Here is a 144,179-nt window from a genome sequence, read left to right on the forward strand (position 1 = left end):
TAAGCCGCGTAGGCGCTTACACGTGCCCAACACGCGCCAGATTGGAGTACTGTCCGGTTACCGCATGGCCCTTGCGGTAATTTCAAAATTGGCACGTGTCCGCTACGTGCATCTGAAAAATATATTTTTATTTTCTGGCACATGGCAGCTACGTGCATCAAATGGCATTTGACGCGCATAGACCATTACCGCCAGGTTTCCACCTGAGACCTTACCACTAGGTCAATGGCTTGCGGTAAGGTCTCAGACCCAAAATGGACCCACAGCAATTTTCATTTTGCCGCACGTCCGTTTTAGCTGAAAATAAAAAAATGGCATTTTTTATAGGTGTGCTAAAAAATAATTCTGCGTTCGCCCAAAACACGCATCTACACTACCACAGGCCATTTTCAGCGCACCTTAGTAAAAGGACCCCTAAGTTAAGTGGGTATTTTGGCATTTATGCTCATGTATGCACACATGCATAAACACCGCTCTTCTAAACATTCATGTGTATTATGGACAAGTGAAGGTTAGCACTTATGTTATAGGTTGCCCCAAATACAGTTTTTGTGATACTTGTACTTCAGGCAAAAGGGCAAATTTCTCCTTTGCTTTGCAATTCATCTAAACCAAACAATAGAGAATTGCTCCCTGCTGCTGCAAGGGCTCAGTTTAAACTACGCACAATTATTTTTAAGATCATGAATGGAGAAAATTTTTCTTCACCCAACGCATAATTAAACTCTGGAATTCGTTGCTGGAGAATGTGGTGAAGGCGGTTAGCTTGGCAGAGTTTAAAAAGGGGTTAGACGGTTTCCTAAAGGACAAGTCCTTAAACCACTAATAAATGGACTTGGGAAAAATCCACAATTCCAGGAATAACATGTATAGAATGTTTGTACGTTTGAGAAGCTTGCCAGGTGCCCTTGGCTTGGATTGGCCGCTGTCATGGACAGGATACTGGGCTCGATGGACCCTTGGTCTTTTCCCAGTGTGGCATTACTTATGTACTTATGGATTAATACCATCTTACCTATGTGACTGGGTTACTCCTCTTCATAGTGGCCTTATTCATCAGAGCCATAATCAGATGTTTTTACACTTTATTATCATGCTGCTCTGATGTGGAACTTACTGCCACTGTCACTTCGAGTTACCACCGACTATTTTTTGTTTTGTAAGAGTCTAAAAACTTGGTTGTTTAATATGTATTCACTATTCAGTAACTGAAATGTATTAGTTTATATATACTGTAATTCTTGGAGTTTTATTGTCTAGCTTCTTGCCTATTGTTATCCGCATAGAACTGGACTAGAAGCCACGTATAACATTACGTAACATAATCCAAAGTAAGATTTGCAGTGTTAAACCTTGCTCCCAGTTGGGTTTTCCAGCATTCAGTGGAAGTGCAGTGTAACAGTACAACATTTTCGTAAATCATCCACTTGAGGTTATCGTTGGTCATGTTAAAAAAAAACGTGTTTATTTTCAGATGTGCAACTATGGCCATAATTCATCTCCATTTGCAGAGTAAGTGGAATAAGTGAATGCAAGGAAAGCAGTCAGAGAATCTATAGCCCGGGAAATACCGAATGCTATGAATAATAGAAGAAATCATCTTCTGGGTGGAGCACTTCAAAAATAAAAGTGCACAGCAGGTTTTTTCTTTGAATTTTCTGTTCTTGCACATTTGAAATAGAAATTTACTGTGGGATGAGTTCTTACAATAATATGGTTTATAAATAGGTCAACATTTAAATAGGATGTCCAGTGATTTCTTGTTATACATATAAGTAATAAGTATGTATAATGGGAACAATAAAATTAGAAGACATAAATTGAGGTTGTGAGGTGGTAGACCTAGGAGTAATATCAGGAAATCCTTTTTTCACAGAGAGGGTGGACGATGCCTTAAATGCTCTCCTGGTGGAGGTGGTGGAGACAAAAACAGTGAAAGAATTCAAAAATGCATGAGACACAAGGATCCCTAAATAGAAAGAGGATAGTATCAAAACAAAACTTAACACATCAATAGCTATGAGTTCCTTCATGATGAGCCTGGTGGTGAAGCAAGGCCAGTTCTGGACAGACGTCTATGGTCTGTGTCCCATATATGGGAAGACATGGGCTGGAGTGGGCTTCGAGGCAACTCCAGGCAGACTTTATAGTTTGAGCCCCAAAAATGGCAAAGACAGATCAGGATTAAGTATGCATAATTCACACTACTTTTATATCATCTTCTACAAGTGCAAGCGCTATGTATCTCTGTGGGAGAGAGGAAGACTAATTGTAAAGTAGAAACTTAGGGGTCCTTTTACAAAGGTGTGCTGCAAAATGGCCTGTGGTAGTGTAGGAGAGGGTTTTGGGCGCGCGCAGAATCATTTTTCAGCGCACCTGTAAAAAAAGGCCTTTTTTGCTGAAAATGGACGTGCGGCAAAATCAAAATTGCCGCACATCCATTTTGGGTCTGAGACCTTACCGCCAGCCATAGACCTAGTGGTAAAGAATTTGGGTGGTAATGACCTATGCGCATCAGATGCCACTTGGCGCACGTCCACTACATGCGCCTGAAAATAAAAAATATTTTTCAGACGCGTGTATTAGACGCGCGCCAAAAATGAAATTACCACAAGAGCCACACGGTAGTCGGGGGGGGGGGGGGGGGGGGGGTAACTCCATTTTGGCATGTGTTGGGCGGGCATAGATGCTTACATGGCTTAGTAAAAGGACCCCTTAGCAAGTAAAATGTTGTAATAACACTATTGGATTGTTGGTTCTATCATGAATTAATAATGAATGTGACTGTTGGACAGACTGGACGGACCATGCAGGTCCGCTATCATGTACTATGCTTCTATGTAAGTAGACTTATAGGGCCAAATTCTCTCTATATATAGCTCTGGATAATTGGCACCAAAATCCATACCACGCTAAGCACTATTCTAAAAACAACACTGAAAGCGAGGCACCGTTTATAGAATAGGCATAGCACCAGGATCAGCACCTAACTTTACATGCAAGAATTTGCACCAAGTAAACCCTGGTGTAAATCCTTGCATCTAAATTAGGATCGTATCCACCTTATTCTATAACCCAATATCTTCCAATTAAGTAACCACTATTTATGCAAAATCTATGTTTATTTTCTATATAAATATATATCACATTAATTTTTATTAAGTTTTAGCATATCCTACTTTTGCTTACCACACATCATTCATACCATTCATACCATACTGCCTCATACTTATTTTCATTTATGTCCACAGAATTTCAAGACCGTAAATCTCACATCGGGATGCAGTTATATCTAGTACATTATTTCACTGTTATCTAGTGGTTTGTTAAATCACATATGAACTTTGTGTCTGAATTCCTCAGTACACGTTCTTAACTTCAGTCTTTCAGTTCCACCAGTAATGATGTTTGAAACTAGATATCTCTGTTTCACTGTATCCAACAATGTCTACTCCTTTGTTTTCCACAATGGTGTTCTCTTTTCAATTACAAATCCTGTGTAACAGTCTTGTGCTGTGAAGTTATCCTCGTGAGCTATATCCTTATAGACTCACTATACTGCTTGCCCTTATTCTATAACAGCGCATATAAATTGTACGAACACCCCTGATCCACCCATAACCCTCCCATTGCTACACCCCCTTTTTGGATCCATGCGTAAAATGTATGCACTGATCTCTGTAACTAAAAATGTGTATGTAAATGTCACTTAATGCCAATTAGTGCTAATAATTATTAGCACCCAATTATCAGCACTAATTGGCTCATTATTTAATTAAATTGTGCATGCAAATTTGGTATGTTTCTAATTTTGTGTGCACAATCTTAAGCACCATATATAGAATTTGGGGGATAGGTCATATGGATTTTTAGCAGTATTACATGCATCCTGGGATGAATTCTATATATGATGCTGAAAAACATGGCACAGAAAAAAAAAGCACTATTCTATAAGCCAGGTTTAAAGTTAGGCATGGTTTATAGACTAGTGCTTATGCCCAGGAACAGTGCTAAGAGTTCCACGGTTAGCGCAATATTCAGTATGCTAACTGGGTAACTCTCTGGATAAAGTTAGGACAACAAAAAGGTGATGTAAAATAGAGCACTCCAGGATTCAATGTTCTTACGCTAACCAACTCTAAAAGGTCAATGCTCCAAAAATTTTTATGCTGTGTTTTAGCTATCAGGTAGCTTCAGCATTGAATATGCTTTCCTTAGATATTAGAAGAATCTGTCAATATCTATCATTCAGAAAAGCTGTAAAAACGTTTTTTATCTAAAAATCTTGCTGGATTTTCTAGCTTTCTATTGGGATTTTGGGCATCCAAATGGCAGATGAAATTTAATGTGGACAAATTCAAAGTGATTGTCAAGAATAACCCAAATTATAGTTACCTGAATTTGGGGTCCACCTTAGGAGTCAGCACTCAAGAAAAAGAATTAGGTGTCATTGTAGACAATATGCTGAAATCTTCTACACCGTGTGTGGTGGTGGCCAAAAAAGCAAACAGCATACTAGGAATTCTTAGGAAAGAATTACAAAATATCACCAAGAATATTATAATGCCTCTGTGTTGCTCCATGGAGCGACCTCACCTTGAGTATTGCATTCAGTTCTGGTCGCCGTAGCTCAAGAAAGATGTAGCGGAATTAGAAAAGGTTCAAAGAAGGGCAACCAAAATGATAGAAGGAATGGAACTCCTCCCACTCCTCCCATATGAGGAAAAGCTAAAGAGGTTAGGGCTCTTCAGCTTGGAAAAGAGATGGCTGAGGGGGATATGATTGAGGTCTATAAAATCTTGAGTGGAGTAGAATGAGCAAAAGTGAATCGATTTTTCACTCTTTCAAAATGTACAGAGACCAGGGGACACAATGAAATTACATGGAAATACGTTTAAAACAGATAGGGGAAATACTTTTTCACTCAAAGAATAATTAATCTCTGCAACTCATTATCAGAGGATGTGGTAACAGCAGTTAGCATATCTGGGTTTAAAAAAAAGAAAGGTCCATGGTCTGTTGTTGAGATGGACCACCAATCTCTGCTTGCCCTGGGATTGGTAACATGGAGTGTTGCTGCTTGTTGGTTTCTGCCAGGTACTTGTGGCCTGGATTGACCATTGTTGGAAGCAGGATACTGGGCTAGATGGACCATTGGTCTGACCCAGTATGGCTATTCTTATGTTCTAGGTTTTTAAAACGTTTGTGTACTAATGAGTTGTCTATAGCTTTTTTTTTTGTTTTGTTTTATTTTCTTTATGTCAATTTTAAACAATAATTTCAAGTAAAACATATTTGTACAGAAAATCAGCTGCCTCAAAATATTATTATAATAAATTAAAATGGTTAACACAAACATAAATGGTAACTAATCCAGTCCTCAAATTGAGAGCAGCGAGAGATAATCGACCAGGCACACAAGTGTTTTTGATATTCACTAATCACTAACTAAGAAATTAACCCTAAAGGGAGAACCTATGTTTAATTTCAAGTGAGATAGCTAACACAATCACAATTGGGGGTCCTCTAACCTGGTTGAAGAGCCCTGACCTGTAACCACAAATGTATTACTGAAGAACATAGTTAATTGAGAGGGTTAACCCTCCCCTCACCCCCCATAAGTTTGAGATTGCTATTTCACTACACACTTACAAGGAAATTTCTGTAGCTTGATAGTAATTTTTTTTTTACTATTGGTTCTCTTTATGTAATTTAATTTAATACAATATTATACTTCCCAAGGTTTGCTTGGTTTCGTCCTATTGTTATCCATATAGAACCCTAACAGACTTTTGTGGAATACAAGAATAATTGTATGATATTGCATTGTATCTGTTGTATCTAGGTAGGTATCTGGGCACAGGGCTGAATACCATTGATGTCTGGATAAAAGCCAACATCTGCTTTATACCTGGCTATTCAATGCCTGTATCTGGTTACGGCCCAGCACTGAGGAGTATCTGTGTATAAAAACTCATGGTGGCCGGTGTTAAAAAAAAACAAAACACTGACCATTGCAAGTTGAATATTGCCCCCTGAATTTTTAGACTGGATTTGAATATGGCTACAGAAGCCTAAATGAATTCATTTAGGAGTGGACTGCCCCAACTTGACATTTCGTCCTTTAGATTGTAAGCTCCTTTGAGCAGAGACTGTCCTTCTTTGTTTAAACTGTACAGCGCTGCGTAACCCTAGTAGTGCTCTAGAAATGTTAAGTAGTAGTAGTAGTAAATAAAAGTGATCATACTCACTTGATGAGCTCAGTGTAAGATGTGAACATGACCTACTGTAGAGTAGATCCAGACTGATGTGGCAGGTACCTCTTCTCAGATTAAGCAGAATTTGTCTGTAGTTGAACGTCTGCCATATCTGGCCTGAACTGCAGGAATGGGCAAGTTTCCTAACACCAGTTTGGGTACAGATTGATTGAATTTCATGGTTGAAGTTGTTTTTGGGTGAGAACCAAGGTTGTTAAAATATTTATCTAGCTGTACTGAAAGAAATACTACATGTCTTTTCTCATAAGATTTAGAACATTCATGTCACAGGATTGCAGTTAAGCAATATTTCCATAGACTGACTTTTCATTACCCAGCAATTTAATATTTGAACTGTATTTAATTATGTTTCCCCGCTCACCCTCCTCCCAAAAGTGAACAATCAGAGCAAAAGCTTATATGTATGTTACAGAGGATAATATTTTACCTTATTTCATTGCTCTTAGTCTATAATATATTGGTGACTATATACATTCCAAGGCCAATCTGAGTTGTCTGTGACCCTTGGGAAAGTGAATACCTCTAGTATAGAGAGTTTAGATTTTCAGAGAGCTGTAAGAAGCCAGTTTTACATTTTAATCAGTAGGAGTCAGGTTGGATTCTCTCAAAGGCTGTCTACCCTTCGTGAATAACCCTTCGTGAATAGTGCATATTTTTCCGAGTGTACACCTATTATGAATAGCGCATACTCTTTGCTAAGAATAATTATAGAATTACATAGGGGTCCTTTTACTAAGGTGCACTGAAAAATTACCTGCGCTGGTATAGATGTGTGTATTGGATGCCCACAGGTCCATTTTTCAGCACACCTGCAGAAAAGGCCTCTTTTTGGGCTGAAAATGGATGTGCAGCAAAATAAAAATTGGCATGCATCCATTTTGGGCCTGAGATCTTACCACCACCCACTGACTTAGTGGTAAGGTCTCATGCGTTAACCAGGTGGTAATCTTCAGCGCATGTACACTGCCGATTACCGCCTGGTTAGTACCGCATGCCGGAAAATTTCCAGCGCGCATGGTGGACGTGTCAAATTAATTAAATCACCGCCCGGGCCACACAGTAGCTGGGCAGTAGTTCCAAACTGACATATGTTGTGTGCGCATAGGCGCCTATCAGGCTTATTTTTGAAAGTGATCGCTGGCCATCTTCCGACATAAATCAGGAGATGGCCGGCGATCTCTCAAAAGCGGCCAAATTGGTATAATCGAAAGCTGCTTTTTTGACACTATCAACGCTTTCCCGTCGCTGAGCTGGCGAAGTTCAAGGGGCGTGTCAGCGGCGTAGCAAAGGCGGGACATGGGTGGGCATGGGCGTGGCTACCAGATGGCCAGCTTCAGCGCATAATGGAAAAAAAGCGACGATAATCAGTGTTTCGCCGGTTTTACTTGGTTCTTTTATTTTCACGACCAAGCCTCAAAAAGGTGCCCCAACTCACCAGATGACCACCGGAGGGAATGGGGGATGACCTCTCTGTACTCCCCCAGTGGTCACCAACCCCTTCCCACACTAAAAAAATAAAAATATAAACCTTTTTTGCCAGCCTGTATGCCAGCCTCAAATGTCATACCCAGCTCCCTGACAGCAGTATGCAGTTCCCTGGAACAGTTTTTGTTGGTTGCAGTGGACTTCAGGCAGGCGGACCCAGGCCCATCCCCCCCTACCTGTTACACTTGTGGTGCTAAGTGTTGAGTCCTCCAACCCCCCCCCCCCAAACCCACTCTGCCCACATGTAGGTGCCCCCCTTCACCCACAAGGGCTATGGTAGTGGTGTAGAGTTGTGGGGAGTGGGTTTTGGGGGGATTTGGGGGGGCTCAGCACCCAAGGTAAGGGAGCTATGCACCTGGGAGGTATTTGTATATATTTTTTTAATTTTTAGAAGTGCCCCCCTAGGGTGCCCTGGTGGTGTCCTGGCATGTCAGGGGGACCAGTGCACTACAAATGCTGGCTCCTCCCACGACCAAATGCCTTGGATTTCACCGGGTTTGAGATGGTCGGCATTTTTTTCCATTATCGCTGAAAAACAAAACCGGCGATATGAAACCCGGCCAACTCTGGCATTTGGCCGGGCTAAACCGTATTATCGAAAAAAAAGATGGCCGGCCATTTTTTTCAATAATATGGTTCCGGCCAGCTGTTGCGCCGCTGCCAAAATAAATCGCCGGCAATCTATTTCGCTGGTGATGTTTGATTATGCCCCTCTATGTGGCTTACTAAAAGAGCCCCTTAGTTTAGATATTGGTTTCCTGTAGAAAGCAAACACTGCTCATTTTGTGCACTCTTTGGAGGTAATTCTATAAGTTGCTGTCTAGATTTAGGTGGCAAGAACATGTGTAAATATCAGGATTCTAGTCATGTATACATGCATAAATAACCATTTTATGGCTATACACTCTTCTGTAAGGACGGTCCAGTATTCAATGGTGCATAGGTTGCAGGTGGGAATTTACATGGGCAGAATTGGGGAGGAGCAAGGGTGAGTCACACATTTACATACATATATTAAAATACTATAATGTATGTGCATTCTCTAACAATCTAGGTGTGAGCTGGTTTAAATAAGAGTGCCTACAGTATAGGCTTGTTTTTCACCAGTTACACTAGTACTCTGTAAAGAAAAGTAGCGCCAAACAGGCACATTCTTGCTGCCTTAAAATATAAGCACCCCATTATAGAACTACTCTCTTTGTGAATAATGCACACTATTTTAATGATATTGGCTGAAAAATGAACATTTAAAAAACAATTCTGAAAACAACACAGGAAACTAAACAAAATGAAAACGTTACCCCTGCACACCCCTGTTGGTTACACCAGAGCTTAAAGTACTTAGGATTGCTAAAAACATACGAGGGGGTAAAGACCTATCCAATCAGTCTATCCCAGGTTTTCCTTTTCTTTTTTTAAATGTTTAAATCTTTATTAACCATTTTGTATTCAAAGTCCCAAGTTTTTATTTCTACTCCATTTCGTAATTGCAATCCAAGGGGATAATTCTGTAATCGGAAGCCTCCATTTTGGCACCCCAGTGCTGTGCAGTGAGAGTCTATTCTCCAATAGCATCTGGATGCCCAGATTGTGATATAGAAGTTTCCGAGTTTTCAGGCAATTCTGTACCTATAGTTAAACTAGCCATAGATTTGGTATAACTGTGGTCACAGAAAGGTGGTAGAGAAGCATGTAACATATGTAGATGTAGGCACACCCTTGTCCCACCTATGCTCCATCCATATGTATGCTCACTAGAAACCAAATATATACACTGCTGTATGAAAACAAGGCTAACAGCAATATAGATCAAAGAGACTTTTGTATACTCATACTATAAGACTAATGCTATTTCTTTGTATATCTCATTAATCTTATTCTTAGTGCCCTCAGAAATTACCACTCATTTAAAGGCAACATCATTTCTTTGCCAGGTGGCATAGCACATCTTTCATAGGGTCACTCATATATAAGTGTAAGTGCTATTGCCTTAATCAAAACGTGCTATAACATAATATAGTGCACAAAAGTCAGAAAAAAAACGTGAACTTATCTTTAAACGTTTTTTTTAAATTTTTTCAAATACTCAGCTTGCTTGCCCAGCTTGCTTGTTGTACCATACGGGATCCCCTGGACACGCCATATGTATGCCTTCTTGCATTTATGTGCTATGCCACTTATATGCGCTCTTCTGGCACTTTCTTTTGTAAGTGTGCACTTGCACATTTTCCCCGAGGATTCTATGTATCCATGCCTTAATTTCCATGTGGAAATTGAAGCAGATTCTATAACAACTAGTAAAAAAGGCCCGTTTCTGTAGGCAAGGAAACGGGTCTTAGGCAGGCAATTCCCCCCCCCCCCCCCGTGCTATGGCCCCCTCGACCCCCCCTTCCGCGAACCTGTCGTTCCCCCCCCCCCCTGTGTGAGCGAAAACTGCCGCCACCGCCACCGTGTTGTTCTTCCCTTCCCGTAGGTTCTTCAATCATCTTGTCTGGAAGTTCCTCTGCGTGCGTCTGACGTCAGACGCACGGAGTTAAACTTTCTGAGAAGATGATTGAGGAACCCACCCGAAGGTAGTGCACAACAGCGGCGGGAGGGGGGGTGCGGTTTTCGGCGTTCTGGGGGGGATCGACAGGTTTCGCGGGAGGGGGTGGGTTTCGAGGGGGCCGTAGCGCGGGGGGGGGGGGGTGACAGCTGACTCCGAGGCAGTAGGAGGAGTAGGGAAACACGCTGCGCGTATTTCCCTACTCCTCCCCTTGCCTTGGAATCAGCTGTGTTGACGTCAGTGACGTCCGTGCGTGTCTGCCTCGCAGACCACTTGCAGCCAGGGAGCCACGGTCCCAAGCATAGAACGTTGGAGGTGAGAATTATTATATAGGATGGACATAACTTAATTGTTTAACTAGATAATCAGCGCTGTTAATTGGATGTTAACAAATAATTATCAGCACTAATTGACATTAAGATTTGCGCATACAACTCGCTAAGCATATTCTATAGCGTGGTGCACGTAAATTCTACATTGCATAGTTGAAAAGGGGGCATGGCCATGGCCAGGGCATGGGTATTTCTAAAATCGATATGAGGTTTTATAAAATACACCCGCTCTGTGCCTAATTTAGAAAATAAGAACATATGAATAGTTATACTGGGTCAGACCAATGGTCCATCTAGCCCAATATCCTGTTTTCCTAACTTTCTCGAGTGTCCCCTAGTCTTTGTACTTTTGGAACAAGTAAAAAATTGATTTACTTCTACTCATCACTCAGGATTTTGCAGACCTCAATCATATCTCCCCTTATCCGTCTCCTTTCCAAGCTAAAGAGCCCTAACCTCTTTAGCCTTTCCTCATATGAGAGGAGTTCCATCCCCTTTATCATTTTAGTCACTCTTCTTCGAACGTTTTCTAATTCCACTATATCTTTTTTGAGATACGGTGACCAGAACTGAATGCAGTACTCAAGGTGCGGATGCACCATGGAGCTATATAAAGGCATCAGGATTTAAGCAAAGTAAAACATGGCATAAATGGCCCCAAATATATTTGGTTTTGTGGAGAGGCACTCAGTGTTATTCTATATACCGCATAGAAAATTATGTCTATTGTATAAAATTTAGGTGTACTTTAGAGAATACACCTAGGGGTATTTTCCACACAGAATTTTCAGGTACCATATAGGAAAAGGGAATGGGATTTATATACTGCCTTCCTGTGGTTTTTCCAACTACATTCAAAGTGGTTTACATATTATATACAGGTACCTATTTGTACCTGGGACAATGGAGGGTTAAGTGGCTTGCACAGAGTGACAAGGAGCTGCAGTGGGAATTGAACCCAGTTCCCCAGGATCAGAGTCTACTGCACTAACCTCTAGGCCACTCCTCCACTCCGTATAGAATCTAGCCCTTTAAGTGCTAGTATTCTGTAAATTTAATATGCACAATGGACACATAAAGATGGACACCACCATTCCCTCTAAGCTGAGGAGGAGTCTTCCACCTATAGTCCAGCCAGTGGCGAGGGGGCACTGTTTCACTATCACATTTTCTATAGTGAGAGACAAACAACCTCTGCAGGATTCCAGGAAATATGCCCATGCCTAGTGATTGAAAACACAATGTTGAAGCACCCACACACAGACACACACACACACTGGCAGAAATGCAGTAGGAGGACTACTGATCAACTTAGAGGTAACGGTGGTGGGCACCTAGTTATAGGATGCCCTTCACATGGCTATCTAAGGCAACAGGAGGAGAAAAGACTGAAGCGTCTAGAGCTCTTCAGCTTGGAGAAGAGGCGGCTGAGGGGACATATGGTAGAGGTCTATAAAATAACGAGTGGAGTGGAACGAGTAGACGTGAATCGTTTGTTTACTCTTTCCAAAAATACTAGGACTAGGGGGCAAGCAATGAAGCTAAAAAGTAGTAAATTTTATACGAATCTGAAAAAATGTTTCTTCACTCAATGTGTAATTAAACTCTGGAATTTGTTGCCAGAGAATTTGGTAAAGGCGGTTAGCTTAGCAGGGTTTAAAAAGGGTCTAGACGGCTTCCTAAAGGAAAAGTCCATAGACCATTATTAAATTGACTTGGGGAACATCCACTGCTTATTTCTGGGATAAGCAGCATAAAATGTATTGAGTTTTCTGGGATCTTGCCAGGTATTTGTGACCTGGATTGGCCACTGTTGGAAAGTTGATGCTGGGCTTGATGGACCTTTGATCTGTCCCAGTGTGGCAATACTTATGATGTGACTTGCCCAAAGACAGAAAGAGTCAGTGGGAGAAGTGGGATTTGACTCCTGGTTTCTCTGTGGATAACCATGAATCTAACCCAGGGGTTCTCAACTCACACTCCAAGTCAGTAGGGTTTTCAAGATACCCACAATGAATATGCTTCAGATAGATTTGCATACAGTGGAGGCAGTGCATGTAAATCTATCTCATACGTAGTCATTGTGGACATCCTGAAAATCTGACTGCTGTGTGTCCTGAGGACTGGGTTGCGAACCCCCGATCTAACCAATAACACTCACTTCAACTACCAAACTCTAGACCAACGAAAACATTCTCAAACACTCTCTCTCTCTCTTTTTCTTTCTCTAGCCTCCATTTGCAATTTTTGTTAACTCCATCAAGATCCAGAGAATAGTAAAAGTGATTTCTTCCTGCAAGGACTATATACAAAGACCAAGAAATGTAGAGGTTCACAGGCCAAATTTTCTGTTAAAATTACACATCAAATTTGTAGCTATTATGATATACCAGGCAAAACGTATACACAGTGAACTGAACAGTCACCCGTTTGCTTTCTTCTGATGACATTATAGAAGATCTATTATTTATGACATCATTAGGTTCTGACCTCCCAGCTGTGATCCATTTCCATCCATTAAGGCATTATTCATTGTAGCATTACATGCATCATAAATGAAATATTGATTTCCTGTATAAATTGCTTTACTGTATTTTCATAAATATTCCCTTACAAACAGAGTTTTTCAAAGTACATCTTATTTTGTGACAATATTAGATTTACCATCACATCTAGATTTTATACTTACATGTGAAAGAAAAAGAGATACATCAAATTTTAAAATTACTTAGTTTAGATACTGGTTCCTGAAGAAAGCAAACACTGCTCATTTGTTTGATTTGTTTATTGCTGTGCTAACGGTAGAATATTTGAAGAACCTCTGGTTTCAGCAAATGCCAAACAAGTACATCTGTACTTGTAACAGAAAGGAAACACGGGTGAAAATTGTTTCTTTGGAATTTTGTACACTCAAGAATCAGTTTACAATATCAAAGCAATCACTTTGTTGCCTGGTAGTTGAAGCACTTCTGTGATTTACCATATGATGAATTCTATCTAATTGGGGGCAGAAGAAGATCTAATTGGAGGTCAGGAGATGCTTTTCTTTCTGAGCGCTAACAATTATTTTTGACAGTCTCTATCTCTATCACATGACAGGGATTACGCTCAGAGTCAAAGTCTCAGAGAAAAAAAATCAATTCGGAGACCTTATAGCATCTCCTTGCATTAAACCGTTTGTTCACTGGTATCCCAGGAATAAATATTATATTGTAACCATTGTTGTAAATCTTCACTTGCAAGCAAAAGTAGTATAATAAGATTTGCTGTCTTGTCACTTTGCTATGCAAGGTTATATTATTGTACTGACAAAGGGTCAGTGCATCACAAGGAACAAGCTGCGTTGGAAATACCTTTAAAACTGGAATCTCAGGAGTCAATATTGAACATGTTTTAAGCTGGCAGGAAAGTCTCCTACCCACTTAAACCACACTGAACTGGCCAGAAACTGATTCTGAGTGGTAAATAACAGGACAGTGACTCTGAATAGCCCTCTCTGACCACCGCACACTAGTTAGAGTGGTTCAGGGTTCGAATCAGGGGTTATGTGGGCACTGACAGAGTCGGGGTTATACGGGCACCTGCATAAAAGGCAGTCCTATCAATATTTGTTCAGCTATAGGGGTATGGCGCTGAATATTGTCCATAGCCAGATGACTGCCTGGTACTGTCGAAGATGTTGATATTCATCGCCAGTGCCCAGACAGGGCCTAACATTGAATATCTGAGTCTAATTTAGCCGGCAGCAGTTAGCATTTAAGAAAAATGCTGACCTCCACCAGCTGAATATTGCTCAGTCAATTTTCTTAATAACTTGGGGGCACTGGCGTAGCGAGGGTGGCTGCCACCCGGGGCGGTTCACCGCTGCACCCCCCCCCCCCCGGGTGCAGCATAACACCCCACCTTCAAATCCCCCATCAAATCCCCCTTCGGCACATCACCCAAGCCCCCCTCCCCCGAGTGCATTCTTGTCTGCTGTGTGCACGCCGCTGGGAGGTTGTTGGTTCCGCTGGTTCCCTGCTCCCTCTGCCCCAGAACAGGAAGTAACCTGTTCTGGGGCAGAGGGAGCAGGGAACCAGTGGAGCCGGCACCCTCCCAGCGGCGTGCACCCGGGGCGGACCGCTCCCACCGCCCTGCCCTTGCTATGCCACTGTTTGGGGTCCTTTTACTAAGCCGCTATACAAAGTGGCCTGCAGTAGTGCGAGCTGAGCCATTTTATTACTGCATCTAGGAAAAGGGGCCTTTTTTAAGGGGTCAGAAAATGGACGTGCACTAAAATTGAAACCAGCACGCGTCCATTTACGACCTGAGACTTTAATGCCGCCCCTTGACCTAGCGGTAAGGTCTCACGCGCTACCCACGCAGTAAGCATGTAGTGCGCACCAACTGCTGTTTACCGCAGGGTAAGCGGCCTGCGGTAGAAAATAGAAAATTATTCTCTACTGTGAGATTTAGCATGCGCCAAATTCAGAATTACCACCCAGTTCACGTGCTAGCCGGGTGGTAGTGCTGATTTGGCGTGCGCTGTACCTGCGTAGGCCCTCCCTCACCTTTGTAAACGGGTCCCTTGGACTCTTTGGACCAGCAGAATTAGTTCATGATCCTAAGAATAGTTACTATTTAGCCAGTGGATGGGATCTAAACATGCATTTTCCTTCTTTGCAGCGCATTTTAACTCTCCCCCCTCCATCCATGTCCAGCATTTCAACTCTATCACCTCCCCTCCATCCATGTCCAGAATTTCTCCTCTTCCCTAAATCCATGTGCATCTCATCCTCTGTCTTCCCTCCCCTCCATCCATGTCCAGCATTTCAAATCTCTCCCCTCCCCTCCATCCATGTGCATCTCCTTCCTCTGTCTTCCCTCCCCTCCATCCATGTCCGGATTTTCTCCTCTCTCTCCACTAAATCCATGTGCAACTCCTCCTCTGTCTTTCCTCACTTCCATTCATGTCCAGCATTTCTCTTGTCTCCCTTCCCCTCCATCCTTGTGCATCTCCTTCCTCTGCCTTTCCTTCCCTCCAACATTTCTCCTCTCTTCCCTGCCCTCCATGTCTAGCATTTCTCCTCTCTCCCCTCCCCTCCATCCATGTGCATCTCTTTCCTGTCTTCCCTCTCCTCCATCCATGTTCAGCATTTCTCATGCCCTCCCCTCCATCCATCCATGTCCAGCAACTCTCCTCTCTCGCCTGCCCTCCCCTCCCCTCCATGTCCAGTGATTCTCCTCTGCCCTCCCCTCCCATCCAACCATGTCCAGCGATTCTCCTCTGCCCTCCCCTAACCATCCATGTCCACCAATTTCTCCTCTCTCCCCTTCCCTCCCCTCCCATTCATGTCCAGCAATTCTCCTCTGCCCTCCCCTCTCATCCATGACCAGTGATTCGCTCCAGCCCCCACCTGCCCCCTTTTCAGCCCCTGAGTTCCAGTTCCAACCCCAGCCCCACCTGCCCACCCTCTTCTCCCACAACATCCTCCTTTTCGTTCCTGCTGCCCTGCATTTAAATCTTTTGTTTTAGCTCAAGTCGCAGCGGCGGCAGCTGCAGTGAAAGCAAGGGTGGGACACTGAGAGGGAAGGGAAGACTAGAGGTGAGCCTGCAGCTTTCACTGCTGCTGCTGCCGTTGCGACGATGTAAGATAAAAGATTTAAATGCAGGACAGCTGGAAGGAAAGGAGGGCTATCGGAAAGCTGAGGGCAGGTGAGGACCCAATGGCAGGGAGCAGAAGGGAGTGCCATGGGGCCCCTGGAGGTCCAGAGCCCTGTGCGACCGCTCCTGTCGCCCTTGCCTAAGACCGGCCCTGTGCTACTCCAGCTCTAATGGCCTCTAGTTTCCTTCTGAGCATCGGGTCCTAAATGCACAGTTTACCAACTGCAAGCCTACCACAAAGTTATTAGCAGTTAATATTTGGTAAACCATGTTATGTGCTTTTCATAGTTTAGTACAAGGTTCCCCATATCTTGTTGAGGTACAGTTTTTCTTTACTAGTAAAAAACATTCTGCGAATCAAATTTTTGATATGACGTCTAAATCCAGTTTTGGACGTTTCAGAAAAACATCCAAAAATCCAGAAGTGAATATGGCCATTTTCAAACCAGAAAAACATCCAACTTTTTGTTTTGAAAATGGCAAAAAGGAAAAACATACAAAAACAAGCCATTGGGATGTATGGTGGGGCAGCATTCTTAGTAGACTGGTCACACAGACATCCCAGCAGAGTATAGGGCACTGCATTGACTTCACATAAAAGGACCCAGGTGCACATCTCACCATTATCCCTTGACATTGTATGGTGAGCTCTCCAAAACCAAACAAAAACCTACTGTACTGAACTGTACAACACTACAATAGCCCTTATGCCTGCAGGTGTCACCTATATGTAGGTGCAGTAGGTATTTAGTGTGTTTTGGAGGGCTCACACTTTCCACCTCAAGAGTACCAGTTAGACTAGTATATGGGCCTGGGTCCCTTACTCTACAATCCATTGCACTGACCACTAGGCTACTCCTGGCACCTGCTTGCTGCTCTAATAAGAATGACCATCATATCTGAAGCTGTCATAAAGCCTGGCATGTACTGATACTGTCACATCTTTATTTATTTATTTGTTACATTTATACCCCACATTTCCCCACCTATTTGCAGGCTCAATGTGGCTTACATGGTACCGGAGAGGTGTTGATAGACTCCGGAGTAAACCAAATACAAATAATGGTTAAGTCGAGGTAGGAGGGTAGGGACCACATGATGGAACATGTGGAAAGAGGATAGCAAGAACAGATGAGATTGTTTGGGTGATCAGTATGGACTGTGTGTCACGGAGTTCAGGTATTTAAGTTGGGTCGGTGGGGTAAGCCTTTTGAAACAGGTGGGTTTTTAGTTTTTTCTTGAATTGGAGGTGGTCGTACGTGGTTTTCACTGTTTTTGGTAGTGCGTTCCATAGTTGTGTGCTGATGTAGGAAAAACTGGATGTGTAGGTTGATTTGTATTTTAGTCCTTTGCAGCTTGGGTAGTTGAGGTTTAGGTATTGTCGTGCTGATGCGGATGTGTTTCTGGTTGGTAGGTCGATCAAGTTCGTCATATACCCCGGTGTGTCACCATAGATGATCTTGTGAACCATAGTGTAGATTTTGAAGGCGATGCGTTGTTTGATTGGTAGCCAATATAGTTTTCCTCGAAGGGGTGTTGCGCTTTCAAATTGTGTTTTTCCGAAGATGAGTCTTGCCGCCATGTTTTGAGAGGTTTCCTTAAGATTTGTTCTTTGCATCCCGCGTAGATTCCATTGCAATAGTCAGCAGGGACTGTGTGTGTGTGTGTGGGGGGGGGGGGGGGTGTCAGTGATCTCTAGGAGAGAAGGGGGTTATACCTTAATTCCTTCGGTGGTCATTCAGTTATTTAGGGCAACTTTTGGTCACTTAGTCTTGATTGAAACAGATCCAGCCAAAATTGCCTCGATTTTGGCCCTAGATATTTTCATTTTGTGAGTGGAGGAGTGGCCTAGTGGTTAGGGTGGTGCACTTTGGTCCTGGGGAACTGAGTTCAATTCCCACTACAGGCAGAGGCAGCTCCTTGTGACTCTGGGCAAGTCACTTAACCCTCCATTGCCCCAGGTACAAATATAAGTACCTGTATATAATATGTAAGCCACATTGAGCATGCCATAAGTGGGAAAGTGCAGGGTACAAATGTAACAAAATTAAAATTTTGTTCCATTATTGCAGAAAAACATCTAATTTTTGGTGCTGTCCATGTCCCACTCAAAACATACCACCTAGATATTTGGACAAACTGCAGAGGAAAACGTCTAAAATTGGGATGTTGAAAATTGCATTTTGGACTTTTTTTTTGCAAGGAAAACATCCTTCTGCCACCTTATGACGTTTTTTTGGATGCTTTTTGATTTGAAAACGAGCCCCATAATCTCACACATGAGTTTAACAAAGAAAAATATGCAGCATAAACCATATTATTTACTAGTGTGTTTTATCCAGAGAAAGACTTCTAGACATTGGAGCAGTATGCAATGGAAAAAGGCTGAAATCTGCTAATGCAAAGCTTGTTCATTGACCCCCTTTTAATGGAAGCAGCAGGTGCTAAGGTTTATGCAATACTTAAGGAACCACTCTGAAGAAACTGAGCATCAGATGGTCTTAAATTTTTACAGACTCACTGCATTGTGTTTTTGGCACAGTAAAGAGAAACTATAATTTAATTGACCAAACCTGTCTTTATGTAAAATAAGTTGTGCTGCATTAATGCCTATAATATAACTTAATAGTCTACTAACCTATAAATGTACTCACTCTGCTGCTCCCCAGTATCTCTCCACACTCGTCCTTCCCTACACCCCTTCCCGTGCACTCCGCTCCATGGATAAATCCTTCTTATCTGTTCCCTTCTCCACTACTGCCAACTCCAGACTTCGCGCCTTCTGTCTCGCTGCACCCTACGCCTGGAATAAACTTCCTGAGCCCCTACGTCTTGCCCCATCCTTGGCCACCTTTAAATCTAGACTAAAAGCCCACCTCTTTAACATTGCTTTTGACTCGTAACCACTTGTAACCACTCGCCTCCACCTACCCTCCTCTCTTCCTTCCCGTTCACATTAATTGATTTGATTTGCTTACTTTATTTATTTTTTGTCTATTAGATTGTAAGCTCTTTGAGCAGGGACTGTCTTTCTTCTATGTTTGTGCAGCGCTGCATATGCCTTGTAGCGCTATCGAAATACTAAATAGTAGTAGTAGTAGTATAAGAAGCGTTAGAATAGGGAAGAACCTTGATTATGGTAATGCACATGAATTTTTGAGAATAAGAGATCATTGCAAATCTTCACATTCACCAGCCTCTCGTTTATAGGCACACAACTTTGGAACTCACTACCCAAAGACCTGAAACTCACAGAAAACAACCTACAATTCAGAAAAATACCTGAAAATACATCTTTTCAAGAAGTCCTTCCCCCTGGATCTACCTAATCCCACACCACCATACATCACGAAAAGTTCAGAAATGGAAAACAATAACATTAACCTCTCTCACAATATGCTAATATATCATACTAACACAACCTAAGAGATTATTGTACTTCTGTATTATGTACTAGACTTCTACAAATCTAAATTTTGTAACCGCCTTTCTAGCAATATGCAAGCCGCATTGAACCTGCCATATGGTGGGAAAATGTGGGATACAAATGCAATCAATCAATCAATCTATGAGGCTCAGGAGCAATGTAATGTAGCAGTCCAGCAGGCACTGGCTAGTTGTTAAGTGAAAGGGGAAGCTGAGTCTACCTGTTTTCCTCGCCAGTATACATCCTCTTCACTTCCAAGATTCCTGCATTGCCTTAGTAACAACATGTTTATCCTTATGTGTCTCAGATATTTATAATTGGTCTCTGGTTAATAATTGTAGTGCTAAAACATCCCTTCCTATTATGGCAGCTTTTGATTTGGTCTGCTGTTTATTACAATACATTTATCATGATTGTACACCACTCTGATGCATTTTTGAAGAACAGCAGTGGCGTTCCTAGGGCGGCTGACACCCGGGGCGGATCGCCGATGCCCCCCCCCCCCCGGGTGCAGCGCCCCCCTGGCGAAACAACACATTCTCCCCCCCCGGGTGCATTTTTACCTGCTGGGGGGGGGGGGGAGCTGCGCGCCTGTCGGTGTCACTCGTTCCATGCTCCCTCTGCCCTGGAACAGGAAGTAACCTGTTCCGGGGCAGAGGGAGCACGGAACGAGCGACACCGACAAGCGCGTGGCACCCCCCCAGCGGCATGCATCCAGGGCGGACCGCACCCACCGCACCCCCTAGGAACGCCACTGAAGAGCAGTATATTATATGACTCAAATAATAAATAAATGACTGGAACCTCCTAGCCCCTGGGATCTTAGCATTGCATGGACACCAAACACATGGAGCCCCCATTTTACATAGAACATAGAGATTACAATTGAGATGTCCAGCTCAGGATGTGGTCAGTTCTGATTGTATTTTAGAAAATGCTCTGCCAACTCAGTGGGAGCGGCATGGATTCTTCTGTAGAACGCTACTGACCTCTGACATAGCAGTTGCCACTCTGCTTATGGTCTGTATACTGGCTCAAACATGCCTGAGGCTTCTTGCTTGGATTTATTTCTGAAGACCCAGCAGTGGAGACTAAACACTGCATTCCTCAGCTGTACACTGTCTACTGCTTCAAACAAACTGCACATCGGACCCTACATGATAATGCCGGCCTGCGATTGGTCCTGCAGGCATTGAGGGGCTCTGATATAGCCAATCACAGAGACCATTTCCAGAGTTCAGTCCTGCAGCACTGATAACTGAAACTTACTAACTGCTTTGCAAGAAACAAAGATTTTGCACTTTGGCCTTGCCTGGTATTTTGTCTGCTGTTTGGCATCTTCCCACTGCTTATACTAGACAGGTTATCTCTGAGCTGGCATCCTGAGCAGCACATCTGTGATTCACAGACTTCATGAGATATTATGGGGCCCTTTTACTAAGGTGCATAGGTGCCTATGTGTGTCCAACATGCATCAAATTGGAACTACCGTCCGGCTACCACAATGATTCATGTCCAAAACACACGGTAGAAATTTTCTACTGCATGGCACTTATCCGGAAGTAATGGAATCTATGCGGGATGCAAGGATCAAATCATAAAGAAACTTCAGACTGCCCAAAACACAGCAGCCAGGCTTATATTTGGAAACCGCTCCGAGAAAAAAATGCATTGGCTACCAATCAAAGAACGTATCACTTTCAAAATCTACACGACTGTTCATAAAATTATTTACGGCGAGGCACCAGGATACATGACAGACCTCATCGACCTACCAACCAGAAACACCACAAAATCTACACGGTCATAACTAAACCTCCACTACCCAAGCAGAAAAGGACTCAAATACAAATCCACCTATGCATCCAGTTTTTTCTACTTAAGTGCACAACTATGGAACGCACTACCAAAGCAGTAAAAAATACGCTCGACCACCTAAATTTCCGGAAAGCACTAAAGACAGACCTGTTCAGAAGAGCATACCCCTCCGACCCAACATAAAATACCGAACACTTGCGTCACAATGTAACCAAAGACCATAATGGACATTACCTGACTCTTCCTCTCCTCTCCCTCTCTAAGTTCCCCCCAATTGAACCTCCCATACATGTACCCCATTCTACCACAATATCACTTTGTATTCATTCATACCATGTACTTGTTCAGACCGGAATCGGCTAACGCTGTTAATGGTAAAATGTAAGCCATATTGAGCCTGCAAAAGATGGGAAAATGTGGGATACAAATGTAACAAATAATAATAATGACAATTACCACCAGGTTAATGTGTGAGACCTTACCACAGTGGGTGGCAGTAAGTTCTCAGGCCGAAAATGGACGCGCACTGGTTTTAATTTTGCCGCACATCCATTTTCGGCAACAAAAAAAGGCCTTTATTGCAGGTGTGCTGAAAAACTGGACCTGCGTACGTCCAAAACACGTGCTTACACCAGCACAGGCCATTTTTCAGCGCGCCAAAGTAAAAGGGCCCCTATATTTCCTGAATATCTGTATCACTGAGGCACACATATATGGCTTATTGACAGAGGATCAAGTCATCTGGAGCTAGTTTAAGGAGACACATTCCAGTTCTGCTGTGGAACTAGAGTCGCTCTTGGATCCAGAGTCTGTGATTTGTCTGTTATGAAAAGATTGTATGGCTGTTTATAATATTCTCCTAGAGATCTGTGGTTAGATAGATACACTTCTTTAGGTCTGTAAAGTATGGGTCAGCCTTTGATACTTTGTTTATGTAAGACAAAAACTGTTAATTGTGAGAACATAAGACTTTTTGTCACGTTAATACATCACTATTTGCATGGAATTGCTATCTCAATTTTCTAGTGGACAGAGTGAACTCAGGACCAAGAAAAGGTATAATAATTACACTAAGCACAGTCTTCACCTCTTTCCATACAGTGCCACCTGATAACATTTATTTTTATTTATTTATTTGTTTATTAAGATTTATTTACTGCCTTTTTGAAGGAATTCACTCAAGGCAGTGTACAGTAAGAATAGATCAAACATGAGCAATAGACAATCACAGCAGCAAAAATATTCAAATAACAATACAAAGTATGGCACAGTATACAGTGTCAACACAATACATAATAGAACATTTTAATTGACAGTGTAGGGTATAAGCAAAGATGGAACATATAGACAGGTAACAGAGTAAGAAGAGTTAAAAAATAAGGTGACTAATTTAAAGAAAGTCGTGCATGAGGTCAGAAAGATGGTTAAATATTATCTCAGCTAGGGTAAGGGTGGATAAACATGTCCTGCTGCACTATATGCAAATTCTCCCTTAATGATAGGAATTCTATGTCGATTCCTCCTATGAGATGCCCTGATGGCTATTCCATAATGGCACCTGGGCAGCCAGATTTCATTATAGAACACAGGTGTAGCCTGATATCGATGCACCTAACATTCAAGCACCTGCAATTACACCAGCCAAAGACCTGGTGTAAGTGTGAGTATCTAAATGTAGCAAGGGCCTGGCATTGAGTTTCTGCTGATCATCACCTGCTGAATACAAGGCTCTCACCACACACCCTCCAGGTGTCTAATTGTAACTGCTCACTTATAGAATTGCCCCCATGCATGTGCAGCTAACAGATGGAAAAGCAGTTGCCTAGAGCAATAAACCAACAGCGTTACAAAGGAAAATGCAAAACTGTGCATATTCTTGCCTCCTTTCATCTAACCCTGGCCAGTGTCTAAAAATAAGAACATGCACTGTCAATCCCCATATAAGTTTTCACCCTGAGGAAAAGGAGACACTTGTCAGACTTTTGAGAACTGTTTTCTGCAAATGCATGGCTAACCTTCAGAACAAGTTACATGTTGATCATGGCAATTAGGGAAAGTAATCTCATCTGCAGACAGATGGACAAACAGATGGCTTGCATCACCCGCTACATGTTTTTCAGCCATATGCTAGTAAGTGCTAAAAAGTTCAAAGTTAGACATGTATCTGAAAAGTTCTAAATACACTTTTGTATGTATTCAAAGAAAACTCTATCAACACTGACATCACTTCACGTTATTTTTCTTGGAATACATTGTGCAGTTAAGTGATTACTTCAGAAAACAATTGCAGGGTCTTGGAAGCAAGGAGCTATGATAGTGTGAGAACAGTTTAGATTACTGTGGACAACGGACATTGGCAACTAATAGCAGGGAAGCAGTCACTGAATAACTTTAAACACAAGAGATGCATGTTTAAAATTATACGTGCTTTCAGTGCGTCAAAACATATAAATACCACCTATGAAAATTAAATAGCAAATTTCTTACCATTTAAAGTTATATCTACTACTAATCATTTCTATAGTGCTACTAGATATTGGCAAAGCTGTACACATTATATGCAAGTACTTTGTCCCTAGAGGGCTCACAATCTAAGTTTTTGTACCTTGGGCAATGGAGGGTTAAGTGACTTGCCCAAGGTTACAGGAGCTGCAGTGGGAACTGAACCCAGGTCACCAGGATCAAAGCCTGCTACAATAACCATTAGGCTACTCCGAATGGTTATTACTCTGCTATATGTCAGCACATTTAGGAGGTGGTTCTGTAAAATGATTCCCATACCTATGTAGTGACATATGCACATAAATTACCTTTTATACAACACCTATGCCCGGAATCTGTAAAGGTCACTGAAATTTGAGCCCAGATCCGCACATAAACTTATTAGTCAATTAGGTGCTAACAATCAATTATTGGAGATGGCAGGAATTAGGAGTTACATGTGGACCTGCCCTATACCCTATTCTAGAACATGTTCACCTAAATTTCATAACACACAACCCCAAAGGGAGTGTGGCCATGGGAGGGGCATGGGTGGGTCGAGGGGGCATTCCCTGAATTTAGGTGTGATGTTATAGAATACCTGGATTTTCATGCTTATACTATCTGTTGGTTGCCAGCATTTACACCAGTCTTTGGCTTGTGCCCAAAGTTAGGTGTGAAGGGGCCAGATTCTATATATGGTGCCTAGAAAATCCGCATGGAAAACATTTCCTCCTAAGCATATTCTATAAGCGGCACCTAGATTTAGGCATGGTATATAGAATATTCTTAGTTGATATCACAGCGCCTAAAACTACGTGCCTCCATTTACACCAATGAAAATGTGGCATAAATCCCAGCACATAGATTTAGGCGCAGAGGGCCATATTATATAACAATGTGCATAAATTTTGGATTGGCCATGAAACACCCATTTCCCATCCATAACCACACTCCTTTTGCCTGCACGCTTTAAAATTTAGGTGCAGTGCGTTACAGAATACGTTTAGGGAGTTGTATGCGTAAATTCTAATTGTTGTCAATTATTTATTTAACCAACCCCCCACGTACTCCCTGTTGTTCAATCAATACAATTTTATCTAAGTATTTCAATTTCTTTAATATATAAATATGAACAAATATAGACAATACAACACATACAACCCCAAAGTACCCTCAGTACTCCTAAAGATCTCCCCCAACCAATTCCGGTCACTCACACACATACATAATCCGTATCCCAGCTGTTATTAAATGCACACAACTAAATACAAGTAAATACAGATTACATAGTCACTTTCTTCTCTGCTGCATATTACAGAATCCAAAGCCAACAGGCTCAACTGACTGTCCTTGATGACTGTCCTTTTAAATATTCAGCATAAAAGCCGTAACTGAATAGCCAGTATGGTGCTGCGTCAGTCGGTCAAAAGACCTGCTCAGTCAAACTTCAAGTGCTGGCAACACTCCATGCTGTTAAGGAGCTTCATATTTTAAACATCCATATATATGTAATCCACCGTGTGATGAGAACGTCAGTGATTAAAGGATCCGGCTACTGAGGGCACCTTCAGCGCGTCCTTAATCAGAACATATTCTCACTTTAGGAGTACTGAGGGTACTTTGGGGTTGTATGTGTTGTATTGTCTATATTTGTTCATATTTATATATTAAAGAAATTGAAATACTTAGGTAAAATTGTATTGATTGAACAACGGGGAGTACGTGGGGGTTTGGTTAAAGAGTTTGTACTTTGTTTAAAAGTTTTCCCAGTATTTGTTACAATTATTTATTTAACACATTTATATCCCACATTTTCCCACTTAGTTGCAGGCTCAATGTGGCTTACACAATACCGTAGAGGTAGGCTCCGGTTCAATAATACAAATACATAGTATAGTAGTAAACATGTAAGAAACATAAGTATAAAGCAACAAAGAAATAAAGAGGTTGTGTCGCAGGAAGTAGAAAGTTAATTTGGGTCATGGGAGTAGGCCTTCTTAAACAAGTTGGTTTTCAGTAGTTTCCTGAAGCTAAGATGGTTATGGATAGATCTCACGGTTTGGGGCAAAGCATTCCACAGTTGTGTACTTATGTAAGAAAAGCTGGATTATTAGTGCTCATTATTGCTTGTTAAGTGCTGTTAACAATGCTGATTGGCTTATTAACCCAATTAACTTATGCATGTAGTTACAGAATATGCTTGGATTTTGGAACAGAGGATCTCTAGGCGTGCTACGTAGAATTCGGGGGGAAAGTCATGCTAAGCTAATACTCTATAAAGGACACTATTCTCTGGGACAGGCATGGGCGTGAGTCTGTAAAATGTGCATATAGTCCTGTTGAAAAGTACCTGTAAATATAGTGAGGAAAGAGAATACAGGAGCTCCCCTGCGGAACACCAGAAGGATCAGGGTTTCAAAAGATTTGTATTCAGTGTTGGAGAGTTGAAATGGATTGATGTTTCTGCTGCTGCAGAGTTTAAAAAGGGGTTTGTATGGTTTCCTAAAGGACAAGTCCATAGACCGCTACTAAATGGACTTGGGAAAAATCCACAATTTCACTTCTATAAAATGTTTGTACGTTTGGGTAGCTTGCCAGGTGCCCTTGACCTGGATTGGCCGCTGTCGGGGACAGGATGCTGGGCTCGATGGACCTTTGGTCTTTTCCCAGTAAGGCATTACTTATGTACTTATGACATTCTGCACAGAGCGCCCTTTACAGAATAACATACATACATAGTAGATGACGGCAGAAAAAGACCTGCACGGTCCATCCAGTCTGCCCAACAAGATAACTCATATGTGCTAATTTTGTGTATACCCTACTTTGATTTGTACCTGTGTTCTTCAGGGCACAGACCGTATAAGTCTGCCCAGCACTATCCCCGCCTCCCACCACTGGCTCTGGCACAGACCGAATAAGTCTGCCCAGCACTAGCGCAGATCATCCTGGCACCTAATTTATTGAATCTAACCCCTACTATGTAAAAGTGCGTGATTTAGTATCAAGGCATATATTTTGCTGGGGGCATTCACAAGGGCAGAGTTTGGGCAGAGAGTGAGTAGGTTATAAAATGCTATAATTTAGGTGTGAACCTGCAAACTATAGGCATGTGTTAGTTGACATGCTAATATTTTAGGAAGAAAAGTAGGTGCCTCCTTTTCGTTATACAATAGCACTTATGTGGGTGCCTCTGTATGTTCTTACGCTTGACGCCCTATTATAAAATTGCCCTCCATGTGGCTAAATTTCACCACTAAACCTATAAGTGTTTTGCCCACTTTAATCTGACCCAAATCACTCCACTTTTCTAAATTCACAACTCACCATTTTCTGAGTAAAAGTTATACATGGAAGTGGGCTCAATTTCTTTTTTTTTTCAAGTACTTGAATGGTTGGTGCTGACCACATGTGCTTTTGAATATTGGCCTGCATATATTTATTTATTTCTGCATTTGTACCCCACATTTTCCAGTCAAGTTGTCAGTTCAATGTGGCTTACTGTTTAATTCAGTACAACTTGTTTCATTGCTGTTTTGAGTATACGTGATCTTTGTTCAGTTTCCGTCAATGATCGAGCATTGTGGTGTGTAGGTTGGCTATGTGGGATCGACGGAGAAACATTTTCTGAAGAAGTGGGCTTTCAAGTGTTTTTGGAATGTTATGTAGTCATTCGTGCATTTTAGGACTTTTGGAAGTGTGTTCCAGATCTTCGGGCCAATGTATGTGAAGTTGGTTGAGTATGAACATTTGTATTTTAGTCCTTGGCATCTGAGAAAGTGTAAGGTAAGATAGGTTCTTGTTCCCTTCAGTGCGTTGCATATAGGTAGATCTATTAGGTTTGTCGTGTATTCTGGTGCCAGACCAAAAATTATTCTGATTTAATGGGTAGTCAGTTTAGATTTTGGAGCAATGGTTTCGCATTTATGAATTGGTTTATTCTGAATAGTAGTCTTACAGCTGTATTTTGAGCTGTTTGCATTTTCTTAAGTAGTTGTTCATTGCATCTGGCATAAATTCCATTGCAGTAGTCAGTGTGGGAGAGGACCATGGATTGGACTAGTAGCTGGAATACATTTTTTGTGAAGTAGTTTTTTTATGTGTTTTAGTTTCCACAGGGTTTGGAACATTTTCTTCATAGTATTTGTGATTTGCTGGTCAAAGGTGAGGTTGTGGTGTATGGTGATTCCTAAGATTTTTAAATTATCAGTTATGGGGAGAGATGTACCCAAGATGTTGATGTTTGGGAAGTGATTAGTATTGTGTGGTGACATAGGCGCCCCGTATAAGAGGCTTGGGGAGGCTAAGCCTCCCCAGCCCAGCTGTGTGAACTTCCCCACCCATGGACATTGCCCCCTCCCCCCCTCAAAACGTAGCCACTTTCCCTCCACCCAACACAAACTCAGACCTGCGAAGTCGGGAGACTCCCGCAATCCCGCCAAAGCGGGAAAGTCTCCGCTTCTCCTCTTCGGCGCGAGTCGCGCCACAAAACAAAAAATGTAAAGCGGCAAGAGCGGGGCCGTAGTAGCCTTCAAGCATGGGCTGTCTGCGCTGCAGCCGCTCCTCTCTCTGCCCCTGGAGAAGCAGGAAGTTGACATCGAATTCCTGCTCTGCTCCAGAGACGGAGAGGAGCGGTTGCAGTGCCGGCAGCCCATGCTTGAAGGAAAGCTGCTACTGTTTGCAGTTCTCGTGTGCGGGCCGGCCCCTCTCCGGTGCAGTTCCTGCCCAACGCTCCTCCAATGCGGTTGCAGCTGCGTGGTGTCTCCCAGCTGATTCCTGCTTTAGGGGCATGTAAGTAACGCGTGTTACTTTTTTTTTTTTGTCGGGGCACTGCTGCTGCAGAGGAGAAGCAGCAGTGGCCAACAATTTAATACCTGGTGGAAGGGTGATCGGGAGGCACTAGGCATATATGATGGGGAGAGAAGGAGGGGACATGGAGAAGGGCTGGAGTCCTGGAGAAAGGGAAAAGCTGCTGAAAATGAGGAGAAAGTGGGGGGGGGGGGAGGTGAAAGAGGGAAGACGCTGGAAGGAAGGGTAGGGAGAGAAACTAACAGCAGGAGAAACATTGAAGGATGGGGAGAGAGAGGGGGCATGATGAATGGAAAAGGGTAGAGAGAGAGAGACACTGGATGGAAGGAAGGGGATAGAGAGAGAGACACTGGATGGAAGGAAGGGGATAGAGAGAGAGATACTGGATGGATCGGGAGAGAGGGGGTAGACGTTGGATGGCAGGATTGGGAGAGGGGGTAGATGAATGGAAGGATATGGAGAGAAAGAGAGAAGAGGAAAACAGGAGGATGGGGAGATAAAGAGGGAAAACGGATGGAAGGATGAGGAGAGAGGGGGTAGACGGGACAGGGGAGAGAAGAGAAATCACTGGACATGTAGGGAGGGCAGAGGAGAGAGGAGAATTGCTAGATATGGAAGGATGGAGGGATCAGGGGAGAGAGGAGATTTGCTAGATGGATGGATGGAAGGACCAGGGGAGAGAGGAGATTTGCTAGATATGGATGGAGGGCAGGGGAGGGTGGAGAGTTGCTGGACATGGATGGATGAATGGAGGGGAGTGAGGAGAAATGCTGAATTTAAGGACTGGATCGGAACGCTTTGAGGGCAGATGCTGCAACTGGAGGAAGGATAGGGACAAGGTGCCACAGATGCTAGACAGAACGCATAAGGACACAGGAGGATGGTGGACATGGTGAGTGAAAGAATATCAAATGGAAAGAAGACACTGCATAAAACAGAAGACACTGGGACCAAAGCGAATAGATCAGACAACAAAGGTAGAAAAAAGTATTTTATTCAGAATGTATTAATTGGAATATGTCAGCTTTTGGAAATGTGCATCTGTGATATTTTGCATGTAAGTTTCAATTTCTCTAGTATTGCTGCATGCCGAGTCTGACTTCTTGAGGTAATTTTCCAGTTTAATATTTTGCCTTCATATCTTTTGATTTCTAGTTCCTTTTGTCATATCAGTTGTCATGTGTTTTTCATGTGTAATCAAGGTGCAGTATTCTGCTAGCATGTAGTATTTGCAGCCCTTTTTTTTTTCACTAGGTAGTGTACTGGTGTTTTAGAGCCCGGTGTAATTACAGTGCTGCCTTTCCATGCATAAGGTTGTAGCTCGTCCTGTCCTTGGAATTAGTGCTCTTATGGTTTGGTAAGGTTATGAGTGGGTTTTTGCACAAGTTTGTGTATAGTGTTTTGCAGTGGAAAGATTGTGTGGTTTTATAATATTTTGGAGGATCTGATGTTGAATTGTTAAAGGTATTAATTGTGACTATTTTACTTTTATTTATTTATTTTTCCTGTGTGTTGTCAGACAATTATGGATGTAAGCCCCACCCCCGGCACCACCCATAACCCCGCCCCCTTTAGCCTCCCCAAACAGTTGGGCCACCGACCGCCTATGTGTGGTGAAATAAGATTCAGTTAATGTACTATTTCCTTGTTCAATTTGAGCTTGAAAGATGCTACCCATGATTCCATTATGTTTTTGCCATCCTCTCCTGGTTGCAATTTCATGTAGATTTCATTTTTTTTATTAAGGGGATGTAGATTGATACGTCATCAGCTATTTAAGAGGGTTGAAGCCTTGTTCTGCTAGTGCTCGGGCAAGAAGGGCTATCATCAAGTTGAATAGCGTTGGTGAGAGTGGCGAGTCTTGAGGGACCCAACATTCTGTTTTCCATGGAAGAGAGAGGGAGAAATTTATTTTCACTTGGTAGGATCTGGTGGTCAGGAAGCCCAGGAGCCATTTAAGCACCATCCCTCCATTTCCAATTTTGTCAAGTATTCTTTTGAGGATTTGATGGTCTATCATGTCAAAAGCGCTTGAAATGTCAAAATGTAGTAGAAGAATGTTTTTTCCATATGCGATTTCCTTTTTGAGGTTAGCTAGTATTGTAATGAGCACTGTTTCTGTGCTGTGTTGAGGTCTGAAGCATGACTGTGATTTGTGTAGTATGAGAATTTGTCTATGTAGTCATTTAGTTGGTTGGCCGCTATCCCTTCCTTTATTTTTGTCATTAGGGGTATGAATGCCACTGGTCTATACTTCAAGGTGTTGCTGATGTTTTTCTTGTTGTCCTTCGGGATGGGTATGAACAGAATATTACCTTTCTTCTGTGGAAAAGCAGCCTTCCTAGAGCATATAATTCAGATGGGAGGTTAGTTGGTCTATGAATCGGTCTGGGGCTACTTTTAGTAGGTGATTGGGGCAGGTGTCCAGTATGCTGTGGGCGGAGGAGAATTTTCTTAGTGTTTGTGCTACTGTCTTGTTTGTGGGGTGCATTTTTTTTAGATATATATATAATCAGGGTTTAATCTTTAGACAAAATGGAAGTGAAACCGTGGTGTAAGGGAAGGGCATATGCAGGTCAAGAACAGGAGTAACAGAAGAAGAGGGGCTGGATTTGGGAAAAGAGTGACAGTTCTATGTTCTGCTTCAGGCTCACACCCTCAAACCCCTCTCCTCTTCCCTGAAATCTCTCTGGAAGAGAGAGGCTGGAATAGAATAACCAGCTGCTCTGGAGTCTGAAGTGGCAGATGTGTTTCAGGTTATTTTACCAGAAATTAAATCCTCTATATAATGAGGCTAAATGTTAGCCAGGGCAGTGACCAGCCATTGAAGTATATCTTAACTTCAATTTGCACTAGTGGTTAGTGCAGTGGACATTGATCCTGGGGAACCGAGTTCGATTCCCACTGCAGCTCCTTGTGACTCTGGGCAAGTCACTTAACCCTCCATTGCCCCAGGTACAAATAAGTACCTAAGCCGCATTGAGCCTGCCATGAGTGGGAAGTGTGGGGTACAAAAAAAAAAAAAGGATCCAAATGAAGAAAATAAGAAGCAGCATAAGCATTGTCAGGTCAGATGCAAAGTATTGATAAAGAAGGCTAAAAGAGAATATGAAGAAAAACTTGACATGGAGACACCTAACCTTAGACTGCCCCAAATTGACTGCCACTACTTGATTGTCTGTACATTTGTCCATTAGATTGTAAGCTCTTCGAGCAGGGACTGTCCTTCTATGTTATATTGTACAGCGCTGCGTAACCCTAGTAGCGCTTTAGAAATGTCAAATAGTAGTAGTAGTATTTAATACAGAGTTTTAGAACCTGAAACATTTGACAAAAAGTCATACAGTGTGGGGTACAATAAAACATTGATATTACAATCAATAAAGCAATCAGATTATCCCTCCCCACCCCCCCCCATTCCTCCACCCAATTTCTAACCTCCTAAATCAACATGAATATTATTAATTAAAAAAAAAAAAACCAAGGAGACAATTTTATAACTTGGTGCCAAGAAATCAGTAGCACAATGAGTAGTGCTTAGCTCCAATTCTACAACAGCTTCTGGGCACACCTTAGTTGTGCCAAAAGTGAGGTGCACCAATTTATGCCATGCAAATGACTGGTGTAGATTGGCACACCTAAGTGGGCTATGCAACACACACAACTGAATTTGTGTATGACAATTGGCAACATGTCCATGACACATCCATGCTCTGCTCATATGTACTCCCTCCTTGAAGTTCTATCAGTTGCTGGGAGATCCTAACCCAGGGCTGCTTCCTTGAGACTCTTGACTTGGGCCTGTTGCTACTTCTTTGGAAACCTCTTGCCTCAGGGCCTCTCTGATCTGTTCTACCTCAATGCATTTAACCACCTCACTGCCTGAACCCAGCCCCTCTGACTCATCAGATGTAACTCCAGTCTCAGTGAAGGAGTAATCCTATGGGAACCCAGCCATGACCCGCCCACTCCCTCACAACATCCTACATTGCTGCCTCAAGATTTTGTAGCGAGTGATGTTCCTAGGTTGGCTGCCACCCGGGGTAGATCACCGCTGCACCACCACCTCATTGCATCACCCCACCCAGTGAATCACACCCCCCCCCCATGAATCATGACACACCCCCATCACATCACCTCCTCCCCCAAACGCATCGCTCTTACCTCCTGGGGGTGCAGGGAGCTGTCGAGGAAGTAATGTCAGAGGGAGCAGGGAACCGGTGGAGCCAACAGCCGCATGGCTGCTCCCTGCACACCCTTGTAGCATGCACCTGGGGCGGATCCCCCCGCCCTTGGTACGCCACTGCTCCCAGCCCTTCATCTGTGAACACAAAATAGAAATATTTGTTAAGCAATTCTGCTTTATCCTTATCATCTTCTGCTTGTTGCTCTCCTTCACTCACAATGCACTCGATCTGCAGCCCCTCCTTACCTCTCAACCCTCATTTCCCCTTACGTTCCTACCCGTAACCTCCGCTCTCAAGACAAATCCCTCCTTTCTGTACCCTTCTCCACCACCGCCAACTCCAGGCTCCGCCCTTTCTGCCTCGCCTCACCCCACGCGTGGAACAAACTCCTCGAGCCCATACGTCAGGCCCCCTCCCTGCCCATCTTCAAATCTCTGCTTAAAGCCCACCTCTTCAACGTCCCCTTCGGCACCTACACCTCTACCCAGGAAATCTAGACTGCCCAACTTGACATTTCGTTCTTTAGATTATAAGCTCCTTTGAGCAGGGACCGTCCTTCTCTGTTTATTTTGTACAGCGCTGCGTAACCCTAGTAGCGCTCTAGAAATGTTAAGTAGTAGTAGTACAATGCCACTTTTGCACTTCCTCCTATCACTAATATATTTAAAAAATATCTTGTCCCTCATTTATTGTATTGGCTATTTTTTTTTCTTTCATTTGCACCTTTGCTTTCCTGACTACTTAACCAGTTCTTTTAGGGATCCTTTTACCATGCTGCAGAAAAAAAGGGCCCTAAGTTAGCGGTAGGGGCCATTTTTGTCATGCATCAGGGCCCTTTTTACCACAGCGGGTAAAAAGCCCCTAAAACAGACATGGCCATGCGGTAAGCTAGGTTAGCACCATGCTAGAAAATATGGAATTATTTTCTGTAGCGCTGGAAATGGCGCATGCTCAAGGTGTAACTACAGCCGGCAGGATGCTGCTAGGCAACCCTTTAGTAAAACTACTACTACTACTACTATTTAGCATTTCTATAGCGCTACAAGGCATACGCAGCGCTGCACAAACATAGAAGAAAGACAGTCCCTGCTCAAAGAGCTTACAATCTAATAGAAAAAAAAAAATAAAGTAAGCAAATCAAATCAATTAATGTGAACGGGAAGGAAGAGAGGAGGGTAGGTGGAGGCGAGTGGTTACGAGTCAAAAGCAATGTTAAAGAGGTGGGCTTTCAGTCTAGATTTAAAGGTGGCCAAGGATGGGGCAAGACGTAGGGGCTCAGGAAGTTTATTCCAGGCGTAGGGTGCAGCGAGACAGAAGGCGCGAAGTCTGGAGTTGGCAGTAGTGGAGAAGGGAACAGATAAGAAGGATTTATCCATGGAGCGGAGTGCACGGGAAGGGGTGTAGGGAAGGACGAGTGTGGAGAGATACTGGGGAGCAACAGAGTGAGTACATTTATAGGTTAGTAGAAGAAGTTTGAACAGGATGCGAAAACGGATAGGGAGCCAGTAAAAGGGCCCCTAAGTTTTTTCCAGGTATTGTTGCCTGTTTTCCTCTTTTGTGATCTCCTGTGGTACCCAAAGAAACTTTTGTCTAAACAATTTTTTGAACTAATTTGGTGTAATGGGAGGATTCAGTATAGGCTGCACCTGCAGCAGAGCACAAGTTCAATGACTCAAGCCAGAACTCCGACTCACATGACTGCTCTATACATCATCACTGTCCCGCGTACACATATTAGTGAAATACCAACAAAATTAAATGTGCTCCAACATGGTAACTAGAACAATCACTTTAAAAGTTTTCTTTTATTTTTTTGTACCACAGTCTTTAGAAATAGTAAAATGAATAATTAGCGCTGAATAGCACAATCAAAGGGCCCTTTACAGGTCACCCCTCCACCCAGAAGTACCCCTCCAGTCCAGAGATTCAGAATAAATTGTCTTTGACTAATTTTAAAATTAAATTAAAAACTCATTATTTTCAATTTTGCTTTTGGGTCCTAATTGGAGTAGAATGTCTCCTGTGACGGGCCTAGAAGGCTTGCATCTATTTTTAATTTTAGTATAATAATTGTTTTCATATACTTTTGCAGAATGAATGTAGTTTTCTTTCCTATTTTTATGGGGTTCCTTTCATTTTTAACATTTTAAATCTTGTTATTGTAAACCCCTTTGAACTTGCCTGAAGTAATGACAGTATATCAAATTTGAATAAACATAAACTGCAGAAGAAAGTGCATGAGAGTTCACAGGAGGATTTCTCCTTAAGAGCACCAATACACTTATCACATCAGCAAGGAGTAGCACTTATTTGAATACTCCGCTAAAGTCTAAATGTCCGACAGAGTTCTCTGCTTTGGAAACTCCTTCATTAGGGATGTGAGGTGCCTCAAAATTCATGGAGGAACGCCAAAGCTTCTGTTTCACAACTGCAGCTCTCCCTCTGGAATCCCTCCCCCCCCAAATTCAAGTCCCCCCTCTGGAAGTCCCCATCAGCAAATCCCCCTCACCCCGCTCTCCCATAGACCCTCCTAGGCTTACCTTGAAATCTTCCTGGGGTGTAATGGAGTCAGATAGCAAGAATCCTCAGTCACTTCTGCCCATACTAGTCTGGGTTCAAAATGGCTCTGGTGATACTTAGTGGCAGTCTCGTAGTACTACTGCCAGGGATCAAGTTGCAGTATTGCAGTATAAGGGCAAATAGCTCTTTTATGGCAACTTGTACCCCTAGCAGTAGTACCATGAGACTACCGCTAGGGGTCACTGTTGTCATTTTGAAATTGGAACCAGCAAGCGTAGGCTTGATTGGGGATCACTCCTGCCCTAATCTATTAGACTCCAGGGATATTTTAAGATAGGCTCGCGGGGGTCTATGAGAGAGTGGAGAGGGAAATTTGTTGATGCTCTTTGAATACTGGCCTTGATACATCGTAATGAACTTCTAAAAATTGTGCCAGAATGGAGGTAAATAATATTACAGCAGGATTCGTAAAAACTGCTGATGAAGCTGAAACCTGGAGAAGGAGTTTCTTTAAGGGCAAACGCTTGATTACATCTCTATAATTATACAAGGACAGTGAGATTACATCATATATTCCACAGACGTGACCAAAGTATATAGCTCACATTTTATAAGATAAACAGTATGAGTGGAAATGCATATTTCCAGGCTAGTGTAACAGCAGCTGGCTTAAAAATTGGGTCATTCAATCCAAAACAGATGAAAAAAATATATATTCCATTATATATGCAATAGCAGCAGTTTCATATTATAAATAACCCAAATGACTCTTTCAATTGCTTTTCCACTTCTGGTTCTATAAATGTAGTAAACCTTCCACGGAGCAGCTGTTTTGCTACCAAAAAAACCTCAGTTGCAAAACAATTAGAGGAATTGCGGTTTCTTTAGTGTGTCCTATAAATGTATCACCTGATATTCAGCCTGAGGTGGTCAGCAGTTGTAAAGCCACTGACAGCTGTGGGCAAACAAGCCGAGATATTCATCGTCGGGCCATGCCTTGGCACAATTACGGAATCTCCAGACTCAGCCGTTGACCGGGAAATTATGTGGATGTGAGTCAGTATTCAGTTCCAGCACTTGTATAGCTAAGCAGGCAAAGAAAGGACTGCAGAAAAGGCAGTTCAATCTGCCCACTCAACTATGTGAGTACTGGCACTTCCCTGACTCCTCCCACAGACCACCGTGGCACTGACCAGGTAGTGCTGCAGCAGTCAGATCCGAAATTCGGCTGCACTGCCCAGTTAAGTTATGGGAGCCCCTCCTTCTTGCTTAAATCATGCTAAATATCGAGACAATATAATTATAATCTTAACGAACCAGGGTGCTGCTTACATTGGCTTCCCATTGAGTCCCTTGTCAAATTTAAGATTCTTATTATGACCCATAAAATATTGTATACCAATCCTCCAGCCTATCTGTCATCACTCATAATACCATATACTGCCACATGTGCTTTGCATTCTCTGAACGATAATAGATTGGTTATCCCTAGTCCTAATAGGGCCCGGTGGGAGTGCACAAGGGCACAAGCTTTATTCTTCCTTGCACCTAATTATGGAACTCCCTTCCACATCATCTCCAAGATACTTCTTATTCTTCCTTTTGTAAAGAGCTGAAAACATACTTTTTTTGAATTTGCTTTTATGTTTTGAGGTTGATCTGTTCCTGTGGTGGGAAACTGTTTTTAAGCTTTACTACTACTACTACTTAACATTTCTAAAGCGCTACTAGGGTTACGCAGCGCTGTACAATTTACATAGAGGGACAGTCCCTGCTCAAAGAGCTTACAATCTAGTAGACAAGTGAACGGTCAAATTGGGGCAGTCTGGATTTACTGAACGGTAAGAGTTAGGTGCCGAATGCAGCAATGAAGAGGGGGGTTTTAAGCAGAGACTTGAAGATAGGCAGGGAGGGGGCTTGGCGTATGGGCTCAGGAAGGTTGTTCCAAGCATAGGGTGAGGCGAGGCAGAATGAGCGGAGCCTGGAGTTGGCGGTGGTAGAGAAGGGTACAGAGAGGAGGGATTTGTGGGAGACTGTTTTTTTTTTTAACTTGGATTATTTAATGTTATGCTTTGTTTGAGTGGTGTGTAAGGTTTAGAACACTATAGTGTGGGGAGTATATTCTATATGATTGTCCTTTCTATTTTAATAATGGCGGGGTTTTTTGGATTTTGTATATGGAAACTGCCTTGATTTGCTTGCAAAGCAGGTGGTATATGAAATTAATAAATGATAAAAAAAAAAGTAGGAATGGATATAGAAGATTAATTTCTAAGAAAATGCATGGGATTTAGGGACCTATGACAATATATTGGGTTTTAAGCCTCTAAACTGTATTATTTCTTGAAGTGTATTTCTCTAGTTTGGCCAACAGGTGGTGCATGTTTATGTTTAAAACTGCTATAGAGAGATGGTTGCACCTTCTTTAGTTAGCACACAGAGAAGTTAACCAGTGTTGCCAGGTGGGCGGTTTTACCGCCCAATTGGGCGGTTTTCCGCGACCCGCCGCGGGAAAGTTTTGCCCGCGGCGGGTTGCGGTTTTTTGGGCGGCTTTTTGGGTTTCTGTGCGGTTTTTTGGGCGGCTTTTTGCCTTTTTCGGCCGCGGGGGGGCGGGGTTAGTGACATTTTTTGGGCGGGGTTAGTGACGTTTTGGGCGGGCCGATGATGTGGGAGGCGGGGCCGATGACGTAGGAGGCGGGGCCGATGACGGGGAGGCGGGGCCGATGACGGGGGAGGCGGGGCCGGTGACAGCGGGGGCGGGGCCGGTGACGGCGGGGGCGGGGTGATGACGCGGGGGTGGGGGTGTCAGGGGCGGGGTTTGTGTTTGGGCGGGTTTTGGGCTGGTTTTTGGGCTGGATTGGGCTAGAAAAAAATTTTCCACCTGGCAACCCTGAAGTTAACCTGCAGTGAGGTGGCCAGCTACTTTTGAAACCTTGTTGTTCTGGACTCTGATTGTCCCAGGAGCTCAATTTATCTAGGATGTACTGGCTCCCCCCCCCCCCCCCCCCCCCCCCCCCCGTCCCCAGTATTAGCCAGGGAGAAAAGAGAAGAAAGATCTCTTTGCTGAGGCCCTGTGAACAGTTATATTTGATAACTTGAGAGCAGCTATAAGTCCTCAATTCCCCAGGTACTATTTAGATAGTAAACAAATGTTTAAAAAAGGTTTGAACAAGTTCCTGGAGGAAAAGTCCATAGTTTGTTATTGATGAACATTGGAGAAGCCACTGCTTGCCTCGGGATTGGTAACATGGAATGATGCTACTAAGTTTCTGCCAGGTACCACTGTTGGAAGGAGGATGCTGGACTAGATGGACCATTGGTCTGACCCAGTATGGCTCTTCTTATGTTCTTAACTGTAAGAGTAGTGGTTGTAACTGTTGTAATAACTCTTGTACAGTGCCGTAGCAAGGGCGGCTGCCACCCGGGGCGGTTCGCCACTGCGCACCCCCCCCCCCCCCGGGTGCAGCACGACCCCCCCCCCTCGGCGCACATTCTTACCTAGTGGCGTAGGAAGGGGAGGCCGAGAGGGCTGGTCCGCCCCGCCACTGGGAGCTGCGTCGGCTCTGCTGGTTCCCTGCTCTCTCTGCCCTGGAACAGGAAGTAACCTGTTCCGGGGCAGAGGGAGCAGGGAACCAGCAGAGCCGTCACCCCCCCCCAGCGTAATGCACCCGGGTCGGACCACCCCTCCCGCCCCCCTTTCTACGCCACTGCTCTTGTATTCTTCATATTTAAAGGGGACGTTATCAAGCTGTGTTAAGGCATATATTATTTGCCCCTTAGCTTGACTTAAAGGTCACTAACGCAGGTTTTCTTAACATAGTGTTATTTAGGTCATTGTGGGGTACATAGTAATGAGATGCAAAACATGAAATTCATATAACGTGGCTCATTACTATGTAAATTTTATAGTTGGCTTGCAGTGTGCTTCCTGCAAGCCATGATATAGTTGGTAAAACAATTCTATCTAAAGCTGGGGTTATTTTACCACCTGGGAGCATCAGGCTGACAAGCTACAGCCTGATGCTCTTGGGCTATCTTTTGATGGGGTTGGTATCCTTAAATTAAATAGGTGATTAGCTCACCCCTAAGTTGTAAGCCCTTCTAGGGCCCCCCCAAATCAAGACTTCTCATAATAGTACACCAACCTGACTCCCAGGGCCCTTTATAGGTCACCACTCTACCCAGAAGTACCCCTCCACCAAACAGAGACCTCCCAATAGAAGTAACCACCCCAAGCCCCTTTACATTCCTGAAGCCCCCCCCCCCCCTCCAGGTCTACCTCACTCCAAATATCCCTGGTGTTTAATAGTCCAGGCAGGAATGACTCCCAGTTTCTCCTGCTCTGACCGGCACCCTCAATCAAGTGGCACTGGTGATCCCCACTGTACTGCCACTAGGGGGTTAGGTTTTCTTATCAGGGTTCCATAGAATTGCTCTCCTGGTGGAGTAAGTTGAATGAAGCTAGGGTTGAGCTTTGCTATAAATGCATACTTTATAAAATGGACAACAGCTTATAGTGGAAGATTCAGTATTAAATCCCAGCAACACTTGTTCATTCAGTGAAAACTTTCTGCATACCATTTCAAGCCACTTTATTGCAATTTAATAAAACTGTTACTGCTTTTCTAATATTTTTGGACCATCAATAGGTAGCATATTTCAAGTAAGTATAGGCTTTTTCTAACTTGCTGCTCTCCCAACTCTCATCATCGGTTCTCTGTTGCAAAATATAATAGTCCTAAATCATCTTAGTATAAAAATTAAAATGTAAGTTTTAACTTAGCTTAATCTTCTGGACCAACTACTAACATGGCCAGTGTTTCGAATCCTTCATCAGGGAGCAGTCCAAATAATACTGCATAACTCATTCTGTCGACATTCAAAAAATGGCAGATGCATCTAACTCACCCTTTTAACTTCACAAGCACTTGACAAACTCACACTGTCTGACTGGACATAGAACAGACCTCATCACTCAAGTAATAATCATATCAGAGACCACCATTCTAATTCCGCATTAAGACCATTAGGTTGCACTGAGTCTAGCTGGAAAATCCATCGCGTTCTTTATAATTTAATAGTGACTCAGAGTTCCCACCCTAATTGTATATAATCAGTGACTCACCATTTTATATCTTCCCATGAGTGTTGATAATCCAACCAATGTTATACCAAGGGTGCAGACACAAGTTCTTATAGATCATAACCATGGCCCAAGTCAATGGATATAAAGGTCTTGCCATTTTGATCTCTTTAAGAGAGCTGTTTGAAGGGACAGCGTCTGACGTCAACGGATATAAAGGTCTTGCCATTTTGATAGTCACCATGACTACAGAATTTTGAGCAAATCGAGTACGGTGAGCATTTGGATTGAATATTGGGTCATAACGTCTCTACTAGAAAGTAACATATTTATGATTTTTGCAGATATCGAACTGTAGAGTCCATGGTACCCTGAAGCAGGAGTCGAAATTCGGCCAGAGTCGGGCCGTGGTTATGAGACACAGTGGCGATACAACTTTAAGTTAAGTGAAATGATTCCAGCACGTTTATTTATTGAAGTGTGAGGAGAATTAAAAAATTAAAATAAGGAGGTTTTTTAGCCTGTGATGATTAGGTAGTGGCTCCCTAAGTTGAAGTCCAACGACGGAGTCTTCTACCCGTGTTTGAGGCTTTTTTCCTCTGATTTAATTGTCTGACTAGTAGAATATTGAAGAGCGTATTGTTGAAGAAATATTTTACAGTTACCTGCACTCTAATAGCTCTGTTTTGCATATTAACAGGCAATGACTAATTTCATTTTCACTTATACAGAACCCTCCTCTGTGCCTGAGGAAAAATGACAGCCACGTTCAACGTAAACAATTGTGAGAAGGTTCTAAGAACTAAATATTAACTGGCCAGGTAGCAAAAAAGCTTGAAAAATTATACATCTATTAATAACAAGACACAAACTACAATGTACTCTGTAGTCTAAATCCATGTATTCTGGAAGGAAACAAATTGAATGGACTGGTGTCCAAACCATTTAAAAGTGCAATTGTTTACTGAAAAATCAATGAGTCCTAATAAGAAAAAAGCAGAGAAGAACATTTATGATATATTATTTGATGCATGCATTATTGACATTAATGCAATGATTTATCACATCATCCATAAAAAGACAATCCTATGCCCTGCAATAGCACATCTGAAAATAATGTGAAATAATGCAGCACCTACAGAGCAGGGCAGCGGAGCGAGCTGATACCGGTAATGTGATTCACTGCAGACAAAGATTATGGGGTCCTTATTACAGAGCGGCGGTAAGCCCAACGCGGGCTCACTGCTCAATCTTCTGGGACTACTGCTGGCCCAACGCAGCCACCGGCGGTAGTCCTGCCCTGAGTGTACGCCATTTCTGTGGGAAAAAGAAAACTCCTGGACATGGCTTGTGTGGTGATAACATCGGGCATCGCCATGTGCTGCCCTGTTACCCACCAGGTTAGCGCAGGAGTCCTTATTGCTACCTCAGTGGGTGGCAGTAAGGGCTCCCTGTCGCATGGCCATGCAGTAAGAGTTCTCTTGGGGAAAATACCACCAAGAAGGTAGAGGTACGCTAGGATCCTACGCGAGGAAAAGCACACAGCAGGGAGTAGGAAAGGAAGGCTCCTCCAAGAAACTGGGGAAGACATATATTATAGAATGGAGAGAAATGCTGGAGCAATTAACACATAACGGAGGTTTCTTTTGGCAGAGACATCAGATAAAACCTGTATCCGGTATCACATAACATCGATATATTACAGATAATAGAATATACAAAATCAGCTGTACACTATAAGACTCCCGAGGAAGGCGCTTTTTAGCGCCGAAACACAGCTGTGTTGAGTCGAGATTTTCACTGTGTTACTTGGAATAAAGTTTTGATCTATAATATACGTCTTCCCCGGTTTCTTGGAGGAGCCTTCCTTTCCTACTCCCTGCTGTGTAACAGTTCTCTTACCACATGGCATTGTGTGCCTGGGGCCTTTTTTCCCACTGTGGTTGAAAGGGCCCTGGTGCACGGGAAAAATGGCTCCAGCCTATAGCGTGGCTTAATACACAGAGCTGATAGTGAAGTAAAAGTAGAAAGTCTTATCCAAAAAAAAAGTACTCAAGTAAAAGTAATAAAGTACAGCTCTTAAAACTACATTTTTACTACAATGTAAAAAGTATTCTTAACAAGTTGGACCACAGAATCTAGTATGTTAACAAGCAAACTTCCAGGGGGTCAGACAAGGTCGTTCCCAGAAAAAAAACAACACCCTGAATTTTGCAGTGGCCAGAAGAACATTAATACGTCCATGGGAAAACAAAACAAGCTGGATTAGTACAAGACTAGTCCTACACAGACACTTGATGCTATCAGAATAGCCAGCCTATTTCACACATGAGCAGAGGTAGCCTCTCATGAAGTATAGAATGAGTAACCACAAATAAAAATAGAAATATGTAGACAAAAATTAAACTGAACCCTCAAGAAGCCATACTCTGCATACATCCCTTTGTACCATGCAAAATATAAAGGGAACAGATTTAAATTTAAAAAACGTACATATTCCAATTGCTATATTAAACATTAACAAATAAAACAAAAACAGAAAATAAGGTGATACATTTTTATTGGACTAACTTATTACATTTTTTTGTTACTAGTTTTTGGAGTTAAGTCAGGACAAGCATACTATTGCAGCAGTATACTGTCCCGACCTGAAGAAGTCATTTTTGGGCTCCAAACATTAGTGAAAAAATGTATATAGTCCAATTTAAAGGTGTCACCTTATTTTTTGTTTTTTTCTTTTCTTTATATTTATTAACTTTTAAAGTGGACTAACATGGCTACCGCATTTTTTCTACAATTGCTGTTGGTCCCAGTCTGTGGCTACTGCTTTCCTTTCTTCTTTTAACTCTCTTTCCAAGGGTGTCCTGTCCATGTGCCATTTTTTCTATTCTTCTGTCTTCTTCACCTCTTCCACTGTAACCAGCTCCAACACTGATCTGTTCCAACTCTGTGGGTGCTGTGGATGCTTGAGCACCCCCAATATTGCGCAAACCCTTTGACCATGTCCAGGGAGGGGTAATTTTATTGGGTTTAGCATCTCCAATCATTTTGAAAAGTTGACTCCTTATCTAGTCTTGCCCAATATCTCTCACTCTCCCCAGCCCATAGCCTCTGTCTCTCCCCACCCCCATTTCAGTATTACCCCATCTCTGTCACTCACTCTCTCTCCCTTCCTCCCCTCTCATGATCATCCAGTCTTGCCTCGTTTCTCTCTCCCTCCCCACCTAAGCAGTCTTGGCAATCTCTCTATCCCCCCAGTCAAAAACTCTGTCTCTCCACTCCTTTTTATCCAGTATAGCACCATAGCTCTCTCTCTCTCTCTCTCTCTCTGTCATTCTGTCTCTCTTTCTCTCCCCACCCATCCAGTCTTGCCTCGTTTCTCTCTCCCTCCCCACCTAAGCAGTCTTGGCAATCTCTCTATCCCCCCAGTCAAAGACTCTGTCTCTCCACTCCTTTTTATCCAGTATAGCACCATAGCTCTCTCTCTCTCTCTGTCATTCTGTCTCTCTTTCTCTCCCCACCCATCCAGTCTTGCCTAATTTCTCTCTCGCTTCCCTCCCATCCACTGCAGCCCTGCAGCACAGTCTCACTCTCTCCCCCCCCCCCCCCATGCACCTTTGGTCCACGCTAATAAACAACCATGGGAGACATGCGTGACTCAGCTCTCTGCAATGCCACTAGTGCTTCCTGCACCAATCCCAGAAGTTTACATCAGAAGAGGTGGGCTTGATGAAGAAAACACTAGCAGCGCTGCAGAGAGCCGGGTCCTGTTCGTCTTAGCGCGAGCCCATCAGAGATTCAACAGGAGGGAAGGAGCAAGACTGTGCTATTAGGGCCATGGTAGAAGGGAGGGGATAGGGAGCGGGCCCTGCATGCAGTGAAGGTATGGTTTAGGCTGGGGAGGCCGCTGAGCCTGACAATAACAAAGTAATAGCCAATCAACAGCTGTTCTGGGCAGGTGTAGAGGGCAGGGACTAGGGTTTCCAGGTGATGTCAGACATGGCTTGTATCTGATTGGGTCTGAACTTCTAGTCCCAGCTCAGCTGTTTTTGGGACCAGAAGTTTGGAGCCAAGCGGCTGCAAACTGCATCTGACATCGCTTGGAGAGCTTGAAGAGCGGAAGAGGCAGAGGGATGGAAAATACTTAAAAAAAAACACCTACTTTCTAAATTTGTACTTTTTTTACTAAGTACAAAAGTACAGTTTAAATGTAATTTGTTACAAGTAAATGGTATTGCAAAAAAAAAAAAAAAAAAGTATCTCGTTACAAGTAAAAGTACTGCCAATTGTACTTAAGTGCTGTAACAAAGTACAAGTATTTTGTTACTACCCATCTGTGTCTACATGTTACATGCATGTGAGTACCACCCAGACTCTGTCTATGTTAACGCCCCTAACAAACCTGTGCATAGTGGAGTAGCCTAATGGTTTGACGAACTGGGTTCAATTCTCACTGCAGCTTCTTGTGGGCAAGTCACTTAATCCTCCATTGCTCCTGTATGTAATGTATATAATATGTAAAATTGTAAGTTTTATGTTAAACTGTACCTACTGCACACATCTCTTCATAAAGGTGATTAATAAATTCCACTAAATAAACAACTGCTTTTATTGTAACCATAGAAAGGCAGTATATCAAATCCTTTCCTCTATGCTGCAAACACATATTTACAGAATATAAAGTAGCTGGTTATTGACATTTAGAAACTATGAAGAATCTGCAGCTTTTAAATTTCGTCAATTGCCTACTTTTAAGAAGCATTGGGCTTCTTTTGATCATTACATCAAAACATCAGCTTCTCCTAGAGATTCGATTTTTATATTTATATTTAAATTGTCACATTTATCTTTATGTAATGCATTTGGTTTTGTTGTTGTATGTTATATTGGTTTAAAGTTTCTTGAAAAGTCAATAAAAATTATTTAAAAAAAATAAAAGAAATGTATGTGCTCATATTCTAGTCATTTAAGTGTGTATTTGCCATATAAATGTTAGCATAAGAACATAATATAAGAACATAAATGCTGCCATACTGGAACAGACTGAAGGTCCATCAAGCCCAGCATCCTGTTTCCAACAATTGCCAATCCAGGTCACAAGTACTTGGCAAGATCCCAAAACAGTACAATACATTTTATGCTGCTTATCCTAGAAATAAGCAGTGGAGTTTCCCCAAGTCCATCTTAATAATGGCTTATGGACTTTTCTTTTAGGAGGCCATCCAAACCTTGTTTATCAATAACCTCAAATGCTCTCAATCTACAGCCCCTCACTACCTCTCCACCCTCATCTTCCCGTACGCCCCTACCCGTAACCTCCGATCACAAGGCAAATCCCTCCTCTCGGTACCCTTCTCCACCATCGCCAATTCCAGGCTCCGCCCCTTCTGCCTCGCCTCACCCTATGCCTGGAATAGACTCCCTGTGCCCATACGCCAAGCACCCTCACTGTCCATCTTCAAATCTCTACTCAAAACCCACCTCTTCAATGTTGCTTTCGGAACCTAACATTGTACCTAGTAACCTAGACTGTTCCAACTATTGATTGTCTACTCCAATTATTGCTTGTCTGCTCTCCTTGTCCGTCTTGTCCTCTAGATTGTAAGATCCTTCGAGCAGGGACCGTCATTATTTGTTTATTGTACAGCGCTGCATAACCCTAGCAGCGCTCTATAAATGTCAAATAGTAGTAGTAGTAGTAGTAACCTACAATTCCTCTTTTAAATCCAATCTTTGTTACCAAGCACAGATCACAATGATGTCGCTTACCAAGAGAAATGTCCTCTTCTCTCAGAACTTACTTTATACAATTACCCCTTGCATTATCTGCAGTGCAGTTAACCCATGCTAAATAGTAAAAACTATGCCAGACCACCTTAATTTCCGGAAACCACTAAAAACGGTCCTGTTAAAAAAAGCATACCCCACCGACCCAACATAAAAATACATGGACACCTGCGACACAATGCAACCAAAGAACGTAAAGGACATTGCCTGACTCTTCCTCCCCACCCTCTCTGTTCCCCCAACTACACCTACCTTACATGTACCTTATCTACCACAACATCACCTTGTAATCATTCATACCATGTATTTGTTCAGACCGGAATCGGCTAACGCCATTAACGGCAATATGTAAGCCACATTGAGCCTGCAAAAAGGTGGGAAAATGTGGGATACAAATGCAACAAATAAATAAATAAATAAAATAAATGTGTGTTTTTCTGTGTTAACTGAAAGGGCAGATGCTAGAATCACCCCTAACAGTTAATGAAGATGGAGAGGCTTTGAAATTACTGTACAGTAACTTGGGCAATTACTGCACAGAAGGGGGAATTCTGTAACCAGGTTCTTTAAATTGGAGCCCAGCTAGTGCCTGTTAGAAGCCTATTCTATAAAGGAAGGTAGGTGCCTACTTTGCTTTATATAACACTAATGTAAAAGCAAAAATATGTGCCTTTAAGTTAGGTATGATGCACTTAACACCAGCCATGGAACTGGCATAATTGTGTGCCTAAGTGCTGGAGATATGCGCATAACTGATAGTGTTCTGTAAGTTATATGCATAAGTATGAGTCCTGCCTATGCTTTACCCAGACTTCACCTATGTATATTCCCATCTTGAAATATGTGCTATGTAAGATATACACACATATTCATAATAGCACTCACTTAGGGGCATAGTTATCAACGTGGGCTTCTGTTAAGACATGTTATTTTACCACTAACTCGTGATATTTTAGCACAGGTCCCATTTTATGCAATGAGACCAAGTTACTAATAACTGGGGTTAACAGTAAAATAATATATATCTTAATAGTAGGCCATATTGATAACTTCCCCCTTAAAGAAAAAAGAAATGTATCTAGAAATCAAAATCACTGCTGTGTGTGTAATAAGAGTGAGCTAAGCATAGGGCAATCAAGTCATTGTGACATCACTGATGGGGCTGGCTCTTAGGCACTGATGGAATGAGACATGATGACATCACAATATCAACTCTGGTTACCAGAGACCGAAACACTTCACACTAAGGGGGGAAGTTATCTTCGTGGGCTATTGTTAAGATGTGATATATTACCACTAACTCATCTTATTTTAGCACTATGAGGCCTATTTAATAATAACTGAGGTTAACAGTAAAATAACACATCTTAATGGTGGCCCATGTTGATAATGTCCCCCCCTTAAACAAAATTTTGGCATTTACATGTGTATTTGCACACATACACAAGTATATGTCATTATTCTAATGATTTATACTTGTAATTGGCATTTACACAGACTATATAAATTGCCCTGCATGTGCAAAACTTTACTTCATTTTCTTAAGAGACCCTCTTAGTTTTGCAGAAAGCAGATATGATTGCACGCTCGTCGTTGATTTTATAGAAAAACATTTGGGGAAAAAAAAGCCAATGAATAAACTGGATCTGTGACAACTTCTATGTAATATGCATTGCCATTAGTTTACAAAATTCTGAGACAGATTAAAGGCCTCTTTTATCAAGCCACACTAGCGGCTGCTGGTGTGGTAATGTCCATTTACTTTGAATGGTCTCCGTCGGCATTGCCATGTGGGAACCGTTAGCGCAGTTTGATAAAAGAGGCCCTAAATAGGCAGAAACTAACAGAACACAAGTGTGCAGGAATGTACATAAAAGGGGCAGTTTTCAAAACCCATCTAGGTTGAAGGTACCCACAGACCTTCAAACAAATTTTGAAAGGGAAACTACCTGTATTATTTATTCCTGTGTCCTTTTTTTTTTCTTATAGGAAACAAGCTGTTGAGCCCATTAAAACAGGCAAGAAAGCGGACGGAGCCCCGCCGGGTCCAGCCGAGCCCCCGCCCAGGAAAGCCACCCCGGGGGATGATGGCAGAGGAAAGTGCCCAGATCACAGCGGCAGCAGCTCATCGGACCTGTCGGGCTGCGCCTCGGAGCTACTGTCGGATGATCCCCGCCCGGTGCTTGCCGGTCACCCGTAGCTCTGTTCCTGCCTCCTCTAACAACGATTGCACTGACCCTACTCTTGTGGCCTTTTCGGTGGTTCTTGAGGCCCCCTGGAAAATCCGTCGGTGTTTGGCCGTCGGACGCCTGCTCCTCTCGGGGCTTATGCCTGCTTTGATCCGGGGCGCCGTGGTTTGCTGCTTGTTTGCTGCGACTGCCTCTCTCCCGTTCTTCATTCCGCCGAGGAGTCTGCTGCCTTTGCTGTCCTGGCCCAAGCGATCTTCTGGTTGTCCCGCTGGAGTTGCTCCCCTGCTGACATCGCCAGCTCTTCCTCTCTTGCTGGCCCGATGGTGGAGCAGTGGCGGAGGTCCTTGTCCTGGAGGGCCTGACGGTTGGAGCTGCGCTGGAGGTCCGTTCAAACCTCCATCTTGGTTCCTGCGCCATTATCTCTGTGGGTGTTGCCTGCCTCCAGCTTTTGTCTGCCTCTGGTGATCATTACTTCTCTCCTGGCTGCATGCTGCTGTTGCTTCCTCTGCGTCTCATCTGGGTACTGTTGCAATTCCTGTTTGAAGATCACCTTGCCGGCCCTGGTTCTCCATCATCCCTCTTGGCTCCTGGACTTCTGCCGTCCATTTTAGTCTCTTTATCCTTTTCCTTTTTCCCTTTTCTACCTTGTTTCTCTCCCCTACCTAATGTACTGTACTTGTACCTGATTTTCCATGTAGCTGTATTTATTTTAACTGTTTATTGTAAGCCGCTTTGAGGCTGCAAAACTGCAGCAAAATGAGGGGTATAAATGACCTAAAATAAATAAATAAATAAACAGCATTCAATAAATGAAAGTAGGCACCGACTTTCCTTTATAGGATAAGCTCCAGATAAATATATGTGGCCTTTTGTAGAATTTACCTGAATTTGGCTATACTTGTATTTAAAAGCAATTATACAGACTATTGGGCTATGTAGGGTCCTTTTTACTAAAACTTTGCATGCACTAACAGATTTGTTTGTGCACTAAATACTAAGAAACCCATAGGTATAAAATGGGCTTCTTAGCATTTGGTGCAGGCTAAGCTTTAGTAAAAGAGCCTCTTAGACTACTAAATGGCCCAATACTATCCATTTAAAAGTAGGAGAGTTAGGGGCAGGGTAAAACTGGTCCAAAATAATTATTTGGATAGCAAACCTAAATTTAAAGGATTGTCCCACTGTAGTCAGTAGCCAGCACTGTTCCCTCTAAACTGAGTGGGAGTCCTCCGACTGCATTGTTGCCAATGGGGGTTGGTACTTCAATATTGCATTTTTTTCCAATTGCTAGAGACAGGCAGGTTCTCAGGAGACCGGCAGAGTTTGCCTGTCCTTCACTCTTGAAAATATGGTAGTGAAACAGCACCCCCCACTGGCAGGACTGTAGGTGGAGGAACTCCCACTCAGCTTAGAGGGAATAGTGGTAGTGAATACATATATTTAATACCTCTACATATCCTAATAGTGGGGCTGAATATACAGATTTCATTAAATACCGGCACTGGTGAGTGTACTGGCTCAAAATCTGGTCCCATGCCTCTATATGAGCTAATAGAGTATCAAGCAGTTTGCCTAGGAAGCATTGGAGGGAGATTTTGAGTTTGATCCCTGACCTCCCTTGCTCTCAGTCTGCTGTTCCAGCCATCAAGCAGTTTTCTGGAACAAGCAAACTCAAAAGTGTGAACCTTGTACTGCAAGAAAATTATTAGCCAACAAACCTGCTCATAATTGGCTTGCCTGCTCTGAGGCCCTGTTGTTATACCCTCATAAACAGTCTTGTAGATGGAAGCATAAAGACAAAGTTGCTGCAATTATGCTAGAGAACAGATGAAAGCTTCTATTTTCTTGGTGCACCTTCGTAGACACAATCCTTTTCAGCACAAAAATGCATCAAACAGTTGGAGTTCTGAATGCTATTAGAACCCATTGACTCTGCAGTCTACTGCTGAGGAACATTATTATCCTTCTGCAGTACATTTTCCTAACAATTTCAGGGCCATTAAGATATACCCTGGAGTCAATTAAAATCATCTCCACTAAACTAGGCAACAGGTTTTAAGTGTTCTCTAATAGTTCATGTAAGCACAAATCTATACTGCTGTTGTTGTGTATGTGATGGTTTCATAAAAACATAATTTATGGGCTCAGTGTGTTAGTTCAAGGCTTATTTCCCATTTATTGACTTGGATTTCACATGCAAAAAAATAATGTTGGTCTCACTGTGCTTTGCACACCTGTCATGTAATGTTCTTGGGCTAAAAATAGGAGCGGTTTATCTATAGATGCACAGGATATTGTGCAAACTCTCCTACCCCAATTTAAGCATATAATGAAATAGAGTAGATTATAAAAAAATATCAGTAACTACATTTATCTCATAAAATAACAATAAGAGTGGGGATGGGGGGGGCGAGATCTGCAGGGATTTTCAGCGGCATTATCCAGATAATGCCGCTGAAAATCTGGGTACAGCCCTGTGGAGCAGCTCCTGCTATTCCGATAATTGCTGCTCAGGGCCGGCTTCAGAGTATCTGATAACTTAGATGAACCTTCAGTGATGTTCATCCCCCCTCCCCCCAGGTCACTCCTCATCCTTACAGTCTCTTCCTTTCCCTACCCTCCCAGGTGTCCAGCATCTCATTTCATGTCTCCTTCCCGAACCCCCTCCATGTCCAGCATCTGATTTCCCTTTCCTTACCCCCTGTGTCCAGCATCTCATCTCCTTTTACTCCCCTCCCCCCAAGTTTTTCCATCTCATCTTTCATTCTCTTCCTCCTCTCTCCCCTCATATCCAACATTTTTCCCGTTCCCTTCTTCCTGCCTGCTCCTTCCAGCATAGAATGGATCTTCCAGCACAGGTCTACATCCAGCAGACTTCCCATTGGATGAAGGATGCAGGGGGTTATGTACTGAAAGAGTCTGTGCAGTACTGCTGTCTTGTTCATGGGAACCAGGCCACCAACCTCCCCCTCCCCCCACCAAATGCTACTGCCTATGTGAACACATAGTCTTCCTACTAGCAACTCTGATATCACTAAATATTGAGCCAAATATTTTTCTAAACATAATTTGTTTTCTATTTTATTTTATAAGATACATTTAGTTAATGAACAAATTATGTTTATAAAAAATACTTGGCTTGTTATTTAGTGATATCAGAGTTGCTAGTAGGAAGACTACGTGTCCACATAGGCAGTAGCATTTGGTGGGGGAAGGGGGGTAGATTGGTGGCCTGGTTCCCATGAACATGACAGCGGTACTGCACAGACTTTTTCAGTACATACCTCCTGCATCCTTCTTCCAATGGGAAGTCTGCACTGGACGTAGACCTGTGCTGGAAGATCCGTTCTATGCGGATGGCTCATAGGGTAAGGTGCAGGAGCAGGCAGGAGGAAGGGAAGGGGAAAAACATTAGATATGAGGGGAGGGAGGAGAGAGGGAAGAAGAGATGAGATGCAAAGAATTGGGGGAGGGGAGTGAAAGGAGATGAGATACTGGACACAGGGGGTAAGGAAGGGGAGATGAGATGCTGGACATGGAGAGGATAGGAAAGGGGAGATGAGATGCTGGACATGGAAGGGGTAGGGAAGGAGACATGAGATGAAGTGCTGGGTAGAGGGGTAGGGAAGGGGAGATGAGATGAGATGAGACGAGATGAGATGCTTGACAATCTGGGAGGGTAGGGCAGAGAAGGGAAGATACTCTAAGGATGAAGAGTGACCATGGGGTGGTGGGGGGAGGAGAACATGGCTAAAGGTTCACCTAAGTTATCATATACTCTGAAGTCGGCCCTGAGCAGCAGTAATCAGAATAGCAGGAGCTGCCCCAAAGGGCTGTACTCAGAATTTCAGCAGCATTATCTGGATAATGCCGCTGAAAATCTCCACAGATCTCATCCCTCCATCCTCACCCTCATTGCTATTTCCCAGAGCGCTGACCACAGAGTTTAAAAATTGATCCAATTGTTTTATAACTAACTTTTTTTATTTAACTATGGCAGACATTTACAGAGATAATGTATACAGTATAACAAGACACAAATGCACTATTAGTACAAGACACAAATGCACTATTAGTACATTAGTCATAGATCTGAATTTGCTCATGAGCCCCTCATTCACTCTGCTCTGCTCGCCCCTTTCCTTCCCCTTCCAGTACTTAGCCCAGACCACATCATAGACCTCCTTCCTTCCCCACCGCGTGCTTTTAAGCTCCTCCCTCTCTAACTCTGCTTGCTCTTCTTCCAAGAGCAATATGGGAACTCAGAGGGTCAGAAATATTTCAGTGATTTTTCCTGTGTAATATTTATTACAAAAACTCTTAACAAATCCACCATTCAGCAAGGTACTAACCCCCACCCCAAATTCCTTAACAGGTCACTTAAGGAATTGCCCACATAAATTTATAGAATATTACCATCCATGCGAGCAAGTGTACACTTACCCACTTATATGGCAAAATCACATCTAATAGCCATTCTATAATTATTTTATTTTAGTTACATTTGTACCCTGCGCTTTCCCACTCATGGCAGGCTCAATGTGGCTCACATGGGGCAATGGAAGGTTAAGTGACTTGCCCAGAGTCACAAGGAGCTGCCTGTACCTGAAGTGGGAATCAAACTCAGCTCCCCAGGACCAAAGTCCACCACACTAACCACTAGGCCACTCCTCAACTAGCAACATTCCATGTAGAAGCCTGCCCTTGCAGCCGCGCAGGCTTCTGTTTCTGTGAGTCTGACGTCCTGCACGTACGTGCAGGACGTCAGACTCACAGAAACAGAAGCCTGCGCGGCTGCAAGGGCAGGCTTCTACATAGAATGTTGCTAGTGGAATAGCAACATTAACATTCCATGTAGAATCTCCAATAGTAGCAACATTCCATGTAGAATCTCCAATAGTATCTATTTTATTTTTGTTACATTTGTATCCTGTGCTTTCCCACTCATGGCAGGCTCAATGCGACTTACATATACAGGTACTTATTTGTAATTAGGCACTCAAATGCCATAGTGTAAATCTGTTAGAAGGGTGTCAACAGGGGAGAAGTATGAGAAGAGCAATATGCTGGCAACATACAGAACCAGGGTTGCATAAGTACATAACCTCGGTCCTCTAGGACCGCAATTCAGTCGGGTTTTCAGGGTTCCCCCAATGAATATGCATGAGATGTTTGCATGCACTGCCTCCATTATACGCAAATAGATCTCATATATATTCACTGCTTTACTTCTAAACATAACATAGTAGATGACGGCAGAAAAAGACCTGCACGGTCCATCCAGTCTGCCCAAGCAATGTGCCACTTTTTTGTGTATACCTTACCTTGATTTGTACTTGTCTTTTTCAGGGCACAGACCGTACAAGTCTGCCCAGCACTATCCCCGCCTCCCAACCACCAGCTCCGCGGCTCTGTTATCCAATCTCGGCTAAGCTCCTGAGGATCCAAAATCAACAATTAGTTGCAATCCTAATTCATCTGCCTCAAGTAACCATCACAAAAGGTTTTTCAAATACATGAAACTCCTTTATAATAATCACAACTTAGAATCTACTTCACAATTTTTTTTTAAATCCTAATAAACCTAACACATTCATTTCTGCCTTTCATACTCATGCACCCAACTGGACTAATTTCCTAGTCATGGTTTTATGTACCCAGCTTCCTCATTACCATTTTTACTTATTACGTTCAAATATAAACACCGTTCCTTCTGTTATATTACTATACACTGCAGTGATTCCACAACATCCTACCTTCTATTTCACGTTGAACAAAGTTCCACTCTATATATTTATCAGATCTTTGAAAGTGGTACAAGTTGAAAGACAGTGCTAGTAACCAGTGTCCATTAGTTTTTTAGTAGTTGATGTCACACTTATCTGAGGTAAATATCTCTCAATCCATGTTTTCCATGTAACAGGCGATCAGTCCGTCTGTCTTTCCAACGTATTTAAAACACGCTTTATATGGTTAGTGCTTGATTTGCATGCACGTTATTGAGTGCAGAATGATTAAAGGGCTGGAGTGCAGGTGATAATGTGTGCGCTAAACATTGCCGCAAATTGTATTGAAATGCATTTAAATGAATGCAAATGAGGTTACGTGTTAGTATTCCTTCACAATGTTTAGAGGGCAGTGTATAGCACTGAAAACTTACCACCAGCTCAGGGGCAGTTAAGGGGTTTGGGGAGAGGATTTCCTGTCAGTTTCTCACATTAAACTGCCAGTTTTGTCTTCTTTTGGAAGAGAAAGCAGCTTCTAAGTGCTTATAATGAGAAACAAATGTGTGCAAAAATTAACAAAAGTGGAAGTGAAAGTACACGTTGATGCCTCATTTTCTGCGCTTAAAGACATTTTTGAAAAGCTTATATTTAAATGTGCAGAAGAATAGCACCGATGCGTGCTTGCACTTCTGGTTTTGTCTGGGCATATGCACAAGAACCATGCTTTCCGTGAAAATTTTGTGTGCATTCACCAGGCAATTTCCTCCCCCTTGCTTTCAGTTTAATAGTGTGACTTATCCATGCATAAAATTTCAATGTCATTTGCTTTGAGCATAGTTTTCTGTTTGAAAGTTAATGTAGAGGTTTTATAGGTCACTTCAAAAAAAATGGAAAGAACACTCTGCAATGAACAAATAATGTTGCAGACTAACCCAAACTGTGGATCAAAACATTCAATGCTTTAAATACATAAAAATATGGAGGAAAAGACTTCAAAAGTCTGCGGTACTCAGAAATTCCTCACAAACATGGAACCTCACAGACATTAGACTCATCATTGGTCAAAAACCTCCAAAAATTAATGGTTCAATTCTTCCGTGCAAATTTCTTAAGGCCCTGTTTGCTAAGGTGCGCTATGGGTGTTAGCACGCGCTAAATAAGCTAGCACGCCTCTAGCACACCTTAGTAAACAGGGCCCTTAATTTTTTGAACGTTTCATTCCATTAGTGTATGTAAGAAGCCCACTTATCTTTTTTAGAATATCCCAATGGGGTCCCTTTTCACACAAAGCTTCTTCAGGGGATTAAATGTGCTCAAATAACATTACTTTCTTTAACTTTTTTTGTGGTTTTATAGGTACCACACAATAATTTTGGCAATTATCACTCAGCAATTGCAAAACTTACCACTCTAGAATAAGATCTGGAATCTGGAACAAGTTTACTGAACTAGTAAAACAGGAAAGGCATTTAGACTGATAGATATGAGATCTACAGCTGACCAAGAAACTAGATTCTTAAACTCTTTGTAAATGTATTGCTGCCACATTCATACAAGTTTAGACTTGATGTGAGTTTTGTCTGAGCTTACCCAAACCGAGTTCAGTTGGGGGAAATGTTACTATATATTGATTTTTTTATGGTCTAATATAGGTATATCTGTTCTCATACTATATCTCATGTACACAGTACAGGCTCATGTTTTAAAACGTTGCTAGTAGCCAAAAAGAGCACAAGGAACCTTCAACAGTGGGGGCATCACTATTGATAAGACCCGACATTGTCCATGTTTTGGCGTCAGGGGTCTAGTAGCAGTCACAAACTTCAGATGTATCAATCCATGAATGGAATGATACAATCTTGCAGAATCTCGAAACACTATTGAGAAACGCCAACAATCTACATGGGAACACAGTACTTGTCCTGTCCTCTGACAGTCTTGCACTAGTTTATAATGTGACCCTAAAATGTGTTTAATGCCTTCACTGTCATTCTCACTTCAAAGGATCTTCATTGCTGCAGTTCCCACTGCAAAGATACGTGAGCAATGCATTGTGTGTAACATAGCTCACAGGCAATGCAGCCACACTTGCTTGTCTGTATAAGAACTGTTACCATTGGTTTGTGCTGCTGCCCAGACCTCCTCTCTTTCTTAGCCATCTTGGCTCCTTTGTCTACCTGCTATCATTTCCTGGTCATTCTTACTATCTCTGTCCTCAGAGGTCAGCCAGGTATGACTTTTCCCTCTAATCGAGGGCTGTCCTCTAGGACCACCCTTGCCACCTGGTGGTAGGCTCTGTCCCCATTGGTCTTTACCTCCTCCTCCCTGGGCCTGTGTGAGACCTTCTTGGCCCCTCCATCTCTCTCCATGAGGCATTCTCCATCTTGCTTCAGACAGCACTTGTCCTGCTAAAACTCCCTGGAACGACCTTGGTTTTTTACCTTGAATATATCTTCCTAATGAGATATTGCACTCTCCAGTCACCCAGCTCTGAGCTACTTCTGCCTGTTCAACTATTCTCTCACCTCTGCAATAAAGCTGCCTCTCCTCAGATTTCTACCTCCAACCACTGATACAGCTCTCAGAATTATGTAGTCTCTGTGCCCTTGGGCAACACTTCTGAACATCTGACTGTGAGTAAATTATCTGTATTTATTTAATAAAAGAAACTTCAGAAAAGAAAGAGACTTCAGGTGTGTTCTGGTGTGCCAAGGTTATACTTCAAGATATTGAGACTTTACAGTTAACAAGAAGCTTGACAGTACTATTCCCAAATTGCTTTCCGCATGGCAGTTCAGACCTGTCTGGGTCTACAAAGCACAGTCTTCTCTAACTCCTCTGAATGTCTCCCTGTGACTCCTTCCTCTAACTTCCTCTTCCACATTTATTCTCTCAACACCCCACGCAGGTGCCAGTTCTGTGTAACCTGGGTCTGACACTCCGCCACCTGGGTCTGAGTCACAGGGGACCAATTTTTCTCACTGCTGTATTTGGTTACCACTCAGCTCTTCATTCATACAGTCACGCTTTCATCTATCAAGCTTGGGAGTGGGTCAATGGTCCGGAATAGAGATCTGGGGTGTTAGACGTTGCTAGTGGAAACATCAGGGGTCATTTATCTCAGTCCAAGTACCCTCTCACTGCCATTCCAAGGACCACATGGCACTCCAGAGATTTATTGAAAATGCAAATCCAACTACTGTAAATTTGGCAACCAGTTTGACAATGAATCAGCTTTCAGATATTTACAGTTCCATAACATGCTCTAGTGGGATGAAATAATCCACCTCACTTCCTTTTCACTTGACATTTATATTGTACTTATTTTCAGTACCACCTGTCCCAATTTCCCACCCCTTTGTGACAGGAATAAATCCCAGGCTGTATCCTCTGCTCCTTTTCTCCACATGATAAATTTCATGCACAGTCTCGTGTCAACTGTCTTCGCCACCAGAAGGCACCTCTCTAAGGCTACACTCCAGCCGCCTGGACAGGCTCTTTCCCATCCTGCTTCCACTTCCAGGCTGGTCTCTCCTCTATCCACCCAAAGCCTAACTCCTCTTGCCAGTTGCCACTTATAGGGGCACCAACTACTCCTGTAACCAGCCTATATTTGTTTCCTTCACTCCAGGACCCCCCCCCCCCCAATACTCCCAAGGGTCCCGGTGAGGATACAAGCAATCAAAGATCTGTAGGTTGACCAAAGACCTCATGTACCTCCCCACCATTTATTTTGTTAAACACAAACTCCACCCCTGTTGTCACTCTCCACAAGGATACCACTATTTCTCTGCATTTTATTCTAACACTCCTCCCTTGGGCTGGGCTTCCTCCCTCCCAGGGATATCCCACATTATAGTCCACAGGACCTCCCTCCCCCCAGGGCTCTGGAAAAATCCATCACTTCTAATAATACCCATTCTGTGGGGTATTACACTTGCTGTACATTTGTATTGTAAGCTCTCTTGAGCAGGGACTGTCCTTCCCCATGTCTTAACTTGTACAGCGCTGCGTAACCCTTGTAGCGCTATAGAAATGCTAAGTAGTAGTATTAGTAGTTCTAGTACTAGCAGACATTCTATGATATTAACTGGCAGCAGATTTAAAACATTCCCAGAAGCAACATGAAAAATGATTCAAACGTTTTCTAGCTGCCCATCCCTACTAAATAGTTTCTTTCAGGATCTCCCAAAGAATCTCTTCAGCACAGAGGAATCTTACAAAAGGTTTAGCAGGGGTGCCTTATTATGTCACTGAGAAGGAAACAGCAATTTTGCCTATAATTAGATGTTTTTCTCTTAAAGGTATATAGTGCCATTGAACACTGCTATTCTGCCAAGGGATTAATTTCAACAACTTTCAAATTGGTCATGTTGAAATGTATCTAGACAATTCATCAGTGGAATGTGGGAAAGGTTTGGGGAAGAAGCAGAAACTGAAGTTATTTTGTTTTAGATAGCCAAGAACTATCTTAGAAGAAAAGAATATTATGGGACCCTTTTACTAAGGCATGTAGACGCCTACGAACGTCCGTGAGCCAAATTGGAACTACTGCCCGGCTACCGCGTGCCCCGGGCAGTTATTCCATTTTTGATGCGCACCCAAAACATGTGGTAGAAACTTTTTTTTCTGTTTTCTACCATGTGGCTCTTAACCAGCAGTAATTGGCAGTTTATGTGTGCTGGCCGCTTACCACCCAGTTAGCGCGTCAGACCTTACTGCTAAGTCAATGGATGGCAGTAAAGTCTCAACCCAAAAATGGACATGTGCTGGTTTTAATTTTGTCCCACATCCATTTTTGGTCACAAAAAATGTCTTTTTTCCAGGCATGCTGAAAAATTGACCTGCGCACATCCAATACACGCACCTACACCAGCACAGGTCATTTTATAAGGGACGCTATATTAAGGAAAAGAAAATGTGGATGTTATATTGATAGGCTATTTGATTTTTAGAGTAAGTGGAAACAGCATCATAACCAGATACTGTCCCCTGTTAGATTATTATTTATTGGGACATAGGGTATGATACTCAGTCCACCTATTTTCCTTTCCTTTTCCTTTTCCACTACCACAAACCCTATACCTAAGATTCCTCTCTGCTTGTCCATTGTTCTTTCTAAAATTATGATACGTTTTCTGCCCCTACAACCTCACTAAGGGGCAATGCCATGGCTCTTCCACCATTAAGGGCTGCCAGCTGCTGGCTCCAGATTTTCAAGACAAGTTGCTCCAGTTTTGAATTTGCCCCATTGCCTATAGGGAATTGTGGTCCATGCAGGGTGCTAACTCTAGGACTGAATCCACCTATCTATCCTGTAACTCTAGAGCCAATTGGAAACACTACCACAATTTCTGTGTAGAACTATTTCCTTGAGTGGAGGAGTAGCCTACTGGTTAGTGCAGTGGGCTTTGATCTTGGGGAACTGAGTTCAATTCCCACTGCAGCTCCTTGTGACTCTGGCAAGTCACTTAACCCTCCATTGTCCCTGGTACAAAATAAGTATCTGAATATATATAACCCCTTTGAATGTAGTTGCAAAAACCTCAGAAAGGCAGTATATCAAGTCCCCTTTCCCTTGTATTACTTTGAGGTCTATTTTCTCTCAGCCTTTTGTCATAACACCTATGAAGTGTGAATTTATATACTGAATAGCATTCATATGCTTCTTTTCTTTTTAAGGAGCCAGAATTCATATTGAATATTTCAGTTTCTTTCTTCTATGCTACAGTACATTAAAATCAGTCTCAGCCTTTTTCATAGACCTACTGACATTACAGACAGTTGTGCAATCCTTATTAGCATGCCCTCTCAGTCTGTCAGCCAAACGTGATTCCAACAGCATACTCTAGTCGCTGACCCCTAATTTTCCCAGTAGCTGATATATTTGTTCTGTCTGTTCATGTAAGCATTCCGATGACAGTAATATTTAAGGCACCTCAAAATAGCAGCTTCTTTTTCTATTGCTGTGTCCTGTTCCTGTGAGGTCCTCCAAATGTTATTTACTGATTTATTATTTGGCTTTAAAGTAAGTGTTTTTCAAATCAAAAGAAGAATGTGCCAACCTTTTTTCTTTAACAAAAGACAGGAATTATGTATTTTTAGCTGCTTCTTTTTTCAGCTGTGATGACCTTTCTCTGTCAGATGTAGAGTTTTCGATTTCACATCTAATTATGTAAATATAAAACCATAAAAACAAGGAGCAATCAGGAAGGGGCTTCATAGAAACTATGGGAGCAATTCTATAAGCTTGTGCCTGGAGCTATGTGCCACTTATAGGCATTGAAAGGCAGTTTTAATTGGCATTTTCACTCAAGTGCACCAGGTGATATTCTATTGTAACCCCCCCTAGTGGTGGAGCGGGTAATTACAATAAGTAAAGAAATAAATATATAAGAGTGTCACAGTTTCAAATAGGGTTCCCAAATAAAACTCCACGCAACCAAGGGATTTGACAAGAAAAAATATTAAATATTTTATTAAATGGTAAAGTAAATAGAAACACTTGGTTATGTTCCTTAAAGTTTTTACCAATTGTTAAAGTTTGATAGTATTAAATAAAACTAGTGCAAGGTGTTAAATACTTTGCGATGTTACAAAGGCAATCAGATGTTCAAAAGTACAATTACAGTTACCAAGACCCCGACCCCACTTCTGCAATAATACAAACCATCCCAAACATGTACACAACCCCAATTATTGTACTTAGATCTGATATATATATATATTTCTCTTTTTTTTTTCAATTTGTGTGCACACAATAATGTTACCGGTGTATCAAATCTTCGCTAGCATCGCTGCTCTCTTGTGTTGGGTACCTTGCTCTTCTCCACATCCACATCTCCTTGGTTGGTGAGGTCAGCTCACCGGCTCAGGAACTCCAGGATACCTACTTCTCTGACTCAAAGAACTAAAAAAAAAATGAAAATCCTGACTCCCTGTGCTCGTTGTGTGTGCTAACCTCAATCAGTATTTTCTTTGGCAAGGGACCTTGTGGGCTAACTAAATTCAAATACAAAGATAAGCAAGGGAAATTCCTATCTAGCCCTCCCAATACATGACCCATTTTCTTTTATTTTGTTATACATCCTCTACTCAAACTGATGGACTGCTAAACTAAACCTCCTAAAGGCAGGCCCTTAACTGCAGGCACTCTCAGGGCTTGAGGCTTAGCCTGGGCAGCTCCTTCCCCAGGGCAGGCTCGCTTAGGTGTGGACACTCGAACCAGCAGGCTTCTGTGCTGGATCCTCCCGAGGCAGATACTCACTCTGGCACTCTAAAAAAGTTCCTTTGGAGTCTGGCCACTCAGTGCTGGGGGGGGGGGGGTCTCTCTGTCACTCTCTCTGTGAGGCTTCTTCCCTTTCCAGATAGGCCTCTTCTTTACAGGACAGGCAGTCACATGGCCGGCTTTCTCCTCTCTGGACAGGCAAGCACACACACGGAGGAATGCGCTGGGTGGACTTCTCTGGGATTCAGGGCCCTTGCCACGCTGCTCTCTATTCAGCTCTGCAGTGCTCCCAACATGTCTCAGCTCCCCAGTGTGGTCCCTCTTCCTCCTCTGCTTCTCTCTCTGCCTGAAGAATGGCCTCTGCTACAGCTCCTCTTCTTGGTCCCAGCTCACCTGTTCCCCTGCAGCTCAGCTCCTCTTTTGCCCCCCCGCTCGCTCTAGACTCCCTGCTCCTCCTCCTCTGCTTAGGTGTCTGCTTAGGTGCCTGGCCCCTTACAGGACTCACCAGTTCTCTCTCTTCATCTGGGGCTCGTCAGTGGGTCCTTCTCAGTAGGGAAGAGTGTGGTCATGTATTCCAGTTACATGTGCAATTACAGAATAGAGAGGCATGAATGGAGCAAGAGAGTGTTTCCCACATGAGGGAGGGGTTATGTACAGTGGGGCCATTCTAGGAAGATTCCTGAGTGGGGAAGCTTTTAGATTTCCCACTTACTGACAATCTCTTTCTCCATCTGAAACCACTATATATCTCAGGACCACATTTGTCCACCTTCTGCTCTCAACACCTCACCATCCCTTTTGTCTTCTCCCTTCTTCTCAGCTCTTAAGCTTCAACATTTTCTTCCTTCCATTCAACTATCTCCATTCTGTCTGAGTACATCTCGCCTTTATCACTATCATCATGCCTCACCTACTCTTCTCCATACTCTCTTGCTCCTTCTCCTGCTGTCTGCTGGGGATATCAATCCCAATTCTGGTCCACCAAATCAGCTCTCAACACTAGTCACGCAGGTCACACCGCAATATATCCAATCTAGTTTCTGTTCCTCTCCTCTCCCCTTCTTCTCTGCCTTTCTCATGTGCCCTGTGGGATGCCTGCTCTGTCTCCAGCAAGCTTTCCTACACCCATGACCTCTATCTCTCATACTCTCCATTTGCTTGCACTAACTGAGACTTGGCTTTGCCCTGAAGGCTCTGCTTCAGCTGCTGCTCTGTGTCATGGAGGTTACCTTTTCTCCTATACACCTCGTCAGATTGGCCATGGAGGTGCTATCGGGCTATTACTCTCACCCTCTTGTAGATATGAAACTCTTCTTCCACCTCAGTTTCATTGCTTTTATTTCTTCAAAGTCTACTCCATCCATCTATTCACTTCTCTATCTCTACGAGTAGCAGTCATTTATTGACCCCCTGATAAGTCCATTTCTTTCTTTCTCATTGACTTTGACTCCTGGCTCTCCTTCTTTCTTCAACCCTCATTTCCTTCCCTCATTCTTGGGGGTTTTAACAATCATGCTAATGATCCCTCTGACTCTTATGTCTCTCAGTTTCGTGCTTTAACATCCTCCTTCAATCATCAGCTGTGTTCCACTACCCTTACTCAGTAAATTGACCACTGTCTTGATCTTGTCTTCTTTTCCAACTGCTCACTCTCCAGTTTCTGCACCTCAGTTCTTCCTCTCTCTGACCATCATCTGATAACCTTGACACTTAAACACCCTGTATCTCTGGTCCCACTGAATCTCCACCTATACATTTAGGAATCTTCAGGCTATTGACTATTGCACTCTCTCTACCACTGTTTCATCCCTCAACCATAATGTTATCCAAATCTGTCATTGAGGCTTTCTCTTCCTATAATATAATATAATATAATATAATATAATATAATATAATATAATATAATACTATTCTTTCCTCTGCTCTGGATACCCTCACTCCTGCCATTTCCCATTCTGTATGGCATACCAAACCCCAGTCTTGGCTGACCTCTAGAATCTGCTACCTAGGTTCCTATGCCTGATGTACTGAACACTTTTGGCTGAAATCCCGTGTCCATACTGACTTCATACATTTCAAATTCTTGCTGATCTCCTTCCAGTCTGCTATTTCACTTGCCAAACAAGACTACTACATCCACTTGACAAACTTTCTTGGCTTAAACTCTTGATGTCTCTTTGCCACACTGAACTCTTTCCTCAAAGTGCCTTCACCTCCAACCCCTCCTTTACTTTCTCCCAAGACTATGGCTGAGTACTTTCATGATAAGGTTCACAAGATTAACCTTGAGTTCTCAACCAAATCACCTCCACCTTTCCTTCTCCCAGTCCATTCTGTCAACCCTCCTTTAACCTTTGCCTCCTTTTCTTCATTTCTGAGATCACTAAAGAGGAAACTGAACATTTTCTTTCCTCCTCCAAACTTACTACCTGTTCCTCTGATCCTATTCCCACCCATCTACTCAGCACTGTCTCTCCTACTGTCACCCCTTCTATCTGTCATATCCTCAATCTTTCACTTTCCACTGCAACTGTTCCTGATGCCTTAAAAATGCCATAGTTACACCACTCCTCAAAAACCTTCATTGGACCCTACATGCCCTTCCAACCTCATGCCTTTCCTATCCAAGATACTTGAATCTGCTGTTCACCACCATTGTCTTGAATTTATTTCATCTCAAGCTATTCTTGACCCACTTCAATCTGACTTTCGCCTTCTACATTCAACTGAAACAGCCTTTGCTAAAGTCTGTAAAAACCTATTCCTGGTCAGGTCCAAAGGTCTCTATTCTATCATCATCCTTCTTGATCTATCTGCTGTGTTTCACACTGTTGATCACCACCTACTCCTTGATATACTGTCCTCACTTGGATTTCAGGACTCTGTTCTCGTTCATCGCACTTTTGGTGTATACTCTGCTGGATCTTCCTCTACTTCGATTCCACTGTCAGTTGGTGTACTTCAGGTCTCTGTCTCGGGACCTCTTCTTTTTTCATCTCTACTTCTTCCCTTGGTGCTCTGATCTCCTCCCATGGTTTTCAGTATCACCTTTATGCTGATGATTCCCAGATCTACCTCTCCAAACCAGAAATTTCAGCAGGAATCCAGGCCTAAGTCTTAGCCTGCCTGTCTTACATTGCTGCCTGAATGTCTCACCACCATCTGAAACTAAACATGGCTAAGACAGAGCTTCTTATCTTTCCCCCTAAACCCATCTCTCCTCTTCCTGCATTCTCTATGTAGTTAACACACTCATACTCCCTGTCTCATCAGCTTATAACCTTGGAGTTATCTTTGACTCCTCTTTCTCTTTCTCTACACATATCCAACAGACTGATAAAACCTGCCATTTGTCACCAAAATTCATCCCTTCCTTTCTGAGCACTCTACCAAAACCCTTATCCACAATTTTATCACCTCTCAGTTAGACTACTGCAACTTGCTTGTCACAGGTATCCCACTAAACCATCTCTCTCCCCTTCAATCTGTTCAAAATTCTGCTGTACAACTTACATTCCAACAGTGTCGCTATGCTCATATTAGCCCTCTCCTCAAATCACTTCATTGGCTCCCTATCTGTTTCCAATTCCCACCTTAAGTAATTCCCTTATCCCTTATTTGTCCTGTTTTTCTGCCTTGATTGTAAGATCTGTTGAGCAGGTACTGTCTTTTACATGTTCAATGTACAGTCCAGCATTATATGTTCTATTTTCATGCTCATGTACATTCCAAAAAACTGACATGGAGGGGCATAATTGAACGAAAACGTCTATCTCCATGGGCGTTTATCTCCGAGAACGGGTCCGTGAAGGGGCGGACCGAAGCGTATTTTCGAAAAAAATAGACGTCCATGTTTTATTCGACAATTTGTGAGCTGGGCGTTTTTGTTTTTCAGTGATAATGGAAAATGAAAGCGTCCAGCTCAAAAACGAATAAATCCAAGGCATTTGTTTGTGGGAGGGGCCAGGATTCGTAGTGCACTGGTCCCCCTCACATGCCAGGACACCAACTGGGCACCCTAGGGGGCACTTTTACAAAAACAAAAAAAAAAGGTAAAAGAGCTCCCAGGTGCTTAGCACCCTTCCCTTGTGTGTTGAGCCCCCCAAATCCCCCTCAAAATCCACTGCCCACAAGTCTACACCATTACTATAGCCCTAAGGGGTGAAGGGGGGCACCTACATGTGGGTACAGTGGGTTTGGGGGGGGTTGGACGACTAAGCATTAAGCAGCACAATTGTAACAGGTAGGGGGGGAATGGGCCTGGGTCCACCTGCCTGAAGTCCACTGCACCCCCTAACAACTGCTCCAGGGACCTGCATACTGCTGCCAGGGAGGTGGGTATGACATTTGAGGGTGAAAATAAAAAGTTGTGAAACATCATGTTTTGTGGTGGGAGGGGTTAGTGACCACTGGGGGAGTCAGGGGAGGTCATCCCCGATTCCCTCTGGGGGTAATCTGGTCATTTAGGGCACTTTTTGGGGCCTTATTCGTGAAAAAACAGGGTCCAGGAAAAGTGCCCTAAATTCTAGCTACAAACGCATACTTTTTTTCCATTATTGGCGAAAGGCGCCCATCTCTCCTCGGCCGATAACCACGCCCCAGTTCCACCTTCGCCACGCCTCCGACATGCCCCCGTCAACTTTGTACGCTTCCGCGATGGAGTGCAGTTGAAAACGTCCAAAATCGGCTTTCCATTATACCAATTTATTTGTTTTTGTGAGATAAATGTCTATCTCCCGATTTGGGTCGAAATCTAGGCGTTTTTCTCTTTCAATTATAAGGTGGATATTCTAACCACACATAGAAAATAAAATCACTTTTTCTACCTTTGTTGACTGTTCATTTTTATAATCGTGTTGCTCCCAGACTCTGGCTTATGCTTTGTCTTTTTTTCTTTCTTTTGCCAGGGTCTCCTGTCCATTTGACATTTCTTCTCTCCCCATGTCCATTACCTCTTTATCCTCTCTGTGCCCCTTTCTCCCCATGTTCAGCATCCCAAGAATAAGACAGTGGCTCGACATATCTTCCACCCCCAGAGAAACAGAAAGAGAGGTTCAATGGCTCCATCAAATTACCTCTAGTGAGAGGTTACAGATAGGGGCTGTCAAGACTTCTTGCTGTTTTTCTGAGGCTGGGAGACTTCCACCCCTAGAGGCTCAGCAGACCCAACATAATCACGATTGTTGCAGTGGTCGGATCTTGCTGCATCTGTAAGTTCCACTTACTCAGACATGGGAAGACCTGAACAACTGTAACAATCATGATACCAACAGTAGAAGTGTAAAAGAACCAACATATTTTCTTCCAACCCCAGAGAAAGATCAAGAGGGGCTTGGCAGTCAGGGCTGTGGAGTCGCCCACAGTAGTACATATTTGTAACATTATCAACAAAATCGTGGACTAATCAGTGCTTTACTCAACATTTACACATTTGATACCATAATGTTTTCCTCAGAAATGTTTGGTAGCCGGGGGGCATGAAGGAGTACTTGCTTCCTTTTGCTATTGCAGAGCAGAGTAGCTGGGTTGGAGCAGAAGAATGCTTAACTTTCCTAAGACCTTTGGTCTGACACAGTATTTCAGTTCTTATGAATGAAATGTAAACATTCTCTGTATCCACAAAAGTCCAACCTCCCTCAACAACAGGTAGGACATTTCTCCTTGGAAGTCACCATACAAAAATATTCTGCTTCTCATGTTATCTGAGCAACAGCAATGTAAATCTCTACACTACCAGGCACACTATTTATTTATTTCTTTATTTTATTTGTTGCATTTGTACTCCACATTTTCCCACCTATTTGCAGGCTCAATGTGGCTTACATAGTACCGTCAATGGTGTTTGCCCAGTCGGTGGATAACAAATACAAAGTTGTATAGTGATTGTTTGAGGTATAAGTGGAGGGTCGGAATGGATGAAGATTGCATGATGTCCTGCTCAATCATAGTCATGCTGTGTTGGTAGGTGAAGAAGGTTACGTGGGGTCATTGGGGTAGGCTTTTTTGAAGAGGTATGAAATACAAAAAAAGGGGTATGAAATACAAAACCAGACAACTCACCATATATGTAGCAAACCTGACATATACAACACTAGCACTAATTCCTAAAATTCAAATAGCAAGAACCCTACCTATGAATAGGCAACACTACAAATATTGCACTGGGCCATAAAACACAAATACACCTACTACTGGTCAAACAGAACAAGTGGGACCGATCACAGGCAAAACACAGCCACATGAGCTAGATACATATGGATCTAGTGAGTACTGAGCACCCCCCATATTGAGCAAGCTCCTCATTATGTCCAGGGAGGGGTTATTTGTATTGTCTGGCACCCCCAATCATTTTGAAATGTTGGCACCTATGCACAGACAGACCCTCACCAAATAGAGATCACAAATTAGAAATAGAAATATGAAAATAAAAATTGAACTGGTAACCCCAGGGAGTCAAAATTCAGCACTCAACACTAGAAAAATAAAACCAAATTAATTTACCGTATTTTTCGGACTATAAGACGCACCTAGGTTTTAGAGGAGGGAAATAGGAAAAAAAAATTTTTTCCTTTTTCCATCCTCTAAAACCTAGGTGCTCCGGTGCGTCTTGTCCGAATCCCTCCCTCCGAGTTTGGGATCGCCCTCCCCCTGGCCCTGTCACCACTTCTCCCTACTCACGTCACGCGATCTTCCCTGGTGGTCTAGTGACGTCGGGGCAGGAAAGAGCCCCCTCTTTCCTGCCCAGCGCGCTGCTCTCCATCCTCCTGTATGCAGCCTGACGGTCTCGGCGAGATTCAAAATGGCCACCAAGACTTCAATTCTCGGCGGCCATTTTGAATCTCGCAGAGACCGTCAGGCTGCATACAGGAGGATGGAGAGCAGCACGCTGGGCAGGAAAGAGGGGGCTCTTTCCTGCCCCGACGTCACTAGACCACCAGGGAAGATCGCGTGAGTAGGGAGAAGTGGTGACAGGGCCGGGGGGAGGGCGATCCCAAACTCGGAGGGCGGGCAGCCAGCCAGCCAGCCAGCCAAATCTACCTTCGGACTATAAGACGCACCCCCCATTTTCCTCCCAAATTTTTGGGGAAAAAAGTGCGTCTTATAGTCCGAAAAATACGGTACTCTTGCATTGAACACAATACTAAGATATATGTGACACACATTTCCCAAAACTAAAATGTTCCAGTTCGTAAATTCACAATAAAAACACTTTCTTCCTACCTTTGTTGTCTGGACATTTTATTTTTCTAATCATGTTGGCCCCAGTGAGTTTCTCTCTTCTGCTTTCCTGTCTGTCTTCTGCCCACTTTCTCTATTTGACCTTTCTCCTTGCTCCTCCTGTCTTCTATTCCTTCACATCTGTTTCTGACCCCCTCCCCCCCATTATATTTATACTTACCACCCTCCTCTCACTCATCTCCTTGACAACCCCTCTTGACCTCTCCTATGTGGTTTCACCATATTCAGCATTTCCCCTCCTTCCACCTTTGTAGCTCAGCATCTTGTCTGTCTCTCTCTCCTTCTCACTACCCCCACCCTTAGAGCCCATCTTCTCTCTTTCCACCCCTACAGTTGTAGCCAAATGTCTTCTCTCTCTCTCACACCCCTGACATTTGTAGCCTATCATCTCCCTGTCCCCTCTTCATTCCCTACCCCAATAGTGCGGCATCTCTCCTTTCTGACCAACAATGTAACTTCTCCCTTATTCTCTCTCCTTCCCCCATAGTCAGCTCCCCCTCTCTATTTCTTTCTTCTCCTTCCCTTCATAGTCAGCATTTCTCTCACTCTCTCTCCACTCCATCTTCTCCTCTCTCTCCAATTCTTCTTTTCCTCACTAGTCAGCATCTCCCCACTCTTTCCTATTTCATGTCTAGAATCCTGCTTGTCCCCATTATGTCTTCTCCCTCCTGTCTAGCATTTCTCCTCCTCCTTAATGGTCCAATATTTCTCATCCCCCTCCGCATCCCATCCCACTCATTTGGTCCAGATTTTCTCCTTCTTTCCCTCCACCCTCCATTGGCTCAGCTTTTACTCATTTACCCCCACCAACCAACTACTGGTTCAGTTTTGCTCCTTCTCTCCCCCCCCCCCCCCCCCCCCGCATTGATCCAGTTTTTCTCCTTCTCTTCCCTATCCACCAACCAACCAACCGTTGATACAGCTTTTTTCTTTCTCCCCCCTCCCACCCTACATCAACTCACTTCAGGTCAGTCCAGCTTTTCGCCTTCTCCTACCCCTACCTCACCCCACCTACCATTAGCCCAACTTTTCTCCTTCTCCTCCCCCCACCCACCTACCCATCTCCAGCATTCCTTCCTTCCCAGTGGCGTACCAAGGGGGGGGGGGTGGTCCGCCCCAGGTGCACGCCGCTGGGGGGGTGCCGTGTGCCTGTCAGCTCTTCGTTTTCATGCTCCCTCTGCCCCGGAACAGGTTACTTCCTGTTCCGGGGCAGAGGGAGCATGGAAACGAAGAGCCGACAGGCACGCGGCACCCCCCCCAGCGGCGTGCACCCGGGGGGCGGGGCGCATTGGCGATCCTCCCTGGGTGTCAGCGCCCCTAGGAACGCCACTGTTCCTTCCTTCCAAACCCCCCCCCCCCAATTGGTCCAATTTTTCTCTATCTACATCTCCTCACCTCACCCCACCCATCAACCATTGGTCCAGCTTTTCTTCTTATCTCTCTTTCCACCCACCATCGGTCCTGCATTTCTTCTCCCCCTCCCGCAGTCCTGCTTCACTCCCTTTTGCTCCTTCTCTAATTTGTGATGGCATCCCTGCCTCCCTCTCCTCCCCCATACCTTTTTAAAGCTGTCATAGATGTTGCTGGCAGTGGACAGCGATTCACAACGTGCTGCTCATGTCGACATCCGGGGGATGATTTATATATACGTTTGATATTATATGTATTATATGTATTATATATATACGTTTGATATTAAAACATTCACCATTACGGCAAATGTAAGCCACATTCAGCCTGCAAATCGGTGGGAAAATGTGGGATACAAATGCTACAAATAATAATAACAAATAATTATATCATTGTTTTGTGATTTTTTTTAATTACATTTATTTCATTTTTCCATGATTTTGATCCTATTATTAGGCTTCAATTTGCTGTTTTATAGTTTACCTCATTTATTGCATTTATGTTTATATTTTGTCATTTTACTATTGTTATGCTGTTAAGAAAATTATTTTATGTTAAACTGTACCTGCTGTACACCGCCTTGGGTGATTCTCTTCATAAAGGGGGTTAATAATTCCCAATACATAAATCATTTGCAATTAAGTACCTCTTGTTTTGATTGTTACCCAATTATGTAAGAGATGCATCTCATTTTCTAAATAATACAATACTATTCATAACATATATTGTTCTAATCCATGATGTCTCCCTTTATAATCTCATATCTCTTTCCTAGAGTGGACAAGATTTCAAATTAAATAGCTTGTTTTTTTATTCTTCTGTTTTTCTTGTAAAATTCTCCTATGAACCTTAGTTAACAACCTTTAAAAGCCATTTCCCTAGCTTAGCCCCAGGGCCCAATTAGCTTTTCTAGCAGTTCTATCTCTAAGGTTTTGTAAAGGTCCATGCCCATGGGGTCAGCAGTCTGTCCAAGAGTAGAAGAAGGGAAAAGGGTGTACAATGAAAGGAACAGGGTAGCTCATTATTTTAGTACTGCTTAAGGAAGCCATTCTGTCATCTCCTAGGGCAGGGGATACCCTACAGTAGACCTCACTGGCATTTTGTTCAACACCACTATCAAAAATTAATACAATGAATTCACTGTTGCTTGAAATGAAATAATACATTCAATAGCTCCCTGGTTTTACTAAAGGTTTTTCTTTGTCTGCTTCATAACAGATTTTGTAGGAGAAGATATGTCTATTGACTGAGTTACCAGAGCACAGTAAGGTGCCTGCACTGAGGCATATCTTATTATTCAAAGAGACTTCCGGAATGAAAGGAGAGCAGAGAAGAAAAACAACCTCAGCATGGGTACAATGCTACACAATCTCTGTGTCTTTCTAGCTTTGTGGTAAATAGAGCATTTTTTCCTAATTCCCGCCATGTGACTCCATCTGCCCTCTGCTGAATGATAATACAATGTAGGGTAGGAAAACACAAACCGTGTTTCAGACACCAACTGTAAAACATGTTCACAAGAATGCACCACATAGTTTAACTATACCACCCTCAATTTACGTAGTGCCCTGCTTTTTCTGAACATTGTTCATGTTTCATGATATTAAAGCAGTTCATTTTCAGAGTGTTCAGTGAAATAAGTGCCACTGAGTGAAAGAAATGACATCGGTGTTAAGAGTTTCTTTGTGATAATTCCTCAAACCACCTCATTCTAGTTTTCAGACATGCCAAGTCACATGCATTTGCCGCTCTTCTCCAGCTCACACACCAAAGCACTCTTTCCTTCAGCATTGGCACTTCTGTACTCCCCTCCCCCTCCCCCATTCAACATCTTTGACCTGTTCCCCTTCTCCTCCTCCCTCCCAGTCTGGCATCTCTCACTTGCTCCTCCCCCTCTAGTCCTTCCTAGAGATTTGGGGACATTCTGATTTGTCCAATAATGCACCAGGATGGGATGGTCAGAAATCCAGGACTGTCCTAAAATCTCCAGCCTGGAACTGGGTAATTTGATACTTCTGCCTTTAAACTTGTTCTGAATTCTCCGTGGCATCGGCAGCAGCAGCCACCGCTGCTGTAGCGCCAGGGGCGTAGCCATGGCAGGGCCTGGATAGGCCCAGGCCCAGCCACTTTTGCTCCAGGCCCACCCACCCTAACTAGCCCCAACCCAACCAGCGGCGTAGCTCTCCCAAGCGAGGCTCCAATCTTTTCCTGCCTCTTCTGCCCGCTCTCCCCATCTGCGTGGTCTGCTCACTTTTACTGCCCTGAAGCACCGTTCTCCCTCCAGCACCGGCGATTCCCATAGCCAGCCTTCTGCCAGCGTGCGTCATCAGGGCTTCTCTTTAGGCATGTCCTGCCTACTCTGCAACTTCCTGTTTTCTGCAAAGGTGGGACGTGCGCCTGAGGAGAGGCCCTGACGACGCACGCTGGCAGAAGGCTGACTATGGGAATCGCTGGTGCTGGAGGGAGAATGGCGCTTCAAGGCAGTAAAAATGACCAGACCATGTGGACAGGGAGAGCGGGCAGAAGAAAGGGAGAAACGCAAAACTTGGGAGGGGATGGAGAAGGGAGAAAGCTTGCCCAAGACCAGAGTGGAAGTGAACCTATCTAGTCCACTGTAAGCAAGGTATGAAGCCAATTTATAATCTGTTTCCACTTTCCACCCCCCTCATCCCCCACGCAGTCGTCATTTCAGTTCACTCAAAACAAAGCAGAGAAAATTTTGTGCCCACCTATTTTGGGCTCAGGCCCATCCAAAACTGGCTGTCTGGCTACGCCACTGTGTAGCGCTGAAAGCTGCTGCTGTGGGCAGTCTGTGGGACCTTTCCTTTGTTGATTCTGCCCCTCTGGGAACAGAAAGTAGAATCAGAGGAGGCAGTACCAGCAGAGGGAAGGCCCCGTGGACCACCCACAGGTAGCCTGCTTTCAGCATTGTGGCTGCTACTGCTAATGTCAGTTCCAGGATTGAAAACAAGTTCAAAGAACCCCAGGTTGGGGAGCGAGTGACAAATGCCAAATGGAAGGGGGGGGGGGGGAGGAGGAGAAGGGAAGTGAGTCAGAGATGCCGAACTGGTGGGGGAAGGAAAGTAAGAGACAGAGATGCCATACCACAAGGGGGGGTGGGGAGGAGAGAGCTGAATGATGTGGGATACTGGAACCTGGTGGGGACAGGAAGGAATTGATGCCGGGACCTGCAGGGGAAGGAGGAAGAGGGAGAAATACTAGACTCACTGATAGGTGGGGAGGGAAATTTGCTAAATTCCTGGGGAGGAAGGGAAGAGAGAGGGTGAGATGCTGGACATGGGGAGGGATAGGGACACAGAGGGGGGATGCCAGACAGGTGGGGGGGGGGGGAAAGGGACACAGAGTGATGATGATGATGTACACGTGAGGGAGGATGAGACACAGTAGTGTGATTCTGGATAGGGCAGGAATACAGATACAGAGAAGGGAGGTGCTCAACATGGTGGGAGGATAGGAGCAGAGACACAGGGGAAATACTGGACAGGGTGGATAGTGACACAGAGGGAAGGTGAGTGCTGAACATAAAGAGAGAAGAAATGTCAAATGGACAAAGATACCCTGGCTTGAGAGTTAAAAGAAGACAGAGGAAAGCAGAAACCAGAGACTATGACCAACACCATTAGAAAAGTAAAATGACCAGACAAGTTCTATTTATTGATTAGAATGTACATCTGCAAGAGCCAGTTTTAGATATGGCTGCAAGAAAAACCTCCAGCATAGCAGTGGTAAATCTATAGCTTTGAGATGGGTCACCCTTGGCATTTCTGGTTTATGTTAATTAATGGGCATTCTGTTTCTTAACATGATGCAAGTTTAAAAGACTTTGTTACTGGTATTGAATCGAAAAAAAATCCTTTTCTTTTGAGAAAACATAAAAATAAAAGATTTTTTTTTTAAATAAGGCCCACTCAATAGTCAGATCTTAGGCTCATCAGCTGCTCAGAAGGCAGATTATGTTTTCTGAGCTCATGATGGACCAGCAAACTATGACTGACTTGGGATCACTAAAGGTCTGCACTCCACCTCCCCACCACCAGCAAAATCTCAAGAAAGGCTGTTCCCTTTCCCCCAAATCCCACTCACCTTGACAATTGCAGACCCCTGCCTCAGCTTACCCATAATCATAAGGTTCCCCTAAGGACAGGAGCAATCATGAATCATTTCTATCATGCAGGCCTCAGGTCATACAGTGTCACTGTGAAATAATGACCCTTGGAGGACAGATCTCTATGATTGTAGGTAGGATGATGTGGTGAACAGGGTTGTTGGGGGGTAGATGGGAAGAAGATTGGGGGAACATTTTTGGAATTTGTGAGAGCAGTAGTCTTAAAAATAGAAGAAAAATGAATGAGATTTCTGTAGCCTTTTTATCCCTTTTGTTTGTTCGTTTTCAGTATGAGATGTAGTGTAAGCACATCCCTGAAACACAGAGGGCGTATAAAGGTATTTCTTGTCATTTTCTCTGTTCATTTTGCAGTGCTGCCAGTAATCCTCACTGTGGGGCTCTTTAACTAGTGTGGGTTTTACTGTGAGATACTCATTAGCACAGGCTTCGAGTTCAGATTTGGGGGTTGCACAGAGGGAGTTAGATAAGAAGAATCAGAAGGGAAGGTCTGCTCTGGATTGGGGTAGGACTGGATCATAGAAATATCAGGAAATCTGCTCTAGGGATGGAGGTGGGAGGGGAGAATCAGATCATGGAGGTATCATATTGAGCTACTACAGAAGAGGTAAAGGCAGTTAGCTTAGCGGGATTTAAAAAAAAAGGTTTGGACAGCTTCCTAAAGGAAATGTCCATAGACCATTATTAAAATGGACTTGGGGAAAATCCACTGCTTATTTCTGGGATAAGCAGTATAAAATGTTTTGTACTTTTTTGGGATCTTGCTGGGTATTTATGACCTGGATTGGCCACTGTTGGTAACAGGATGCTGGGCTTGATGGACCTTTGGTCTGTCCCAGTAAGGCAACACTTATGAGCTATGCTGGGATGTCATTACTTGCATGTTTTGGAGCTAGCATGGATGCTACCACGCTGTCTCTGCCAACACATATAACATGGTGTCTGTGTGGTAAGAGTCCGCCCTGTGTGCTAAATGGAGAGCAGGTGCTGGGTAGGAACCCTGCATTTACTCCACTGACTTTGCACATACATGAACGCACTAAATGTAAAAAAACGTACTGCACCTTAGTCAAAGGGCTGCAATATAAAAAGAAAGAAAGAAAACATATTTGAAGCTAAGGCTGCAGTCATAAGAGTTATGGAACTCAAAAACAGCATAACTGCCCAATGAAGCTTTAAAAAAAACCCCAAGAGTTCCTCTATTATCATAGTATACAATCCATCAAATGCGGAAAAAGCCACCGATGAACAGAACTATCATCAATTGCAAACATTATGCCTCATTCAGTACAAACAGCATTTTGCTTTCTCTGCTTTCGTTAATCTAGCATTAAACTGCTTTATATAACAGTTCTGGGTAGAAGTGTTTGTTAATATAACACTAACTTTTCCATCAATTGAATGGGAAATAGAGATAAGGCCTCCTTTTTCATTTTTTATTGTTCATTGGTAGGATGCCAGTGGCGTAGCCAGGAATTTTCAACAGGGGGTGCATCTGTAGCTGGGTTGGGGTTATTGCACAGTTTCTAATCATTAGGTTCTTGCAGTCACACACAACAGTATTATTGTTCTTGTGTACTTTACAGGCTGCTGATATAAGGAATACAAAAGGTAATTTTAAAACAATACAGGAACGTAAGACCTTTGAAATAAGAATGATTGAATATTTTGACACCCAACAAACAGGACTTAATAAGGATCTGGGTTTTCTAACCCATTATAAACCATAAAGCTGTATTTCTCTGTATATTTCTCTGTTTATTACCCTCCTCTCACCTACCAACACCCATCCTGTTAGAATATCAATGAAATGCTTTGATGTCCCCATGCATACCCCCACCCTCCCACCCTGTCAGACTGTCAAAGTAATGCTTGGATGTTTCACTTATATATACTATCTGCTACCACATTTGTTTATTTCCGATCTGACGAAGAAGGGCAACCTTCGAAAGCTAATCAAGAAATGTATTAAGTTATGTCCAATAAAAAAGGTATCATCTTATTTTCTTTTCCATGTTTTAATTTTGTTTGATTTCTATTGATAACCTTTAAGAGTGGACTAACACGGCTACCACACCTCTCTACTTAGGAATACAAAACAAACTGCCAGTGCTAAACATATTCCTACATTAAATCCTAGTGTCAATACATTGTTTACTTACTTGTTTAGCATAGCTGCAACTGCCGATTTTTCAACAGGTCAGACACTTTGCAAAATAACATAAAAACCTGCAAAAAAAATACTCAAAACCTATATAGGAAACGTACCAAACCACAATAGCGCTAATCCACCTATGAAAAGACAGTGCTATAAATATTACACTTGGCCCTAAAGCAGAAATCTACCTGCTTCTGGGAAACTGGGAAAGATGGACTGTTACAGATTCCTACACAGACACTACATACTAGAAGAATCCTTTCCCTCATTCGCAGATGCAGAACATGACTTTCACCTGATACAAGATAGGGGACTACAAAAAAAAACATGCAGAAAAAAACTGAAATGGAGACAAAACCTGAAACCAGAGATACCAGGCTCTGCATGTTGTACAACGCCACAGAAATAGAAGGAAATGCATGTGCTCTTCTTGTACAGTGCAAAATAAAGGCAACACATGTACATTCTCAACACAGATAATTAAGTCACTACACTAAAAACAAAATCATTTTTCCTACTTTTATTGTCTGCTGATTTTATTTTTCTAATCATCTTGTTCTCAGTCTCTGATTCTGCTTCTCTCGTAACTCTGTTTCTAGGACCTCCTGTTCACTTGCTATTTCTTTTCTCAACTCTTTCATTTGCTGCCTTAGGTCTACGGTTGGCACTGATCTTTCATGTGCAGCATTCCCCCTTCTACCTTCCTTCCCTTCCCTTCAAGTGCAACCTGTCTCCCTCTACCTTTCCCTATCCTTCCTGTGCAGCATCCCCCCCCCCCCCCATTTTTACCTTCCCTTCATGTGCAACATGTCTCCCTTCTTCCCTTTAGGTGCAACATGCCTCTCTCTTTACCTTTCCCTTCTCTTCCTGTGCAGCATTTCCCCCTCTACCTTTCCCTTTCCTTCATGTGTAGAATTTCTCCCCTCTACTTTTCACTTCCCTTCATGTGCAACATCTCCCCTCTTCCTTTCCCTTCTGTGCAGGATCTTTCCCGCAACTTCCCACCCCAGTTCACTCCCATGGGTCCAATCTCTTTCTTTACCTACTTCCACCTTCCCAATCCTGTCTCTCTATGCAGCTTAGTAAAAGGGCACCCAGAAAACAGTGGCAATGACTCAGAAGATGCTCCAGAATGTCTCTAAAATATTTTCTGGCCTTCTTCAACAGGTGCTATCAAAGGAGAGTGTGGGAATTTCAAAATGTTCTTCTAAATTGATTTTCCACATATTCCATCATCCTACTTAGTAAAAAGGCCCCTTTAACTTCTAACATAGCTATTCTATCTGAACTGTTGGTTTAATGCCTGAGAATGGGCAGTCACAGTCCCTGAAACCAAACCAACCTCAGAAGAAAATGTAGCAGTCACTTGCAGTAAAGAAAAATTGAGAGTATGCAGTGCATCCCACAAATGTGTCCATCATGACACCGAACTCACAGCTTGAAGATTATCTACATCAATTTTAACAGAAAATTATTTATACCAAATCTTTTTTTTTTTATTATAAGGACCTTCATATCTAGGACTGCAAACTCTGCATGATGTGCACTATTATCAGAAACAACTTGTGCACCTCCACTGATATCCACATCATTGGCCCCAATATTTAAAAATATCGCACACTCATAAGTACCAGAAACAATTCAAGCGCTTGAGAAAAATAAACTCAAAGCTCCGATATAGGGACCCTTTTACTAAGCAATGTGGGCGCCTACATGCATCCAATGCGCGCCAATTCAGAGTTACCACCCGGCTACCGTGTGACCTGTGCGGTAATTTCATTTTTTACGTGCGCCAGAAAATATAAATAATATATAATGGCTATCTCAAGCTGGCCCAAGATCTCATCCAATTTACTTTTCATTGGTGCCAGGGTGGCTGCCATTAATTTAGAGACTGATCCTCTTACAAATTGCTTGCCTCCACCAAGCCCTCCACTATCTCAGGGCCAGGTACTTTCATTCAAAACTGGTCTTTCTTTGTGGTTTTTGTGGACATATCTCCATGAACTTGTACCAAATATCTGTCCATACACTCGCCAACATTTCACCTTTTCCAGTTGAAGCTTTACTATCATTTTTGTTTGCTGTATGAGATGAGCAAAGCACCCACTCTACTTCTTCCACCGAGCACATCACATGACTCCTCCTAATCTTGCATTTCAGTAATTTTTCTATAGGCCATGGGTAGATGCCATTTTTGCCCACTGCTTTAATCATCTCTCTGACCTCATGTGCAACTTTCTTTACATTTGTCACCTTATTCTCTAACTCCTCTTACCTATCTTTGCTTATGCGCCCAGCGCCTGCGTCAGGGGTCACGAAGTCTAGCAGAGTAAGTACAGCTGTATTTTATAATACAGAGCGTTTGCTGGAAGCAATATACTGCGCCACCTCGCTGTCCCTTCGCGTAAGATCAAGCAAAGAGATACTCTCGTGAGCGAACTACTTTTGGTTTACCTCACTGATTACGTGACCAAAGGTAGTTCACTCACGAGAGTATCTCTTTGCTTGATCTTACATGAAGGGACAGCGAGGCGGCGCAGCAAACGCTCTGTATTATAAAATACAGCTGTACTTACTCTGCTAGACTTTGTGACCCATGACACAGACACTGGGTGCCGAAACACGGACCGTGTTGGGTCCATTCAAGGATTGTCTTATCTAAACACATGATTAAAGGTTTAATTTTCCCCTCTTCTTGAAGGCCCCTGGTACTTTTTGTTTTGCTTTTTGGACTTTTGTTTGTACTTTGTTCCCTCTCTTTGCTACACCATCTTTGCTTATACCATACACTGTCAATTAAATGTTCTGGTCTTTTTCTGCCGTCATCTACTATGTTACTATGTTACTATGTTATTGTGTTGACATTTGTAAGTAGTATACTATGCCATGCTTTGTATCGTTATTTGAATATTTTTACTGCTGTAATTATCTATTGCTTATGTTTGATTTATTCTTATTGTACATCGCCTTGAGTGAATTCTTTCAAAAAGGCAGTAAATAAATCCTAATAAATAAAAGTGGACTGGAGGAGTGGCCTAGTGGTTAGGGTGGTGGATTTTGGTCCTGAGGAACTGAGTTCAATTCCCACTTCAGGCATAGGCAGCTCCTTGTGAGTCTGGGCAAGTCACTTAACCCTCCATTGCCCCATGTAAGCCACATTGAGCCTGCCATGAGTGGGAAAGTGTGGGGTACAAATGTAACAAAAAAATATATAGTTATGGCCTGCTTACATCTCACTCTCTGACAGGATTGCCTGCACTTCCATATACGTTAGGATGCTTGGATCACTGCCCTCACTACTTAGGGACCAGATGTAAGAGAACCACAAGAGGAGATAGGAGAGAACTTTAAGTCAGAAATGAAAGAAAACAGCACAGTGTAAACTTTGTATCTACAAAATATATTGTTTAAACCTTTTCCAGTAGAATACATAATTTGTCTATAACATAGAGAAACTGGATAGCACTTTATCAACAGCTATAAAGATTTGGGTGCCCTTTTACAGAGTGGCGGTAAGCCCGACACAAGCTTACCACTTGCTTTTGGGACTACCACCGGCCCAAAGTGGCCGCTGGTGGTAGTAGTCCCAACCTGAGTGCGCCCCATTTCCGGGGGGGGGGGGGAATAAAACCCCCAGGAATGGCTAGCACAGTGGTAACCTGGCAGTAATTGGGCATCGCCGCGTGCTGCCAGGTTACCGACAGGTTAGCGCCTTATCGCCATCTCAGTGGGTAGTGGTAAGGGCTCTCCACCGCATGGCCACATGGTGAGAGATCTCACTGCGTGTCCATTTTTTTTTCGAGTTTTTCCTGGCTGCGGGGGAAAAAAGGGCCCTGGTGCGTGGGGGAAACGGCCCCCGCTGCCAGCGCAAGGTCTTCTTTCCTGCAACTTAGTAAAAGGACCACTCACTCAGAATCTTAGGCATTATTGCTTAATTTTGAGAAAATATTCAGTGCTGCACTTTATCACTCGGAAAAATAACTAAGAAGGAAAATGATTGCCATTTATTTTTCAAGGGTATAAAAATCTAGTGTACCTGTAGATATTTATAACTAGATTTGTAGAGCTGTTTTATGACTTGTTAGCTACGGAAAATGTAATTCTGGTATCTGCCTAACACAGGCTTATGAATGTTATTTTTTTCAATATTACAGTAATATAGGAGGAGATTGAAATGAAATGATATTGTTAACGTGAAAGCAATATTCACTTGCAATGCACAGGTCAGAAACCAGATCCTCATGTGTTTAAATTCTGTCTCTTCTTTCTTTTTCCTTTGGGTCATTTTCACTGCGTAAAACAGTTGGAGTGAAAACATAGACTCTTCTTTATTACCTACATCCTTTTCACTTCAGCCGTGCTGTCTACGGTGACTTTAAAGAGTCTAACAAGCAATTAATGCCTTTAAAATCGACAGGGTTCCAGAATGGCACAGTAACAGAAAATTAATTATTTAGAGACACTTTCTGTCTTCTATCTTCCTTGCATATGAAAGACTCTTCCCAGCTCAGTATATTCCCAGTTCATTTGGAGCACAGGAATAGGAGCTGGAAATGCACAGTACATTTACAAGTCCATAGTCAAATACATATTGAGGATTATGTCGTAAGCCACATTAAATCCTCCTTATAGTGACTGCACATCTGTGCTGCTACATTTTCTGTCTTTAGTTGAGTAGCATTCAACCCAAGTCTTGTGGGGTTTTTTTTTTTTTGGGGGGGGGGGGAATAGAATGCAATGGCAAGTATTTATGCAGTAAATAATAATTATGGGGGTGGTGGAGCATGGACTGAAGGAGTCAGTCCTGATTTAATTCAAAGCAATTTTAGATCATTAAAGGTGATCAGAATCTTAGGTGCAGATGGGCTTCGTCCAATAGTACTAGAACAGTTGGAAAGAGAATTACAGAATCACCGTTGAAGATATAAACTATTTATTGAACCATTCGTGAATGGAGAGATGCCACAGAGGTAATATTAGGATGATAATCAAGAGAGGACGTATGAGAGATGCTGAAATTACAGACCAGTAGGTTCAACAGTGATTTATGGCAAGGAATCATAGTAACAATCAAAGAAACGCTACTAGAGTATTTAGATTGGAACAAGCTTTAGAGGACTAACAGCTAGAGTTACTAACATGTACTACTAATGCAGGTCCCTTTTTTTCTAGTTACTAATGTGTTAACAGCATTAGTACATGTTAATACTAATGCTAATACAATAGCCCAGGTCGGTAACCTAACTATAAACAGCACATATTTAATAAAGAAATACCATGAGTATCATGCCAAAGAGATTGTTGTATTCTCCAAAGGAAGCTTGATACTCTGAAAAAAAACAACAACAACAACAACCCAACATTCATCACCTTAGACTTTAGGAAGGCTTTCTACTCAATGCATCAAAAACCCCAAACAGCAAGGAACTGAGGGAGGAATATTCAGTCCATGGCAGTAAGAAGTTGGTAAGTTACTTCCAGCCTAGGGCATATCTGAGACTGTTTAGCTCAGCATGATTTAGCCCTTTTGAATACTGACTGCTAGGATTATATTATTAACATGGATTGAATAATAGGAAACAAAAAGCCAACAGGAAGCACCAACAAAACAGAAGTGTCTTGTTCAGGAGAATGTTCATCAACCTCAAAATAATGTAGTAGTTTGATGCTGAAACGTGAAAATGATAAACAGGGAGGACACAAGTTGCAAAGCAAACAAAGCAGTATTTTAAAGGTTCTTGTATAAGTACAATAAATAATAGGAGTGCAAAATCTAGAGAAGAAAATTGAGACCAAACATGGTGTCTCCAGGACTGGTCTATGGTAGTCATTTATAGATGGCCAGGTTGAGAATGTGTGCATTATGATGAACTTCAAGGAAACAACAAGGCAGGTGAGGGATAGACAAGTTGTTTTTACTTTAGTGGTGAATCCCTATTCATGCACCATTTTGGTTTTATTGCCCCTGGTGCAGCCTTAGTGGAAGGTAAAACATGGCAAAACTGCACCTAAATTCTAATGTTCACAGTTCAAGGGGGCAAGGCTATGGGCAGGGAAATGGGTGTTCCATGGGCATTCCCAAATGTATGTGCATAGTTATAGAATACTAGTGGAACCCATCCCGTTTCCTCAACAATGAAACAGGCCCTAGAAAGGATCTTTTGTAAGTGATTTTTTGTCTCTCCCCTGCCCTGCCCTCCATGTCCAGTGATTCTTCCCTTCCCTCCATGTCCAGCGATTCTCCTCTTCCCTGCCCTCCCATCTGTGTCCCGTGATTCTCTTCTCTCCTGTCCTCTCCTCCCATCCCATCCCATCCATGTCCATCAATTCTGCTCTGCTCTGCCCTGCCCTACCCTGCCCTCGATGTGCCGCAATTCTCTCTTCCTTTGTACCTCATCGTTTTCTGACTGGCCTGGCTGGCTTCCCTTCCTTTGGTGTAATACAAAACCTCACACTGATCAAAAGGCTGCTTACAGAATATTGATATACTCAAAAAAAAACATAAAGCAGTCAAACTATGTCTGCACTTGAACAGGGGAAAAGTCTCAAATACTGCTGCCTCCTGTTTGATTCTCGGGATGGCATACAGAAAAAGTCATAATCGATAACAGTGACCATAATATGATCAGTTTTGATATCGACCTTGAAGTAACTGTACACAGAAAGTCAAATACGTTAGCGTTTAACTTTAAAAAAGGAGACTATGATAAAATGAGAAGAACGGTAAAAAAAAAAACTTAGGGGGGCAACTGAGAGAGTAAAAACTGTACAACAGTCGTGGACGCTGTTCAAAAATACCATCCTGGAGGCCCAGGTCATACATATTCCGCAAATTAGAAAAGAAAGACGGAACTCCAAAAGACAGCCGGCCTGGTTGAAAAGTGAGGTGAAGGAAGCTATTAGGGCTAAAAGAAACGCCTTCAGAAAATGGAAGAAGGAACCGTCTGAAAATAACAAGAAACAGCATAAGGAGTGTCAAAGCAAATGCAAGGCGCAGATAAAGAATGCCAAGAGGGATTACGAAAAAAAGATAGCATTAAAGGCAAAAAAACATAGTAAAATTTTTTTTTGGTATATTAAAAGCAGGAAGCCGGCAAAAGAATCGGTTGGGCCGCTGGATGACCGAGGGGTAAAAGGGGCGATCAAGGAAGACAAAGATGTAGCGGAGAGACTGAATGAATTCTTTGCTTCGGTCTTCACCGAGGAAGATTTGGGTGGGATACTGGTGTCGGAAATGGTATTTCAAGCGGACGAGTCGGAGAAACTTACTGACTTCACGGTAAACCTGGAGGACGTAATGGGGCAGTTCGGCAAACTGAAGAGTAGCAAATCTCCTGGACCGGATGGTATTCATCCTAGAGTACTGACAGAACTGGAAAATGAGCTTGCGGAGCTACTGCTAGTGATATGCAACTTATCCTTAAAATTGAGCGTGGTACCGGAAGATTGGAGGGTGGCCAATGTAACGCCCATTTTTAAAAAAGGCTCCAGGGGAGATCCGGGAAATTATAGACCGGTGAGTCTGACGTCGGTGCCGGGGAAAATGGTAGAGGCTATTATTAAAAACAAAATTACAGAGCACATCCGAGGACATGAATTACTGAGACCGAGTCAGCACGGCTTTTGTGTGGGGAAATCTTGCCTGACCAATTTACTTCAATTCTTTGAAGGAGTAAACAAACATGTGGACAAAGGGGAGCTGGTTGATATTGTGTATCTGGATTTTCAAAAGGCGTTTGACAAGGTACCTCATGAAAGGCTACAGAGGAAATTGGAGGGTCATGGGATAGGAGGAAATGTCCTAATGTGGATTAAAAATTGGTTGAAGGATAGGAAACAGAGAGTGGGGTTAAATGGGCAGTATTCACAATGGAGAAGGGTAGTTAATGGGGTTCCTCAGGGGTCTGTGCTAGGACCGCTGCTTTTTAATATATTTATAAATGATTTAGAGATGGGAGTAACAAGCGAGGTAATTAAATTTGCTGATGACACAAAGTTATTCAAAGTCGTTAACTCGCGACAGGATTGTGAAAAATTACAAGAGGACCTTACAAGACTGGGAGACTGGGTGGCTAAATGGCAGATGATGTTTAATGTGAGCAAGTGCAAGGTGATGCATGTGGGAAAAAAGAACCCGAATTATAGCTACATCATGCAAGGTTCCACGTTAGGAGTTACGGACCAAGAAAGGGATCTGGGTGTCGTCGTCGATAAAACGCTGAAACCTTCTGCTCAGTGTGCTGCTGCGGCTAGGAAAGCGAATAGAATGTTGGGTAGTATTAGGAAAGGTATGGAAAACAGGTGTGAGGATGTTATAATGCCATTGTATCGCTCCATGGTGCGACCGCACCTTGAGTATTGTGTTCAATTCTGGTCGCCGCATCTCAAGAAAGATATAGTAGAATTGGAAAAGGTGCAGCGAAGGGCGACTAAAATGATAGCGGGGATGGAACGACTTCCCTATGAAGAAAGACTAAGGAGGCTAGGGCTATTCAGCTTGGAGAAGAGACGGCTGAGGGGAGACATGATAGAGGTATATAAAATAATGAGTGGAGTGGAACAGGTGGATGTGAAGCGTCTGTTCACGCTTTCCAAAAATACTAGGACTAGGGGGCATGCGATGAAACTACAGTGTAGTAAATTTAAAACAAATCGGAGAAAATTTTTCTTCACCCAACGTGTAATTAAACTCTGGAATTCATTGCCGGAAAATGTGGTGAAAGCGGTTAGCTTAGCAGAGTTTTAAAAGGGGTTGGACGGTTTCCTAAAGGACAAGTCCATAAACCGCTACTAAACGGACTTGGAAAAATCCAAAATCCCAGGAATAACATGTATAGAATGTTTGTACGTTTGGGAAGCTTGCCAGGTGACCTTGGTCTGGATTGGCCGCTGTCGTGGACAAGATGCTGGGCTCGATGGACCCTTGGTCTTTTCCCAGTATGGCATTACTTATGACTGAAAAAACCCTGAATTGACAATAATTCTTCTGTTACGATTTTATTCTATTTTTTTTGTTATTTTCTAGATTATTTGCTACTCATTTTTGCTTATATGTGATAAATTCAAAAGTTTCTGGGTTAAACATTTCACTCAAACCAGTCACTTGTCTGTTTACAATGCTCTCCAGCTTGCATGGAGACGAGCCTGCCTGCTTGTTTCTTTTACTACTGCCCCCCCCTCGCGCCCCCCAGTCTACGCCCATGGTGTGACTGTCTGGTCTTCAATGAATGTGCTTTACTATCAAACAATGGAGTTCTGTTTTAGTTTTATATTTTTGCGTTTTTTATGTATTATACATTGTTTGTATTATTTGTTTACTTGTACATGTAAACTGTTTTGATTTGACCACAAATAAAATGGTATATCAAATGGAATAAACGATAAACGATCTTTAGTGAATGCCCCAGACCTGCCCATGCTCCTCCCATGGCCACACTACCTTTCATTTACACAATAAAAATGTACACATGCATTTTATAGAATAGTGCTTAGCAAGATGCATGTGTAAATCCAAATTGTTGACAATTAATGCCAATAATTGATAAGCACCCAATTACTGGTGCTAATTGACTTGTTATTCAAATTGTTCATGCAAATTGGGCACACACCCAAATTTGCATGCAGAATTTTGAGCACAGTGGCGCTGAAAAAAGCACTGTTCTATAAGTTGTGCTTAAAGTTAGGTGTGGTTTAGAGAATAGGTCTTATGCCCAGGAATCATGCCTATCTTTAGGTGCGGCTATTTGTATCAACTGAAATGTGATGCAAATGTACATGCCTAAATTAGGCATGTATCCACCCTGCCCCTTATTGTTTAACAACGTGCGTAAGTGCTAGGGACACCCCAGTTCCGCCAAGGCCTTCCCGTTTTTGCATCCCCTTTTTCAACTCAAGGATAAAATTTAGGCACAGCTCCTATGCTTCAATTTACACATGTATATTCCAATTAAATCTACTTAGTGCCAATAATTGCTTGTTAAAAAGCCAATTATTGATGCTAATTAGCTCATTATTTAATTAAATAGCATACACAATTTTTGGTGACTTTTATAGAATTAGGGGACATATATAGAATCCAGGGGAATGAGACTAGAACTAGGCAGTTCATTTTCAATTGCCCATTTATTTCTAGTACCCTGTACCCAGTCTGTGCATATGCATTTTTCTCTGTGTCAAAAATCCTTCCTGAGGAACCCCTTGGGACCAAAAGAAATACAACAATGTCCTACATGCAATAAACGTCTTCCCAATTAGACTAATTATTATCAGATCAAGATTGATTTCCCTTTACAGTTTATCTTTTCCTGCCATTTATTCTAATTTTAAGTCAAGTCACATTTCTTTGTGTTCAGGGCAAATTGCTAAGAGGGAATTTGGCTTCATATGAAATGGCACAGATGAATCACACCTGTGGGGGTTGTCAAGCTCTGCTACCTCAGGACAACAAAAATATGTAAACTGGCCATAAAGCAGAACGGCTGCAAGCCAGTGTAACTGAATGATATTCACTGAGGATCAGCTTAAAAGCTGGATCTGTTGGGGGCCCTTGAGAAATGTTAATGCTGATGTTGATTTACACTTTTCTTTTATGAAAGGAACAACCCAAAGCAGTTTACAACAAATAATACAATCAATACATCATAATGATTACAAGGTATAATAAACATCTCAATTGACATGACAGAATAACACAAAAAAAAATCATATAGATAGCTAACTAGATAGAAAAATAAACATTTCAAAATACTGTAAGTTCTTTTATTAAAATGCTATTATCTCTCTATATAAAAGGCAACACCAACGTTCTATGAAGCCTCCAGCCGGAAGTGTGAAGGGGGAGAGATATCCGGTTTCCCCATGAGTGTCTGCCCCGCCCTCTCTGTAACACAGTCAGTGAAGGAAAACACAGTAAAGCAGTGAAGGACTCGGAGGGGGGAGGGGAGAGGGGAGAGAGGGCAGAGTGCAGGGACACACACACTCCCACATGCACACAGAAGAAAACCTTGCTAGCCCCCGTTTCATTTGCATCAGAAACGGGGCTTTTTTACTAGTAATATTAATAATACAGAGGGGCTAAAGCATTATGTAACCCATTTCTTAGCTTAGTAACGCCACCACCAAAGCCTCAAAAAGGCCTTAGGTACAAGCGAATCTCAAATGGCTCAATAGCTAATGATTGAAATTGCTGCTGGTCTCCTATGCACCACCCCAGTGCTGCAAGGATGACACAGCAACTGGCAGCTGATAGCAGCTAGGAGTGTGGCCAACAAGGCACTGCTTGATGGTCTTTCTCCCCCTTCCTCCCCCCCCCCCCCCCCCACACACACATACAGTACATGATGTTTCATACACCTGACAAAATGTTACTTAAGGTTTAAGATAGCAACAGTAGACTTAGCTAAAGATTTAGGACTGAAACTAGTTACAAATGGAAAGCCTCCTCCTCCAGCTGCCAAAATGTAGCATTAAAATCTTCCTAGTCTGTGATCAGTTCATAGGCACCGACTCCATGGGTGCTGTGGGTGCTCGAGCACCCCCAATATTTCACCCACCGGAAGTTCGTTCCCTCCCTCCCTCCATCCGTCACTCCCTCCCAGTTCCAGGGTCGCCGTCCGTCCCTCCCTCCCTCCCAGTTCCAGGGTCGCCGGCCGTCCCTCCCTCCCTCCCAGATCCAGGGTCCTCCCTCCCAGTTCCAGGGTCGTCGTCCCTCCCTTCCTCCCTCCCTCTCAGTTCCAGGCCCCCTCCCTCCGAATTTTAAAAGTCATCTTGACTTACCTCATCGGGGTTACGGCGGCCAGCAACAGCGGTAAAAAGCGTTCAGGTTCAGCCCTTAGTTCAGTTTTCCCTTTTCTTTCTCTCAGCTCTGGTCCCGCCCTTGCGGGGGGAGAGGGAGGGGAGATGGGGGGGAATGTACCACCTGTAAAAAATTTCAGCACCCCCAATCATTTTGAAAAGTTGGCTCCTATGGATCAGTTGATAAACGTCTGGCACTTGTGGCCTGCAGGAGGGATTCCCAGTAGTAGCTTAAGGCAAGTAAGAGTCAGAAAGATCGGCAGACTACTGGTCAGCACAGTGGGCCGAGAAGCAGGAAACCAGGTTCGATTCCCATTGCAGCTCCCTAAGCCCTGAGCAAATTACCCAACTCATCAATGCCCCAGTCACAAAAACCTAGGTTATGAGTCCACTGGGGAAAGAGAAAGTACCTGTATGCAATATGTAAGTTGTACCACAGAAAGGCAGGATATCAAGAATCTAATAAACAAACAATATTTTCTTGTCCCCAGAGGGCTTACAATCTAGGGGAAAGGGAATGGGACTATATATACCAACTTTCTGTAGTATTTGCAACTATATTCAAAGTGATTTACATAGTATATACAGGTACTTATTGGTACTTAGTGGCAATGAAAGGTTAAGCAACTTGCCCAGAGTCACAGGGAGCTGCAGTGGGAATCAAGCCCAGTTCCCCAGGATCAAAGTCTGCTGCACTAACCACTAGGCTACTCCTCCACTGGCAACATTCCATGTAGAATCTCAAATAGTAGTAACATTCTAATTAAGTTACATTCATTGTTATAAGGGAAGGGGACTTGATATACTGCCTTTCTGTGGTTTTTCCAACTACGTTCAAAGTGGTTTACATAGTATATACAGATACTTATTTGTAACTGGGGCAACAGATGATTAAGGGCTAGATGCACTAAAATAAACGAGCCAGTAATGTGGTTTTTAAACTGGTTCTAGCCAGTTTAACGTGCAAGTAGTAAACCAGGACATGCACAAAAAGGTATTGTCCTGTCACGGTAGCAGCTAACGAAAACGGAATGCAGATGAGCAAATTAGTATTATAATGTGTATAATTCGTATTACAATGAGATGCACTACCATTTTCCGATCCCCTCACCGTGGAAAACCTACGGAAGGTTTGCACCTCTCGTTGGGGCCTGCTGTGAGGGAGTCGGAAAAAAAAAAGAGAAACCCTGCAAGAAAGAAAGCTGAACGCAGCTCACGTGACTGGTGTCTCCGGTGCTGGAGGAGGCTCGGTACTGCGTTAAAGTTCTGTTGATGCTGTGACCCTAAAGCTCCGGGAGTGTGTGGCAGTCAGTCACGCTGCGCTGCTGCTACGCTGTGATGGTGGTAAAACTGGAGTACGGAAGCTGCGTGTGAAGACTGTGCTGCTGCTGATCCGTATAACTAAATAGCCCTTGAAAGCCCATAGTTTGCCGATGTGTGACAAAGCCTGTATATAGCGAGTATCCTGTGACTGATAAAAGTCCTAAGGGAGTGCAAGAGGATCTGTTCGATTCCTGTTTTATGACTGTGATAAAGCACCCCCTCCCCTCCCCCTTCTGTCTGTGTGTGTACAGGAGATGAGTGCTGTGTTAGGGCTCTGCTGCTGCTATCCTCCTCCTGAGCTGAGAGTTAGGGGAGGATGCTGAGCTGGTGTGGTGTGTTGAGACCAGTGGCGTACCAAGGGGGGGGGGGGCGGTGGGGGCGGTCCGCCCCGGGTGCATGCCGCTGGGGGGGTGCCGCGCGCCTGTCGGCTCTTTGTTTTCATGTTCCCCCTGGGTTCTTTCGCCGGGGGGGGGGGGGGCGCTGCACCTGGGGGGTGGGGCACATCGGCGATCCGCCCCGGGTGTCAGCCCCCTAGGAACGCCATTGGTTGAGACCAATCACAGGAGCAGGATGCTTATGAGGGATTGGTTTGTGCTGCCATGGAAGTGGGAGAGTAGAGGAGCTGAGCTGGGCATGGTGCCAGAAATCTGGTGGTGCCCAAGGGCTGTGCACGTACACAGGATCTAAAGCCAAGGAAAAGGAACAGAAAGGGTGCTGTTTCGAGCATTTGAGTAGGTTGTTTTTTTAGTGAAGGACGCCCATAAGTTTAATCGAATATTTGAAGGATGCCCATAAAAAAATCTATAGGAAAAAAAAAGCCCGTCAGTTTGAAGAAAAGCCCATCCTGCTCCAAGCCAGTCGGCCCCTCCACGGACTCTCAGCCAATCACAGCGCGTTTAGCTGACACCAGTGACAGCTAAACGCACTGTGATTGGCTGAGAGAGACCTGTAGGAGGGGCATAATCGAGCACCCTTGAGTTTGAAGAAAAGCCCGTCCTTCTCGTCAGGGATGCTCAGCTGGCCGACTGGCTTTGAAGGAAATCGCATGCAAATGAGCTAGCAGCGACCAGCTCATTTGCATGCGATTTCCCTGATGCATGCTCGTTTCTTACCGATTCGCTAAGGAATCAGTAAGGGAAGGGCTTTAACGTTTTTGTTGGTGCATCTACCCCTAAGTTACTTGTCCAGAATCACAAAGAGCTGCGTGGGAATCAAACCCAGTTCCCCAGGATCAAGGTTTGCTGCACTAACCACTAGGCAAATCCTCCACAAAGGGGTCCTTTTACTAAGTGGCAGTAAAATCTGGCCTTAGCGCACCCTTACGCGGGTGTTTTCCTAAGTGCTATGTCCATTTTTAACATAGCTATAAAAATGTTTTTTTTCCTATTTTTTTCTATTAATGGCCAAGCCTTAATGCTACCATTAGCATATGGCCATTCTATTAAATTACCGCATGTGTACTTACCGCCATTTAGTAGACAGTAAGGGCTTACTTGCTATTCATGCTCTAACTGGTTAGCACAGGAATACACACTCTCTGCCCCCTGACACATCCCTCAAAAATTATTTTTAGCATGAGGCTAGTGAACACAAATTTGGTAGTTACTATAGGATGCCTGAGCGCTTCCCACTAAGTAGTACAGCTTAGTAAAAGGACCCCTAAGTTTGTAATGAAGCAATGGAGGATTTCAAAGCAAATTCTATAACCCAGGTGCTTAAATTTAAGCACACATCATCCCCCTGATTCTATAAAGGATGCCAAAAATTGTGCATGCAAATTTAGATGCATTCTCGATTTGCGTGTGCAATTTAATAGGATAATGAGACAATTGGTACCAATAATTGGCTTTTTAACACGCAGTTATTGGCACTAAGATTTAATTGGGACTAACATGTGTAAAATTAGGTGTGGGATTGCGTGGTCCAAAAAAGGGGTCATGGAAATGGGAGAGTCATGGGCAGAACTGGGCATGGTTTTGAATTACACACATAATTACAGAATATGGGTGCTTCATGTGTAAATTTAATAGAAACGTAGAAACATGATGGCAGATAAAGGCCATATGATCCATCCAGTCTGCCCATCCTCTGTAACCACTAATTCTTCCTGTTCCTAAGTGATCCCACATGCTTATCCCATGCCTTTTTAAATTCTGAAACAGTCCTCGACTCCACCACCTCCACCGGGAGGCCATTCCACGCCTCTACCACCCTTTCTATGAGTGGCCTAGTGGTTAGGGTGGTGGACTCTGGTCCTGAGGAACTGAGTTCAATTCCCACTTCAGGCACAGGCAGCTCCTTGTGACTCTGGGCAAGTCACTTAACCCTCCATTGCCCCAGGTACAACATAAAATAAATAATACTTCCTTAGGTTACTCCTAAGCCTATTCCCTCTTAACTTTGTCATATGCCCCCTTATTCCAGAGCTCTCCTCCATTTGAAAAATGATCTCTTCCTGTACATAAATGCCCTTGAGATATTTAAACGTCTCTATCATGTCTCCTCACTCCCTCCTCTCTTCCAGCATATACATGTTGAGGTTCATAAGCCTGTCTCTATAATTTTTGCATTCAAGACCGCTTACTAATTTCGTAGCTGCCCTCTGGACAACTCCATCCTGTTTATATCTTTCCATAGGTGCGGTCTCCAGAACTGCACGCAGTTCTCCAAATGAGGCCTCACCAGAGACTTATACAACGGCACTATCACCTCCTTTTTCCTGCTGGTCATGCCACTCTTTATGCACCCAAGCATCCTTCTGGCTTTGGCCGTTGCTTTTTCTACCTGTTTGAAAGCTTTAAGGTCGTCAGACACAATCACCCCCAAGTCCCGCTCTTCCTTCCCACACTGAAGCACTACACCCCCTATACTGTACCGTTCTCTCGGATATTTTCGACCCAAGTGCACGGCCCTGCATTTTTTGGGATTAAACCTTAGTTGGCAAATATCGGTCCATTCCTCTAGCGTCGCTAGGTCCTTCCTCATGTCATTCACACCCTCCAGGGTGTCCACCCTGTTGCAGAGTTTAGTATCATCTGCAAAGAAACAAACCTTACCAGACAGAACTTTCGCAATATCGCTCACAAAGACGTTTGCTGGTGCAAATGGTCACGCCTGCATTTACACATGACCTGTCTGCTTAAGAGTTAATTCTAGAAACTGCGCTGAATTTTAGGTGCAGCTTATAGAGTACCATTTGCGTGGCTTTTTCGAGCACCAATTTATTTTTTGGCACCATATATAAAATCTAGCCCGTTATGCATAAATGTGGAGAACAAACCATATAAAGCTGTATGTGACACGTAAATGGCAATTTTCTGCCTAATCACACACAGGGTAAAAGCCTGGGAAGGACATAGATGCATCTCCCATTTACAAGGGTAACTTGCAAACTATTGTCCCTGCCACATAGGCAGCCACACTTAACACCAGATCTATAGCTGGCATAAGTTTGGGCTCCTACATGTTGGACAAACTGATGCTGGGTTATGCCTGCATTCTACATCAGAACTGGGGTGCCCAGGTTTTGTTATAGAATAGGTTCCTACTGCATGATCTCTGGGTGCCCACTTACAGAATTTTCCCCTAAACTGACTTACTTAAGATAACAAGGAGTAGCAGTGGGACTGGAACCTGCCCTGCCCAGCTCATTGCTCTAACCATTAGACTATTGTTCATTGGGAGGTATGTGAGAAACTCTGTAAGGGCTCCTTTTACTAAATGGCGGTAAGCCCAATGTAGGCCTACCGTTTTCTATACAGGAAGTATCGCTGGGCTACCACAGCAGCCCTGCGGTACTTCCCACCCCTAGCGCGCCATCATTTCCAGTGCACCTGGCGGTAATTGGGCAGTGCCGCGTGCTGCCCAGTTACCGTCAGGTTAACACGGGAGCCCTTACCACCACTTCAATGGGTGGCAGTAAGGGCTCCCCCTGGAATGGCTGCGCGGAAAGTACTTTACTTGCCATCCGACCATTACCTGTAGAAAAGCGAGACTTCCCTTTTACCTGCTGCAGTAAAAGGGGGACCTCGGTGCGTGTGTAAAACACGCACCAACACTAGTGCCGGCCCCCTTTTGCTGCAGCTTGCTAAAAGGGGCCCTAAGTGAATAACACACAAATTATCTCAGGTCTCAGCTCCAATTCAAGCCTACCTTCACAGTTGCATGCCTGCTAGCTATGTGGAAACCAAATGGATTCAGTGCCCCAGGAAATATGGAAGGGGAAAGGGAAATGGGACTTGATATACTGCCTTTCTGAGGTTTTTGCAACTACATTCAAAGCAGTTTACATATATTCAGGTACTTATTTTTTGTATCAGGGGCAATGGAGGGTTCCGTGACTTGCCCAGAGTCACAAGGAGCTGCAGTGGGAATCGAACTCAGTTCCCCAGGATCAAAGTCCACTGCACTAACCACTAGGCTACTCCTCCAGTAGTTTTCCTAGAAACTGGGCAGATACCAATGAATATGTGAAGATTAGCTCCTGTTCAGGAACTTGTTTGCCTTCACTGAATGAATTACTACTACTGTTAGTATATGAATATCTGATTTAGTTAATGGAAGTTGTCTTCAGGAAGGACACAGAGAGATAACATGTTCAGCTATACCAGGGGATGTCTGATCTCCCCCACAGATGTGTTTAGTTTTTACTTCAGAAGCAAATGCAATGAACTGTGTCAGTGAGAAACTTCTAAAGCAGAATTCCTGACTAGAATATTAATCACTGATGTCTTACTCATCTTTTCCTACTTTGAAGAAGACTCCTAGCACAGAATGACTCCAGGAGAAGTTTAAAGAAATAATGGTACCCTTGGACAATTGTATGATAAAGTTTTGTATTACTGTTGGGGGTGTTCCCATTATCTGCTATACCGGTCCCAGAGAAGAAAATCTTTACCACGAGGTAAGAGCATGCTATAAAATAGGTATTAACATGCCAGTTATGCTTGTAAATGATTAAAATAATGGCAGAAACACACTTATCTGTGCACATATGCATGTAAATGCTAATTGCCCACCTAAATGCTATTCTGTAAATATGCACATATCTGACATATCCCCAGATTCTATAGATAGTGCATAAATGTCTGTGCTATCCTGCGATGCGCATGCAAATAAATGGCTAACAGGCCAGTTAGTGGAAGTAATTGGGTGCTAACAATCAATTATTTCCTTTAATTGGCAACATTTTAGATTTGCACGCACTCGCTGATCACTTTACTATAAATTTTATAGCATACAACTCAAAAGAGAGCATGGCATGGGCTGTCATGACCCATGCTGCCTACCTGACAGTGTAGGCTGAGTGCTATTCACTAAAGAGCAAACCAAAACCATCATCCACCGCTTATCAAAGTGTAAGCTGAAATCTGAACAATGCTTGCTAAAATACAAACCCACCAACCACCGCTTACCAAAGTGCAGGCTGAAAACCAGAGCACTGCTTGCCAGGGGTTGGACTCTATGTTTCTGTGTCTCCTGGGCTGATAGGGCCTCTAAACAAGTCCCTTTCTCACTCAGGGTGAAATGGTTCCACGTCAACCACCACTCGTCCAGGTCACCCCAGATAAGTCTAGGCTTCAGTTTGGCCCTGAGAGCCAATGGGTCCAACTCCCCTTCTCCTGGGGCTTTAAATCAGTCCAAACTCTTGGTTAGTCCGAGTATGCAAATACGCATGCAGATCACTAACTCTGGGTTAGTCCAAGTATGCAAATCCTAATGAAGATCACTATTCCAGTCAATGCTATTTCTTTCACAGATTCTTTTCATGCTAGTAATCCACTCCATATTGTAAGATCTCCAAATCCCGATTTTATGAAGGTAGGATATGGACATATAAAATTGCAGCATGAACTTATGGCAAAGGAGCGTAGTGTGGATGTTTTTTTGGGCAGGACTAGGAATAGGTCAATTTTATTTATTTATTTAGTTTATTTGTTACATTTGTATCCCACATTTTCCCACTTATTTGCAGGATCAATGTGGCTTACATAGCGCCGGAGAGATGTTTACAGGCTCTGGGGTAAATAAATACAAAGAGATGTTATGGTAGGATAGGTTCATGTGGAAGGTCCACATAAAAGATTCGTTCAGCGGAAGCGTTGTGTAGTATCCATTTCGGTCTTTGGTGATGTTGTGTCGCAGAGTTCTGACAATTATGTTGGGTCGGTAGGATATGCCTTTTTAAACAAGTGAGTTTTTAGTGGTTTTCTGAAATGTATGTGGTCATACGTGGTTTTCAGGGCTTTTGGCAGTGCATTCCATAGTTGTGCGCTGATATAAGAAAAGCTGGATGCGTAGGTAGATTTATATTTGAGTCCATTGCATCGTGGGTAGTGTAGATTTAAGTACGAGCGTGTTGATTTAGAGGTATTTCTGATTGTTAGGTCGATTAAGTCAGTCATGTATCCCTGTGCATCACCATAGATAATTTTGTGAGTCATTGTACAGATTTTGAAGGCTATGCGTTCTTTGATTGGAAGCCAGTGGAGTTTTTCGCAGAGGGGTTTCGCGCTTTCAAATTTCGGTTTTCCGTAGATGAGTCTTGCTGCCGTGTTTTGCGCAGTCTGGAGTTTCTTTAATGTTTGTTCTTTGCAACCTGCATAGATTCCATTGCAATAATCTTGGTGGCTTAGTATCATTGATTGTATCAGGTTGCGGAAGGTTGCCCTCGGGAAGTATTGTTTCACGCGTTTGAGTTTCCACATTGAGTAGAACATTTTCATTGTTGTTGATTTCACTTGGTTCTCTCGTGTAAGGTTGCAGTCCATTGTGACGTCGAGGATTTTCAGGCTATCTGATTGAGAAGCTCTCCACTGGAGGGATTATGGGAAGTCAGTCTCTTAACCCTCCAGTGGTTGCTGCCCCCTTCTTCCTGAATGTGAACTGATGAAGGATGTTGGGCTCTGTGGCAGTTTCAGGAACTATAGTCATTCATGGTACTAACATTTTTGTAATTAATTTCATATTATAGCATCTGCAAGACTGAAGGCTATTGAAGCAATGTGCTTTCAGGTACAGTAGGCATTTTTATATCCCTGGAAAGCTGATAATTAAAAGAAAATCACAAAGATTTACAATGAGATTTGAACCCCACTGTTCTAATCATTAAGTTACTCCTCTACTAGGACATCTACTTGGTCATTTTATAACATGGACATTCCTATGCTGCCACAATGAAGTCCATGTCCCTTATCTTGCCCTGTTCATAATTTGGATGTTTCAGTTTGTAAAATGAATATTCCTGCTGAACATAACCAGTGCATGGATGCTTATTTCTCATGTTTATTTATTTATTGCATTTGTATCCCACATTTTCCCACCTTTTTGCGGGTTCAGTGTGGCTTACAATATGATATAAGTGATGGAAATACAATTTGTTACAACTTGGTTATGGATTACATTGTGTAGAGTTAAGCGAGCCAGTCGAAGTAACGTTAAGGAATGTAACAATGGAACACAGACATTGAAACATTGGAAGGGGACAATGGGAGGCTTAAGGGCAATATTTAGGCATGAAGACATGTGGTATACACATTTCTCTGAGTGGAGGTATGAGTGATGTGAGATTATGGGGATGAGATTGCAGAAGTGAATGTATGATGCATTAGTGAACAGTGAGTGTGGACTTTATGTGTTTTGGCTCTTTCCGTATATTTTTTCAAAAAGATGGGTCTTCAATAATTTGCAGAAGGAAGCTTGTTCGTGGATCGTTCTTAAGTTGCGCGGCAGTGTATTCCAGAACTGCGTGCTTATGTGAGAGAAGGTTGACGCGTGTAGCGTCTTGTATTTCAGGCCCTTACAATTGGGGAAGTGAAGGTCGAGGAAAGTTCGAGATGATCTTTTGGCGTTTCTGGGTGGTAAGTCTATTAGCTCAGACATGTAGGCTGGGGCTTCGCCGTGAATGATTTTGTGGACTAATGTGCATACTTTAAAAGTGACGCGTTCCTTGAGTGGTAGCCAGTGTAGTTTCTCTCGTAATGGCTTTGCACTTTCATATTTTGGTTTTCCGAAGATGAGTCTGGCTGCTGTATTCTGGCCTGTTTGAAGTTTCCTCAGTATTTGCTCTTTGCAACCAGCGTATAGTGAGTTGCAGTAATCCAGATGGCTGAGTACGAGGGATTGCACTAGGCTGCGAAAGACGGATCTTGGGAAGAATGGTCTTATACTTTTCAATTTCCACATGCAGTAGAACATCTTTTTAGTTATGTTGTTTGCGTGAGTTTCAAGTGTTAGGTGGCGGTCGATGTTAGGTCAAGTGTTAGGTGGCGGTCGATGGTGACTCCAAGGATTTTCAGCGTTTCTGAGATTGGAAGGTTTAGGTTAGGTGTGTTTATAGCGGTAAATTCCTTTGTGTTGTATTGGGAGGTGAGTATCAGGCATTGAGTTTTTTCTGCATTTAATTTCAGACGAAATGCATCTGCCCATGCGTTCATGATGTGTAGGCTTTGATTGATTTCATTGAAGATTTCGTTGATGTCTTGTTTGAAAGGGATGTATATTGTAACATCATCAGCGTATATATATGGGTTGAGGTTATGGTTTGATAGGAGTTTAACCAGGGGGATCATCATTAGGTTGAAAATGGTTGGTGAGAGGGGTGATCCTTGTGGTACTCCGCATTCAGGTGTCCATGCCTTAGACGTGGTTGAATGTGATGTGACTTGATATAAACGTAGGGTTAGGAACCCCTTGAACCAGTTCAGGACATTTCCTCCAATGCCAAAGTATTCAAGTATGTGTAGCAGGATTCCGTGGTCAACCATATCGAAGGCACTTGACATGTCAAATTGTAAAAGGAGTATATTGTTGCCAGTATTTTAGAACAGGCCATATGTAGCTCCTGTTCTATAATACCAACACAACCTGGACATCCTTATTCTCAGTTGGATGTCCTTTCTAAAATGCCATCTTTATCAGCTATTTACAAAACAATGGAATTTGTCTTGACTGGAAATGTTTAACACAATTATTCTTGTAAACTGTAGGCACTTCAAATAATACTGCATAAGACTAAACTAAGCTGCTTTTGGTTTTCTGGGATATGTAAAAAAAAAAAGTAATGAAATAGAAACTATAAACTGAAAAAGGCAAGTATTTCATTAAAGATGGTTGTAACTGCCCTTGAAACTCTTATGAGAAATGAATTCCAATTTTTCCACATCACACAGATGTATGCAATGTGGATGAAAGTTGTAGTTTTGATGGACATGCATTCAATGTGATGTCTCCTAGGAACTAGACTGAAAATAAGTTCTCTCCTTTAAACAAACAGACTTTTGTTTGGATTCACAACTACTGCTTATGCTTTTCTCATATTGACTGAAGTTCGGTTCACCAGCAAGGGGATCAATTAGTGGGCTCCTTATGTAACTTCAAATTCTGAGCTAGAACGTGAGTTTTGTCATTCTCAGTGAGTTATTCTTCTACAACAGCTGGCTAGCCATGACTATTAATAACCCTGAATATCCCTGAACACTCTGGTTACAGGAGCATGGAAAGGGGAGGCTAGGAGAGGGGAGGAGAAAAGGTGGATACAAGGCGTATTTGAGAAAAAAAGGTCAATGCAGCCACCAGCAACAGATGTCAACCAGGAGAGCGAAAATAGGACAAATTCCATATGATTGATATTCAAAATGATTTAACCGGTCAAATTGCTTGTTCTGGGCTATCCACTAATTTACCATTTACCTGTCTTCTATTTTTGATTATATGTTTTTAGACTTGGAAATATATCTTGTATCTTTTATTCTTGATATGTCTTATCCATATATATATATATATATATATATATATATGTATTTTGATTGCATGTTTTTATTTTATTGTTTGACTTATATATCTTATTTTAGTTTTTATGTACTGATTTTTTAATTTATGTGTTTTGTAGCATTACACCTGATGCAGCCTTCGGGCGAAACATGGCCTTGGGTTATTTTTAAATAAATATTTGATGTGTGACTTCCATCTAGGATCTGTTCTATTCTTTGGCTAATGAATAGACAAACATAAGAGATATTGGGTCAAAGGTTCTGTCAAGGGTAGACACTTTGGAGTTAATTTTATTGGTTTTCTGTGCATATATGCAAGTAAACTCTTATAAGATTACTTCACATATAAAAGTACTTGAATTTCAAGAACATATGTACTTTTATGCAATTTAGGTGTAGCTGTGTTCAGGGCCGGTTATGGAAGGAATGCAAGTCAAGTCACTATTTGACCTTAGTGAACACAATTTAGAGTCAGGTTTTATTCTTTCTCTGTGGAAACTAGTGTTTGTACATCCAATTTTGAAAAAGCCCAAAAGAGACCCTCTGGTTTCTGTCACTTGCTGACCAGTTTCAAATTTCTCATTTCTCACCAATATAGTAACATATAGTAACATAGTAGAGGACGGCAGAAAAAGACCTGCATGGTCCATCTAGTCTGCCCAACAAGATAAACTCATATGTGCTACTTCTTGTGTATACCTTACCTTGATTTGTATCTGCCATTTTCAGGACACAGACCGTAGAAGCAGGGGCGTAGCCACGGGTGGGCCTGGGTGGGCCTGGGCCCACCCACTTTGGGCTCAGGCCCACCCAGCAACGGTGCAGAGAGAGACGCCGCGGCCAAAATAATTGATCTGCTGCCGGCACCCTGCAGGCCTTCTTTCCTCCACCTCCCTCCCTCCCTCCCTCCCTCGGGCAGCGCAGTGTAACACTGTAGCAAAGCTGCACCGTGTCCGTCCTTCCTACCGCTACGCTGCTGCCGTCTGACTCCGGCTCCATCTTTGTTCTTCTGCTGCTTATCTGCAGCGGATCCGCGCGCTACCAGGCTGTCTGTATGCTGCCTGCGACTGCTTTCTCTGCGCTGGCCCCGCCTAAGGGGGCAGGGCCAGCGCAGAGGAAGCAGTCACAGGCAGCATACAGACAGCCTGGTAGCGCGCGGATCCACTGCAGATAAGCAGCAGAAGAACAAAGATGGAGCCGGACGGCAGCAGCGTAGCGGTAGGAAGGACGGACCCGGTGCAGCTTTGCTACAGTGTTACACTGCGCTGCCTGAAGGGGGGGAGGGAGGGAGGGGAAAGAAGGCCTGCAGCCAGCGTGCCAGTGGTGGCTGGGGAAAGGGAGGGAAAAAATGTGCAGCACATGCTGGAGGGTGGTTGGTTTGTTTGTTTGTTTGTGTGTGTGTGGGGGGGGGGGAGACAGGAGCACTGTTGGGATGAGAGAGTGAGACAGGGTAGAGCTAGGTGGGGGGAGGGACGGAGAGATGCTGCAAGGGGAAAGAGGGAGAATTGTTGGATATGGGTGGGATGGGGAGAGGGAGGGAAAGGGCATGAGAAAAAAAAACGTGTTGGACATGGAAGTGGAAGGGAGAGATGAGAGGGGAAATGTTGAACATGGCATTGAGGCGAGGGAAAGGAAGGATGGAGAGATGGTGGTAGGTGGGGGGGGGGAGGGGGTAGAGAGAGATGTCAAACCAGGGGCTCAAGGCAGGGAGAGGGAGAAAAGTTGGACACGAAGGTGGAGAAGAGGAGAGGAAAGGAGAGATGCACAAGTGAGGGAGGGGAGAAAGAGGGAAGATGGATCCAGGGAGAGAAGATAGACAGTGGATGGTAGGGAAGAGAAAGGGAAAATGCTGGACAATGGGGGAGGGGAGAGAGATGGGACAGGAAGATGCTGGCGATGGGAGGTAAAAGGGATAGGGAAATATCAGGCTACAGGGTAGAAAGAGGGAACAGATGCTGGGCTGGAAGGGTGGAGGGAGGGAGACACTGGGAATGGTGGAAAGCATGGGGGAGAGGCCCAGGGAGTGGAGATGGCAAGGAAAAAATGAGAGAATAGTGATCACAGGGGGTAGAAATATGGTAATGGCATGTAGATCGAAGATGGAAGGGAATGGAAGGCTGAGAAGGAGAGAGATGGGGAATGGGAGAGCTAGTGAGTGAAAGGAGATGGAAATGTGATATCTGAAAAGTAAAAAGAAGGAAAAGATTTAGAAAGAGGATGAAATTTGAGTGTACAGAGGCAGAAAAGAAAAAAAAAAGAAAGGAAAGAGCTAAAATGGAAGGATCAATATTTCAGAGGTAGGTGTAGTGAGGAAATGAAACGACAGGAGAAAAAAAGACAAATGGACAACCGCTTGAAGAGTTAGCAGAAGACAGACAGGAAAGCGGGAAAGAGAAATTGGAACCAACATGATGGAAAAATAAAATGTCCAGACAATAAAGGTAGGAAAATCATTTTACTTTGAATATTTTTAAATGGAATATGTTAACTTTGGGAAATGTGTATAGCGGATGTCTTTTTATTGTGTTAAGTAGAAAAGGAAATGTGCTTTTGTTTTGTTTTGGGGTTTTTTTTCTCCAGTGTTGCAGTACATGCTGAGGTTCCCAGTTCAATTTTGTCTATATATTTTTATTTCTAATTTGTGATCGCTTGTTCTGTAATTTGTGACGGTCTGTCAGTGTGACTTTAAGGGCAGATGAAGAGAGGGAATTGGGGGAGGGGCTTTATTTTGTGCCCTGGTCACCAGCATGGCTAAAGGCAGCCCTGACCCTTGCTGTAGCTAGTGGGGATTCCCAAGCCCTACTAGCTGGGGTCTCTTCTGAAGCTGGCCAGAGATGCCTTCTACTGAGCTTGGCAGATGGGGGCAGCATCCTGGAGCCACTGACAACTAAGCATGTATGGGGTGCTGGCATCAGTGGCTCGAGGAGTTGCTGCTGCCTACTGGGCTTGGTGGAGAGGAGTTCTGGCCATCTTTACTGGAGGCCTTCAGCTGACAGAGATTGGGGATCCTCATCTGCTAAAGTATTTATATTTTGAATTGGGAAGTGCTGGGGGGGGGGGGGGGGAGAGAAAATTTTGTGCCCACCCACTTTGTGCTCAGGCCCACCCAAAATTGGCTGTCTGGCTACGCCACTGCGTAGAAGTCTTGCCCAGAACTAGCCCCACCACCCAAACACCAGCCCCGCCTCCCAATCTTGGCTAAGCTTCTGAGGATCCATTCCTTCTGCACAGGATTCCTTTATGTTTATCCCACACATGCTTGAATTCCGCTACCGTTTGGCATTCCAAGTATCTACCACTCTCTCTGTGAAAAAATACTTCCTGACATTTTTCTTGAGTCTGCCCCCTTCACTCTCATATCATGTCCTCTCGTTCTACCACCCTCCCATCTCCGGAAAAGGTTTATTTGCAGATTAATACCTTTCAAATATTTGAACGTCTGTATCATATCACCCCTGTTTCTCCTTTCCTCCAGGGTATACATGTTCAGGTCCGCAAGTCTCTCCTCATACGTCTTGTAATGCAAATCCCATACCATTCTCGTAGCTTTTCTTTGCACCGCTTCCATTTTTTTTTACATCCTTAGCAAGGTACGGCCTCCAGAACTGAACACAATACTCCAGGTAGGGCCTCGCCAATGACTTATACAGGGGCATCAACACCTCTTTTCTTCTGCTGGTCACACCTCTCTCTATACAGCCTAGCAACCTTCTGGCTACGGCCACCGCCTTGTCACACTGTTATACAACTGAGATGGTTGTATATAATCAATTAACTGATCATGTTGAGCACCTATCCTTAACATTCAAGATTTTGGATAGGTTGCAGACAGGGGAGAGGAGGGGGAGGGGTGTTTTTTACTTTATAGAAAGGAGTTACAGTTAGTTAAGGTGTTTGATAAAGATTGTGAGCATGCAGATGTGTTGTTGTTGAGCGGGCTAGTGTGTTCTATGTGTTTGATTTATTGTCCACTACGATATTGTGACATGGATTTTCTTCTTTATTGGTGATGTTGTTGGAGCTTGCTGTAAATTTGTCCACACTTGTGCTTTTGGGTGATTTTAATCTTCCATTTTCTCCTGGTGATATTGTGTCACATGTTTTTCTTGACACTTTGGCTTCACTCTCTCTTGAGCAAATTGTACAACAGGTTACTCATCAGGGATAACATGTTTTGGATTTGGTATTTTTATCTCAGCAGTGGACTGCAGTGGGTTGTTGTTACCCCACTGGTTTTGTTACAAGAAATTCTACCCACTTCTCCAGCAATTAATATGTTGGAAGAAATGAGTTATTTTGGGGAAAATAGCTCGAGAGCAACTCGCTACTGTTTATAATTTAAGAGCAAGCGCTGTATTTATAAGTTTTAGGATATTAATTTCTCCACCAATCACCAAAGGTGATAATTGCAATAAATTAAATAAATTAAATATATATATATATATATTCAGAACACAAAGAGACCATATTTTTAGCTTCAAAAAGATTGATTTAATATACAATTGCACACGAGAGGTAGGTATTAAGAGGAATCTTTACAGGTAATCTGTGCATAAAAATAGAACAAAGTAGCAGGTAGATCAAAAGTTATGTTACTTACAAGTCCTTGTTACACAGTATGAACAGCATTAGGTAAGCACATGTTTTAGGAGCAAGGCATCAGCGGACCCCAAAGAGAGCAGCAGTTTCCAAGAGAGGCAGGTCCCAAGAGGAGGCAGGTCCCAAGAGGAGCAGGTTCCAAGAGGAGGCAGGTTCCAAGAGCGGCAGGTCCCAAGAGCGGCAGGTCCCAAGAGAGCGAGCTGGGCTGTTTCCAGGCCTTTTATAATGTTAGCAGAGAAGCATGGTGTGTGCATGTCTTGGATATTTTGCAAGGCATTATGGTTAATGTAGTCTCATGTCTGCACACGACCCCTGAGTTGGTCCCATGTCTTATGACATCACGAGACTTACAGTCTGGAGTTTGCTGGCAAATGTCTTTTGATGTCCTGTTCAGTCTCTGGGGCAGATACACATTACAAGTCCTTCCTTTCTGCACATGTCTGGAAGCTGATGGGAGGGGCAGGTATACCTTTGACAAGCAAATGTCCTGTTTATGCTTCCTCTGAGTATTCAGGTGTCCACCTTAGTCCATCTTTTGTTAGGTGGGAGGGCAGAGGAATAGAGTCAATTTAAAACTTTAAAGCAGTCTTAAGTCTTTTGTTTGAGGAATGAGAAAAAACAAGGTGAGGTCCCTGCCACTGCAGCAGTACTTTTGTCTTATAAATATTCCCCAAAGGGAGAGGGGAGAGGGCTTTTGGAATGAAAGCCAGTTCTGCTGCATTGTATTTTTAAGAGCTGCACAAATATATTGGTGTATATATATAATCCACCAAATATGCTACATATTTCAGTAATAAACTGATACCATTACATTCCCTCTCTTGGTTCCGAGTGAAAATAAATTTTTAATATATATTGGAATGAGGAGCCATAAAATGAACTATAAAAGCTAAAATTAAAAAAAACAACTCTAACAACCTCGTACAGTAGCATAATTTCAAAACAACAATAGCAAAGGTACTGAACTGTTTACATGGGCATGTGTATTGGGAGAGGTGAATCTTTTAATAATGGACATTGAACAGACTGGACCGTGCAGGTATTTTTCCTGCCGTCATCTACTATGTCACATCACTATGAATCTTGGAATATGTCCTTAGCTGGAATATGACTGTTATAAGCTAAAAGACTCATCATTATTACTTTGTTTGCTCATGACTTACATTTAGGTAGCTAGGGTTAAGTTTTCTGTGGTCAGTTTCATTAGGCTTCCGTTCAGTCAGGTGGCAGAGTATGGCTTTGCTCTGGTTTAAAATAGGATCGCAAGTACACTTTATATGACTTCAGCCACACAAGCGTCATTTTGCTCTATTTCCAGAGACCACCTCTTTTTGTGTCACCTGCTCAGGGGCATAGGCTGCTCCCAAGTTTGTGCCACAGGATATCTTACCCAGTATGCTAGCCAAATCAATAGCATGAGAGTGCGCAATTGACCAATTTACCACCGCAATGGGGTGGAACAATCTATTCAGTCATATTTTCAGCGTTTGACATTCCAAGGAAAAATATTCTATGAATGTTTCCTAACACTGTGAATGTTTCCCTATATTCTCTATTTCAGAGGCTAACTGAGGTATTCACAGCAGTGATACATAAGCAAGGGTGTAAATGTGGAGCTATTATACTACTGTTTCATTAGAAACAAGAAAGACATATGTATGCAATTATAATAATTTCCTAGGTCACTATTACACACAAAACAATTATTCCTATCATTCCTATGCAATAATATTTACTTAATCATTGACCAAATTAAAAAAAAACAGAGTCATGGTATAGTGCCATGAACTACCTTTCAGAGAGAAACTTTTTATTTTTCAGAGAGAAACCTTTTATGGGTAATGAGTGTGGTAAAAGGTTACCATATTTATCTGCTTTAGCAGTGTTTAATGTTGCACTTTAATAGACAACACTCATGTGTTTAATGTTGTAAAGAATTTAGAAAAGATATGTTAATTTTGCTTTGCACACAGCCAATATTTCATTCCAGGGAGAGACATTGTGTGCGTCCTGGCTGTAATGTAGAATAAACTAAAAAGGTCAGAAACATTCCCTGTACTGATTGTACCTAATAGATCATGTAAAGAGAAACCTTCGCTCATATTTTCAAATATATACATGTGAATATATAACCTTAGATAGCAATTAGTAGAACTTATTATACGTGAGCCATAGCTTGAATGATTCTTTTCTATAGCTTGCCTGCCAGTGAAAATGGTCTCTCTTTTTTTTTTTTTCTCTTGGGCAAGGACATGGTACAATGTGAACTAATGGAAGGACTGTTAGTAGGGAGGGTCTATGAATGTCTGTTTATAGTTCTCTGTGTACCCCATAACATAAAACAAACATATAAACATGGAGACCACATGACAAACAAACAAAGAGCTCTATTAGGCCTTTAGGTCTCTGATCGTCCATTCCAGATCCAGGGTTGAGCTTAACCTGTAAGTAGAAAACAAGAAGACAGAAGCAACGTACGCGGCATCCATCTTGGATTGCCAAAGCAGTTTCATTCTTTTAGAATCATTTCTTATGCATACAATAAGCAAAAATTAGCAAATATTAATAGTAATTAGAAAGGCGCACTATCTCATAAGTAGAACAGGCATCGAGATAGCCATGTATGCATTAATTCCTAGCACCATAAAATCTTAGATTTAATCTTAGATTTACACTCGAACTCTGAAAAAGACAGAAAAACACATTATACATTAATTTAGCAGGTCACATGGCTCTCCGGTTCTGGTAGGGGTTCCCTCTCTTGGTTCACAGTTCCTTCTCAGGGTCTTAGATCACGGCATACAAGCTGAATATAGCTTAGGCTTTAGTTTCTTTTCTATAAAGGTAAGCATATCTTGTTAATTCACATTAAAGCACAATATTAAGTTTCAGCTCCAGCGGGAGTTACTCATTATAAGGAGGCATTTTAAAACTTCTTACCCAGTATTTTAGTTTCAACTCCAGTAGGAGTCACTCATCAGAAAAAAAAAGACATTTCTAAATCCTTACTTAATATTATAACAAAAACAAATTACAACAGAAGCTATCACAGAGAGACATTTTAAATCTGACTTATTGCAAAGAGACATTACTAAATCTTAAATGTTCAAAAGAACAATAGAAGCTATATTTTTAATTAAAAGAACAATAGAAGCTACATTTTAAATCAAGAGAACAATAAAGCTACATTTAAAATTAAAAGAACAATAGAAGCTACATCTTTAATTCTTATCAGTGTTACAAAGGGCCATTGCAAAAACATTTTCTATATTCCTGTCACCGCAGAAGCCCACATGAGTGCTCGGGACACCTAGTGTTACTTGGAAAAGCAATCAGGTGTACTTCTTTAGCTGAGATATGTGTACCCATTTTGTCTTTCCATGTGGAAAGCTGATCTGATATACCACTGGGGATATACGGTTGGATACTGTATAAGGGCCATTCCAACCTGCAGAGAGGGCATGGTCCCGTTTTCCCTTGAAGAGCTTACGGTACATTACCTGAGAACCTACTTCAAAGAGGGGGCTGATAGCGGAATGTAGATATAGTAGAATTGGAAAAGGTACAGCGAAGGGCGACGAAAATGATAGTGGGGATGGGACGACTTTCCTATGAAGAGAGGCTGAGAAGGCTAGGGCTTTTTAGCTTGGAGAAGAGACGGCTGAGGGGAGATATGATAGAAGTGTATAAAATAATGAGTGGAATGGATCGGGTGGATGTGAAGCGACTGTTCACGCTATCCAAAAATACTAGGACTAGAGGGCATGAGTTGAAGCTACAGTGTGGTAAATTTAAAACGAATCGGAGAAAATTTTTCTTCACCCAACGTGTAATTAGACTCTGGAATTCGTTGCCGGAGAACGTGGTACGGGCGGTTAGCTTGACGGAGTTTAAAAAGGGGTTAGATAGATTCCTAAAGGACAAGTCCATAGACCGCTATTAAATGGACTTGGAAAAATTCCGCATTTTTAGGTATAACTTGTCTGGAATGTTTTTACGTTTGGGGAGCGTGCCAGGTGCCCTTGACCTGGATTGGCCACTGTCGGTGACAGGATGCTGGGCTAGATGGACCTTTGGTCTTTCCCAGTATGGCACTACTTATGTACTTATGTACTTATGTAGACTTTTAGATTGAGCTGCTTTCTCCAGGGCTTGAGTGACTCTGGCTTGCAGAGTGGTTTTATCCTCTACTAGTTGTTTGATATATTGTACAAAAGTAGGGTCTGTCTCATCATCATTTGGGTCCTGATTGATATAGTCACTAGAAATTAGGAGTGGCATAGTATGTCCGAACAGTATCTGATAAGGGGTTACATGTGAATTCAGGCGGGATGTACTGCGTATGGATGCTAGTATCAAAGGCAATTTCTGAGCCCAATCTTTGCCTGTTGAATTTACAACCTTTCTGAGGGCCTCTTTTATGGTCCTGTTCATTCTCTCTACCTGCCCAGAACTCTTTGGGTGATATGGAACATGAAGCTTGTGTTTTATATTTAGGGCTTGTAACAGGACTGTGAAAATCTCACCCACAAATGCTGGTCCACGATCTGAGTCGATGATTTGAGGAGTGCCAAACCTGCAAATTACCTCAGAGAACAGTTTATTAGCAGCAGTCTGTGCAGTATGATTTTTACAAGGAAATGCTTCCACCCAGCCACTAAAAGCATCAACAATAACTAGAAGGTATTTGTATCCCTCTCTGGTCACTGGTAAATTGTCTATGAAATCAATTTGTAACCGGTGCCAGGGTCCTACCCTTCTCTGATGTAAAAGTGGTGTTGGTTTAGTCTGTCCTGCTTTAACTTGTGCACATTGTAGGCAGCCGCCTACCCAATCCTCCACTTCCTTTCTCATTCCTGGCCATGATGCCATGGCTTTAAGGCGACTGAGGGTTCCTTCTACTCCCTCATGCAAATATGAGTGGGCTAAACAAATCAGCTCTTGTCTAAATATTTGATCTGGTATATGCTCAGAAGTATCTTTACCAGATCTAGTGACAGCAGAAATCTGAGAAGCCAACATGTCTACCTGATGGTTAAAAGAAGCTTCAAGGGAATGGTGGGGGTCCTGGTGTGATTTAACATGACGTATCATTAATTTACCTGGATGACACTGTAACCAATTCCCAATCCATTTCCACAATTGTCCTTGCTGCAAGGGCTTGCCATCAGCAGTGCAGAAATCATTACGAGACCACTGACTCAGCCACCCTAAACAGGCTTGTACTACATAATCACTATCGCTGTATATCATTAAAGGGTGCGTTATGAGGCACTCATGAGATATATTAGTGTCTATGTGTGGACATGTGTGAGTCAATACAGCCTGGACAGCTAATACTTCTGCGTTCTGAGCTGAGGAATGACTATCAGATTTACCTTTTAGGACTTCCTGGTCTATGCTGAGGGCTGCATACTGAGTATATCGTATACCTTTGTCCCAAAAGGAGGACCCATCCGTAAATCAAATGTTTCTAGGTGGTACTAAAGTCTTAGCCTCCTCTACAGGGGGCGCTGAGGGACATTGCAGGGGAGATTGCAGATTCTCTTGATAAGGGCAAGAGTGATTGGACCCAGTTTCAATCAGTGCATGGGCTAAAAGGCTTGGACTTTTCTGGATTTCAAATTGAACCCTTTTGTTCATTAAAACTAGGGTCCATTGTGCTAGTCTTGTGTTTGAAATGTGTGAGCCAGTAAGGGCACCTGAAATTATATACTTGAGGGGAGTGTGACCTGAGCAAATAGAGATTTGGGCCTCTCCACAGAGATGCTGGAATGTCTGAACTGCCCAAACAGCAGCTAGACATTCTCTTTCACATTCAGTGTACCTGCTCTCCACATCAGTCAGTTTACGTGATTCATATGCCACAGGGCAAAGTTTTCCCTGTTGATTACGCTGGAGAAGGACCGCAGCTAAAGCAGTCTCAGTTGTGGCTAACTTGATGGTGAAGCTTTTAGCAGGGTCTGGATATATTAGTGCTGGAGCCTGTGCTGCAGCAGTTTTCAATCTAGACAGTGCTCTCTCATGCTCTTTAGTCCATTCCCAGTGACTTTTCTTTTTCAGGAGCCTATACAGGGGGCTTGCAATATCAGAGTACTGGTAAATATAGGAGCGGAGGAAGTTGAACCCCCCTAACAGGACTCGCAAGGAATGGACATCGTGGGGAGCTGGTGCTTCCAGCAAGGCACGTACCTTACGGGTATCAGCTTGCCTCCCATCATTTCCCACTATGGTCCCTAGATACTGAACTGACTGTTGGACCAATTGAGCTTTACCCAGATTCACCTTGAAACCTGTTTCCTGAATTAAAGCAAGGACTCTTTCTGTGCGACCCTGAACTTCCTCTCTGTCAGAACCCACAATCAAAATGTCATCTACATATGAATGAACATATTTTCTATCCTGGACCCCCAATTTTTCTAGCATCTGTGTAACATGGAGGTGGCACAGGGTAGGGGAATTATGAAACCCTTGAGGAAGGCGGGTGAATGTGTATTGCTTGTCCTGAAATGTAAATGCGAACCTGTCTTGGCTTTCTGGATGAAGCTGAATAGCAAAGAAGCAGTTTGCCAAGTCTATTACAGAAAACCACTTACTCTCTGGGGTGATGGAGCTTAAGATATCTAGTGCAGAGGCAACAATAGGGGCTATAGTTTGTGTACCTTTGTTAATATTTCGGTAGTCCACTGTGAGGCGCCAGTTTATGCCATCAGCCTTCTTTACAGGCCAAAGAGCTGAGTTGAAAGGAGATTGGGTTTCTCTAATTACTCCCTGTTTCATGAGATCTGATATAACACCCTGAAGTGCAGGGATTGCTTCCCTAGGATAGGGATACTGTTTCTGTGGTGGTACAGATTCTCCCTTAACTTTCACAGAGGATTTTATTTTCCCACAATCAGTGGCACTAGTATTCCAGAGGTCTGGGAAAAGTTCTTTCCACCTGCTCTGCTCTGCTTCTGGCATTATCCCTGCTATTTTCTGCCACTTTGGTTTATAATACGGATCAATTTGTTTCTGCCACTCATAGTGAGGGCATTTCCATAGTATCTGATTACATAGATCCACTACCATGTTGTTTTTGTGTAGAAAATCAGAGCCTATTATCACTTCAGTGGATGTGTCAGGGCACTGCACTACTGTAGTATGAAATGTATCATCTCCTATTTTAAACTGTACATCTCCATACCAGGGGCGTATCTGGAATCCGGCGGTAGGGGGGGCCACAGCCAGAGAGGGGGGGCACATTTTTGCCTCCCTCCCCCCCCCGCCGCCGCCGCCTCTCTCCACCCCCTCCCCGCCGTCAACCCTCCCCCGCTGCTTACTTTTGCTGGCGCCGAGGTCCGACCCGCAATCTCCGTTTTTCGTCTTCCTCCGTGGCCATGCTTCCAGGAAGTAACGCTGCAGTGCTGATTCGTTGAATCCAGTTCGACGTCTGACGCTGCCGCCACTGGATGTACTGCATAAGGCTGATACCTTTGTACATTTTTGGCCTTCAAGCACAAATCCCTAGCAGAGGCAGGCTCACCTGGGGCCCAAGAACAGAGAGCTCTTGCAATAGTAGGATGCATGCCCTGACAAATCTCTCTCAACCTCTCATCATCTACTTTTACATCTAGTAGATCTCCTGGGATCTGCCTTCTGGAATCTCTTCCTTCCACTTCCCCTGTCATAATTAGTAAAATAATTGCCCTCCTTACATAATCTTCAATACCCTCATTTTTGCCCTGCTGGACATATGTATTTAAGATCTTGAACGTTCTCATGCCAAAGGACACACTCGCAGCGATTGCCAAATTTAGCAAAGAGAAACCCCTTTGTCTTGCCAATTGAATAGCTCCCTCCATCTGTTCTGCAAATTCAGGTCTGATACAGAGACGGATCACTTTAATTAATTCCTCTGTATCAATCCTCCCTTCCTGTTCTAATTTCCATAATGCCACGCAAGCTTGGGGGAACTTGTCAGGGTCTATCTTGCCTATTTGTCTGGCTATCACTTCTATATCTGTCTGTGAGAGGGGCTGGGAACTGATCGTCTGGATGAGTCCACCCGGTAGCTGTCTAGCTTCAGATACTTTTAACACGGCTGAAACAGGCGTGGCTGTATTTGGAGGGGCACATGGAAGGCCTGAGATAGCTGATATCTGCACATGAGAATCCTGTATTTTTTCAGTGTTATTCTCACCTATAGGGGACGTCTGCAGTATTAGCTCTCTGGTTAGTTGTTTTAGGCCTGGGACCTGATTTGCTTGCATTTCTAAAGCTAAAATTTGGGTTTTCATTTGATTTTTCTGAGCTTGCTGGTGTTCTATCTGCTGCCTAGAAGAGTCCAATTGATAATTTAAGCACCTATTCATTGTGATCAAGAAATCCTTTTCTGTGCCTACCTGCTTGCATTCTTTCTCTTTAGCTAGTAATTTATCGTTCAATTCTGCATGCTCTTTTAAGGCTTTCTCACACATGGCCCACATTAACCAAGTGCATGCGGAAATTCTCTTGCTCCCTTCCTTAATTGAATATAAATTGCAATATTTTTCGAATTTGCTCTCCATATCAGAGATGCTACTAATGTCCTCCACTACGCTAGGGGTCCATGGATTGGGGCCCGAGGATTCTATGCATCGCTTAAGCACAGTGGGGTTATATACACCTAGAATAGTGTGTTTCTCTGTGTGTATGTCTTCCTCAGAATTATCCGCAAAATTAGTTTTTATTTTATGCCAGAGCATGCCTAAAATTTTTGTTATACAGTACATAAGGTACATAATTGCGTAAGTACTTAAGTATTGGCACGCTGGCAGGGACCAAATGTCCATTACGCGCAACATCTCAAGTAGTGCCCTGAAAACCTTATCAATTTATCAATCGGAAATTTAATTAATGAAACCTGATACTCAGTTCTCTATAAAGCAGCAAAATACAAAAATATAATTTAAGAACACTGCTATTTTGGCACAATATTCCTGCGCGCAATTCTCCACCAATTAATATGTTACAAGAAATTCTACCCACTTCTCCAGCAATTAATATGTTGGAAGAAATGAGTTATTTTGGGGAAAATAGCTCGAGAGCAACTCGCTACTGTTTATAATTTAAGAGCAAGCGCTGTATTTATAAGTTTTAGGATATTAATTTCTCCACCAATCACCAAAGGTGATAATTGCAATAAATTAAATAAATTAAATATATATATATATATATATTCAGAACACAAAGAGACCATATTTTTAGCTTCAAAAAGACTGATTTAATATACAATTGCACACGAGAGGTAGGTATTAAGAGGAATCTTTACAGGTAATCTGTGCACAAAAATAGAACAAAGTAGCAGGTAGATCAAAAGTTATGTTACTTACAAGTCCTTGTTACACAGTATGAACAGCATTAGGTAAGCACATGTTTTAGGAGCAAGGCATCAGCGGACCCCAAAGAGAGCAGCAGTTTCCAAGAGAGGCAGGTCCCAAGAGGAGGCAGGTCCCAAGAGGAGCAGGTTCCAAGAAGAGGCAGGTTCCAAGAGCGGCAGGTCCCAAGAGCGGCAGGTCCCAAGAGAGCGAGCTGGGCTGTTTCCAGGCCTTTTATAATGTTAGCAGAGAAGCATGGTGTGTGCATGTCTTGGATATTTTGCAAGGCATTATGGTTAATGTAGTCTCATGTCTGCACACGACCCCTGAGTTGGTCCCATGTCTTATGACATCACGAGACTTACAGTCTGGAGTTTGCTGGCAAATGTCTTTTGATGTCCTGTTCAGTCTCTGGGGCAGATACACATTACAAGTCCTTCCTTTCTGCACATGTCTGGAAGCTGATGGGAGGGGCAGGTATACCTTTGACAAGCAAATGTCCTGTTTTTTTTTTATTATTATCTTTATTCAAATTTTATGAAATCTCACAAAATAATGAGACATTGCAATCCACATTAAATTTACAAAAGGAAAAAGAAAACTATTAAAGAATATAAATCTTTCGTCCACAATTAAAGAAAAACTGGATCCAAAACTTTAGAAATACAATATAAAGGAAAAAAGAAAAAAAAAAGCACATTTGCTACCTCTGTAGGACCAACTCCTGCCTGCTATTCAGGGAGGGCTTACAACATTCACTTCAACTCTTGCATCTAGGAAATCATTAAGCTGTTTTGGATCCATAAACTGATACTGTTTAGACTCTAGCAGTATATTACAAATACAAGGAAAACGTAATACAAAATTTGCACCTACAGCCTCGACTCTGGGGCGCAGCGCCAAAAAGGCCCTGCGTCTCATCTGCGTTGGTTTAGAGAGATCAGGAAAAATTATAATTTTAGAACCCATAAACAGTCTTTCTAAATGTCTTAAGGAAAGTCTTAGAACAGCATTCCGGTCTGGCTCCAACACAAAGGTGACCAGCATAGTAGTCCTATGAGTGATAACTTCCATCGAGCTTTCCAGGAAAGAAGTAAGGTTCATTGCTTCACCCATTGGTTGCAAGGGGATCTCTCCCAGCTTCCCTTTAGGGTTCCAGATGTATTGGGTACGCGTAATGGGGGGCAGTGAATCTTTATCCATCCCTAGAATCTCAATCATATATTTCCTCACCATCTCCAAAGGAGGAATCAAAGGAGACTTGGGGAAATTGAGGAACCTTAAGTTAAGTCTTCTAGCCTGGTTCTCCAGGTATTCTAAACGCTTATGAAGAAAGTTATTGTCCTTAACCAAGGCTGCTTCTAATGTCCCCATTTCTGAAATCTTTGATTCCACTTTTTCCATTTTAGAGGACTGCTGCGCAGTCACCTGTGCCTGCATCAGAACGGCTTCTGAAAGAACTTTAATATCATCTGTATTTTCTTTAATCATATATTGCATAGAGGCGTGAGTGCTGTGAACCATATCCCATAGTGACTCAAGCGTCACAACGGCCGGTTTCGTTATACCACTTGTTGGTAAAGGGGGGTGTGGCAGGGCCTCACGACGCGAAAGTTTAGAGACTATTTCCTGGGGTAATACCTTTAAGGCCAATAAAGCCGAAGTCTCTCGGTCCTGGGTCCCGCTCGTATCTGCTGCAGTCTGCCCCTCTAACAGCGCTGGTTTCACCCCTCCGGTGTCCTTTCCTGCACAGGCTGCTGCAAACAACTCACTCCCCGGTTGCCGTGGTGCCGTGCGTTCCACGGGGCTCAAAGAAACCCCGTCTCCGCTCTCCATCGACGTCAACGCGTCAATAGCTGCAGAGGGAGTTGAAGCACTCAGAGGTCCTGTTTGCGTCTTCGGAAACTGCAGCGTTGTCTGTTTCATCGACGAATAGGTTCCAGGAGTTGAGGGGACCTCCCTCACCTTTCCCCTCCGCTTTCCCATCGTATTCGACGGGTCGAAGGCCGCGCAAGAAGCAGAAACCCCGCACCTTCTTTCCAGAGCAATTCAGGTGCGTGTGGTCAGAGCGCCATCTTGGATCCGGTCGCAAATGTCCTGTTTATGCTTCCTCTGAGTATTCAGGTGTCTACCTTAGTCCATCTTTTGTTAGGTGGGAGGGCAGAGGAATAGAGTCAATTTAAAACTTTAAAGCAGTCTTAAGTCTTTTGTTTGAGGAATGAGAAAAAACAAGGTGAGGTCCCTGCCACTGCAGCAGTACTTTTGTCTTGTAAATATTCCCCAAAGGGAGAGGGGAGAGGGCTTTTGGAATGAAAGCCAGTTCTGCTGCATTGTATTTTTAAGAGCTGCACAAATATATTGGTGTATATATATAATCCACCAAATATGCTACATATTTCAGTAATAAACTGATACCATTACAGTTTGGACAGATTATTTTTCAATTGAATTGCAAGTACTGTTAAAAAGGAACATGGATAGTAGGCCTTTAGGTGTTAAGGTGGTGCATCCATGGGTTGACTGTGACCGGTTATGAGATGTTTGGGCTCCATTATTAGGTGATGTTTATCCAAGAGGTTCTGGTCCAACATTGGAATATAACCCTTGTACAGGCTTTGGACAATGCTGCCTTGAGGGTGATTGTGAAGGAATGCCCTGTGGGAGGGAATGTTGATTCTTGGTTGTCTCCTGGTATGAGACAGGAGAGGAGGGAGTTGAGGAAAGTGGAGCGCAAGTCTCTCAAACATATCATTGGTGTGTGATTTTTTTTAAATGTGTCTCATTTTAAATCCAAATTAATTTAAATTAATATAAAAGTAGCTTAACTTAAATGGTGAAAATCTACGGGGAAGAGCTCCAACCTGGCATCATATTTTGAGCCATTGACTCTGCCTTAGAGAAACTCAATCAATTTTGCACACATAGGGCTAGATTCTATATATGGTGACTAAAATCTAGGTGCCTAAAGGAGGTATTCTATAAGCTGTGACTACATTCAGATGCGGTTTATAGAATAGCACATAGACTGGATGGATGTGCCTAGATTTAGATGGAGAAAGAAAACTTCTAGGCTTCTTGATGAGAGTGTGAGCATCACTATTCTCGAAGCATTTTTCTAAGGTGTTGTTAGAGAAATCCAGTGTTTACACAAGACTCTCTTTATGAGAACCAATAGCACTTTGCCATACAGGGACTCCTGAGGCAGGCCTGAACGACCGAAACATGACTCGTGTCGAGTCCAGTTTTTTAAGAATAAACTCTTGCTGTGAACTTTTTTCTGAGTCCAGTAGAAGTTTGTTTGGCATCATCCATCTTGTCATCTTCGCTGTGTTCTTTTCTTGGTTTTTCCATTGCGGAGGTCCGCTTTCTTCTGTGTTTGCCGTTCTCCAGTTTGCGCTAATGGACATTAGTATGCATTAACTGTCATCTGGCCCACTGGTATAAAATAGGATGTGCAGCATTTAGCACACACTAATGTCAGATAGCACATGCTAAGCTTTAGTAAAAGGGTCTTAGTTATAATGGTCCATAAAAATAATATAATGAAAGTGGTTTGATTTTGCCTGGTAGATTTTCTCCAGATTATTCAAGGTTACCTTCTTGGGCTTCATCAGCAAGGAGACAGAAACTCCTACAATGCTAATCTGTGACTGGAGCTAGCAGCTCCCTCACTGCCATGCTTGTTGGAGCAATCAACGAGGGACAAGTGGTAATTGGGACCTCCATCTCCACAGGCAGCAATGCTATAATTTCCATAGTTGCCTGCAGTTCTGGCATCACCCTGCCTCATGCATGAGGAAATGATGGACCTATGGGGATTAGTGTTATCACTCCCTAAACCAGGGCTCGTCCCAGCTACCCGACTAGTGGCAGTGCCCCAGTCTGACACGGCAGGTTGCATGTAAGGATAAATCTTTGCCGCAACATTGGGTTTTGCCTCAGGCTGGAGGCTGCCCAAGCCTTTCCTTTCCATTTAGGCATAAAAACAATGTCCAAAGGTATGTAAGAGCAAGCTGGGGAGACACACACATGAGCAAGTTATTGAGCGGCCATCTTGGATTCCAACACAGATTCTTTTAGTAGATTTTTATTACAGTTGTGAGTTAATGGTCCCATTAGCATGCGGTACCTGCTACAGTTAATGCGGGAGCACTTAGCTCCTCTTATTTAGGAGGCGCCATTGAGCCCTTTTTACAAAGCGGCGGTAAGCCCAATGCGGGCTTACTGCTCGCTAAAAGGGAAGTACCGCTGGGCTCCCACAGCAGCAGCCCAACAGTAGTTCCCACTCCCAGCATGCATCATATCTAGCGCTACCTCAATGGGTGGCAGTAAGTGCTCCCCCGCAAAATGGTATGTGGCAAGTGCTTCACTTGCCACATGGCTATTTCCTGAAATAAACAAAGACCTGCCTTTTCTCTACTGTGGTAAAAGGGGGCTTGGTGTGCGTCAAAATCACGTGCTGACTCCAGCGTAGGCCCCCTTTTCCTGCAGTTTCATAAAAGGGGCCCTATGTACTCCTGTGTGAATTGTGCAGTTACCAGGTAGTGCACAGTAAGTAAAAAGCATACTGAGACCAAAATTGTGCATGCAAATCCTGTCGTATTCTGGATTTGTGCATGCAATTTAATTACCTTAACAAGCCAATCAGAGCTTATAATTGACAATTAACAAGCAATTATTGGCACTACTTAGCATTAATTAGAATTTACCCGCATAACTCGTTAAGCGTATTCTGTAAAGTGGTTGCGTAAATTCTAATGTGTGCTGCCAAAAAGGGAGTGTGGCCATGGGTATGAAATGGGTGGGTTGTGAACATTCTGAAAGATTAAGTGCAGGGTTACAGAATACGCCTGCTTTGTGCCTAACTTCAATGCCAGTACAGTAGCACCTCAGTTTTCGTTGACGTCGGTTTTCGTCTGTTTCGGATTTCGTTGATTTTTTCGACGAGAAATTTGTCTCACTTTTCGTTGGTTGCCTCGGATTTCATCGAAAAAGAAGGACGTCCATCTCCCAATTTGTATCGGAAGATGGACGTCCTTCTCCCGATTTTGGGCGTCCTCGTTAATTGCCTCGGTTTTCATCGGTTTCGGATTTCGCCGATTGTTTTTGGACGGATTATCGACGAAAACCGAGGTTTCACTGTATTTACAGCAAGTCTTACTTGGTGTAAATGGAGGTGCCTAGAGTTAGGCACAGGCATGGCTGTTAGGTGTATTCTATAGGAAAGGGAAAGGGGATGGGACTTGACATACTGCCTTTCTGGGGTTGCAATCAAAGTGGTTTTACGTACAGGTACTTATTTTGTACCTGGGGCAATGGAGGGTTAATGGGGTCTTTTACTAAGGCACGCTCGCGTTTTTAGTGCGCGCTAAAAATAGGCGCAAGCTAAATGTTAGAGACGCCCACAGGAATACAGTGGCATCTCTAATGTTTAGTGCGCACCTATTTGTAGTTCACACTAAAAACGTGAACGCACTTTAGTAAAAGACCCCCCGAAGTGACTTGCCCAGAATCACAAGGAGCTGCAGGGGGAATTGAACCCAACTCGCCAGCATCAAAGCTCGCTGCACTAAGCACTAGGCTACTCCTCCACCTGCTAGGTGTAATCTATAAACCACAGAAATTTATTTTAGTCCTAACTGGATAATATTTCCACACCTATTCCCCCCTTTTCGCTCCCCGAGAGTGAAATGATGAGACATTCGTTAATGCACCGTTTACCACGCGATAACAGGCAAACTGTTTTTGCGTGTTAATTGCCTAGCTCACTTTAGTAACGGGGCACCTTAATTTGCCGTAAATTGTTTCCATAAGCAGTTTTGAGGATCAAATTATATTTGAATAGGGCTTTTCATAGAAAATGTGTGGGGAAGTGATTTGTAACACCTGCTGAAGCATTTTTAAGTCATCAGGCTTGGGTTTCCCTCATTGACATTATTAGGTGTCTGCTGTCAGTGTTTCCTATAGGAAATACATGGCAGAAGAGACTAAAAAAAAGTAATGGATGAAAAGAACATTGTAGGTTAAAACTGAAAAAAAAAAAAGGATCTCTCCTGTATAAATTATAGGAAAACCTGTGGGAGGCCAGCTAAACTTACACTGAACTCTGAAAACTGAATTTGCTGGGGTGTTTATTTGGCTAAGCTTCTGATATTGTCACAGTCTACAGCGAAGACCAGCCTGCACAGTTTATTTTAGGTCAATTTAGTAGTAGATGACGGCAGAAAAAGACCTGCACGGTCCACCCAGTCTGCCCAACAAGACAACTCATGTGTGCTACTTTTGTGTATACCCTACTTTGATTTGTACCTGTGCTCTTCAGGGCACAGACCGTATAAGTCTGCCCAGCACTAGCCCCGCCTCCCAACCACTGGCTCTGGCATAGACCGTATAAGTCTGCCCAGCACTATCCCCGCCTCCCACCACCGGCTCTGGCACAGACCGTATAAGTCTGCTCAGCGCTATCCCTGCCTCCCAACCTCCAGTCCCGCCTCCCACCACTGGCTCTGGCACAGACCGTATAAGTCTGCCCAGCACTATCCCCGCCTCCAGCCTCGCCTCCCACTACCGGCTCTGCTATCCAATCTCGGTTAAGCTCCTGAGGATCCTTTCCTTTCCTTTTAGGCTTCTTTTTCATTCAGTGCTGGCTGAAACACCAGACTGCAACAGCAGGTTTGCTTTCTTGGAACATTTTCAAGCTATCATAATGTACTTAAGGGAACTCTCTTCTAATGAAAGAGTTACTGCAGTCGCTTCCAGTGTCACATCCGCTAAATTGGCTAAAGTCCAGATGTAACCAAAGTGAAAGGAACAAGCAGATAGTCCTTGAGACAATCATCACACTCACACAGAGTTCAGTTTCCTCATTTGGCCGTGGTTCATTCCTACTGGTGCATGTGGTCCACCATTCAATCAGTCTGCTTAAGGAAAACTTGCTTCAATGCTCAAAGTGTAACTTTTACTAACACCATGATCAGCACCCCCCTCTGAATTGCTGACTCATCACTTCTCCAGAGGAAACCCTATGCCTCAAAGGTTTTCGTAACACTTTGAACAATTTTCCAAAGGAGGTGCTGTATAATAACTCTGGAGCCCTTTTACTTAGCTGCGGCAAAAAGTGGCCTGTGGCAGTGTAGGCACGTGTTTTGGGTGCGCGCTGGGCCAGTTTTTACCACATCTGCAAAAAAGGGCTTTTAAAAAAATAGGACTGGAAAAGGGCACACGGTAAAACTGAAACTAGCGTGCGCCAGGGGCGTAGCCACTCCTCGGCAGAAGGAGGGCCAGAGCCCGAGCTGGGGGGGCACTGTTTAGCTGCCTCCCCCCGTCGACGACCCCACCACCACCACTGCAACCGCAAAAAGCCCCCGCTGCCACCGCCGCCCGCCCGCCCACCGCCTGCCCCGACTGACAATTACCACTGGGAGAAAATAAATAAATAAATCATCCAAGTGTTATGGGCGTGCAGCAAATCTGAAATTACCACTGGGGGGCATGGTAACCTGGTGGTAGTCTCATTTTGGCACATGCTGCACGAGTGTAGAGCCTAATGTGCCTTTGTAGAAGGGCCCCAAAGTGCATTGGTAATATTGATAATATATGGATTTGCCACTTATTTTGCTGAAGTTCATGCTGAGCTATTTTGTAAAGTCAATACCAGAACAACATACATGCATTCCATTCACTATTGTATTACTTCTCCATTTAACAAGACAGGATTTGTTAATCCCTTATAAAACAAAATAAAACATGGAAAAGAAAATGAGATGATACCTTTTTTATTGGACGTAACTTAATACATTTCTTGATTAGCTTTCGAAAGTTGCCCTTCTTCCTCAAATCGGAAAAAAATCGACGAAGAAGGGCAACCTTCGAAAGCTAATCAAGAAATGTATTAAGTTATTAGTAAAAGAGGTCTGTTTCTGTGTGACGGCTCACTCCCCATCACCCCCCAACCCCCCCTCACCCCCCCCCCCCGGGAGTTCCCTGCACCTGTCTTTGGAGTTCCACACCCCCATTTGTCCACCCTTCTCTGTCCTCCGAGTTCGAGCCCCCTTCCTCTCGGAGTTCCATGCCCCCTACCTTCCTCCCTCCCTGTCCTCCGCGTTCCAGGTGCCCCCCTCCCCTTCGAGTTTCAGGACCCCCTCCCATTGGAGTTACAGGCCCCCACCTCCCATTTGACTTCCAGGACCGCCCCCCCCCTTCCAGGACCCGCCCATCCCCTTCCAGGTCCCGCCCCTCCCCCCTCTCTCATCTCAAGACCCCCTCTCCCTTCTCTCATCTCAGGACCCCCTCTCTCATCCCAGGACCCCTCCCCCTTCTCTCATCCCAGGACCCCCTCCCCCCTCATCCCGTGCCCTTCGAGTTCCATGCACCAACTGTCATCCGAGTTCCCCAACCCCGTGGCTTCCTCCCTCTCTCTCTCTGTGGCCTCCAAGTGCAAGCAGGACGTGTGCTGCTGCTCCTGCCCTTCGTAAGTGCCAGCTGTTCTTTAAAACTTTTTACCTCCTGCTCGGCCAGCAACAGTGAAGTCCAGCACGCATGGACGCCGCTTCAGACTGCCTTCGCTCTTGCTTCTGTTTCAGCTGTGCATCTGGTCCCGCCCTTCCGCAAACAGGAAATGAGTTCCCATAAGTCTAATCTAATCTAATTCATGTTTTATATACCGCTCTATACCAACAGGAGGTTCCAGGCGGTTTACATAAAAAGATACTCAAAAATGAGAAATGTACATAATAATGATAAAAATAAAAACTAAATTTTAGCCATCACAATTATCAAATAAAAAAAGTTTACAGCATCTTACATAAATGCATATAATTTTGAACTGTTCAAATTGTACATGATAAATTATTCCAGATAACAACTGCTCAACAAGAAAACATACAGCCTAGTTGACGCTTGAATCAAAGATTTTTAAAAACAGGGAATTTTAATAAGTTATCACGAACTCAGGTAGACATATAAAAATAATAATACCGAAGTATTACCATATAGAATCTGGAAAACTATACATGTAACTTTAAAAATAATCCATGCATGAATGCAAAGCCAATGAATTTCTTTGAAATAATCAGATACACTTTCCCATTTTCTCAACCAGAAAATCATCTGAACTGCTGTATTCTATAACTGCAAATTATAAAGAAACTTATTACTCAATCCAACATATAAAGAGTTACAAAACCAACATCTGAACCAGAGGAGCAAAGTGAGAATTATGAAAAAAGACCTAATGAGCCTCAATTGACATAAATGAAAAAAGGACTTCTTCCAAACTTGATTAATCTAAGTCCTCCTGTGGTTTCCCTTTCATTTCTTTATCTCAAACCAAATGGTGTCCAACTTATTCCTCAAAGTCTTTCAGTACCAGTGGTTCTCTCAGTTCAATATTCAGAATGGATTGTATGTAGAGGCATTTTCGATATGACATCCAAGTCCAATTGTAGGCATTTTGTTGAAAATGTCTAAACCTCACTCTGAACATAGCAATTTTTGAACCAGAAAAATGTCTATTTTTTGATTCAAAAATTACTTTTTTACAGACGTTTTTGTGCTCAGGATATATTTCTTTGGGTATAAGTTTCAATAAATAAATAAATAAGTCATAGATTTATCTCTTTGTTATAGTTCTGAATTTCTTATTCCGTCAATATGATTGCCATGATATTCTTATGCACCTTATCTGAATCTGTATTCTGAAATTCTTATTCCATTAATGTGAATGTTGTTGTAACATATTGTAAGCCACATTGAGCCTGCAAATAGGTGGGGAAATGTGGGATACAAATGCAGCAAATAAATAAATAAATATAATTGTAGAAAAACAAACCATAAGGACGGCCGTGCAGCACCATTCCTCATAAATTGGCTACACAGACATCTCAGCAGATCAGAGGGCAGCCAAGTAATCAGTGAATTGGAATTCAAATATAGGGTTCAAATCCCACCTTATAACCTTTATTTTGTATTGTGAGCCCTCCAGGAACACCTAAAAATCTACTGTACCTAACTGTACACCACTAGAAAAGCCCTGCAGATGTCTCCTAGCTATAGGTACAGTCGGTATTTTGTGGGTTTTGGAAGGCCCACAATTTCCACCACAAGTGAACGGCCATGTTGGGTCTATCAATAAAGGATTTTTTTATTGGACTTGTGGTTTTGTCTCATTTTGTGGCCATCTCCACTGCCCCTTTTTGGTATCTACTGTCACATCTTTGGGGGGCTAGGAGAGGATCAGTGATAGCTGGAATAGTAAGGAGGATCACGCCTTAATCCATTCAGTGGTCAGCTGATCAGTTAGGGCACCTTTTTATGACTTAGTCTTGATTGAAACAGGTTTAGATACGACTATCCCAATTTTTGCCCTAGACATTTTTATCTTGTTCCATTGTCCCTGAAAAATGTCCAACAACGTTAGCAACATTATGATTGATTTATAGACTTTACGAAAAATGTGTTTTACTTTGTATGATGTATTGTATTTTGTATGATGTATGCTTACTTTTTTATGGCATACCGCTTAGACACAAAAGTATATTGCAGTATATCAAATAAATAAATCCAATCCAAATTCTAGGCTCAGAGAAATCCCACCAAAAAAAAATACCCCCAATATGCCCCCTTGCAATTTAGATGAACTGAGGAGAAAAATGTCTCAAATATGAGTTTTGAAAATCGCAACTTAGATGTTTTCCCATGAAAAACATTCATCTCCTGCTTTGTGCAGCTTTTGAGAGATTTTTCTCCTTTGAAAATGAGTGCTGTGGTGTAACAGTCTTTAAATATGGCTCCCAATTTCTTATCCTCTCCCAGGTCTTCAGACTGATTAGCATTAAACCAGCATTTCTACAGTTGGCTAGCTCAGTCTGTTAGAACCCCAACCACAGTATATCTTCTTATTCAGATTAAATTTGCTATCCTCCAACCAAATAACTAGGAAAAAGGAAAGGTTCATCTGGGTTTGCTTATGATGTCTAACTCCTTTTGTGTAGTTTGCCAGTGCTCCAGCACCTCCATTTCCTCCTCTCCTAGGGGTTCCTGGTTATCTCCAGCTGTTTCCAGTTCTATGGATTCAGGTTCAGCCTCCTCAGCAGCTACAGTTTTGGAGTGGAGGAGTAGTCTAATTAGTGCAACAGGCTTTGATCCTAACAACCTAGGTTCAGTTTCCATTGTAGCTCCTTGTGACCTTGGACAAGTCACTTACCCCCCTCCCCCCCCCCAATTGGCCCAGGTACAAAATCTTAGACTATGAGCCCTCTAGAGACAAAGAAAGTGCCTGCATATAGGGGGAGATTCTATATATGGCGCTTAAAAATCAGCACTGATTTAAGCATATTCTATAATCAGCACCTAAATGTAGGCGCCAATTATAGAATACACTCAGTTGATATTTCAGCACCTAAATCTATGTGCATCCATTTACACCAACAAAAATATGGCTTAAATCTCAGTGCCATATTCTATAACTAGGCGCCTAAATTTTGGAATACCCAATAAAATTCCCATTTCCCCACCCATAACCACTCCCCTTTTTGTCTGTGCGCATTAGAAGTTTGGCGCACATCATTACAGAATACACAGTGAGTTGTGTGCCTAAATTCTAATCAGTGCCAATTAGTGCTCATTATTGCTTGTTAAGTGCTGTTATCAGTGCTCATTAGTTTGTTAAGCTTGTTAAATTGCACATATAGTTATAGAGTCTGCACTGATTTCGGCACCAATCTCTATGCACACTGTATAGAATCTGGGGGATAATGTGCACACCACTATGTACATCTAGTAGCACTATAGAAATGATTATTATTAGAAGTAGTCTAGCAGTAGAACACCACCACCCCATCTGATGATGAGAGGCAGTCTTATATGTCTCCAAGGAAATGTAAGCTCCTCCTCCTCTAACGTGATTGGCTCCCTTTTAAATGCAGGGAGTGTTCCAGGTAACTTGGGTGCCTGTTACCTAGGTAATACTTTGGAACTTCCCTATCCCTGTTGCAACAAGAGTCCATTCAATTTATACTGCTTTTTTTACCTGCTGGGGAATTTTCCTTCTACTCTTGCTTCCTCATCACATTATATATATTGAACCTGCCTAGTTAATAAGGGGGTTAAAAATATATAAATAAATAAAAATAAATAACCCAATAGTCACATTGGTGAGGGATGTGAATGAAGACGTGAAAAGATTTCAATTTCCATATCTTTGTCACTCGTTATTTTTTTTACATAATTTGCAAATAAGCAACTATTTTTGTAGTAAGCTTTTAAAGGGAGCATTACAGTACAGCAAAATCATCAATTTTACACTGTATAGTCAGGTTTTCAAAATGTTACAAGTCTAGCAAAGTGGACAAATTTTGGGCCTTTTTTACTAAACTGTGATAGCAATTCTCAGTGCGACAAATGCACTGCAGTCCATTCAATTATAATGAGCTGTGCTGCATTTGCCATGCGGGAATTATTAGGATGGTTTAGTAAAGGACTTACTACTAATCATTTCTATAATGCTCCTAGACATATGCAGCACTGTAAACTTTATATGCAGGTACCTTCTCTGCCCCTAGAGGGCTCACAATCTAAGTTTTTCTACCTGGGACAATGGAGGGTTAAGTGACTTGCCCAAGGTCACAAGGAGCTGTAGTGGGAATTGAACCCAGGTTGCCAGGATCAAAGCCCACTGCACTAACCATTAGGTTACTCCTCCACTCTTTACCTGCTCTTTTCAGAAAAAAAAAATCCTCTGATAAATTTCATGCTGAACGGAGCAGATATATATATATATATATATATATATATATAACCTTGTTGCAAAAATATCCTAGTTTGTGCCATTTCAACACTTTGTTATGCCTTAGAATATGTTCACACATCTGGATTCCAGGAGCAAAGGCACCTATAAATGCAAGTGCAGAGTCTATCAGACAGGCTCTTTCCCAGTCAATGTCTCCTGAGTGATAAAGTCAAGCAAAAAAAAGAAATCCATTATGATGAGAGACAGGAAAAGGTCTAGTCAAAGTGTACAGTTCTTTGGATTAATTGGTTAGGCTGAGTCTCTGTCAGGCTAAGTGATGCTGGCTAGTCATGACACAGCTGCCCTGATGAATCTACCAATGCAATTTTCTTGGCAAGTACAGCAGAAATTTTTCCCCCTGCTAAGAATTCCTCTATTGATGTGTGAGAAGCAAAATGTACTACATTAAACCTCCAAAATGTTCTAGTTATAGCAACAATTGTGGCTGCTCATTAGCATAATGATTTATGTGGTTGCCATAGTGCTGGTGGCTCAGTCAAGCTGTGATTGGTATAGTCTGTAGACTGATCATGCACATCCTTTCTCTACCTTTTTAAAATTCCATCCATATCTACACCTGTACATCCCATAACAAAAGCACAGACAGTTTGCAGTAGACATAACATTCTTTCTAATGTACATTTCTCTACACTGCATCAAGAGTCTGCCTGCACTTGTTTTCATTCTCAAACAACTCTTAAAAGCTTGATATAGTCCTGGAATTGATGAAGCAATTAAGCGTTTTCCATTACATTTCAATTCATGCAGTAAAAAGAAAACCTAATAAAATGAACCTTCTCTCAGACTGAACTTGCATTTTTTGTTTGTCCCCTTATATTTCCTACACCATCACAGATCCTTCTTCCAAAATGTTTGGACAAGAAAAGATATTATTCAAGAAACCCCATTACCAGTCCACCAAGTTAAATAATGGACTTATTAACGCACCAGTGCAAGCCAAACTGACTGGATAATTTAGGGGTCCTTTGACAAAGCTGCGGTAAGCACTGTGTGCTTGCTGCAGCATTAAAAGGCTTACCGTGGGGCACCTTGAGATGTCCCGTGCCGTGGTAACTTTGAAATGTATGCACAGTTAGTTTTTTATTTTTCATTGAAGGGGTGTGACCAAGGGAAACACTAACTGATTAGCATGTAATTAGTGTCCAAGCCCTTACCACCTACAAAATGGGTGTTGGTAAGGGTCATGTGCAACTTTGGCACATGGCCATTAATACTGATACCAACGCTATCTAATATATTTTACCCTTTGACTTGTCCTATCTCCAAGCAGCTTTCTTGCAGGGTCATGCCTCTGGCTAAAAGATCGTCCAAAAAGCGCACTAATGAAACTCAACTGTTGGCTCTGAAATGGAGAATTCTTAAGACAGCCGAACCATCAAAGGCCACGAAGAAGGCTAAGGGATTTATACTGCCAAAGCATGGTTATAAATCAACTGCAACTGAGCAAAACAAAATGGAGGAGTTCATACAGGAACTGCGTCAGCAAACTGACCAACCCAGTGTTAGGGCTGTTCAACAGTGTCTGATAATGACACTGTTGAACCAACAAGATTGTATTCACCCAACATCCCACTAATAATATTGTACCAATCGCATATAACCAACAAGACTGTATTTACCCAATGTCCTACTTATAAAATTGTACCAACTTTTGTCCCACAGATGATTTAAACCGCACCTAACCCTAAACAGGGGATATTAGCAGTATATAGGACCTGATTTCAATTCAATTGAATTGAAAATAGAAAATCAGTTATTTTCCATCTGCAGAAAAAGTGGCCTTAACCTGCAGAAAAGACCCACATAAAGTCATGCTAAGGTCACTTTTTGCCGCAGCTTTGTAAAAAAAGGGACCCTTAGGGTCAGAGTCTATATATGGCACTTCCATGCGGAAAACATTTCCACCTAAGTGTATTCTATAAGACTTAGGCACGGTATACAGAAAATGCTTAGTTGATATCTCAGTGCCTAAAACTATGTGCCTCCATTTACACCAACGAAAACATGGCGTAAATCGCTACATATAGATTTATGCGCACTGGGCTATATTCTATAACTACACGTGTTCATTTTAGAATGCCCACTTCCCTAACCTTGACCACACCCCTTTTGAACTGCACACATTGGAATTTAGGAGCAGTACATTACAGAATATGCTTAGCCAGCTCTGCACGTAAATTCTAATTATTGCCAATGAATGCTCATTATTGTTTCATTGGTGCTGTTATCAGCCAATTTTGTTGCACGCGTTGTTATGGAATATGCTTAGATTTCAGCACGGAACACTAGGCGCAATATATAGAATCCAGAAGTTAGTGTTTAAAGATTTTGTAAGTTCTTTCTTCTCTCACCTTCATACATCCAGACAGTGGCGTACCGAGGGCGGGGTGGTGGCGGCGGTCCACCCTGGGTGCACACTGCTGGAGGGGTGCACAGAGCAGCCACGTGGCTGTCAGCTCTGCTGGTTCCCTGCTCCCTCTGCCCCGGAACAGGTTACTTCCTGTTTCGGGACAGAGGGAGCAGGGAACCAGCGGAACCGACAGCCGCGTGGCTGCTCCCAGCAGGTAAGAATGAACCCGGGGGCGGCTTGGGTGGTACGCTGGGGGGAGTGTTGATGCGCCGGGGGTGTCATGCTGCACCCAGGGGGGATGGACGACATTGCACCTGGTGTGTGGGGGGGTGCGCAGCGGCGATTCGCCCCTGGTGGCAGCTGACCAAGGATCGCCACTGCATCCAGATACTTTGCAACCCTCATGAGAACCCCATGCAGGTATTATGTTAATACATGAGTGCATAAATAAAATATAACCAAAGGAAGCATGAGCTTAAGGCAAGTTTACATAAACAAGGGGATGAGAGCAGATTTCCACTTTTTATGCCTGGAAAAAGTTTTGGGCAGGGAAGTTTTCAAAAGCCTTTTGCCAGGGAAAGCACTAAATTAGTTGTCTGAAAAACCTTAATCCTTTCCCTGACAAGAAATATATGCAAGAATGAACAACAGGCATACTTTATCCAGGAAAATAAATTAGGTAGGCCAAGAGGCAAGGTTAAGTTGGGTGGGAAGGCACAGGGACAAAAGTTCAAATTCTGGATTCCCAAGTGAAATTTTGCAGAGGGTGCACAATGACAGTGAGGAATGGAATGGGAAGGCAAAATGCTTAATTCTTCCACTACTCTACTGAAGCTGATAGGAGATGAGTCAGTGCAGCAAATACTGACTTCACCTCCAATGGTGTTGCTGACCTGCCTCCCAAACTTCAGCCTAGCAGCAGAGCTTATTACGGATGGACTGTCATTTGCAATGACATAGGAAATATCAATGTCAGAGCCCATTGTCGTTGCCTGTTTTGTTCACCAATAATAGTCTTCATTCTTTACAAATAGGGCACACTGGGGTCCTTTTACAAAGCAGTGGTAAGCCCACAGCTGGCTTACCACACAGCAATCTGGAACTACCGCCGGCCCACCGCAGGCACCAGTGATAGTTCCTTTCTCAGCGCATGGCATTTCTGGTGCTAGCGGTAAGTTCAATCTTACTGCATGGCCATTTCTTTTTTCGACCTTTTTACCCGCTGTGGTAAAAAGGGCCTCAGGATGTGGCAAGAGTAGCTGCTGCCGCTAGCGCAAATCCCCTTTTACCACAGCTTAGTAAAAGGGCCCTGGTAAATTGCCCTCTTTCAGAAAGAGTGCACTTTCTTTGCAAATAGTGCACTCATGCATGAAACATGGCATATGTACTGACTATCACATGTGCGCTCACTGCTTGCAAAGGTGGCGCATTCTTCATGACATTGCTCCCAAATGCAAATGAAGTCTATCCAAAGCAGAGCGGGACTTGGGGGTAATCATATCTCACAATCTTAAGGTGGCCACACTGATAGAAAAGGAGATAGCCAAAGACAGAAGTATGCTTGGGAGCCTAGGTAGAGGAATGGCCAGTAGGAAAGAAGAGATGATAGTACTCTTACATAAGTCTATGGTGAAGCCCCACTTAGAATATTATGTACAATTCTGGAGCCCACACCTTCAAAAAAAAATATAAACAGGATGGGGTTGGTCCAGAGGATGGCTACCAAAATGGTCAGTGGTCTTCATCATAAAGCATATAGGGACAGACTTAAAGATCTCAATATGTATACTTTGGAAGAAATGTGTAAAAAGTGGGAGTACGACCAAGGATACCAGAAATTGGAAGATGTTCTTAAATAAAAACTTTATTGAAGGTTTGAAGACTCGACACAACGTCGTGTTTCAGCCGTCAGGCCTGCATCAGGAGTCTGCTGTGCAGAGTGCTGCAAAGCAATGTTGATGGAATAGTGCGTGAGGCGCTTCTGACGGACTTTTTTAAACAGTCTTTTTAAAGACTACCACGTTATTTTTGAAGAATCAACCTTATTATTATCTAGCAATTCTCCACGTAAGAGACTGCTGTAAAATCTTCAGAGGATTTCCATCAACATTGCTTTGCAGCACTCTGCACAGCAGACTCCTGATGCAGGCCTGACGGCCGAAACACGACGTTGTGTCGAGTCTTCAAACCTTCAATAAAGTTTTTATTTAAGAACATCTTCCAGTTTCTGGTATCCTTGGTCGTACTCCCACTTTTTACACATTACTGTTTCTACCGTGGGGTGCTTGAGTTTTCTGCTCACTGGCGGATCTTCTCTTACTTTGGAAGAAAGGCAGGAAAAAAGGATATGATAGAGACATTCAAATATATCCGTGGCATTAATGTACATGAGGTGAGTCTATTTCAGTTGAAGGAAAACTCTGGAATGAGAGGACATAGGATGAAGTTAAAAGGTTGTAGACTCAGGAGTAATCTAAGGAAATACTTTTTTACAGAAAGGGTGGTGGATACGTGGAATGGCCTCCCAGTGGCGGTGGTAGAGACAAAGATTGTATCTGAATTCAAGAAACCTTGGAACCAGCATGTGGGATCTTTTAGGGAGAGGAAGAAATAGTGGATGGGCAGACTGAATGGTCCGTTTGCCCTTTATCTACCGTCATGTTTCTATGAACAATGATGGACATACATTGGACACAACACAGGAAACGAAAGGAAACAAAATTTATGGGCTGCCCATCCCTTGTGCTAACTAGCATCATCTCCTGCTATCAAAAGACCAAGAGCTCCATCAGTTAATACACTTGAAGAAGGTCAGGGCGCAATGCAGCAACACTGCTACGGTTTGCCAGAGTGGCTTGCTGACCTCTTCACTGTACTCCCTCACAATGGAGGGAGGAGGAAGCTTGGGTGATATTTGTGCCTCTGGGAAGGCAACAATGCATGTAGTTTTACATTTTTGTAGAAGTTGCTTTCAATAGTTAAGCACCTATGGAAAAAGAAAATGCAAATCTCTAGGGATATTTTTCCATAGGCAATTCTCAAAGTGAAAGGATAAGTACATAAGTAGTGCCATACTGGGAAAGACCAAAGGTCCATCTAGCCCAGCATCCTGTCACCGACAGTGGCCAATCCAGGTCAAGGGCACCTGGCACGCTCCCCAAACGTAAAAACATTCCAGACAAGTTACAAAGTCATAGTAACATAGCAAATGACGGCAGATGGACTGTACGGTCCATCCAGTCTGCCCAACAAGATAAACTCATTTTACATGGTATGCGATACTTTATATGTATACCCGAGTTTGATTTGTCCTTGCCTTTCCCAGGGCACAGACCATAGAAGTCTGCCCAGTACTGTTCTTGTACTAAGTTCTGAAGCTAACATCGAAGCCCCTTAAAATTTACACTCCAGCTCATCCCTATCTATTCAGTCATGATCAGGGCATAGACCGTAGAAGTCTGCCCAGCTCCCATTTTGTTTCCAATTACCGGCGTCGCCACCCGATCTCCGTTAAGGTTCCACGGAACCATTCCTTATAAAAAGGATTCCAATGTGTTTATCTCAAGCATTTTTGAATTCCATTACCGTTTTCATCTCTACCACCTCCCAAGGGAGGGCATTCCACATATCCACCATCCTCTCCGTGAAAAAATACTTCCTGACAATTAGTCCTGAGTCTGCCCCCCTTCAACCTCAATACATGTCCTCTAGTTCTACCACCTTCTCATCTCCGGAAAGGTTCATTTGCGGATTAACACCTTTCAAATATTTGAACGTCTGTATCATATCACCCCTGTTTCTCCTTTCTCTCTCCTCGTACGGTTTGCAACGCAAATCTCATACCATTTTCGTAGCTTTTCTTTGCATCGCTTCCAGTCTTTTTACATCTTTAGCAAGATCCGGCCTCCAAAACTGAACACAATGCTGATTTTGCACATGTGAAGGTACTTTTGATAACTGTCCTAAACACATTATAAGAAATAAAATATATTAGGACAAAGAGAAAAGGAGATCAGTGAGGAAGATCAAAGAAGGAAGAAATTAGAAGCCAACAACAAGCAAGTTGAAAAATCTTAATAATGTTAGCTCAGGGGTCCTTTTATTAAACCGTGGTAAAAAGTGGTAGTGTGGGCGTGTGTTTTTGGCACACGCTGGGCCATTTTTTACCGCGGCTAGGAAAAACGCATGCACTAAAGTTAAAAGTAGCACGTGGCTATTTACTGCTTGAGCCTTTATTGCCACCCATTGACCTAGTGATAAGAGCTTGCGCACTACTTGTGCGGTAATCAGGCAGTGCGCACCAATGTGGCCATGCTGCCAATTACCACTGGGAATGCCCCACGGTAGAAAATAGTAAATTATGTTCTACCAGGGGAAACAGTGTGCACCAAATGTAAGACTACTGCAGGGTGTCACTGCTACCCATGTGGTAGTGACAATTTGGCACACGCTATCCATGCGTTAGCCCTACCGTTGCTTAGTAAAAGGGACCCTCAGTATGACAAGAAACTATGGCAAAACAGCAAAACTAGAGGCTGACAAATGTGCAAACCAATAGGGAGATAATATCAAGGAACAGTTTATTCAGAATATTCATATCAAGGACCCGACACGGTCCGTGTTTCGGCGCCAAAGCGCCTGCCTCAGGGGTCACAAACAACTTTCTCTGAGAAGAAGCTGATTGGCTTGAATAAATCCTTTATGTATACACATGGTTATAACTATGGTGTCCTTTTACTAACACAGGCTAACCTATGGGCTTGTCAGATATATATATATATATATAATTTTTATTTACAATACCTCAAGAAATTCTTGATATGAAAAGATAGAGGACAATTATGCAATATTAAATTATATTACACAAATAAACAGATAATTGGCAATATATATAACATTCCCTCCAAACTCTAGTCCACAATTTATAGAGAAAACAAGGTACAATTCCATGAAATATGATATTCCACTAATTAAAGCAAGGAAATTGAATAGAAGCTCAAGGTGCCCCCCCCCCCCCCTCTATCTTAATTATGGAGTGGGTGATGATATTTCTACTGGCTGTGAAATAGGAGTTATAGCAGTCTTTGAATCTAAAAAAGAACTCAACTGAATAGGATCAAAGAAAACATATTTAACTGAATTTACTTTCAAAACGCATTTGCAAGGAAAATTAAGCCAAAACAAACCACCCAATTGTATAACCCTGGGACGGAGTTTCAAGAATAATTGACACCTCTTTTGGGTTGCTCTTGCAATATCAGGAAATATTCTAATTTTATGGTTCATAAAGAGTTCATCTCTATGACGAAAAAATTGTCTTAGGATCCAATCACGATCTGGTTCCAGTACAAAAGACACTATTAAAGTTGCTGGTTTAAGATTCAATATATCAAATGAAACTTCTGCTCCTTCATCCACTTGGTTAGTGCTTTGTTTTTTGTATGGTGGTAAATAAAATATCTTAGAAACTGGTGAATAGGTTTGTTCTGGAATCCTTAGTATCTCAGATAGATACTTTTTAAACGTTATAATAGGAGCAACCGATACAAGTTTTGGAAAATTTGTCAATCTCAAAGTTTTAGCTCTTTGTTGGGCTTGTCAGATTTTAACGAGAGACTTTCCTGCAGGCTAAGCCCATATTTAAGGCACCAGTATTTTAAGGATTTTCTTTTCTTTTTTGCAGATCCCACACTAAAATTGTTCATTAGCACATGGGACTTGCAAAAAATTAGTGTGGGAGCACTTAGCGTCTCCTATATAGATGGTGCTAACTACTCCTGCATTAACCCCGCATTATCCAGTTAGCATCAGGGCCATCGAGAAGGGGGGGCAGGGGGACAAAATCCCCAGGCCCAGGCCTCCAAGGGGGGCCCTGCGCCGCAGTCCCACCTGCCCTCCGTCATCGACCGTCTGCAACCGGGTCGGGCCCCCTGCATTGAAATCACAGCGCCTCTCACCTCCATGTGAAAGCGCTGCAGGCAGCAGGGCAGCAGATCGCCTCCCTTCAGGCCTCCTTCCCTCCCTGTGTCCAGCCCTTGCAGAAATTACATCAGATGAGGGCGGGACACAGGGAGGGAAGGAGGCCCGAAGGGAGGCAATCTGCTGGCCTGGTGCCTGCAGCACTTTCACACAGAGGTGAGAGGCGCTGTGATTTCAATGCAGGGGGCCTGGCCTGGTGGCGGACGAAGGGGGGCGGCCTTGCCCCGGGCCCGGCCCAGTCTCTCAGCGGCCCTGGTTAGCATACCCTAATGTGAACGTGCTAGCTGGATAGTGCTTCCATGCCCCCTTCTCAAAAATTACAAAACAAATAACACACAATTAGTCGTTAAATCACGGGAGGATTGTGAAAAATTACAAGAGGACCTTACGAGACTGGGACACTGAGCATCTAAATGGCAGATGGCGTTTAATGTGAGCAAGTGCAAAGTGATGCATGTGGGAAAGAGAAACCGCAAGGTTCCATGTTAGGAGTCACGGACCAAGAAAGGGATCTAGGTGTCGTCGTTGATGATACGTTGAAACCTTCTGCTCAGTGTGCTGCTGCGGCTAAGAAAGCAAATAGAATGTTAGGTATTATTAGGAAAGGAATGGAAAACAAAAATGAGGATGTTATAATGCCTTTGTATCGCTCCATGGTGCGACCACACCTCGAATATTGTGTTCAATTCTGGTCGCCGCATCTCAAAAAAGATATAGTGAAATTAGAAAAGGTGCAGAGAAGGACAATGAAAATGATAAAGGGGATGGGATGACTTCCCTATGAGGAAAGGCTAAAGCGGCTAGGGCTCTTCAGCTTGGAGAAAAGGCGGCTGAGGGGAGATATGATGGAGGTCTATAAAATAATGAGTGGAGTTGAACGAGTAGATGTGAAGCGTCTGTTCACGCTTTCCAAAAATACTAGGACTAGGGGGCATGTGATGAAGCTACAATGTAGTAAATTTAAAACGAATTGGTGAAACTTTTTCTTCACTCAACGTGTAATTAAACTCTGGAATTCGTTGCCAAAGAATGTGGTAAAGGTGGTTAGCTTAGCGGAGTTTAAAAAAGGTTTGGACGGCTTCCTAAAGAAAAAGTCCATAGACCGTTATTAAATGAACTTGGGGAAAATCCACTATTTCTGGGATAAGCAGTATAAAATGTTTTGTACATTTTTGGGATCTTGCCGGGTATTTTTGACCTGGATTGGCCAGTGTTGGAAACAGGATGCTAGGCTCGATGGACCTTTGGTCTTTCCCAGTATGGCAATACTTATGTAGCATTTACTGACCAGAAAACCATTTAACGTGTTTTGCGGTAAGCCTTTTTCCCACATTAAGCAAACGTTAGCACGGTTTAATAACGGGGCCTATTATTATAGCTTCTAGTATGTCGAATCTTCCGATATATAAAATCCAGTTGTAATATTCGTATGTTAGTCAATCCTATTATTGTAGTGGACACTACAGTTTGTAGCCGTTGCTGGTACTTAGGCTTTTATGAGTTTATAGATGTTGTAGATGATGTTCATCCATCCTTTTGCTTTTCAAAGCAAAGTCAGCCAGGGGTGGAGAAGTTCTGGGATCAGGGATCAGGGATATAGGAGCCAATTTTTCAAAATTGTTGGAGGTGCTAAACCCAATGGAAATTACATCTTCCTGTACACAATCAAGGAATTCGTTCAACACACAGCTGTGGAATCCACTACCAACTCACTTGAAAACGATTAACGAAATAACTAACTTTCGCAAATCGCTGAAAACCTCAACAAAGCCTATCACTAGAATCCATAACTAACCACAAAAAACACCACTCCTCCCTTACTCCGACTGTCTTTTTTCCATAATTGCTTGACTAGATCGACTTGTTAACCTTGATATCTTTGTAACACCAATTGTATTTCTTGTACCCTGAAATGGTGATGCCATAACAGGTCTTTGTAAGCCACATTGAGCCTGCAAATAGGTGGGGAAATGTGGGATACAAGTGCAATAAATAAATAAATATTGGGGACTCTTAAGCACCCACAGAGCTGGGTCCTATGATCAGGGAGGAGGATAAAAGGCTGGACTGATGGATGGAAACAGAAAACATTGCTAGGATCAGGGAGGAGAAAGTATGTGGGAAAAGAGAAAGAGAGAGAGAGAGAGAGAGAGATAGAGAGAGAGAGAGAGAGAGAGAAAGTATATGTGTGAGAAAAATGCATCTTCTGCACAGTGGGGATTAGGTTTTACCCTTCTAGCAAAGATTAGGGGTGAAAGGGATAATCTCCACCCCTCCAATTTATCTTTACAAAACACTGACCCTCCCAACATGAGTAAAACATTATCAATTGGCATTCCAACAGGTCTCAGCTAGTTAAGAAACAAATCTAACAAAGGGGCAGTTTTTATATAATTATAATGTTCTTTCTAAACAATAATCTTTTAAATCTTTTTTTTTCTTTCTATCCCAAGTTCACATAGAAGTGCTTACAATTTATTCAACCCCAGTGATTCTTCCTAGGAAAGCAATGTATTTCACTGAAAGACAAAACATGAGGCCCAGCAAACTCAACCCCCCCCCCCCCCCCCAAAAAAAAAAAAACCCAGAGTTTAAGAACAGACTTTCTTTGTGTTAACACATTTTTCTCACTTTTGCAGCTGTTAAAAAAAACAAAAAAAAGATGCAGCACTCCCAGGTAACTTTCATCCCAAATATTACTTAGCTAATTAAAACAGAAGCTGAAGACCTTTTCTTCAACACCTCTTGTCTTCCTGTTCTCATTATACTGCTTGATGAGCTTTTTCGGCTTCATAGAACAAGGTCTAGGCAGCTAATCTGATGCAGTGCTAAGATCACAGCACTCCTTGTGTAATTCTTATTAGGTTAATCAAGAAGCCTGCTGAAGCAGGAGCTTTATTTAAGGCTGCCAAATCTGAATCCATAGATCAAAGTTCATAGCCCTCTGACCCTGCTGCCCTAACTTTCCTCAGCAAACTTTGTTATGAATAGCCTTATTGTGTGAATATGGCAATGTATAAGGAGGGCAAAGCCTGGGGGGAGGGGGAGGAGAGTGTAGTAAATTGGGCTTATAAAAAGGCATTACAATGTGACAGCTGAAATGCTTTTTCTCTTCCCTGCCCCCCCCACTTCCACTAAAGTTTAAAAGGTTTTCACCTCCATGGCCTGCACAAATGGCCCCGATGATCACAATAGTAGTTATGTGATCATTGTTCCTGACAGTCTAATCCCTAGATTTGGAATGCAATTAAATGGCTCAGAAGGGCTACATTAGAGACAGAGAAGACCACAGTGGAAAAACAGGGGGGAAGACTGACTTTCCATGTTGTCAGCCAAGCAAGCAGAGCACTAGCATTGTGTCAAGAAGCAGACAGTTTAAGCACTATTAAAGAGATGTCTGCTCTTCACATTGTTCACTGGCTGCTATCACGTTTCTGATTTGCCCTTCTTTTTGGCCAGTCCTTTTCCTTAACCTGCGTACTTTTGGCATGACAATAGTGCTGGAGCATTATTACCCTTTTTTTTTTTCTTTTACTGATTCTTCATACAACAATCATTTATCAATGGGAAATCATTTCAGTTACTTAAAATGAAAACCAGTGTTTAACTCAAGTAGAGAAGTCTTACCTTGAAAGGCTGGAGTATTTTACCAACGTGTAGTAAAAAAAAAAAAAATTTGCACTAATTTTTTTCCCGCTCTCTGGCTATGTCACAGAGTTAAGAAGTCTTACTCCTTTTACCCCTACAGATTTATTTATTTATTTGTCGCATTTGTATCCCACATTTTCCCACCTATTTGCAGGCTCAATGTGGCTTACATAGTACCGTCAAAGGCATTTGCCCAGTCGGTAGTTAACAAATACAAAGTTGTATAGTGATCATATGAGGTATAAGTGGAGGGCCAGAATGGATGAAGATTGCGTGTTGTCCTGTTCGGTCATAGTCATGCTGTGTTGGTAGGTGAAGAGGGTTAGATAGGGTCGTTGGGGTAGGCCTTTTTGAAGAGGTTGGTTTTTAGTGATTTCCTGAAGTTCAAGTGGTCATAGATTGTTTTCACAGCCCATTCCATAGTTGTGCACTTAAGTAGGAGAAGCCGGCTGCATAGGTTGTCTTGTAATTATCTTTGCCACCATGTTCTCCACCAATTCAAGGGGCCCTTTTATAAGGGCGCGCTGAAAAATGGCCTGCAGTAGTGTGGACGCGTGTTTTGGGCACACGCAGAATCATTTTTCAGCGCACCTGTAAATTTTTGCTGAAAATGGATGTGTGTCAAAATAAAAATTACAGCATGTCCATTTTGGGTCTGAGTCCTTACCGGCAGCCATTGACCTAGCAGTAAAGACTCACACAGTAACCGGGCGGTAATGACCTATGCATGTCAAATGCCACTTGTCGCGCACCCAATATGTGTGTCAGAAAACAAAAATTATTTTTCAGATGCGCGTATCAGATGCATGCCAAAAATGAAATTACCGCAAGAGCCACATAGTAGCGGGGCAGTAACTCTATTTTGGTGCACATTGGGCTCGTGTAGACGCTTACACGGCTTAGTAAAAGGACCCCAAAGCTTCTAACAGAAGTTTCATAGGCAATCCCAACTATATATTTATTTATTTATTACATTTGTACCCCACATTTTCCCACCTATTTGCAGGCTCAATGTGGTTTACGTAGAGGCGCATAATCAAATGGAAACGCCTATATCCACGGGCGTTTATCTCCGAGAACGGGTCCGTGAAGGGGCGGGCCGAACCGTATTTTCGAAAAAATGGACGTTTTTGAGCTGGGTGTTTGTTTTTTTTAGCGATAATGGAAACTAAAAACGCCCAGCTCAAAAACGTCCTAATTCGAGCCATTTGGTCGTGGGACGGGCCAGGATTCGTAGTACACTGGCCCCCCTGATATGCCAGGACACCAACTGGGCACCCTAGGTCAGTGCGGTGGACTTCAGAAAAAGCTCCCACACACATAGCTCCCTTACCACGGGTGCTGAGCTCCCAACCCCCTTCCCCCAAAACCCACTACCCACAAATGTATAACACTACCATAGCTCTTAGGGGTGAAGGGGGCACCTACATGTGGGTAGAGTGGGATTTGGAGGCCTCCCATTTACCAGCACATGTGTTACAGGTAGGGGTGATGGGCCTGGGTCCACCTGGCTGAAGTGCACTGCGGTACCCACTAAAAGTGCTCCAGGGACCTGCATACACGCAGGCCTCTAGGACTTGTTGCTGCTCTATAACATTGGCACACCAGTTGACACCTGAAGACTAATCTCTCCGAAAAAGTCCTTTATTGGAATAAGCACGTTTACTCACAGTTAACTGCAGATCAGAGGTTGTGCCCCACTGGCAACGAGTCTCCCTGGTACTGAGATGAGCAGTAGGTCAGAGCTGGCAGAATACTGTACAATGCCCTCTTTCAGCCACATTCAAGGGAAGAACTAAGTTCTGTAACGTGGCTAACACAGGAAAGGGAACTAAAACTGGCTTACAAAAATGGCCACTACCGCATGGACTACAACAGGAAACACAACAGGGCACACTCTGACCCAGTAGGCAGGGGAAAAAGCACCATGGGAGAAGAGCCTACCAACTACCAACATCGTGAGACTGTAACAGAAGCTAATGAAATCACGGAGCCCAATACCCTACACCCACCACAATGCAATGCTGATGTGACCCTGTACTGCACCCGAGAGCCACATCTGACCCAGGGAAGGCTGTGACAGGATCGAACACATTCTGCTGTCATGGAGGTGGGTACGGCATTTGAGGCTGTCATACAGGCTGGAAAAAAAGTTTGTAAAGTGGGGTTTTTTGGTGGGAGGGGGTTAGTGACCACTGGGGGAGTCCGGGGATGTCATCCCCGATTCCCTCCAGTAGTCATCTGGGCAGTTGGAGCACTTTTTTGGGACTTGTTTGTGAAAAAAAAGGGTCCAAATAAAGTAACCCAAAATTGTGGTAAAAACGCCTTTTTTTTTCAATCATCAGCTAAAGACGCCCATCTCTACTTGGCTGATAACCACGCCCCAGTTCCGCCTCCACCACGCCTCCGACACGCCCACGTCAACTTTATTCGTTTCCGCGACGGAGTGCAGTTGGAAACGCCCAAAATCGGCTTTCGATTATACCAATTTGGGCGCCTTTGCGAGATAAACGTCTATCTCCCGATTTAGGTTGCACTATAGGCGTTTTTCTCTTTCAAAAATAAGCAGGATACTACCGTAAAAGCGATCGCCAAGTCCAGTAGGGGAACAAATACAATGTGATGTTAAGGTCGGATAGGGTAGGTATGATACAGGCACATTAATATATACAGTTGAATGCCAATCATCTGGATTTCCAACTATCCAGACCCATTACCTGTCAATACCTTCCCAGCTAATCCTCGCAATCCACGCAGAGAAAAGCCCTGTCCTTTCCTTTTCCGGCCCTTTCCTGACTCATACGCAGCAGAAAAAAAGCCCTTTCTGCCTAGCTTTTGCGTGGATACAGCAGAGGAAACAACCTTACTTTACATATAACAACTGTACTTTTTTTCAAATTAGTACTACTGTATTTTATACTTTTTTCTGCAAACATATTGATGAAAATAAAACTGTTTAATAAGCAATGCTGTAATCTTGCATTCTTTACTGTAATTTTATATGTTCAATTATACGGATTTATGATTATCTGGACCACCCTCTGCAGAGGATAGTCTTGATAATCGGCGTTCTACTACTTGTCTGACATTGCTGTCTGGATGTCTGAACGCCACCTGAAATTAAATATGACCAAAACCGAGCTTCTCATTCCCCCCCCCCCCCAAACCCACCTCCCCGCTCCCCCCGTTTTCTATTTCTGTTGATGGCTCTCTCATTCTCCCTGTCTCCTCAGCTCGAAACCTTGGGGTCATCTTTGACTCTTCTCTCTCCTTCTCTGCTCATATCCAGCAGATTGCCAAGACCTGTCGTTTCTTTCTTTACAACATCCGTAAAATCCGCCCCTTTCTTTCCGAGCACTCTACCAAAACCCTCATCCACACCCTTGTCACCTCTCGTTTAGACTACTGCAATCTGCTTCTTGCTGGCCTTCCACTTAGTCACCTCTCCCCCCTCCAGTCTGTTCAAAACTCTGCTGCCCGTCTCATCTTCCGCCAGGGTCGCTTTACTCATACTACCCCTCTCCTCAAGACCCTTCACTGGCTCCCTATCCATTTTCATATCCCGTTCAAACTTCTTCTACTAACCTATAAATGTACTCACTCTGCTGCTCCCCAGTATCTCTCCACACTCGTCCATCCCTATACCCCTTCCCGTGCACTCCGCTCCATGGATAAATCCTTCTTATCTGTTCCCTTCTCCACTACTGCCAACTCCAGACTTCGCGCCTTCTGTCTCGCTGCACCCTACGCCTGGAATAAACTTCCTGAGCCCCTACGTCTTGCCCCATCCTTGGCCACCTTTAAATCTAGACTGAAAGCCCACCTCTTTAAAATTGCTTTTGACTCATAACCACTTGTAACCACTCGCCTCCACCTACCCTCCTCTCTTCCTTCCCGTTCACATTAATTGATTTGATTTGATTATTTTTTATTTTTTGTCTATTAGATTGTAAGCTCTTTGAGCAGGGACTGTCTTTCTTCTATGTTTGTGCAGCGCTGCATATGCCTTGTAGCACTATAGAAATGCTAAATAGTAGTAGTAGTAGTAGTAGTAGATATAGATATATAGATATATTACAGTCACGTAAATGTGACTGCACTGACTGCGTGAAATCACCATTTGTCCTTAAAAAAGAAATCTGTCTCATCAACTACAACTTTTTAAAAAAGTGTAAATGAGACTCACAATTTTCCAAAAACAGTGTTGAATTTAATGTGACTCCCAAACTTTTAATCTGTGACTGAAGCTGAATAGATATCTCCCTAATTTGTAGTCCTAAGGGGCTCTTTTACCAAGTTGCACTAAAAAGTGTCTTGCATTATCCTCAGTACAAGTCTTTCCCGCACGCTGAAGCCACTTTTAGCATGGAGGTAAAATAGCCCCATTTTTAATTTTTTTGTATGAATAGCCACATGTTGATTTCCCCATACACAAAAAGACAGTCCCTGCTCAAAGAGCTTACAATCTAGTTAAAACAGGCAAACAGACAGAGCAATTAAGGGTAAGGGAATAAGGAGGTGAGGATAAGGACAGGGCAAGTGAGTAGTGGTTAGGCGCTAACCACATGCTAATTATAAGGAGTCCTTTTACTAAGCCACAGTCAAAAGTGGCCTGTGGTAGTGTGGGCGTGTGTTTCTGGCACACACTGGGCCATTTTTTACCGCAGCTGGGAAAAAAAGTTTTTTTCAATTGGAGCAGTAAATGGCCATGCGCTAGCATTACAGGTAGTGCATAGCAATTTACTGCCTGAACCTTTACTGTCACCCATCGACCCAGCGGAAGCAGCTCATGCGCAATACTCACGGAGCATGTGCCAATGTGGCTGCCGATTAATTGATTTGATTTGCTTACTTTATTTATTTTTTGTCTATTAGATTGTAAGCTCTTTGAGCAGGGACTGTCTTTCTTCTATGTTTGTGCAGCGCTGCGTATGCCTTGTAGCGCTATAGAAATGCTAAATAGTAGTAGTAGTAGTAGGCAACCTTCAAAAGCTAATCAAGAAATGTATTAAGTTATGTCCAATTTACTGCCTGAACCTTTACTGTCACCCATCGACCCAGCGGAAGCAGCTCATGCGCAATACTCACGGATCATGTGCCAATGTGGCTGCCGATTACCGCCGGGAACACCCCCCTCCCGCAGTAGAAAATAGAAAAACATTTTCTACCACAGGAAACAGCATGCACCAACTTCAATATTGCTGCCATGTTAACTATTATTTATTTATTTAGATATCGCTCACGCCTTTTTCAGTAGTAGCTCAAGGTGAGTTACATTCAGGTACTCTGGATATTCCTCTGTCCCAGGAGGGCTCACAATCTAACTTTGTACCTGAGGCAATGGAGAGTTAAGTGACTTGCCCAAGATCACAAGGAGCAGCAGTGGGAATTGAACTGGCCACCTCTGGGTTTCAAGAGCAGTGCTCTAGCCACTAGGCCACTCCTCCAGAGTGTCAATCTGGTGCATGCTACATGCACAGTAGCCCTACTGCTACTTTATAAGAGGGCTCCTAAGTGTACTGTAATGTAACTGCGCTAACCAAGCGCTAACCAATTAGCACAAAATACATTTATTCTCTGCCTCCAGAGCTGCCCCCAAGGCTAAAAAATAAATTCTATTTTTTTAGCATTTAAGTAGCATGTGCCAATCCCACAACTGCGTGTAATGCCTGAGCATGCCTCATGGCAGTGATTTTTAACCTGTAGCTTTAGTATAAGGACTCCTAAAGGTCTTATGTAATACATTAAGGATTTTAAGTACTTATGAATACTATTTAATAAAGCACAAAGTTTCTTTCCTAACTGACTGCATCTTGCACATGGTTGTCTAGTTCACAAAGATACAAGGCTGTTATGTTAACCAATGGTGCAAGTTATACCCTTGGCAGATTTTGTATGAATCTTTTGTATTCAGTGTTAAAAATAACTTGGTTTGCATCCAAATAAAATCCAGGCGGACATAAATTAAGCAAATAACAGCTTGAATGCAGAATATATATCATTACCACTGTGAGGAAAAGAGATGGGCAGGAAATGTGTATGCCACAGAATGTGTGTGTAGGAAAGAGAAACATA

Source organism: Microcaecilia unicolor, chromosome 1 (assembly GCF_901765095.1).
Source record: "Microcaecilia unicolor chromosome 1, aMicUni1.1, whole genome shotgun sequence".
Taxonomy (NCBI): domain Eukaryota; kingdom Metazoa; phylum Chordata; class Amphibia; order Gymnophiona; family Siphonopidae; genus Microcaecilia; species Microcaecilia unicolor.